Below are 144,179 nucleotides of genomic sequence, written 5' to 3' on the forward strand. Positions count from 1 at the left end.
TCTATCCGTTCAAAATTAAGAATAAATATATAGAGTAGCCATTGCGTAGTTTTGTCTGGTCCGTTTCATGTACAAGGTGTTTTATTGAATATTATTTTGTAAGTACATCAAATTAGTCTTAAAGGTTAGTTTTCAAATAGCTTAACTGATACAATTACACAATTTATAAATTTACACCGTAAAATTCAATAAGCCAATTTTTATTTATTTATTTATTTATTTTTTATAATTAGTGAAATATTTCTATATTAGTTTAGCATTGCAGCCCGATGTGGTTTGCTATAAGAAAACGCACATGCACGCGCGTGCGCTCTTCAGAATATGTGCCAGTCAAGGCAATATATATATATATATATACTCACAAAAAAAAATAAAAAAAAAAAAATACAGGCCTGGCATGGCCGAGCGCGTAAGGCGTGCGACTCGTAATCCGAGGGTCGCGGGTTCGCGCCCGCGTCGCGCTAAACATGCTCGCTCTCCCAGCCGTGGGGGTGTATAATGTGACGGTCAATCCCACTTTTCGTTGGTAAAAGAGTAGCCCAAGAGTTGGCGGTGGGTGGTGATGACTAGCTCCCTTTCCTCTAGTCTTACACTGCTTAATTAGGGACGGCTAGCACAGATAGCCCTCGAGTAGCTTTGTGCGAAATTCCAAAACAAACAAAGAAACACAAAAAATACAAATCACACGAATTGGATTTGTTAACCACTTACAAACTATTGTATAACACCTTATATTGGCACTACATACCGAAAGACAGATAATGTTTTTTACAAATATTCCTTTACTGTGCTACAAGTTCCCAGTTTTTAAAGGATGTTGAACGCATTGTTTAAAGCGTTATATACTCTTTTCTAATTTCTGGTTCTCGAATTCTAACAAATGCATTGGCCCAAAACACGTCATACGTATTAAATATTAAATAAATATAATCTTCGTTTTATTTATTAGAAAATATCACTGTAAATAGTCTTTTATCATTTCTTTGGTGACTTTCTGTAAAGATATCACTTGGCCAACCAATCAGAAGGGTTATAGTCTCAACTTCAATAGGGAAAAGTATGTCATACTTATGTGTAAAAGTTTTAACTACTGTTGTGAACACCGCTTATGTCTTCCTCGTAACGTTTTGTAATATAATACAGGTATATATAAACATAATATATTTAAAATTGATATAAGTATATATAAAAATAATATATTTAAAATTGATATAAGTATATATAAACATAGTATATTTAAAATTGATATAAGTATACATAAACATAATATATTTAAAATTGATATAAGTATATATAAACATGATATATTTAAAATTGATATAAGTATATATAAACATAGTATATTTAAAATTGATATAAGTATATATAAACATGATATATTTAAAATTGATATAAGTATATATAAACATGATATATTAAAAATTTATATAAGTATATATAAACATGATATATTAAAAATTGATATAAGTATATATAAACATGATATATTTAAAATTGATATAAGTATATATAAACATGATATATTTAAAATTGATATAAGTATATATAAACATAATATATTTAAAATTGATATAAGTATATATAAACATGATATATTTAAAATTGATATAAATATATATAAACAAGATATATTTAAAATTGATATAAGTATATATAAACATAATATATTTAAAATTGATATAAGTATATATAAACATAATATATTTAAAATTGATATAAGTATATATAAACATGATATATTTAAAATTGATATAAATATATATAAACATGATATATTTAAAATTGATATAAGTATATATAAACATGATATATTTAAAATTGATATAAATATATATAAACATGATATATTTAAAATTGATATAAGTATATATAAACATGATATATTTAAAATTGATATAAGTATATATAAACATGATATATTTAAAATTGATATAAGTATATATAAACATGATATATTTAAAATTGATATAAGTATATATAAACATGATATATTTAAAATTGATATAAGTATATATAAACATGATATATTTAAAATTGATATAAGTATATATAAACATGATATATTTAAAATTGATATAAGTATATATAAACATGATATATTTAAAATTGATATAAGTATATATGAACATGATATATTATATTATATTTTTTAAAATGAAACAAAAAGCCTGAAAGTTGAAGAACTGGTAAAAGTGACACAACAAATATCTTAAAAGGTTTTATCGTTATTCTGATTCATTGTAGCTAACTTAGAGTAGCTAACTTAAAACAACAAACAACTAAAACTATGAAACAAATCATTTTTGAAACCAAAGTACAATATCATGCAACAAAATGCATTTTTTGTATGTTTTTAAAATATTTTTTCGTAATTTCTGAAATGCTTACCTTTGCAAGTACTATTACTACGTCCTCAAATGGGTTGGGATTATTGGAGTACGGGTGGCTTATCGTAAAACTTTACGCTAAATAAATAAACAAATGAATCAAAGCTACTCGTACATTTTGGGATAAAGAACTTCCCGTGGGAAATAGTGATCAAACACCATTTATATATTTAGAAGGTACATTTTAAATAATGTAACTGTAATTAAAGGTGGTTGTAAATAGCTTTTATTAAGTAATATATTGGAATATCAATATAACTGTAAAAATGTTGATTTACAGTATTAATCTAAATACTCAGAAATTAATGGACATTTTGGTACCTGATTCTGCGCTAATCTAAAGACATGTACTTTGTTTCAAATGTTGTTGCTATCTAATATCGATCAGAAAAGAATCAGCCCCTTTTTGTGTGCTCCTAAAAACCAGCAAAGAACCTATCATATTCGTGGGGACTCACCGCTTACTATGACATGGTACCAAGTCATTCATGGACGCTTCTTTAAGTATTCAGTAGAATACCATTTACTGCAACTTTCAACGAGGAATTTAACCCTAAACAAGAGTATGATTTGTCCTGCTGCACAACAGTGCTTTATTCCAGTCTGTAAAATACGTGTTAATGAACCAACCAATTGATCAGGTAAAGCAAGAGATATTTCATTCACTTAAAGTTCAATACTGCAGACCATACTGAAGCAGTAAGTATTCAGGTCTGTGTAAGATCTGTTTTACAAACACAACATTTAACTTGGTGCTGTGTTATACTACCATAATTATAGTTTAAAGTGATGTTCGAACACAACAATAGTTGAGCCTGAAAACTGTACATTGAATTAAATATGTTCAAACATTATGGTTTATGTTATTGTAACAGCCTAAAAGATGCTTAATCCATTACTTTACTATTTACTGAAATGAAACATGGGAGGGTTCTGATACAAGCAGTCAGTGTTCCCCTCTGATGCTTCAACAATTGTAGAATATAACAAAGCCATGTTTGAGCCGAGTGATTACATATTGCTTGAAATGAACCGTCTCTACAATGGCGATGCAAAAGACACTCTTACTGCCAAGAACTTAAATTTCCCCAGCTGAACTGATAATTGTGAACGCATCAAGTCAAAGGCTCTTAGAAAAGTAGTTATTCTTTTAAATATATATTTAAAACAGTTATAACTGTGGGAGTAGTTTAGATATGGATAACGACTGTTAGAAAATCTTGGTAGTTATAAGGGTATAGTTTACTTTACCTTGGTAATGATTTCGGTTTAAATCATTGACTTCAAATTCAAGAAGAGTTCAGGGTCAAAAGACACAGGAGGTGTTCGAAATGGTATAAAAGTTGTTACACATAAGACACAGGAGGTGTTCGAAATGGTATAAAAGTTGTTACACATAAGACACAGGAGATGTTCAAAATGGTATAAAATATTATTGCACATAAGACACAGGAGGTGTTCAAAATGGTATAAAATTTTGTTACACATAAGGCACAGGAGGTGTTCAAAATGATATAAAATATTGTTACACATAAGTAAAACTTAATTTTTCTTATTGAAATTGGGACTATGACACTTCTGACTCTTTGCCTTAGTGATCTTCTTCTTCCAGAAAGCCACCAAACCAATGATAAAATACTATTTGAAAGATTCAACAATGGTATACTAATCTAGTATAATTATGACGAGTAAATCTGGAGAGACCCTCTTTAGAGACCCTCTTTAGAACTGAAGCTGGAGAGACCCTCTTTAGAACTGAAACTGGAAAGACCCTCTTTAGAACTGAAGAATGATTTATCAGCCAACTGAACAGCAACCAAAAAGGAAATGAAATACAACAGAGTAGGTAAAGTATAGTTTATCCTGCTGCTCTATCGTAGAGAGAGAGAGTCATTTAGAAACAAGTGTGATACCACTTAATATGAAAAAAAACCTATTAATACATGAAAAGGATCTATTCAAAACATATCTTCTAAAGTTTTGCGGAGCCGTATTAGAGAGTTATATCTGTATGTGTTTTCTCATAGCAAAGCCACATTGGGCTATCTGCTGAGTCCATCGAGGGAAGTCGAACAGCTGATTTTAGCGTTGTAACTCCGTAGACTTACCGTTGTACCAGCGGGGAACGAGGTATATGTTCTCATACTTTGTGAAACCATTTCCGCTACCATTAAGAATGAAGTGAAAGAAAATAAAACCAATAATTAGTCAAAACTATGTAACTGGTAAGACAACATCAAGATGTAAAAACCTTCAACAATCAGAAAAACCAAGAATCAAATACAATAGAACAATATCACAAGAGTCTTCAGTGGGTTCAATTAAAGGAAAAAAGTACGTCCTGCTTTTAAAAAATAACCCAGTTGTCCAAAGTCAGACTTATCCAATAGCCACGACTATCTAATAAAGAACAAGTTTTTCATGTTTTAAAAAAAGACTGGTTTAAAGAATATACACAAGGGCATCACAGAAAGTAATTTCCAGAAGTGTTAATTATAACCCAAACGACTAATAGAATTTGGTTTGGAGCAGTCCTCAACTCTTTGCCAAATATAAGAATAAGACATGATACAAAGTCCTCAAGTTCGAATTCGTATGCTGGTTTAACTGTGATCAGCATCAAAAACTTACATGACTTGAGCTTTGACGTCTTGATGAAGGATGAGTATCCCTGTCCAACGTATCATGTACTCCAGGGACAAACACGATGAAGTATCCTTGTCCAACGTATCATGTACTCCAGGGACTAACACGATGAAGTACCCCTGTCTAATATATCTTGTTCTCCAGGGACTAACACGATGAATAAGTGTTACCAAGTGGCACAGCGGTATTTCTGCGGAATTATAACGCCAGAAACCGGGTTTCAGTACCGTGGTGTAGCTTTGTGCTTAATTCCAAACAAACAAAGTTTAATAAAGTCAATAAAATTATCCAAGTAATAGTAACCTCTAATCATATTTTCCTTCTTAATGTGCATGGTGAGGAACCCAAACAACATGTGCATTTTACAGCTGCTTTTATCAGTTATAAGATAGTAGCAATACTCTTTATTGAAACATCACCTAAATGTATTGTGTTCTACCTCTGAAGCCGTATTATAATAGGAAAAAAGCTCAGTGTGGTACTAGTCATATCTTAGTCATGTTACTGGCACTTCCATAAAGGCACTAGTCATGTATAATAGAAGATACCACCATCTTCTTTTATAAGGCAGCTCCAAGACTGGTAACAGCGTGAGTTACATGTTCTATGTCTCTGTGGTTATGTGCTTTATATCTCTATAGTTATGTGTTCTATATCTCTGAAGACATGTTACAACAGTTACTAGAACAGTTTAATTGAATTCATGTTGTGACTTTAGTTTAAAAAGACACGCACCAATTATTGTTTGTCTTCTATAACTGCTGGATATAATGTGAGGCCCAATATGGTTCAGTATTATGCTGAAAGAGATGTTGCAAAAGTGTACATAATTTGCTCAAGATACATTGTGCAGCACTGCATAGAATATCACACTTTTGGCAAGGCATTCTTTGATGTTCTGGTAACGATATTCTATATTCTAATCATCCCTAACTCCTTAGAATAGTTTGTTTTTTGTTTGTGTTTGAATTTCGCACAAAGCTACTCGAGGGCTATCTGTGCTAGCCGTCCCTAATTTAGCAGTGTAAGACTGGAGGGAAGGCAGCTAGTCATCACCACCAACCGCCAACTTTTGAGCTGCTCTTTTACCAACGAATAGTGGGATTGACCGTCACATTATAACGCCCACACGGCTGAAAGGGCGATCATGTTTGGCGCGATGGGGATGCGAACCCGCGACCCTCAGATTGCGAGTCCCACGCCTTAACACGCTTGGCCATGCCGGGCCACTTAGAATAAACATTTTTATCTAAGATAATTTTGAAGTTGCTTTCAAATTCAGACTAGCCCATTTCATTTTGTATTGGTTTTGATTCAGAGCTATAATGAGTAGTATGTATTTGTTTATTAAGCACAAAAATACACAATAGGCTACACCTGTTCTGTGCCCATCACGATTATCGAACCCTGAGTTTTAGCGTTATAAATCAACAGTATTACCGCTGTTCCATTATGGAATAGGCGAAAGGCATATCTATTACATCTTGGTAATGAAATTCGAATGTATGGATCTTCCTATGTGTAAAATATATAATGATTTAATACCACACGTGCAGTTTTGTTACAAAGCACGTTCCAAACCTTATTTACATTGAAAAGTGAATTTCTTGGTCAAATGGCTAATAAAAAACTAAGTTAGAATTTAATTTTATGAGCATAATGATCGGTTTAAAAACGACGATTTTTTTTTCGAGACTGCTAGTCTTTTAATAGAAAAGTTTACTACGAGACCCACTAGAAGTTTATGAAACTTAAGGTCTGAGAGGCTTACCTGTAACATTACAAGATCTATGGGTTAACGAACTTACCTTTAATCAATCGATCATAAATACTGATGCCACTGAGTATGATAACTAATGTAGGTTAGATATTATGTACTATTTGTTAGCAACTAAATTTAAAACAATAATTGCTAATGAACATAAGAAAAAAGATTAAATTACAGTTCAATTTACTGGCAGAAGTCTACAACTAAATAAATTAGAATCTATAGTTAGATACACTTCTTTATAGCAATTACTACTTAACTGTTGCTAAATTAGGTGAATACATAATAATTACTGTTCCACAAAAGCTATCAGCAATAGAACCTTTAATTATAACAGTGTTAGATTACTACAATAATTAGGGAATATATCTTGTCTTCTCAAAGTGAATCTAATTCATCTCCTCTCGTTTAGGCTCACCATGGCCAGGTGGTTAAGGTACTCTACTCGTAATCTAAGGGTCGCGGGTTCGAATCCCCTTTGCACAAAACATCCTCGCCTTTTCAGCCGTGAGGACGTTGTACTATGACGGTCAATCCCATTATTCTTTTACCAACTCTAGTCTTATACTGCTAAATTAGGGACGGCTAGCGTAGATAGCCCTCGTGTGGCGTTGCGCGAAATTAAAAAACAAACCTAAACTTACGTTTATTCTCCCATCGAACACGTACTCACTGATAACCTTGACAATCACGATTAATGAAGATTCGAGATTAATAAACAAATGTTTTAACTTTTGGGCATGGTCTAAAATCAGTTGGAAACCCATTAAACAAGCAAGTAGTTATCACTGTGACGAATTTGCTGTTATGTATTTGTTTTATATCAATGTTTCTTTAAGTTAAATTCAGGCTTAGAGATGTACATAATTTGTACCATTAAATTACGAATTATTCACTTCCTACCAACAAGAAAAGTTTGGTGATATGTTTTGGAATGGCTGATTATCACAGTTTTGTAAACATTTTACTGACAAACCTACTGAAGAAAAATAAAAAGTTCAAGTGGTGTGAAATATCTCAGTCTGTTTCATGTGCACTTATCTTGTATTGATAGTACCTGACTATGATAAGCCTTTCGAATTAGTCGTTGATGCCAGCTTTTATAATGCTGGTGCCATTCTGTTACAATCAGATGACAGAGGGATTGAACACCCTGTCTGTTATTTTTCTAAAAAAAGTTTACTTGGTATCAAAATAACTATTCTTCTGTGGAAAAAGAAAGATTGAAATTAGTGTTAGTTTAGAACTTTATATGTATACATATCTGCATCCCAACAGCCTATTAACATTTACATTCATTATAAGTCTTTGAGGTTTTAACTAAATGAAAGGCAAGAGCAGACAGCTGTTAAACTGGAGTTTAACAGTTACAATAATATGATTTAAAGATAATTCATATCAAAAGGGTTGATAACGTGTGTGCTGATGCACTTTCACGTGAAATGTAATTTTATTATCGTAAGGTTATTTGTACTGGCTGTGTTGTGTGCTGTTATGGTTATTGAAGTTTTTACTTTTTGACAATGTATCATATTTAATGTATTCTTCGCAATGTGTATATATACAATAACCTTATTAAAAATTATCTAACGCTAGTTTTTAATTCTTTAAGAAGGAAAGTATGACTGATTTACATCGATGTTTGTTTAAGTTAAATTTATACTTAGAAATGTACATAACTTATACCGTTAAATATGTATTGCAAAAATTACGCTATTCAGTAAATTTATAGAAGAATTTCGAGTGCAAGAATCAACAGTATATGTGTGAACATAAACACTAGTGTGTTGTTAGTATTGTTGTGCAGGCTGAAATTTCTAGAAAATCTCCTCACGTCTATAAATGTAACCAACGTGACGCTCCAAGAGATAGTTTAATATTATTGGTTTACTGTTTTTGGTATAATGCAAACCTCGAAAGCTATAATTATGATTAACACTTATTAATCGGGAACTTCAGGTATTTGACCAGGAATGTTTATAGATTTCGAACATTACAAACCATTTAAGTTCAGCGGATTCACACAGGACATTAGTACTTTTAGGGAAACATTAGATAACTCTGAAATTCATTTCCACAATATACATGATATGTAAGATTACTTATTTCGTAGATACATCACCATTCCCGTCGATAAAGCAAGTAACAACTTTGTTTCCATTTATAAAAAATTAAATATATTATTAGTTTGTTTAAGCAACTACAATTTAGTTTTAAAACATTAAACCTTGGAGTAACTACGAGTACAAACTCGTTAACTCAATATCGCCAGGAATAAATTACAGTTTTAACATGTTATGATGTAAATTTTATTAAATCTTTTAACCAACTGAATTTGGTTGAATATGAGTAGAAACAAAGATAGAAATTTTCATTCTTATGTCCAGTAATTATTTCTTGAGACATTTTCATTCCAAATGACTGTGCGTGTGTATTTCCTGGTTTCCCACAGATTAGTAATTCTTTATTCAACAGATATTAAACCTAATTATCACTTTGCAGTATCTTAAGAAATGACAATGCACTAAAGTTATCATTAGTGTTATGAGTTACAAGAAAACTGTAGTGTAGATAACATACAACCCTTACACAACGTATCTTAAAAACCTTTCCCAAGTAATTATCATTCTCGTACACAGGTGCGTAACCGTTGATGTGACAGAAAAAGCTGGTTTTTATATAAGCGAACTGTTCCAATATTCTGTTTCTGTAAATTACGATGTAGCAGTACTTTTGTCCTAAGACGCTGTATTTGAGGGTTACAATGGTAAGATTTAAGTATAAATAAGAATGTTTAGAGGATATTCTACAAGTGACGCATTTTAAGATGTTATATAGCTCACTGATCCGCATTTTATGCCCAGCTTCTTTAAGGGTGTAAAGTGAATTGGATACATTCGTGTTTAATGTTGTCCTTCAGTTCAGTTAACGCTTAAAATTAACTTCTACCTCACATCTATATAAATAACAAGCTTGCGTTTGTCTCCCAGGAACTTTTCTTGCAAAGTTCTTGATTAAATGCTATAAATTTCATATTGTTAGAAGTGTCTTTGTCCGTAGAGTCTGAATTGCATATTGGCTTTTGCATTCTGGATCACCTTACCTGTTGTTTGCTCAGCTCAACATTTCAATCCAACGAGTGTATTACACGAGTTTGACACAATGTCGGTCTTTTATTTGCAAAGCATTCCACAACACCGAAATGAAACCACATGTAATTTTTTTTTTAAATAATATTACTATAAACACGTTTCTATGGGCTTTTTCAATAGATTTAAGTCTAACTTACGCATGTGCAGTTCGTTCAAAACCAAATGCTTATCACTCTGTGAAGACGCATTCATTAAAACATTACATTTACTTTAGTTTGTAATAATTTAGCTTGGGCTCATTAAATAGACTGCTATAAACACCTTTAAACTACTCTTTTCTTTACTTTTGTTTTGAATTTCGCGCATAGCTACTCGAGGGCTATCTGCGCTAGCCGTCCCTAATTTAACAGTGTTAGGCTAGAGGGAAATCAGCTAGTCATCACCACTCACCGCCAACTCTTGGGCCACTCTTTTACCAACGAATAGTGGGATTGACCGTAACATTGTAACTCCCCCACGTCTAAAAGAGCGATCATGGTTGGTGTCACGGGGATTCGAGCCCTCGACTCTCGGATTACTAGTCGAGTGCCTTAACCACCTGGCCATGCTGGGATTGGAGTGATGTACCTTGTCAGTAGCCATGAGTAAGAAACATATTTGCTGTTGTCGTATTTTAACATAATATACGAAGCTACATAATATACATAAATGTATGTTTGTGTGTTATAAGTGTAACATGATCCTCTATCATGCTTACATTAGTCCATTTCCATATCTTCGCTATATCCGTTCACTTACATAATATGATCAAATATCCCAACAACGTTAGTCAGCAGTGTATGTGTATTTGTCATTTTTTGCGCAGCTCTTGATATGTAAATGTCCCTGTTAGTGATACCATATTTACATATACACACACATAAACAAACAACCGCATAATCAACAGTCCTTTTCCAAGCCACTTCCTTATCTAACGCACTATCTCAGTTCTATACGTAGACGGAATAAATAGTTAAATTGTCGTTTTGTAAGCAAAATAATCACACTTTCTCTCGCTCCACTTCACTGCAATGTATGATAACTGAGTTCCCAACTTCCCACTTTCTCCACTCCTCTTTCGTCAGAGCAACAACTCTTTATAACGACAAGATTACGCCATACTTTCCAGAGCAGATCTACCATCTCAGTTGATGGCACCATTCATTGCGACATTTCATATTTATGGACACACTACCACATTATTTATCCCCATGATTTTCTAAAGAGTTGATGGATATTACTACGACTAGTGACTAATAGCTTAAACCTGATAGCGTTTGTGGAAGTTTTATGGAGTCTGCCCTTATCCTCATAACACTCTGCAACGTGGCCGATTCTTTTCACGATGTGACAAACCTCTTAACTCTTACCATGTTTTTAACGTTAATGCATCTACGTAAGTGTTATTCTTACATACGTCATATTACAGAATACATGGTAGCTGAGTTCTTAGACTTTATATCATATGTAGATAAATTCTATTCATATGAAAGGCAATTAGTTTTTTATAGAAAAAGTGAAGTTTAGCCAGATATATTGTTGGTTTTCCCGCAATGTTTCTACGGTTAGCAATAAATTAGGTGTATCGATAAATTTCATTGAAACAAAATATTCTTTGTTCTTTATACAAATGATATAGAAAATGATATCTGTTATCTTCTAGCAATGAAGATATAAGTATTGAATCTTAGTATATCGCAAACATATTCCTCTGTTTTGTGTGGTCTTTTAATGTCAAAAAAATGAACAGCTAAATCGTTAAAGTATGACTGAAATATTCCTTATTCATGTGGAAACCACTTCATACAGTACCATGCTCTTTATTAATATTATAAGCTTAATAAGTCATCCTGATTCTTACCTACTGATTAATGTATAATATAATAAAAAACTCTCTACACAAGTTCTCGTTTTGAAACTTAATACAATAATAAACACAATTAGCAACTTTGTTCTTTACTTAAAGCTTATGATTTTAACACTGTAACTTATATGAGGTGTTATCATAAGATCTCTTGTACAGTAAAAGTATTGTAATAAACCAAAGCTTTCTAACTCCGTACAAAATATACTGGAACGAGATTACGACCTATGTTTTACAAGTATCTAAAACTAACTGTGCTATGTCTAAAATTATCCAGTTTTAAAACCATGCCTTGTTTTTGTCGCACTATGTTTGTAAGAGCAGTGACGGTTAGTTGTTCATAACTTAAACGTTCCTTAGAATATACTGAGATAGATAGTACCAGTGGAAGAAACGCTCGTCTTAGCATGCATTCGTTTCAAGCAAGTTAGAAGTGAAGTTTTGAATATTGGTTTGTTGAAATGTTTAATCACAATTACTACTTGTGTTTCCTAACTTCAACCTTTTGTATAATTAGCTATGTATTTGTAATATATATATATATATGTGTGTGTGTGTGTATAAACAATTAATATATCGATTGTACATTATTTACAAACGTCCTGCCCCCTAGTGGCACAACGGTATATCTGCGGACTTACAACGCTAGAATTTGGGTTTCGATACCTGTGGTGGTTAGAGCACAGATAGCGCGTCATGTAGTGTTGTGCTTAATTTCAAAACAAACAAACAAAAACATACGAATGTCCTATTCGTCAAATTTCTAAGTATTTGTGAGAAACATACAGAAAAGCACGTGACAGATATCTGACTCAAATAATGTTTTAGGTGACCAACATACTTCCACACCAAATCCCTAAAAATATTTTAAAACAAATGTGTTTCAGAGAGACACGAGTTACCATTCACGTAACATCAGAATTCACTGATAAGTTGACCCTCAGTAGCAAGCACTAGATTTGACCTTACTGAAACGTTTAGATAAAAAACAATTCATTTTTCAAGTCTCACACATGTTCGATTTATATATTATGAACGCCTTTTCTGAGCTGAACGAAGCATGACTGTAACTTATCACGTTTGTTATAAGACATTAATATCAGGAGTATTATATTTTTTTAACAATGCATTCTTTATCTGGTCCCTCAAGGACTTTCAGGAATTACAAGAGTGCATAATGTTAGTTCTTTGTCACAAGACTGAGGAACGTTTTAAAACAGATTTCGATCTACCTGTTCTTCCCTCTTCTCCATACCGATAGCCCATGCACACTGAAGTGTAGTAAGTTTATTTTTAATGGGAGGGTTACGGTTTGAGCTTTTCGTGACAATATTAACGTCTGTAAAACCTCTCCGAGGGTATTTCGTAATAAAAAGCTACTATTCTAAATGAAGAGTAAAACAAGCTCCTACAGTGGGAATATAAAACATTCTGATTTTAGGGACGTATTCACTATTCAGAGGTATTTATAGAAATTACTGATAGAATAAAAAGAAACCATATTGTTTCAAACCTTAAAGCAGCATGTTTATTTGTTTGATGATTCATTTTTAAATACTTGACGATATTGTGATAGCTGTCATACAATAACAACTGTGAACAAGCCGACCGAACATGGTTTTCTTCCCTAAATGTTGTTTATAAACACTACAATAAACGTGACGAATCAACCAGATGAACTTTAGCTATATTTAATTTTCAATTGGTCACTAAATTTCTTCAACCCTAATCAAAAACTTGTTGGTAAGCGCAAAGCTACACATTGGGTTATCTTTACTGTGCCTACGACAGGTATCGAAACTCGATTTTTTGCATTATAAGCCTCGGGGAGAAAACAAGTAAAGTAAGATAATGTGGTTACGACCTTTTAGCTTTCACAGTTTGTTTTTTTTTTCCTCTTGTTCTTATGAAGTAGTTTCTCAGCTAATACCAAAGAATGACGTAAAATTATCAATGGGGTCTCACTGCTTACGAAACACGTTTCTCTAAACTAGTTATGCACCAGAATACTTGTTGCTTCATAATTATGTTGGATACCATATGAGTCGTTCAGCTAAAGTTGACAAAAAAATTTCATGTATCAATGAATCCCACTTTTCACTGTTGTGTTTTCCTGTACATTTTACAAAAATAATGAGCAATTTAATCCCGTTGTAAATTTCTTATTTATACTGGGCTGCTGTTATTAATAATAGGTATAAACGTAAGGCACTTCAGTATGATGCAACATGTGGACTCCTTCCTCGGTGAACGGTATCAAAACAGACAATGTTTGCTCATTACGTTTAGAATTTGTAAGCTACGCGAGACCTGAAAAGGCAGAACTAAGAAACTTCGGGATGACTCTTGTTCGCTGCTATTTTGTAAGCACGTGATAAGTGCTATTCAAGAAACGTGGTATCTGTTCTTGTTTGAGAGCTCAAACGATCGAATGTGACAGCATTAATAGTCTTCTATTATTTAGTCGTTTTCTTCAGAGTGAGTCGCAGCAAATTGAAGGACACATCTATCATAATTCAAGGTAAAGTCCGTGAAGGACTTTATGACCATGAAAACGTCAATGGTGAAGACAAAGCCGAGGTCAATAAATGTCGTGGACAAGGCTTTCCGCATCTTAACTTGAAAAATGGACCAAAACGTTTCTGTTGATTAACATTGACTGCCCATGAAAGAGAAATTACAGATTGAGTCGGCACAGTTAAGCAAGCTGATCATAGCGTAAGCTTTTGGAATCTCTTTTATGAGTAAAACTTATAATTTATTTTCTTATTTGGCAAGGCGATAATATTCGTTTGTTATTCATGTTAAAAGGTCAAGTGGAGAGACGCAGCAGAGAAGTTTTTTTATAGCCATTTGGATGTGATTAATCGTCATTGGTCAAACATGTCCATTAATTGCTGTTCGTGAATGATTATTTATCTTAATATACAGAAGACCTTAGGGAAGCAGTTTAAGAGATCTTCTAACATATATATCTACTAAACACTTTACTCTCTTAAACTTTTAATACATTCGTTTTACAAGTTTTATTTAGGTTAAGGTCACTTTACAAGGTCACTTAAGTTTTTTTATGTGGAAGAAAAAGAGCCACATACACAAATTCTCTCTCTGTAGTACTGGGTATGTTTCTGAGCATGATTTAAATTGAGTGTTATCAGTCAAAAATTATTTATATTTAAAAAAATGCTTACGTGTAATTTTCGGTTAAAATACATATGAATATGGCACATTAAACTTTTACTAAATATTACTATTATGCATTAAAATATATTCATCAATACAACATTCTGGAGCTTTCTTCTTTTCAGCCATTTTACCTTTGTGTGTGTGTTTTCTTATTGCAAAGCCACATCGAGTATTTGTTGAGCCCACCGAGGGGAATTGAACCCCTGATTTTAGCGTTGTAAATACGTATACTTACTGTACTATCTAGGGGCAACCTTTTGTGAGGAAACCTTAAACATGAACGTTTTGTTAAGGCTGTTGATAAACTAATTAACTGGTAGTATCGTTCTGGCTTGTCTAAAAATATTTGCATTGTATTTGAATATTAAACTGTAGTAAAAATATATAAAAACATCATTTATACGAATTGTACAGTATGAAAAACGTAGTACAACTAACGTTTTTGAATTTTGTGGATAACCAGTATGGTTAATGAACTAATGAAATAATCTTTTTAATGTATTACAAGCAACAGTACCTGTCCCAAGTGACAAGCAAAGTTTAAGTAACTAAGCTTCTGATACAGCCCATCTCTAAAAGTAATTGTTGAGAATATTAGTCATGCTAAGAGCCACTCAACAATAACATATTGTAAACTTACATTTCAATTATTCAAGTTGAATCATATTTGGATATGTGAACTATAGTATGATTAGTTACTAACAGTTTAATGTAGAATATCCTGTTTGTAAAACACAGTTTGGCATCAACAGTATTCAAATTTGTTCTAGCCCCATTTTAAAAGTGAATGTTGAGCTTTGTCTGCGTGCACAGCTTTTCAAACAAGAGACAGACGAACACGTAGACAGACACCAGGGTTCGCAAAGTTCAATATGTATTTCATCTTCCTTCTTCTCCATTCTTATTTTGTCTATCGTTAGATAATTTGCGGCTAAACAAATATCAACATTTTAACAACGCGTGATGAAACTGTTGACAGGAGAATTGTTAGTAAAAAACAAACGACAAATGTACACAATTTCAACCCTAAACTGTTTGATATCGTTAAAGCATTATTTAGTTGAAATTCTAAATCTAATTATCTAAAAAATATTTCTTATATCAATTAGTTTTCTTTTTGACGTCAGTAACATTTTTGCGTTTTCTTTACAACATAAATGTAATTGTAAATTCCATATTCAATACTCACGAAAAGTTCTAAATTTTTACTGACTTTTACTTTCACCAGGTGACACTGCAAATATACAACGTCACAATAAAGAAGGTCAGCAGAAAGAAACCTTTAGCTCGCTCTGGTAACCTTGTGTCTATTCAACTAAGACAGGGGTAACAAACTACGGCCTCGGGGTCATTTTGTCCGGTCCGCCAGCAGCTAGTCGCTTGGAAATAAAAAGTGACATTTCATCAAATGTCCGACTGTCATAACAAAATAAATCACACCGATGGTCGCTTTAAGCTGGCAAACACAAGACGTTATGATAAAAAGAAACAAGGCTGTCACGCGCTTTTTTATCCAATAGAAAAATTCTTCTTTCGTCCTTGCTGCCCGTTTATTCATATCGAGATACGTATCTATGAAAGCATTAGGATTTCGAAAACAAGTACAGACTTAACCCTCGTCCTATCGACTCCTCTTGTAAATTCAGCGACCTAGAGTTACCGCTTCAGCAAGATCATTCCTCTTAGTAGTCGGGTTATGAGCTTTTCGTAACTCGTTCTTAGGTAAGTGTCGTGACAAACGTATGTTTCAATATATTTTGTTTGTGCGTTCTTGGACCAGTACAATACTTTTCTCACAGCGTTCTGTGTTTTTCATTTTCAGATCCTGTTTTTTTCACCCATCGTTATGGGTGATTTTAAAAGAAGAAAAGTGGACTCTGAGTGTCGTGCTTTCAGTAAAGAATGGGGAGAAAAGTGCTTCTTTGTGAAAACAAAAAACCAGAAAGCTACTTGTGTGATATGAACCGAAAGTGTTGCCGTTTTGAAAGAGTACAATCTTCGGCGTCACTATGAAACAAAACATGTATCAACATATTTGAAATTTTCAGGAAAGTTCTGTTCTGAGAAATTTGAATCGATGAAACGTGTTTTTGAATCTCAAAAGAATCTCTTCACGAGAAAGTTTGCTGAAAATAAATCTGTCACTCAAACAAGTTACAAAATAGTGCATAGGATGGCAGAGCGAGGAAAACCTTTTACTGACGGCAACTTCATCAAAGAGTGTATGATGGAAGCAGCAAATGAGCTGTGTCCTGAAAAAGCCAATTTCTTTGAAAGTATCAACCTTTCAGCAACTTCAGTTGTACAGAGAGCAAAAGAACTTGTAGAGAACATCGCATTACAGATACGCCAAAAAGCTAGAAACTTCCTATGGTATTTTCTGGCACTGGATGAGTCTACTGATCTCTCGAGTACGTCACAACTTCTCGTGTTCATTCGTGGAGTTAATTTTGACAAGACTATAACCTTCAGTGGAATCAGCTTAGAAGTGTAACAGTTGATGGAGGAAAAAACATGGCTGGAGTAAAGAAGGGTCTGGTGGGGCTGATCAGGAAACAGTTGGAAGATCTTCAACTCCCAAGCGCTCTGTTCATACACTACATGATACATTAGCAAGCACTCTGTGGAAAAGACTTAGATATTTCTTGCGTAGTGAAACCAGTCACATCTGCAGTGAACTTCATTTGGGGTCATGCACTTAATCATCGCAAGTTCAAGGCGTTTCTTGAAGAAATTGATTGGGATTTCTGTGACTTGCCTTATCACACAGTGGTGAGGTGGCTCAGCTGCGGTAAAGTCTTGTCTTGTTTTTATAAGCTGAGAAGAAAAATAGATATATTTCTTATCTAGAAATATAGAGCCGATCCACTTCTGTCAGATCCAATCTGATTGTCAAAGTTGTCATTTTTGGTTGACATCACATCCCACATGAATGAATTGAACTTGAAACTTCAGGGGAAAAATAACCTTGTCTGTGATCTCTATAGAATCATTAAAGGATTTCGGAGAAAACTGTCATTGTTTGAAGCACATTTGGAAGGAGGAAACCTCTCTCATTTTCAATGTTTCAATGAGTTTCATGCTGGAATCACAGAAAATGTCAACCTGGAGTTTCAGTAAAAGATTATTGGTGATTTAAATAAGCATTTTTTAGAGAGATTTTCGGACCTCGACAGAATCGAAAGTGACATTCTCCTTTTTCAGAATCCTTTTGATTCTGTCATTGATGACGTGCCAGTGGAACTTTAGCTGGAGGTCATCGATTTACAAGGAAATGACTTGTTGAAAGCAAAACACAGATAGGGGCAACTTATTGAATTTTACAGCTGCATACCTGAAGATGATTTTCCAAAGCTGAAGCAGTTCGCATCTGGTGTGGCATCAGTGTTCGGAACAACTTATGTCTGTGAACAAGCATTTTCAAAAATGAAGTATGTGAAGTCGGTACATCGATCAAGGTTGACTGATGAACATTTGAAAGCAATTCTAATAATTGGATGCAGCAATTCAAAACCGAACATTGAAGATATTTTGAAAACCAAACACCAATTTTATTACTCTCTCACTAACTTTTTTGCTGCTTAGTGAAATTCAGATATGTACTCACTATGTGCGATGAGACAAATGTTTTTGCTAATGTCATCTTCTTTGATAACCTCTTGGTAAATAAAAATGTTGGTTGTATTTCTGTTTGTTTTTTATTATATGTGTGTATTGCATGCTACTCCCACGTGACTAATGTGGCATCATGAACTTAGTGTTAAGTCTTTTACAGAGAGCTTTCGTTCTAACTTATGAGTATTGAACATAATGATCATGTGGCCCGTGCTTCTCATTCCCCAAGTAATCTGGTCCCCTGTGAAAAAAGTTTGGTGCCCCCTGCACTAAGATATTAACTGTTTTCCCAACCACACTTACCGGCGTAGCAGCAAACCACGAATCACAGGCGACATGAGGCAAATTTATCTGTACCAAATACGCGGGTAGTTTCGCGTTATCCGTGCACACGAGCATATTAGGTTCAAATATTCCTTTTGTGTCATTTCCAGTCTTGTATTTAATGTCACCGAGTTTGTTTTATTCGAATTTCGCGCAAAGGTAACTGTCTCTAACTTAGCTGATAGGAAAGACAATTACTCATCACCAGCTCTTGGACTACTCTATTATTAAATGATAGTGGGATTTACTGCACATAATAAACACTTCTCCCCCGTGGCAAGGGTGAGCATATTCAAAACAATGAATCGAGCGCTCTAACAACCACGCCGTCACTTGGATAATTGTAGTATGAGATACCAAGTTTAAAAGTAGTTGTGACAGAAAGGAGATGTGATGTACCTAAAACGAAGTAATCCGACTCTACTAGCTATAATGAATTTAATTACTCAAAAAATAGAAATTAATCAAAATTTTAAACGTATGTTTTTAAATAGGAGTTTAAAATGATGCTTTATTTGACCAGAAATAAACATTCATTTATATTGAAGTAAACCGCTACAAAATATACAGAAAATCTCAGAAGTCTTAAACAGTACGTGCGATATCACTGTAGAGAGCAGTAATAAAACAGTACTTCGTATTTACACGTACATAAATCTCCAGACAGTCTCTGTTCGTTAAAACTGGTTTGCTCATGCAACAAGGCCATACAGCAGGACTTCAAAGCGCTTTTCTCATGAAATCAACAGTTTATTTGGTTTTTATCAGTGGTATTTCATAAGATCTATGTCTCTTTAACACGCAAACTACGGTTTAATAAATACACTGGTAGAAATGTACATTGAAACAACCAAATGGCAGGATTACATGCAAATGCTAATCTTAAATTAAATCAGATTATATGACAAAAAATATAAATTAAATATACATATTTTCTGTTAAATATGCAACCAACCACTCCTCTCAACTATACTGATAATTAATGGTTAAGAAGTCTCGTAAGCTAACATTGTAGTTTTTTTTTTTTAATTTCGCGCAAAGCTACACAAAAGCTATCTGCGCTAGCCGTCCCTAATTTAGCAGTGTAAGACTAGAGGGAAGGTCGTTTGGTGCGACGGGGATTCGAACTCGCGACCCTCAGATTACGAGTCGAACACCTTAACCAACCTGGCAAAGCCGCGCCTTAACACAGTGGTTCAATCACTATACTGAAATACTTTTTTTGATGATTAATAGTTACTTGTGTACAAACTGAACTAGGATATTTCTGCAATTTGATGACCAATGTCCGCTAGATAGCGTTATTCAAAATTGCTACCTGTAAGTTGACCCGTATTGTTAAAATAAGAACCGTAACATTTACAGAATTGACCTTTTCTCTTTATATGACTTTTTTGACAACACTGCGTAAAATTATGAAACCAGAAGCAGCTATAAACACCAGAAATACTAATGATCAAATAGATAAATTACCTAGGGCTAAGCAGCATCTTGCATTTCCCAATAAAACGATTTATTTTATTAACAGTACTTTAACTCACCTGAAAGTATCAGGAATATGATTTTTAAACCTCTATACCTCAATTTTTCAGAGACATTTATAGAACAATTCCAGCTCGTCGAAAAGAGACCATAATAAGCTCTATTACACGTTATTAAATACAGTGTCGAAACCAGTACTCAAAAAGTCTTCGCAAGGTGTACGAAAACAACAACAAATAAATGAAAACAATCCATTGGTATTTATGTAGTTACGAGGACGCCTATTAACCAAAAGGGGAAAGAAAAGGTTAAACTTTGTGACAAGGGCTAAAGTATTTGACAAAGAAACTGAAAGGACTAACCAAACATGAGGGTCTTTGATGACGTTTATTAGAATATTATGCCCAATAGGTTCTTTCATCTCAAAATAACACAAGGGCTGGGTCTCAAACGGTCCTTCCTTATACAAGGTGAAAAAATACGGAAATACATTTTTAATTTCACCAGAGAAGTTAAATACAATTAACTATATTGTAGTGGACATATAATCTTTTTTTTTAATAACTGGCTTCTTCAGGAAATTGGAGAATAGGGGGTTTCGTAGATGTTATTTAAGTATCGACAAGAGGATATACTTGACCAAGGACACCAACAAGATATTACAAAATTATAATCATCTTATTGCCAAATTTAACTTGTACAGTTGCGTATTTCATATTCGAGAAAGAAATTTCTGCTTGATAATTTTGGCAAGAGACTAGGTTTCGATACACGATATTATAACAATCAGCGAACTGTTGTATCTGAGAATACTTCATGTGGAGGACCACACGCAGAAGCATTATAATACTCCTTATCTACACAACTGATGTTGTATCTGAGAACACTTCATGTGGAGGACCACACGCAGAAGCATTATAATACTCCTTATCTACACAACTGATGTTGTATCTGAGAACACTTCATGTGGAGGACCACACGCAGAAGCATTATAATACTCCTTATCTACACAACTGATGTTGTATCTGAGAACACTTCATGTGGAGGACCACACGCAGAAGCATTATAATACTCCTTATCTACACAACTGATGTTGTATCTGAGAACACTTCATGTGGAGGACCACACGCAGAAGCATTATAATACTCCTTATCTACACAACTGATGTTGTATCTGAGAACACTTCATGTGGAGGACCACACGCAGAAGCATTATAATACTCCTTATCTACACAACTGATGTTGTATCTGAGAACACTTCATGTGGAGGACCACACGCAGAAGCATTATAATACTCCTTATCTACACAACTGATGTTGTATCTGAGAACACTTCATGTGGAGGACCACACGCAGAAGCATTATAATACTCCTTATCTACACAACTGATGTTGTATCTGAGAACACTTCATGTGGAGGACCACACGCAGAAGCATTATAATACTCCTTATCTACACAACTGATGTTGTATCTGAGAACACTTCATGTGGAGGACCACACAGAGAAGCATTATAATACTCCTTATCTACACAACTGATGTTGTATCTGAGAACACTTCATGTGGAGGACCACACGCAGAAGCATTATAATACTCCTTATCTACACAACTGATGTTGTATCTGAGAACACTTCATGTGGAGGACCACACACAGAAGCATTACAATACTTCTTATCTACACAACTGATGTTGTATCTGAGAACACTTCATGTGGAGGACCACACGCAGAAGCATTATAATACTCCTTATCTACACAACTGATGTTGTATCTGAGAACACTTCATGTGGAGGACCACACAGAGAAGCATTATAATACTCCTTATCTACACAACTGATGTCGACTGGTGTTTCTAAATGCGTTAAAACTACTTATAATAATCATAAGTCACATGATGCGAGGAAGTCAAGTCTGCAGGTATCATGACTTGTGAGTTTTAATGTGAATTTCGGCCCCTCAGCGGCCATTTTGAACAAAGTCATTAATCGGACTTTGGCTACCCGGAGAAACTTTAGTGTACACTGTACAGCATAATTATGTGCAATAGCATCCATCTTAAATTCAACTTTTGCAAAGAAAATAGAGAAGGATTCTATTATAGTGCTTTAACTATGTAGTGTATATTTTTTGTGAAATATGCAACCGGTTTTTCATCTTCGCTGCTTAAAGCTTAGGCTTGGCATGACCAGGTTGTTTGGGCACTCGACTCGTAATCTGGGGGTCGTGAGTTCGAATCCCCGTCACACCAAACATGCTCGCCCTTTGAGGCGAAGGGTCGTTATAAATTGACGGTCAATCCCGCAATTCGTTGGCAAAAGAGTTGGCGGAGGGTGGTGATGACTAACTGCCTTCCCTCTTACACTGCTAAGTTAGATACGGCTATCGCAGATAGCCCTCGAGTAGCTTTTAATTTAAATTTAACGATTAACTAAAATTCGAAAGGAATATTAAGGCCTACTTTATATAAGAATCTTTAAAAGAAATCATAGTCTGAAAAAGTGAAAACATATAAATGTTATATGTATATATAAAGAGGATGTTTTAAAGTATAATCGCAAAAAACCAACAACAACTAATATTCGAATAGGTTAGAAGCAAGTTGAGAAACTGACTTACTAATGATAAAATAACTGTTGCATATACATACATATTTATTGTCGAATTTAGTTGAACAGTCAATAAACATAAACTTTTCTTAATCTTTAAAACTCTCCTGTCTCACTATCGGTAATGTTTTGTTTCCATCAGAACCTTCTTCAAGGAAATACAACCAGATTAAGGAGTTACTAGAGATAGCTGAGCCAAATATGAAGTATTGAAGCAGGGACATATAATAGCTATCAATGAATAGATTTATATAATAGGCTACAGAGCTCTTTCTCTGTCACCACGGATTCAAACGGATGTATTTTGAAGAGCAAAGGTGGTAAAATATTAACTGTCGTCACATGTCTTGAACTTTTAATGGAAGTTTTCAATTGATTTTTTGTAAGCTACAATATCTTCAGTATTGTTTATCCGAGAAGCAGAGAGCTTAAAAAATTAAAGTTTCCCCCTTATAATCCTTCCTCCTTAAAACATACGTCACGATCACCTAAGTTGTGGATGAAATGCCTTCGTTCCCTCTCGTTCATGTTCTAAGTAAACATTGGGAAGGCTAGATAAGTGTTTAAAACGTGATAAGGAATGAAATACAGCTTTGATTGTAAGCTTCTACGCTGATGTTCGTGTCTTGTAGCTCGTTTGCTGAATATGTCACCGAATACATACAATGTAACAAGGTTTACTTAAAGACTTGTGGAAGAGACAGACATCATATTCTGAACGAAACGCTAACTAACACATATAAAAAGCTATTGGACCCCTGTGTTCTAGAGATAAAAGAAAAGTCACAATTTATATCCATTTTTATGTGTTTGTGTTGCTACACAAAGTTCGCTTATTCTTTTCTATAGCACACGAACAAATACAGACAAACTGACGATTTACTATCGTATGTGATGTCTGTTGATCTATCCAATACTCTGCAAATCCGAAACTAAACCAAACTTCTCGTTTCGATGTCTGATGTATGTCGTGTATTTATTGTTAGGTATGATCGAAGCACATGTTACCATAACGTTGGAACATTTTCAAACTAAGAATACTTAATAATGTCTTTTTGTGTGTAATATCTAAATATCATTATACGATTATTTCCTTTCGGCTTATTTCCAAGTTGTGACTCAACTTATAACATTAAAATTCGGGAATATTAAGGCCTACCTTATATACGACCCTTTAAAAGAAAGCAGTCTCAAAGAGTGAACACGTGTAAATGTTACGTGTGTAGCATGCCGTAACCTTGTATTCAGCAACACACAAATAAACAATCAAAACCTGTCATTTTAGACACAAACATTTCGATTCTGCTGTTTAAAAAACTGTATATGACCTTATTCCAACTATACGTTGCAAATAGCTCATGTTTGCAACGAAATTCAAATGTATCCATGAAGGTATTCTAGTTTTGACGCCATGTTAAAGCTGAGCTCCCCTATACATAATCCCTATTGTACTTAGAAACGTAAAGTTGGTTGCTTATCATTTCATTTTTAGAGCATGGTGCTGGTGTTCTATGTGAAATGTAATGCAATGAAATGAAATTGCCTGAGTGAATGTTTCGAGATTTAATAAAATTAACCCTAATGTTCGTATTTATTGACTGTTTTATATTTTAAATGATGTTTGAGGTGTATTTCGACTGCAAACAATTGTTATTACCACTGTAACAGGCATTCGTGATCGAATTAATCGATTTGTGATTTAATTTCTCTGAAAGAGACCAAATACCGCCTAATAAAATCACCTATTTTATCCACCCGCACCACTATACTGTAATGTGTTGTCTGTCAGTCAGTTAGTAGGTATTAAAATGATGTCTCATAAAACATGCTTAATGTTGCAATTTCTACAACCATAACATCAGTGAAACGTGAGCATGTCATGAATCACGAGAAGAATTATGCATTCAGTAAACTACGACACAGAATGACATATGAAATTCAAAAGCAGGAGATAAAATTATTTGTTACTCTTGATTTGGCTTTCACTTGCTCTGAAACAAAACAAGTTCGTGGACCCTAAGAAATCACATCTAGCATATATTAAATTAACATAAAACAACATTTATATCCATTAGAAAAACGTGTTTCAGAAAAACTTACTTTTTTTACAAAACAAATATTCGTTATTTAATAATTAGCACTTTAGTAAACTTTATGTTGCGTAATTTTTTGAATCAAATTTTCCGACCTTCGATTTATTTTATATTTTATTATTTCTTCATCAGTAGCTTATTGAGGTGTTTGACAGTTCAAAGTTCACTGATTGGAAATTTCAATAAGATTTCTTCTCCATACACATACATTTTTTTGAACAAATCATTTACTTGTATATGTCAAAGGTTATGTTATATGTCAGGTGATTTTTGAGTGATATAAATGTACGCAAGTAATGCCATTGTTTTAAAAAATAACAGAGAGCAAAGATCTCCTCGGCTTTGAAAGGGGCGTGGTAGTCAGTAACAGTAGAGAAGAAAAGGCACCATCAATAAATACAATGCCTGACCATTTGCTCAAGTAATCTGTCATCAGAGTCCGTCAACAGTGGTAATCAATCTACCATTAAGAAAAGCTATCTCTTTGAATAGTTAGTAACTTATGAAAGGACAAAGACGATCTACGTGCAATTTGTTGGAAGTGATGTAATGGTGTGGGGAAACGTTCTTTTTAGAAGTTATGAATTTTCAAATCTCACTTGCTGAGAAAAAAAAGGTGTGTAGCACAAATAAGGTCGAATAAACTTAGTTATCTTTATGTGTAGCAGTAAATATGTGTTATTCCATACTTGAAAATGTTATAATAATTCTCTGAAAAGGATATCTTCAAATTTTATATTAGTTAATATTATTCTGTTGTTTTTGAAACGACAATTGTGAATCACATTTGTAGTGTTAGGTTCCACGAGTAATTGACTGATTAAGTGAACCTCGAAAGCGTGACAGCCACGTGATATCCAAGACATTTTACTCTTTCCTGGGTCAGGCGTGGCCTAGTTCTTGGTATTCCAGGAAATCAGTAGCTCATGTCTCCTTTCCAGAAAATCTCTATCCGTACATGGTGATGTGGCTGCATTACAAATAAAATGGTCCTTACTTTTTTAATCTATTCAAACACAATTTCACATTCTTTAGCTGAAAACTTACATGGATGTCAATTAGACTGACAAATCCTCACATGTGTGAGGGGAAGAGAACGCTATTTATTATTAAACTAATGTATTTTAATGAACTTGTTGCCAATTCCTGCAAAGCCAATATTAAAAGTTTATTCAAAGCAAAACGAAGGAAGGAAAAGCGCGATTTTTATTTATTTTGTTATAAAGCTGAATAAGGTCGGATTCCATAAACAGCAGTTATTATGTATTATATTGTAATATCCTAATATATAAACACACATATGTATTTAACTGATAAAATACGTTTGATCTAGTATTTAGTATTTAGTTACGTGTCGAATACAAATATTGTATACAATCGAGTGTTGTAATGATTCAAAGATTAGTGTTTTCTAGGAATTATTATCGATTTTGATATAAACTGTTTTTATACGATTACCTGTTAGAAAACGACTCGATATGGAACAAGTGTGGCTTTTTCCGATGACACAGTTGATTAGAAAATATAGTGTCTACGCGACATATTTCATTACATGTGATGGATGACGCAATATTGCAAATAACCACCAAATCGATGCCTGCTATTCTCTTGGACCCCTCTAACGTCCAAGAATTAAAAGCACAGTAAAACGTCTGAAATGACCAATTGCTTTCTGCACCTATAATCGCGTGTACTTTTATTGCTGCAATGGTAAAGGTTTTAGAATAAGCCGTCTAATGCTGTCGCCTGTTGCCTTGTTCCCATCTGAAGCAGTAACGGTTGAGCAACTAACCTAAGACGCTGGTTTACATTGGAGTCATAAAACGAAAATGACCACAGATGATTAGTGTTATAGCTGTAGGTCAAATTGACCATTTCCGCACATCGTGTTGTGGGATTTGAGTGGTCTACAGAATTAAATTCTCCAAGGAAAGTGTTTCAATTTTCTTGATAGTAAAACTGCTGTGTGATAGAAAAGTTTCTTATACGTCGTTGGTGTTTATCAGGAAATTTTTTTTACTAAGAATGTTTTACAAATAGTTTTTGTTTTGAATTTCACGCCTAGCTACACAAGGGCTATCTGCGCTAGCCGTCCATAATTTAGCAGTGTAAGACTAGAGGGAAGGTAGCTAGTCATCAACACCCACCACCGACTCTTGGGCTACTCTTTTATTAACGAATGGTGGGATTGACCGTTACATTATAACGCCCCCACGGCTAAAAGGGCGAGCATGTTTGACGCGACGGGGAGGCGAACCCGCGACCCTCATATTACGAGTCGCACGTGTTAACCCACCTGGCCATGCCCGGGCCTTTTACAAATAAAAGAAGGAAAATGTGAACAAATGGACAGGTTGATTGGTATAAAAAACAAGAAACCAACAGTTTAATGAAATTAGCGTGCGAGCAAGCAGTTCGTAAAATAGATAGTCTTCGATATACAGGTCTACATGGGGGCAGTCGTATTAATGGTTAAGCAATTGCACTCTCAAAAAGACGAAAATATCGATTATTAAATGAATCGCCTAAAGGATAAAAATGCAAGGAAGTCAAAGACAAAAACTAAATAGTTTAGAAATTGAAAGGAGAGATCAATATTTTATTAAACTGACAAGCAAACTGACCGACAGATAACACACCAGAGGCACGAACAATCCTGCCATATGAAGATATATACATATATCAAGAGAGAGAGATGAACGAATGTTTACTTAACACACCTGCAGATATGTTTACATATTCCTGTATGACATGATATAACTCCTTCATACAACTTACTATTAGTAAACAAGAAAGAAAAATTTGGTTCATTACTTTTGTTTCAGCGTAACCCTGGAAGATAGATAACACAAGCCTGCAATGGTTTTATTTATTTAAATGTTTACATGTTTAACCACAGTCCTTGTACGATTAATTCAGAAATAACATTCATTTTTCTCCATCACGTAAAGATTTTGCACTAAACGTCATATGTACTTTTACATGAGTGAATCATCTTCACTAAAACCGAGTCACACTTTGTTATGCTTAAAATCTTCAAAACCATTGGCTATTTTTAAACCAATTGCGACGTCCTACAGCCCACAAAAAACACACCACTAGTACATAGACGGTTAACAGGTCACACGACGTGTCATGTCTAGATAGCTTTTGTTTGTGATTGCACTTTGACATTTTTTATTTATTTTAAAAAGTTTACTTATTTATCGCTATGGCAACAAGAGGTTGTGTAACTAACACAAACATGTGCTGTCATGTTTGCGGTAAGTTTGTTATAAATTTGATCTAAGTAAGTGAAAAAAATAAAAAAAAAACATTATGTGAGAAACAAAAATAATATTCAGTGATGCTTATATATGGCTTTGCATATATAAAAATAATATTATTTTAGAAATCTGCGTAACTGAGTTGTGGAAAACCCGTTATTAAAACCAAAACAAGTTTCACAAAGTTTAAATTCGCAGGCCTGTGTAATTGAAAGAATGAAGTTTTTTGATGGTTGATTGCACAAATGAATAATAGGCAATTGAAGATGTCAGGTGCCAAGAAATTTGACAACGAGATTAACCGTCGCTCTTAAGACAGAATGATTTATGATAACAGAAATACCTCAACTAGTGAATGTTACTTGGTACTAAGTTTATATCCAAAGACGGTTGGGGTTAGTTTTTCTTTGATGCAAAGCTGGTATTAATAACGTTTGAAGGAATGATCGTCTATGTTTGGTCCTAGTTCGAAGTGACTTGCCAGTTACTGTCAGAAATAAGCTATAGTTACAATAAACTTTGTATACTTGTAGTTAAGATTAACACTACAGAGAAAATAAATAATCTGAGAATCCATTGATGCTATCTTTTTTCAAAGTTTAAAAATACTACTTCAAGGGCTTTTTTTAAATAATATATTTATATTGTACACAACAATATATAGTAATTGAATTAAATTTGCTTAAAAAGTCAATCTCAGTAGAGTAAAGCATACCTAAGAGTCATTCTAGAATTCAAAACACGATACATACAATTGGCACGCCACAGATAGCCTATTATTGTTTTATAAAGAATAATAAGAAATAGAGACTGGTGTAATCCTCTCTTCCTTACTATAAGTTATAGATATTGAAACAGCTTCAGTACTGGTGTAATCCTCTCTTCCTTACCATAAGTTATAGATATTGAAACAGCTTCAGTACTGCTGTAATCCTTTCTTCCAAACCATAAGTTATAGATATTGAAACAGCTTCAGTACTGGTGTAATCCTTCCTCTCTTCCTTACTATAAGTTATAAATAATCCTTCAGTACTGGTCCTTTCTTCTTACTATAAGTTATAAATATTGAAACAGCTTCAGTACTGGTGTAATCCTTTCTTCCTTACCATAAGTTATAAATATTGAAACAGCTTCAGGACTGGTGTAATCCTTTCTTCCTTACCATAAGTTATAGATATTGAAACAGCTTCAGGACTGGTGTAATCCTTTCTTCCTTACCATAAGTTATAGATATTGAAACAGCTTCAATACTGGTGTAATCCTTTCTTCCTTACCATAAGTTATAGATATTGAAACAGCTTCAGTACTGGTATAATCCTTTCTTCCTTTCTATAAGTTATAGATATTGAAACAACTTCAGTACTGGTTTAATCCTTTCTTCCTTACTATAAGTTATAGATATTGAAACAGCTTCAGTACTGGTGCAATCCTTTCTTCCTTACTATAAGTTATGGATATTAAAACACCTAATAAACGAAACGTGAATATTATTATTTTATACTGACTATACAACTTTATTTCACTCATTTTGTTTTTTGAAAATTTCCTCCTATTGAATTTCTGATATGCAACATACTTAAGGAACAGTTCAATTTACATTTCGAATGGTAAAACTTTACCAGAAGAGGTGTATTTCATTGCACCAGGTGAACTAAATAACCACGGGTTTTACCAAGAGAACCAGCATACTGTGTAAGGCGTTAAACAACTAAGTTGTTTTTATCATATAAGCAGAAAATATGCTGATGAAATGAGCTTTTCAAATACTGGCAGATGGCCGATGGGTTCTTATCGCCATCTAGGTTCCATTAACAAGCTGCTCAGCATAAGAGCTGTGAATAGCTTATCAGAAACGAGCGTTTTAACAGCCTTAAAACACTGATACGTAGTTTTCAAGGAGTAGATATGTGTATATAGGTTTTAGCCCTTAATGAGAATTCTTGAGAACATTTTAAATCTGTCTAAAACACCTAATATGTATAATGTATGAACAATTTATATGCTTTTTAGTAAAAAATAAAAACAAGTAAAAAATACAACTAGTTTATTTCTCCCATGTGTAGTTAGAGCTAGTATAACACCTAATTAGAGGCGCGTGTTCTTGATGGTTTTCTAGCTTACTTTATCACATACACGATCCATTATAAGTGAACTAATTACAGCCAAACTGATAGCAGTAACAAAGACAGACTTCTCTCGTTTTACACATTTTACGTCATTCAATCGTAATTGGCAATTTTGTTTTCCTTTCTTAAATCCGGAAAACATTGTCATCATTCCTAAACCTCACCTGATTGGTCCATTAAATGTCATTCAATCCTAATTGATAAGTTTTCCATTTCTAAAACATGAAAGAAAAACAGTTGTTGTTTTTAAATCTCGCCTGAATAATCCGTCATTCAATTCTAACTCATAAGTTTTCCGTTTCTCAAATACGGGAAACAATGTCGTCTTTCCTAAACATTACCCGTGTAATAGTGATATATGTTTACACGCCCTCGTAGTAGATGTGTAGGGAAGTTGTTGGTTTCAGATTGGATCATTTCGGGAAATGTAATTTTTACCGATGAGGTTTTGAAGTTTTGTATGAATGCTATCTTCGATTTAATTTCTTAAAAACCTTGATCTGGAGAAATTTCATTTTTAAATTCAAAATTTATTTAATGTTTTTCAGCTCAATTACACCGAATTCACGGTTAGAATCCCGTAGACTACTTTAACTGTCGTTGTTGTTTCTCCTGTTAACTTTCTCTTTTAGTTCAATATCTGATGGGTTTCTCTTTATTCGTTGACACATACTGGCATTAATTAATTTTATAAATGATTACGAATTTAAATAACCAGTTACTAACTGGATCAGTATTTCCTTATCACCTTATATCTAGCGCACGCCTTTGGTAACTCTATATAAAACCTAGTAGTTTTATTAACCTCTTACGCTAATGAAACGATTACTATTTGTGCATCCTATTACCTTTACCGTCCTCTTAAGACTTAAGTGAATGACTTCTTTATTACACTTCTGTAAATCAGGCGTGTTTATTGACCTCAAGTACAGAAAATACCTTTAGTATTGTCTTAAGCAACAAATATTATGACTGTACATTAAGCCGTTTGGAAATGGCATTGGAGGTACAATCATGATTTTTACAGATTTCAGCAGGGCTTCGTGACAGTTGAATTGTAACTAAATGCGTAAAAAACTACGTTATTTCAAAGCATTTAACGGTCTATGAAATTATATATGATATATTACATATGGTATTTACTACCGTTCTCAAAAAAGCTTTAGAGTTGACTTTCATATGATGACACGGACTCGTAACTTAAATAACCTTTTTTGATACCATATATCTTTACTCATATCCTAGAGCTATATATCTTTACTGACTTCAGTCCTGCTAAATACCTGCACTAACATATATATATTAGGACTTTTTACCGACCTAACACTGATGAAAAGTGCAATGCTTCATGTGATAAAAAAAACCTTTAGTATCCCCTGTTTTACTATTTTAACCTACGTGTTTGGGCAAAGCTAGCCTAGACTGTAAGTCCGAGAGTTCGTAGCTCGTGTCCCTTTCTCTCAAAAACAAAAGTCACACAATACACTTGTATGTAAAAGATGTGCTACAAGACTGACGAACTGATATCATTATCAGATTAAAACGGAAAATTCCAAGAACTGACTCATTGCACTCTTAACTGGTTCCTTCTCTTTCGTTTGTTAATTTACAGCTGCACGGATACCGTTATATAGCTTTGGGTATAACGTTTACAACAAACATTTATGTTCAAAATAGCTTTATCGGCATTGTGTAAATTATGTCTTTAGTTATAAAAGTGTCCATCTTGTGAAACACGTCTTCAGTTAACTAATGTGTATCAGCCGTATGAATCATATTTTTAATAAACTAACGTGTATTAGTCATGCGAATCATATCTTTAATTAACTAACATGTATTAGTCATGCGAATCATATCTTTTATTACTAACGTGTATCAGCCGTATGAATCATACCTTTAATTAACTAACGTATATCAGCCGTATGAATCATATTTTAATTAACTAACATGTATAAGTCGTGCAAATCATATCTTTAATTATCTAACGTGTATCAGTCGTATGAACCATATCTTTAATTAACTAACGTGTATTAGTCATGCGAATTATATCTTTAATTAAATAGCGTGTATCAGCCGTACGAATCATATCTTTAATTAACTAACATGTATCAGCCATGTGAATCATATCTTTAATTAGCTAACGTGTATCAGCCATATAAATCATATCTTTAACTAACTAACGTGTATCAGTCGTGCAAACCATATCTTTAATTATCTAACGTGTATCAGTCGCATGAACCATATCTTTAATTAACTAACGTGTATCAGTCATGCGAATCATATTTTTAATTAACTAACGTGTATTAGTCATGCGAATCATATCTTTTATTACTAACGTGTATCAGCCGTATGAATCATATATTTAATTAACTAACGTGTATCAGCCATGCGAATTATATCTTTAGTTAACTAACGTGTATCAGTCATGCGAATTATATCTTTAGTTAACTAACGTGTATCAGTCATGCGAATCGAATCATATCTTTAATTAACTAACGTGTATCAGCCATGTGAATCAGATCTTTAATTAACAAACGTGTATTAGTCACGCGAATCATATCTTTAATTAACTAACGTGTATCAGCCATATGAATCATATCTTTAACTAACTAATGTGTGTCAGCCGTATGAATCATATATTTAACGAACATATTCAAACATCTAACACCGCCCTCTACATTCCGACACTCAGTTACACAACCCCTTTCAAACATGTGGTCAGCTTCCGGTCAGTTACCTCTTTCTTTCTTTGTGAACCTGACGATGACCGAAGAAGGTCGAAACGTTGTTCGCTCTTCTATGTAAAATATTTTCTCAACCCAAACGAGCCGTTTTTTGCATATAAATTTCTCAACAAGTGGGTTTCTCGACATCACTGATACATAAACTCATGAAAGACAACTGCATTTTACGTCGTAGCGCCATCTGTCGGCTACAATGAAATTCTTCTAAAACGCGAAAGCGTAAATCACACATAATTCGTAGAGCATACTAACGTTTAGTCTAAATTTGTAGAAAAAACATTTATTCAATTAAATTTTGATTAAATGAAACACTAAAGACAAAGTTACAGCCTTAAAACACAATCACAATATAATGTGAAAAAAATTATGGCAAGTGCAAAGAATTAATAGTAGCTATAATTTCAATCACGGAAATATTAATTTATATATATATATATATAAACATCTAAATTGCAAAAAATTTAAAAGGGAAGAAGTTTAAAATTCTTTAAAAATACAAAGTTAAAGTGAAAGCTATTAGCGGAATGAAATTAATAAAACTAAAAAAATATTACTTTCAATACAAAAAACGGTTACCACGACCACGACAATACAAAGTGTCAATAAATTGTTATAAATATGAAATATATAACACACATCTTTTTCGTATGTCTACAAAACTGATGGTGGATTTTCCAAGGAGATATATTGTGGAGGTTTATTCTTCGTGACGATAAAGTTATTCGTTTTCGTTGCGGAAAATGCCCACATTTTATTAGAGCATAATCATATGAGTCACAAAAGCATCATTAGTGTGTGAGCATAAAGGTTTTGGTTTATTTTGAATTTCGCACAAAGCTATACGAGGGCTATCTTCGCTAGTCGTCCCTAATTTAGTAGTGCAAAACTAGAAGGAAGGCAGTTAATCATCCTCACCTACCGCCAACTCTTGGGCTGCTCTTTTACTAACGAATAATGGGATTGAACGTCATGTTATTACGTCCTCACGACTAAAAGGACGAGCATGTTTGGTGTGACGGGGATTCAAACCTGCGACCCTTATATTATGAATCGACTTGCCTGGCTATGCCGGGCCGAACATGCTTACAGAAAAGTAAATCCTAAACCTTTTGATCGTGAAGCTGACCCATAATATTAGATTCAATGAAGGTCTTGACATTTTAAACTTCAGAAAACTAACAGTGATTTTTTTAGGGCCTGTTCTAAACTCTTCATCCCAAGATTTCCTTTTATCTTCGTCTCTTATGAATTATTTTGTCTTTTACATAAGGATTAGTTAATGACCAAAAACAGAAAAATAAAGATAAATTTCACCAAGTCATATTTGGTGCTGTTGATAAAAGTAAAAACTAGAAAAATCATGTTAACTTGAGAAACATAAAAACTCCAAGAAGTCTAGGCACGGCCAGGTAGTTAAGGCGCTAGACTCATAATCTGAAAGGTGGTGAGCTCGAATCCGTCTCATTTATGTACATATATATTTTTTTTGTTGTTGTACGAGACATACAGTACGCAGAATATAGGAAATGATTTTTTTCTTAAACTGCTTTATCACAAAGTTTTAGGCCCGGCATGGCCAGGTAGTTAAGGCACTCGACTCGTCATCCCAGGGTCGCGGGTTTGAATCTCCGTCACACCAAACATTCTCGCCCTTTCACCCGTGGGGGGCGTTATAATGTGATGGTCAATCCCACTATTCGTTGATGAAAGAGTAGATCAAGAGTTAGCAGTGGGTGGTGATGACTAGCTGCCTTCTCTCTAGTCTTCTTACACTGCTAAATTAGGGACGACTAGCGCAGATAGCCCTCGGGAAGCTTTGCGCGAAATCCAAGAAAACAAACAAACTAATTATTCAAGCCAATTTTGTTGTCCTTTGAATGTAGTTTTAAAATTTAATATTATGTGTAATGGTTGAAGGAATATGATAAAACAGTTTATTGTAAGTAACACTAAGAAGGTAAATTTATTTTTACGAACGTCAGACATTAAATCACAACCAGTGAACATACATGTATGGTGTTGAGGATATGAGAAATCAAATATTATTTCTCAACGTAGTCCCTCCAATCATGCGCGAAATTCAAAACAAACAAACAAAACAGTTTTTCTGACGTTGGATAAAGCTTTAAAATTACAATCGACTCACTGATAGATTTAAGAGTTAAAATAACAAAAAAACAGTAAATATTAATATAAAGTTCATATACAACCTGTACCCCTTCCCTTTCTCAAATATATATATATATATATGAATAATGATCAAGTCTATTTAGTTCATCCTTACAGAACAGAGCGTATGAAGACTATTCATGCTTAACACTTTGCTCATCTTGGGAAAGAAAAGAGAAATATAATCGTTCTTTCACCACAAGCTCTGGGTCGAAAGTGACAATATCGCTTATAATCGAAACGAGCCCCGCTAGGAGATCTACGAAATCCGTGGACTGTCATTCGCTGGTGAACTTCACGAGCTATGACGTTTCCTTGGTGCTTATTGCATGAATGGTAGGTAGTTTCAGCAAGTCACTTGAAGGCTACTGAAGCCTCGACTCGAGATAAGAGCAACAGAGGGCATACACCGCGTGCGCAAACAACAGCATTACGTTGTTGCCGAATTTTATTCGTCTTCAAAAAAAGCGTGTGAAATATATTTATTTCATATGGACAGAAGAAGGAGAACCATATGTTGACCACTAACTGTACTAACACAAAGAGTCCGCCTGAAGAACTCTTGGAAGCTATCGGCCGAACAAATGGACTCTTTGGACGTCCAGAAGGTGACGTGGATGGAACAGGGAATCGAACAAACTGTTTCAATTCAGGACAGGCGTCATGCTCTCCGCGACGTGAATCTCCTAATATGCGGTCTTTAGAGTCCTCTGCCGATATCCATCATGGACAATCAAGGTCAGTAACTCCGAGCGATACCCCCCTAAGCCTAATAACGTCCCCGACGACTGTTTCCCCAGCACTTCCCTATACCAGCTCATCAAGCCTGATTGACACAACTCCCATAATGTCCCTTCACAACAACAAATTAGGTTTGGAGACTTTCCACATCCCTTGTTCCACCCAGTTGCTCTCTCGCGGTGACACCGCGCCTGCCCTGTCAGCATACGGCGGTTGCCGGCTTGAGCGTTCGACACACACGGGTTCTCCGTCGGGTATTCCCGCAGACTCGGGCCACGAGTGTCGCCTGATCGATTATCGCGGAGCCAAAGTGGCCGCTTTTCGTGTGCAAAACGAATATTTTCTGTGTCTACCACAAGCCTTTGAACTGTTTCTGAAACACCTTGTCGGAGGGCTGCACACAATTTACACCAAACTGAAACGGATGAACATCACTCCAATTGTGTGTAACGTAGAACAGGTCAGAATCCTGCGAGGGCTGGGAGCAATCCAACCCGGCGTGAACCGTTGTAAGCTGTTGTCCTGCAAAGAGTTTGACATTCTCTACAAAGACTGCATTACTGCCAGGTACTTTCTGTTATTGACTTGTTCCTAAGTTGTTATTAAAATAATAAGAACTATAAATAAGTTAAGGTACATTAGGGTTTGGTTGTTGTTAAGCTAAAAGCTGTACAACAGGCTATCTGTGCCCACAGGTATCGAAACCCGAACTTGAGCGTCGTAAACTTGCAGACTTGCCGCCGAGCCACTTGGGAACGGTATAAAAAGCTAACCCATTTAATGAGTATAGGAACATTTTATAACGCCTGTTTTTTATGGAAAATCAAACATTTAATGAATAAAAAATAGTGTTTTAAAGAGTTGCACTTATATAAAACATAACTAATCAATTATTACAATTATTTGTTATTTAACACACGCTGCTGTTAAAAGTAAAATTTAATTCGCCCTGTAAATTAAAAAAAAAATATTTATAACATTTTATTTCTTTCATGTAAAATTAAACTAGTTAATTAAGAGAAAAAAATACGGGTATAACTTGCTGAGAGTGATAGAAGATGAAACTACTTAATAAATACAAAAGTACCGCAAGCGATGTGTTTCTGTTACACGAAAACACTATAATTATTATAACTTGATGCTGATATAGTCAAACCCAGGTTGTGAATACAAACTATATTTTTGTCTCTCATGACGCTTTAATCACTTTAGGTTTCCCATGTGCTTATACCTGTTACATTATTCATAACTGGTGAATATATCATTAGAAACTCTACGGTGTAAACAACTTGAGATACAACTATTCAGTTTCATAAGATGTGAATGTATGGTGTGGCTGAAGTGTTTAGAGCTGCCGACCGATAAACATAACAATATTTGTAAATATAATATAAACAGCTTTATTTTGCGTATTTCCCGTTTCTGCGAAAATGGTGAACAACGTTAAAAATATAAGAGTAATACATCATCTAGTGAGTTTTGTAATACGTGTTGTGTAGACGGCACGTGCTCTAAAATTATTATCGAAACGAAGAGTAAATTGAACATTTTTATGTGAAAGAGACATCTATGAGAATCACCCGAGACGAGAGTGTATATAAGATATTTTGATTAGAAAAATGTGTTATTTTATTATAGTGACACCCGTACAGACAATGTTATAAATTATGACGGTGATTTCGTGGAAAAGAGTCACAAATTAATCAATAACCGTATCTGTTGAGACTAAATTGTTAATTTGGTTTAAAAAACACAGCTTCGTAAAACAGTGTTACCTTTATCAGTCACACCAGCCAAGATGAAAGTGTGTATTCAACGTTTTCATTTGAAATGTGTTGTTGTGAAAGACTATTTTATTGTAACCACATCTGTCTGGGCATAAGGTGTTTTGAAAGACGTTATCACTACCATTGTAACTAGGTTTTAGCTTTGGTAAAAGGTTTGAAACTTATTAATATTTAACGACAGTAGATCGCAAAATGCTTATCCATGCTTTTCGAGAACTAAAGTAATCATTTTCAAATGAAAATTTATATAACGCATACGATCTCAGAAATCATCAACTCAACGCTTTGTTTTGTAATACACTCTTTGTCAAAAGTAGTAACACTGATAAAAATATCATTATATAATACACGAACTCGAGGAGTTTGGACTGGTATTCATTTACTATATATAATCAAAGTGTTTTTTTTTTATACTTTCAAATGATTCGTGGACATTCCTTCATTTCCCATCTATCAGAGAGAACAATAGCTCAAAGGTGCTACATAAGGTGATTAGACCACACCCCTTTTTCAACGTCTCCTTTGGTAGTATCGGATATCGTTAGATTAACCGCATCTGCAGTAACACTATAGGCAGAAGTTGGGTGGAGGGGTAGCTTTCAGGTAAATCTGTGAATCACCCTATTACTGAAAACAAAAGTGGTTTGAATACCGTAGTTTGTTGCTCTTCTATGGCTTTTAGGGATAGAATGATATTATAAAGCTATATAAAATTTTCCAGCACTGTAATGAAGTATTCAGGTTAGAAATTCGGCAAAAATGCGAGACTTCTACATCAAAACTGGATAAATGAGTTAATTTCAAACGTATATAACCACATGGGATTACACTTTTTATATATTTAACACTCGTACATATACAATGTTCCTTGCAATAACGTTTAGGCCTAACAAAATATGATGCTTGTAGTGGCTAATACCTAATTATAACGAAATGAGGTAAAAATAGTAAATGGGAATGCTAAGAGTCTAGCGCGTAAAATGTGCCATTAGCTTAGTATAGCATTTCATTATTTGCCATAATATTACATTGGAAACTTTGGCGTGTTATTTCTGGCTGTGATTATTGTAAAAATTTAGCTTATAAACTATACAAGTCAGAACTAAAATAATTATAAATACGTTATTGAAGACAATCTGGTATAACAACACACTAGTTAGAAATAATGAAAGTTGCAAATAAGAGAATTGAAATATAAAACGATTAAGGTGTAATGAATCATTATTTAGGTACCTTTGTAGTTAACATTCGTTTCAGTCTTCATCTGATCTGAATGGCCCGGCATGGCTAGGTACATAAGGCACTTGATTCGAAATCTGAGGTTCGCGGGTTCGTATCTCCATCACACTAAACATGCTCGCCCTTCCAGCCGTAGAGGTGTAATAAAGTCACGGTCAATCCCACTATTCGTTGGTAAAAGAGTAGCCCAAGAGTTGGCGGTAGGTGGTGATAACTAGCTGCCTTCCCTCTAGCATTACACTGTTAAATTAGAGACGGCTAGCATAGATAGTCCTCGTGTAGCTTTGCTTGAAATTCAAAACAAACCAAACCTGATCTGACTAGCTTGAAAATTAACGATGCTAATCATTTGGTCTTCAAAGAAAAATGAAATTTTTTATCCTCTTTAAATCTTATAAGGTCATATGTCTTAGCTTGCTAGTCATGAAGTAAAAGAAAACTTAAGGTTTTAACGTACATAACATTTCTGTTCTGGATTTCCATATTATTTAAAATCAAATTTCTCTTTTTCGAAATATTCGTGTTTAATTATTTAAATTAATATAAAGTTTAATGCCCGTGCTGCTAAACATTTTTTTTCAATGATAATGGATAATAGAATAAAGTATATAGTTATAAAATTATACAATGTAAATATGATAATTGCTGTTGGTTTTCTATGAATTTATTTCTTCAGTAATAAAGAATTTTGGTTCATAGAGCAAAATGCATAAACATAAAATTATAAGACGTAAACATGTTAAACTTGCTGTTGGTTTCCTATGAACTTATAACATTCACTCCCCGACAGTTATTACTCCATAGTTTATGTAATATTTAAAGTTGTTAGCTAAATTAACCAATATATAATTTTCACATAATTACTCCTCTGTTTAGTCACTTTGACATGTATCAATCTATAACTTCCCAGTGGCTCAGCTGCAAGTCTGAAAGTTTATAACGATAGAAACCTGGTTTTGATACCCATAGTAAGCACAGCACAAATAGCCCATTGTATAGATTTGTGCTTAACTACAGAAAAAAAAATCAATGTGTGTGTGTAACAGAGAGTGTGTAATCTTTTAATATTCTACAATGGTATAATTATATAACCGTTTTTACTTGGACTGTTATTTTTTGCTGTTTGTTAAAAATATTGAATAGTAGTTCACAGATATTAATAACCTGTTCAAAATAACAGTAACAGTTTATAATATGGTTGTTGTAGCAGTTCGCAGATACCAATAACCTGTTCACGATACCAGTAACAGTTTATTATATGGTCATTGTAGCAGTTTGCGGATATTAATAACCTGTTCTTGATCTAGTAACAGTTTTCATTGTGGTTATTGTAGTTGAATGTTTGTTGCTAAAGACTTACACAAACAAATAAAACAATAATACAGAAAAACACATAATTTTAACCATATATATGCGTTTATACGATATTCAAAGCTTAATCATTTATTTAGATTTTAACTTTTGTGAAATAGTAAGCATATAAAGTAGTAAAAACAGGAAACGTATTGTAACGAATATGCATTGCAGACCTCATAAATGGATATTTTCAGTTTATTTTAGAACCTTTATATTTCAAAATCGTCACGACAAGTAATAATACATAGTTCTATTTTAAAGTTTCTTTAGAATTTGTGGATTTTATTTCATGGAATCAATATTATATAAATATAGAAAATCTACATTACATTAAATTCTACGTGAGTAAAATAATTTGTTTATAAATTTAAAAAAAAACACATCTAGTTTCTAATATACTACAGAAATAAATAGAAACCAAAAACATCGTAGGTGTTCATAGCTGCCCCGTAATGTTGGCTCTCCATTCTTTCATCTCACTTCTGCGCTAGAAACACCTTGCTGTTCGGCATCAAGTTGTATGATATTCGCTCGTCTTACTTAGTTAGGTAATGTTTAGCGAATTTAAACTTACTAGTTTTTATAACGATAAAAAATATATTATTTTTACAATAGATTACAGAAAACGATTTTTATCAAGCCAGCTTCTAAGCCCTTAACGTGTTGTCGAATAAAAAACAGGACATATTCCGCGTAGAGATATAATCTCATAGGACTGTTAGAGGATAAATGCGTTGAAAAAACTCAGAGCCATTATATAAGCTGTTGTGCCGCAGCTAAAAACAAAAGCGAGTTTCTTGATAAAAAAAGCTTAAAAAACGAAAGCTAATCATTCCCCCGTAAAACGTAGGGAGAGAAATTAAGTTTGTTTGTTTTGGTTTTAAAGTTTAACATGAACTTTCCAGAGAAACTGAAATTTTATTTCTTATTTTCAAAACATTTGAACCACTGTTATGATGATAAGAACTTTTTTGATGTTTTGCTACACAAAAGAAATTGTTGGTTTTAGTTATCAGATCTGATGAAGAACAGTTGCGCGAAACGTTACTAAATAAAATAACAGTTTTTTTATTTCTTGGGTGTGTTTTAACATTTTCTTTGTGGAGTGATACAGGTTTAAACGTCCCGCGAACGTTTTTTTTTTTTTTTTGATGTTTGACGACTCCATATTTGTATTATATTTTACGTAACTGTGAAAAAATACAGAGATATAGACCAACAGTTAAGATAGGTGTACAAATGTAAGCTCGTCGTATGCATAACTAAAGCTTTGCAATGTTGTATATTTAATCAAAAGAGAGGTTGTACTGACTTCGCATTTCATTTATAGTGTACTCAATTAAATTGAGTATTTTCAGATTGAGAGCTCAGTCCAACCTCTCCTTCGATTAAATAAACATATTGAGTTAAAAAATCCACCTTCTCATTATTGATCCTAAACAAGAGTCAATCGAAAGGATAAGATTACGTTTCAGACAGTGATGAGTCAATCGAAAGGATAAGATTAGGTTTCAGACAGTGATGAGTCAATCGAAAGGATAAGATTAGTTTTCAGACAGTGATGAGTCAATCGAAAGGATAAGATTAGGTTTCAGACAGTGATGAGCCAATCGAAAGGATAAGATTAGGTTTCAGACAGTGATGAGCCAATCGAAAGGATAAGATTAGGTTTCAGACAGTGATGAGTCAATCGAAAGGATAAGATTAGGTTTCAGACAGTGATGAGCCAATCGAAAGGATAAGATAAGGTTTCAGACAGTGATGAGTCAATCGAAAGGATAAGATTAGGTTTCAGACAGTGATGAGTCAATCGAAAGGATAAGATTAGGTTTCAGACAGTGATGAGTCAATCGAAAGGATAAGATTAGGTTTCAGACAGTGATGAGTCAATCGAAAGGATAAGATTAGGTTTCAGACAGTGATGAGCCAATCGAAAGGATAAGATTAGGTTTCAGACAGTGATGAGTTTCAGACAGTGAAGTCAATCGAAAGATTAGGGTTTCAGACAGTGATGGTCAATCGAAAGATAAGATTAGGTTTCAGACAGTGATGAGCCAATCGAAAGGATAAGATTAGGTTTCAGACAGTGATGAGTCAATCGAAAGGATAAGGTAGGTTTCAGACAGTGATGAGCCAATCGAAAGGATAAGATTAGGTTTCAGACAGTGATGAGCCAATCGAAAGGATAAGATTAGGTTTCAGACAGTGATGAGCCAATCGAAAGGATAAGATTAGGATGTCAGACAGTGATGAGTCAATCGAAAGGATAAGATTGGGTTTCAGACAGTGATGAGCCAATCGAAAGGATAAGATTAGGTTTCAGACAGTGATGAGTCAATCGAAAGGATAAGATTAGGTTTCAGACTGTGATGAGCCAATCGAAAGGATAAGATTAGGTTTCAGACAGTGATGAGCCAATCGAAAGGATAAGATTAGGTTTCAGACAGTGATGAGTCAATCGAAAGGATAAGATTAGGTTTCAAACAGTGATGGAGTTTATTTGATGCCTCACAACATTATATGTATATCAGCGTAGTACAGTTTTACTTGCTGATAGAGACGTAAACAGAATGAATATATCTGGATATTGGAACTGCATAATTTGCAAAGAACGAGACAACAGAACAACACACTCATTTAGGAAAGTGAAGATGTAGTAACGAAAAAATAAAGAGTCATTCTGTTTAAAATACCATTGTAATGACTCTAATCATGTGTGTGTTCTGATATATTAATAAGATAGTAACAATGATTTGAAGTTGATGAAGATTCGTCAACCAAACTTTTGCAACCTTCTAACCACATCTCAAATTTGATATTTCTTCGTTTGCTGTAGATTACCCAAGAAACTGGAATCACAGAAATTCCGTTTTACTGCGTAGTTATGAAATTACTAGTCTTTTATGTTTTTGGTCATCTTAAATGTGATGTGCACTCATGCAGAGAATATGTGGAAGGCCTGCCAAGATATGTGGTCTGAGACTGACTTCGCTGTGTTTTTGGAGAGGCTTGTGTTACAACTGGAAATTCAATTTTAGGCAATAGTATTCATCACTGTGCCCTTAGTCTGAGTACGAACTACGATACAGGAAATAGTTCCAAGGGCAGCGCTGTTCCACAAGACTTATTTTACTAAAAGTACGATCAACACTTAGTAGGAGAAAAGTTAAGTAAGACGGTTCTTTTGGGTAAAATGGCCACCTCTGTATATCACTAGTTATAGTGTGCTGTCATATAGAGTAAATTATATGTAATTATTGTTCATGTCATTCCGCGAATAAACATACTGGTTTTGAACAGTTTTGATCTAAAGTAAACACTATGAATTTGTTTTAGTTGCAGAGTAGATATTTCAGGAAATTTTCTTTTGTTCATTTCAACCAATGGAGAAATTATGGACAGCCAAATAAACCGTAAAAGAAACGCAATTGGAGTCTTATGATATCTTGTAACAAAGGATTGCTTTAAGATGAATTGCTTGGGGCAAAGTGGCTCCCTCGTCGCAAGAAGCCACCTTTACCAACTATTTTGACTCCATCTTGAGGGTTAGTTTTATCCAACCTAATGGGTAAAACAGTCCCAAACCACAAGAAGTGTTTGTGTTTTGTTTATTTCTTCACAAAGCCTACAAAATAGGACTCAAATTAAGATGGCTGTCTTGTCCTACTTTTCCTTATATATGTATATATACATATAATCTCACCCTCTTAAAACATTTATTTTTTGTTTGTGTATTTTGACTAGACTCTTACCTTTATATTAACCATTCCCGTAATTATTCTTAGAGGGAATCCCTGTACGATACATGTTTGGTTAAAATCTCATCCTACTGATGTGTTTTTTTTCTTCTAAATTTGGTCCTGTTTATCTTTCTAGTATTTTTTTCTCTTGCGCCTGGTCTCTTCTTGCGTTTTTCGAGTGTTCTCCTTTTAAATCTTCTCCTGAAAATCTTTTCCATCTCAGTCATCTTTTAAAATTTTCACCAGATGGGCATTTATATGAAACTGAAATCCTCTACAATATTCACTAACTGGGTTATTCAGAAGTAGATATAATAAGACATCGTTTTGCTTTAAGTAGGTGCAAAGAATGACTATCAGTGTTTCATCTCAACAGAAGTAGATCACATAAAGTGAGTAACGTTGTCTCAGCACAACCATGTCATATATAATATTCAACAGTGCCTCACCTCAATATAAGTAGGCCACATAGAATCAGCAACAGAGTATCAGCTTTAGTATGTTATACATAAGCAGTAAGAAGGACTTATTTGAAATGAGCCGTGTATAATCGGCAAAAGTATTTGATGTTGTGTAGAGCAGGATGTATGCATGTTGAATATTATATATGACATGCTTGTGCTGAGACAACGTTACTCACTTTATGTGATCTACTTCTGTTGAGACAACGTTACTCACTTTATGTGATCTACTTCTGTTGAGACAACGTTACTCACTTTATGTGATCTACTTCTGTTGAGACAACGTTACTCACTTTATGTGATCTACTTCTGTTGAGACAACGTTACTCACTTTATGTGATCTACTTCTGCTGAGACAACGTTACTCACTTTATGTGATCTACTTCTGAGACAACGTTACTCACTTTATGTGATCTACTTCTGTTGAGACAACGTTACTCACTTTATGTGATCTACTTCTTCTGAGACAACGTTACTCACTTTATGTGATCTACTTCTTCTGAGACAACGTTACTCACTTTATGTGATCTACTTCTTCTGAGACAACGTTACTCACTTTATGTGATCTACTTCTGCTGAGACAACGTTACTCACTTTATGTGATCTACTTCTTCTGAGACAACGTTACTCACTTTATGTGATCTACTTCTGCTGAGACAACGTTACTCACTTTATGTGATCTACTTCTGTTGAGACAACGTTACTCACTTTATGTGATCTACTTCTGTTGAGACAACGTTACTCACTTTATGTGATCTACTTCTGCTGAGACAACGTTACTCACTTTATGTGATCTACTTTTTCTGAGACAACGTTACTCACTTTATGTGATCTACTTCTGCTGAGACAACGTTACTCACTTTATGTGATCTACTTCTGTTGAGACAACGTTACTCACTTTATGTGATCTACTTCTGTTGAGACAACGTTACTCACTTTATTTGATCTACTTCTGTTGAGACAACGTTACTCACTTTATGTGATCTACTTTTTCTGAGACAACGTTACTCACTTTATGTGATCTACTTCTTCTGAGACAACGTTACTCACTTTATGTGATCTACTTCTGCTGAGACAACGTTACTCACTTTATGTGATCTACTTCTGCTGAGACAACGTTACTCACTTTATGTGATCTACTTCTGCTGAGACAACGTTACTCACTTTATGTGATCTACTTCTTCTGAGACAACGTTACTCACTTTATGTGATCTACTTCTGCTGAGACAACGTTACTCACTTTATGTGATCTACTTCTGCTGAGACAACGTTACTCACTTTATGTGATCTACTTCTTCTGAGACAACGTTACTCACTTTATGTGATCTACTTCTGTTGAGATGAAACACTGATAGTCATTCTTTGCACCTACTTAAAGCAAAACGATGTCTTATTATATCTACTTCTGATAAGCTGAAATACTGTTTTCGTATGACCAACTTCAACTCACAATGAAATAATTGTTGATTATCTGTAATTGACTTCCTTTCAAATGGGGCACTGTTGTTGCTGGCATTTAACTTAATTACATTTATACAGTGCTGCTGATTATGTATGAATTAAACAAACTACGATAAAGTGCTATTGTTTATATACGAACTACTTAAGTTAAACATTGTTACAAATTAAAATATGAATATTTTATGCCATATCACATGTTTTGGATTACATATGAAATATATATAAACCAAGTTAAGACATTGTTTATTGGTTATATATGACAATTATAGACAAAGGTAAGACATCGTTTATTGGTTGTACGTGAAATATATGGATCAATATAAGACATCGTTTATTGGTTATATATAAATTAATTTAGACAAAATATTACTAGAATGAAACGAAACAAAAGTGAGATGGGTGGAACTTGCCTCATCTCGGTTGACATTTGCTGAGATGACATAGAAGTGCATAAAGAACTACAAAAGTAGCCCAAACAGTGGACGAATTTTTAACTCTATTTATGTTAACTCTGTAGATCAATTATTACTTTGATCCATCTAATTGTCACCCAGCTCACTTTTATTTCATTTCGTCTAGACTCTTTCTGTTGGAACCATCTAAAAATCCTCACGATTTCCTTGGGTATAGTAGGTATCATATTATCTGCTCAAATTAGTATGCAGGTCCTACAGGGCTTCTCTTAACCGATTGACTGTGATGGTTAGAATGTCACTGAAACTAAAAAATAAGGAACGTGTTCAGTGTTATATTACGATTCGAACTATGGATCTTTCGTTCTGTAGCTCAGCACGTTAACCTTTAGACCACGCATAGCCAAGGAAATGGTTAAGAGCTCGTCGTAAACTATATGCTTTACCTTTCATACAATTTTTTTTCCTAAAAGTCTAAACGTATAACAATTTTATTCGTTTTTGTAAATCTTGTATCCAGATATTTTAACGTGACCAAATCAGTTATTCAAATATATCAATGTCTTATAATGCAACGAGAGAATCAGTTTGTTTTAACACCAGGTTTGAGAGTCGAGGAGACATTTGTGGTTCGCTTACTCCTAGACAAAGCTTAGAGGTGAACTTTTTAATTAAGTTCTGAATAGAGGTTTGAGCTCCTCGCGATGTCACATATATCGTTTGTTCATCAGTGTGGCAGAAATTCGCACTAGTTTCCAAACTATGAAAGACTAAAGCCCATATATCCCTCCAGAATTTCACGCCAACACAGCAGTTGCCCCAATTGTTGCCCAAAACAAGAACTGGTTCCTTGGTTTTATAAAGCCTTTTTCTCTACGGTTCTGTCGATATAAATGATCAAAGAAAGCAAAAGAAGCTTTCTTGTCGCTGTAAGATGGTTATCTTCTTGAAAGTTCCAGCGTGGTCAAGGCACTCGACTCGTAATCTAAGGGTCGCGGGTTCGAATCTCCCGTCACACCAAACATGCTTACCCTTTCAGCCGTGGAGTCAATCCTACTATTCGTTGGTAAAAGAGTAGCCCAAGAGATGGCGGTGGGTGGTGATGACTAGCTGCCTTCTCTCTAGTCTTACACAGCTAAATTAGTGACTGCTAGCGCAGATAGCCCTCGTGTAGCTTTGCGCGAAATTCAAAACAAACTAAACAAAATTTTCCTGAACAAGAATGCTTCTACTATTTTATGTAAGAGAAACACAGAACGACTGACCCCCTCAGTTTCGCATTTTCATGGCCGAACTTAATAAAAGTGTGAGTTGTTTTTGTTTATGCAATAAAGTGTTGGATTTTGATGATAACAAATCGAACTCTTTGTCGAAATACATTTTTTTTCTTGTTCTGACTTGAATATGGGAAATGTTGACATCCTACTGTAGACAGCTCACCAGTGGCACAGCAGTATGTCTGCGGAATAACAACACTAAAATCCGGGTTTCGATATCCGTGGTGGACAGAGCATAGATAGCCCTTTGTGAAGCTTTGTGATTAGTTACAAACAAGCCTACTGTAGCCCACTTAATCTCCCTAATTTGGCGTCAATCGGACAGATTGGATGTTAAGAGCAAATTTATATACCCATCATAGTTATGTGTTCTAAACATCCAGACTTCTTTAACAGATTAATTTGAAACAATTATAGTAGCTATTACCCTTAATAGGTGTATGAATGTACAGATAGGTAGACAGTTTGTTTTGTTTGTGTGTTGCTGTTTTTTAATTTCGCACAAACCTACACGAGGACTATCTGCACTAGTCGTCCATAACTTAGATCAGAGAGGAGCTAACTAGTTATTACTACCCACCACCATCTCTTAGGCTACTCTTTTACCGATTAATAGTAGGATTGACCGTCACGTTATAACGCCTCCACGACTGAAAGGGTAAGCATGTTCGGTGTGACGGGAGATTCGAACCCGTGGCTCTCGGTTTACGAGTCGAGCGCCCTAACCACCTAGATATGCCTGGCCGAGATAGACAGATAAATAGAGAGTTATGAATCACAATAAATTATCTTTCTGAGTACAGCTGCTTCCACTCGTACGCCTGCGATTTAAAAAGTGAACAAATTATTGATAACAGATCGTAAATTAGTTTTCCAGGTGTTTAAGAGAATGCTTCTTGTGAAGTGAATTGACAAAGTCTGGTACTGTGCCCACTTCTATTTGGTTTTTTATCTTCATATCTTTGTATATGATCTCATGCACGAGCAGCTGGTTGTTTTGGTCAACTTCAACTGGGATATTACCCCCGATTGTTACGTCGTGACTACTATCCATCTGCTCCGACCTAAAGTCATGATTAGCCTTTACCGTGGGCGTGTACGAAGGAAACATTTTTTAATTGTGTTGGTTTTTTTAATATCCTAGAAAACAAAATCATATCAAATCCTGGCGTATGATAAAAAAAACTGTAATAAGAATTATCCAATCGTCGGTTTTCATACATATTGAAGTATTTGTTCTTTGGTGAAGCGTCAAAAAGGGGCGGGGGGTGAGAAAGGTTAAGCCAGTAAAAACGTGCTATACAGATGTATAGCAAATTAGATCGCAGGTTGCATCTTAGCACGTGAAATATTTAAGTGTGAAAAGCTAAGCAATTTAGTCCAATTAGCTCAGCTAGATTATTGCGTAAAACCCATATAAACGATGCTTGTTCTAAAGATGTACTATTTTATGATTAGTTGTGACAGAAGTACAAGGCCTCTATAAATGGTCCTCGGTAGTGTATAGTGGTGAGTATCCCCGCCTGTCACGCGGAAGACCGGGGTTCGATTCCTCGGCGTGGAAAATGTGTATTTTCTTGGCCCGGCATGGCCAAGTGTGTTAAGATATGCGATTCGTAATCTGAAGGTCGCGAGTTCGAATCCCGCTAGCACCAAACATGCTCGCCCTTTCAGCCGTGGGGGCGTTATAATGTGACAGTCAATCCTACTATTCGTTGGTAAAATAGTAGCCCAAGAGTTGGCGGTGGGTGGTGATGACTAGTTGCCTTCCCTCTAGTCTTACACTGCTAAATTAGGGACGGCTAACGCAGATAGCCCTCGAGTAGCTTTGTGCGACATTCAAAAACAAACAAACAAACAAGCCTTTGTAAAATAATTACATTATCACTTACATTACCTTGGCTAATATAAAGTAGGCTTAATGCTAGATAGTAGATAGGGACAGGGAATCTCGTTAATCCATTCATTAATGGATTTAAATGTTTCATTTAAATACAAAATTATTAGCCTAATATTAATAACCTTTCAAGTTGCTCTGGGGCCTATTAGGCCCCACTTTTCGTAGGAGTGTTAATACTAATATCCTTCATGTATGTTGTGTGTGTGTATACGTCGGTCACGAAGGGTTACGAAACGTAATGTCTTAGTATATTCTGGAGATCGGAATGGAAGCTCTAATAATTCAGATTTTTTTACGCTTTTATCAATCAGAACAAATTCAGATTAATATATTTGATTTTTTGCTTCTTATAAACAAGTTTTTCTTTTACTATTTTTTTACCACCCCAGGGTTCTCTTAATATAGCGGCCTCGCAACTGGTTATCAGGTATTGTATGACTGCATGTATAAGGATAAAGCACAAAAAGACACGTTGGGTGCGAAAATGATGCTTTCCAGAAGAAAATGTAGTGGGAAGAGGGAAGATGATTGAGAAATAAGATGTGAAAAAAAAACAAACGAAATAACACAAAACGTCTTTTGTGATGGGGATTCGAATCCGCGACCCTCACTTTTCGAGTCGAATGCCCTAACCACCTGATCATGCCGGCCCTCAACAATCGAAAAATATATTTTGTACTTGTTTTTATTGTTCAGTTTGTTTTAAATTTCGCGCAAAGCTACACGAGGGCTATCTGCGCTAGCCGTCCTAATTTAACACTGTAAGACTAGAGGGAAGGCAGCTAGTCATCATCACCCACCGCCAACTCTTGGGCTACTCTTTTACCAACGAATAATGGGATTGACCGTTACTTTATAACGCCTCCATGGCTGAAAGGGCGAGCATGTTTAGTGTAACGGAGATTCGAACCTGCGACCCTAAGATTGCGAGTCATGTGCCCTAACCACCTGATCATGCCGGCCCTCAAAAACTGGAAGAATATATTTTCCACCCGTTTTTATGTCTAGCGTAGTTTTTTGTGAACGCAGCAATGTATGTATTCGTATACAATATTTTACGTTTTATAGTGTTGAGAGGATATCTTATAATTGCGTTTGAAATGAGTTATAAACGTGTAGTACTGCCGCCTGCCTTATGCATAATAGACCTGGACAGTTTTCTTTCAAAACTTCGTCCATCTATTTTGCAAAAGCAGGCGGCAGTACTTCAGTAAAATGTAGTGGCGCAGCTGTAATTTGGTGCTGTTAGTCCAGAACCATATGGCTACACAAATGAAAATAAGTGCTTTAATTTCCATTTTTACACTATCTTAGTTTGAAAGTGCTCATAGATTTTTGGTTCTTGCCTCATAAGATATACGAAAGACCCGCGAATGTTTGCATAACTTTACAAACAAATTGTGCATATACATAAGGACACATGACGTCCTAATGTATGATGTCATACATGCGTACCTACACGTACGACGATCATCTTATTCTCTAATGGTTGAAGATATTTCACCGCCAACTTAACCAACGAATAGTGGGATTGTTCATAACACTTAGTAATTTTATATGATAGAAATGGTCTCTTATTCTCTAATGGTTGAAGATATTTCATTAATAGATGTTATAACACTTAGTAATTTTATATGACAGAAATGGTCTCCTAACTAGTAAATATGCTGTTTGTTTTTTTAAAATATTATTAAAACTCATGGCATCTGTAACTGTTGAATCTATAATGTGGATTTCATGTTAGGATAAATGGGATCTTGGTTTACTTATTAAAATTAATTTATATTTTATTATTACTTATTTAAATTAATTTATGTTAAATTGTGACCACTCCTCTATATTTGTTATGACGTACATCGCAGGTATATTACTAAATCCATAATCTGTAAGCTTGTTGAAGTTTTATTTCATCTTGACATGTGGATACATACGAAACAATATTATTTTTTTATTTTTATCATTCAAGCGGCTTTGGCACAGCTGTAAGCTGGGTGAATGAATTACCCGCATAATCCATACAAGAATGTCACAAATTAGATATTTTGTAGATTGCTTTGTCTCTCTATCTACATACGTCTGATTGTTTAAACCTGACATGTGAGTGCTCGTGTGGCGTTTGTACACAAAGAACGGACGCCCCCAACTCGTCTCCCCTAGGGTAGTTACTTCCGTATCTTGCTGTTCCCAGCACAAGTGAGGCTATGGCAAATGTTTCTTACTCATATAAGGCAGGTGTTTCGAGGCATAAACGTATACGATGTGTAGTACTTTGTCAACTGAACGTAGGAGTGTTATATAACCCAGTCTGTGTATCTTTGTGCAAGCTTGTATTTAGCTCGCTGTTTTATGACAGAGGGGGGGCTTATTATGTATCGCGAGAGGCGATTCCTAGTATTATTGAAAGCCCCCTGTTTCGTTGTGAATACAAATAATGTTATATTTTTACACTTAATGAAATGTCGTCTGCATATAATACATTCTAATAAGGGGTCTTATTTGTAATTGAATGGTGTACGGGGAATAACCTGCTGTTTCAATGTTTAGAAAATAAAAATGAAACTTTATAGATGTTGAAAATACGAAAAATGGCAAAATAGTAAAAAAAAACATTTAAAACTTGAAACCTGTTTACCCATCCAAACTACAGCTGACCAAAAACCCACTAGCCAGACGTTTAATTCTCAACTCTTTCATGCTCAACTGGGGGATCACTTTATAAGTTATAATGTTTAGAGTTAGTAAAGTCATCCTTAAGGAATCGTTAATAAACATTTACATCAAATTCAGTTGATCAGGAGAACATTGCTCTCTTAAAGAAAACTTTAAAACAAACCATTTTCATTAATTGTTTTGGTTTTTGAATTTCGCAAAAGCTACATGAAGGTTATCTGCGCTAGCCGTCCCTAATTTAGCAGTATAAGAATAGAAGAAAGGTAGTTAGTCATTAACACCCACCGCCAACTGTTGGACTACTTTTTTTACCAACGAATATTGAGTAGGATAGACTATGACATATAACGCCTCCATGGCTGGAAGGGCGAACATGTTTGATGTGACAGGAATTCGAAATCTCAACCCTCAGATTACGAGTCCAGCGCCCTAACCATCTGGCCATGCCACACCCATGTACTAGTATTTTCAATATTTTACCGGCCGGGCTAAGTTAATAGTGTGCCCAGGTGTTAACCTAAGGATTCATAGTTCGTGACCCATTTCTGCAACGCTTTTGCACTTTGGGGCCAGGGGCGCGCTATAAAAGTAACGATCAAATTCTGATATTCGATCAATAAAGAAGGAAGACAAAACTTGGCAGTAGGTGCTATTGATCAATAAAGAAGGAAGACAAAACTTGGCAGTAGGTGCTATTGATCAATAAAGAAGGAAGACAAAACTTGGCAGTAGGTGCTATTGGTTAACTTCCTTTCTTCTAGTCTATCAGCTCAAAATTAGCGACTTCTGGCGTGAATAACTCAAAGTCAGTTTTGCTTAAGCTTCTGGGGCAAAAACATTTCACTGATATTTTCTGCATTCTAATTGTAAGACAACTATACTACTTTTTGTGGTTTAAGGAAATGTCATTTAAATCGATTTTGTATATAAAATATTCAAGTTTTTATATAGTAAACTTTGAAATTAATGGTCATTCGGTTGTAAATGTTATCAAACACGATTATAAGTTATCTTATCCTTAAGACGTCCACAGAAATTACCGATAAAAGTAGAGCAGTTGGAATTATTAGCGTATACAGTATATTTAGAAAAGCTAGTTACTGTTATTCTTACAATGTGACTTTGGTTGGAAATCTAAAAAATTCTTTGAATAAAATATTATGACCCAACAAACAGAGTGTCTTTATATCTCAGCAGAAATCTCACAGAATTGTTTATTTGTTTGATATATTAAAGCATAAGGTTTGAAAGTTGTAGATTTAAAATATTGACCAGCTTACGAAAAAATGCACAAGAGAAGGCGGGGAAAGACCAAAACGGTGGTTGTTCTAACGAAAACGCTGCTGGGATTCCATTAGTAAGAAGCGAAGGAAATTTGTTTGTTTGTCAAGCTCATAACTACATAACAGGTTATCTCTGATGTGCACCACGAGTACTGAAGCCCGAATACTGAGATTATAGACTTACCACTGAGCCATTGGGATGTCATTTCCTCAGAACATTTGTTGTAATTCTTATAAATTCAAGCAACTCTTGAAAAAAATACTGATAAATAGTTCTACGTGGAAAGAAAAGAGTTAGCAAATGGGCGATAAACCATAAATCTCAATCAAATCAATCTTCCTATCTGTATGTTAGACATAAATAAAATAATATTTCATTTACAGTTTTCCAAAGAGAAATAACGGGTCCCGATCAGAACAAATGAACCTGGATCAATGGTAAAAATACTGAGATTTTGTAAACAACACTACACATAGTACAACTTTATATTATCCAGTCTTTTAGAAAGTTCTGTCTCTGTATATATATGTATAGATATCATGACCATAAATTTTTAAGCCATAAACAAAACACATTAAAATTAAACAAAACGTTGTAGTTGGTACCAGGTCTGAGATGGCCAGGTGAGTTAAGGCGTTCAAGTCGTAATAAGAAGGTCGCGGGTTCGAATTCCCGTCGCACGAAACATGCTCGCCATTTCAGCCGCGGGGCGTTATAATGTGACGGTCAATCCCACTATTCGTCGGTAAAAGAGTAGCCTAAGAGATGGCGGTAAGTGGTGATGACTAGCTGCCTTCCCTCTAGTCTTACAATGTTTAATTAATGACTGCTAGCGCAGATAGCCCTTGAGAAGCTTTGCGCGAAATTCAAAAACAAACAAAGAAGTTTGTACCTTAGGATTTTTTTAAAAAATATATGCAGCTTATTTTGTTTAATTTTAATGCATTTTGTTTGTGGCTTAAAAAAATATGTTTATAATTAATCAGAGGTTGGGATTTGCTGTTTTTAAGCAGTCCTTCCTCATGATTTTGTTTACTTATTTGGGATGCAATTATTTAATTTCACTAAAATATATGTATAGATATATATTCACGCTATCATATTGAGTTGTTAAAGTTCGCATATATCTTTTTTTTTAAATACATATGTATTTAGTAACATATACATATCTAAACGTTAGTTCAGTTCAGACAGTCTATTTCCGTTTCGGTCTCAAAATTGAAGCTTGGGGAGTTAAAAGAGAACAACAACAACACAACAAACATCTACTTAAAACTGATGCAACGCCACATAAAAAACCGGAAGTTAGCCTTCATGTGGCAGGATAGAGTTTCGAACTTTGATAGCTCTCCAATGCCGCAAGGTATGGAAATAGCAGATGGGAACTTAGTGTGTTATTTAATCACTCGAACGCCCGTCATTATCTTAATGACTTGAATTACCTTTCCTTGCTTCTAGGGAATGGAGAAGCGTGTGATTTGCCCACAAACCGACTGAAATAAAGTAAACAGTTTTGCATTTCCTGCTAAAGTAATGTTACCACACAACAGAATATTTTTTTTTTTCGTGGGGGGTATTAAAATATACGTACATTTGTATAATGTTGGAATTGCAGGGTTTCTTCTGATAATATACTGTATACCTAAATAAAAACTAACCGGAAAAGGAGTCATCCCTAAATCTCCTTGGAGAAACAAGTAGAAAAATGGAAACCAGATTCAAAGAACACAAAAAGTCACCTTCACACGTTTTCGAACATTGCAAGTCAAATAAACACAACATAACCATAGAAAACACCCAAAAACTAAATAATGAAACAAACATAAACAAACGCAAAATTAAAGAATCCTTACTTATACAACAATTCAAGCTCAAAATAAACCAATACAAAAGAACACCTTTACACCTATATTAGTAAATATATCCAACGCCCTCTACATTCCTACACTCAATTACACAACCGCCTTCAAATATGGTCAGCTACCGGTCAGTAACCCTTTCTTTCTTTGTGAACCTGACGATGACCGAAGAAGGTCGAAACGTTGTTCGCTCCTCTACATAGTGTTTTCTCTATCCATACCAGCTGTTTTTAAATATATAAATCTCCAGTGTTTTCTGTTTATATTGGTTTGTTTTTTTGTATAATTTAGGGCAAAGCTGTATAAAAGTATATTAGTTATCCCTAATTTTGAACCGACAGACTAAAACAAAGACAGTTTGTCAATAGCATCTACTACCAATTTTTGGGCATTCCTTGTCCGAACGAGTTACCCAAAAGGCAGGCTATTCGATCACGAACCATAAATCCTCTGATTTAAAGTTTGAGCACACAAATATTAGGCCATATCCAGCCCAAAACATTTTTAAATAACAAATGTGATAGAATATTCTGGTATTTATTCTACGTTTCCTTTAAAGATGACTTTAAAATACACGTATTTTGTGTTTTTCAGAGAAAGCATAATTTTCATTACCACTAATTTACGTTTATGATTTTCAATACTGAAATTTAACCTCACGATGAGTAACAACTCCGTCCGTATAAAGAAAGATCAAAAGAAAATAGTAGTTTAATTTTATGCCTATTTGTTGTTGTTGTTTATTTTAATAGTAGTTTAAACATAATTGTTTTGACACCCAGTTAAGCCCCCCGCTAGTACAGCAGAGAGCCCAATGTGGTTTTGCAATAAGAAAACACACACATCCAGTTAAAACGTCACCAGCACTGCAGAAAAAGACAAAGCATGACAACAGACGAGTGAGAGAAAATGGAAGGCTTTACAAATAAAGGGTTTATTATAAGAAAAACTTTTTTGTGAAAGTAAGGAAAAATTCAATAATATGTCCATCACACTATATCTTCTATATATAGTGCCGAGAAGGCCTTTCTCCCAGTATCAGGGCTTGCCACGCCTGCTGTGAGACAACAGATGCCCTAACGGTTGAGACTATTTTATACTAACAACTGTTTAGCGTTAAGTTGGTGAACTGTAATTTCTCTAAGTTTTATCCACACAAAAGAATAACGTTTTATGGTTATTGACATTAAAATATTTATTATTATTATTTATTTGTTCTACCTTAATTAATATTAAACGTCAATCAGAAGAAATGGCGAAACAGAAAACTAATCTTTCTTTTTATCCAAGCAAAGATCAAAGGACCACAACATCAAAGCCAGACGATCACCTTAGTAACTAAAAGAATGTAACAGCATGTTAACCACTTAATACAAATTAGATACTGTGCCGACTATTTCTTTTACCAAATACCAGGGCTCATCAAACCAGCTGGAATACGACAAACGTAAAAGTATATCGCAGAAAGGCTGGTCGAGACGCTGTTTATGTCATCAATATATTACACCATCACATTACTTGACGCTTTAACGAGCCAAATAAAAATAAGACATCCCGCTGATATTATTTGGGGTATAAGAAGTAGTCATGTTTCATACAAAATATCTTATACCGTACTTTTTAATTAAACATTGTGGTGAGACATTCATACCCATGTTATTTATCTTATACCGTACTTTTTAATTAAACATTGTGGTGAGACATTCATACCCATGTTATTTATCTTATACCGTACTTTTTAATTAAACATTGTGGTGAGACATTCATACCCATGTTATTTATCTTATACCGTACTTTTTAATTAAACATTGTGGTGAGACATTTGTACCCATGTTATTTATCTTATACCGTACTTTTTAATTAAAATTATGGTGAGACATTCATACCCATGTTATTTATCTTATACCGTACTTTTTAATTAAACATTGTGGTGAGACATTCGTACCCATGTTATTTATCTTATACCGTACTTTTTAATTAAACATTGTGGTGAGACATTCATACCCATGTTATTTATCTTATACCGTACTTTTTAATTAAACATTGTGGTGAGACATTCATACCCATGTTATTTATCTTATACCGTACTTTTTAATTAAACATTGTGGTGAGACATTTGTACCCATGTTATTTATCTTATACCGTACTTTTTAATTAAAATTATGGTGAGACATTCATACTCGTGTTATTTATCTTACACCGTACTTTCTAATCAAACATTGTTGTGAGACATTCGTACCCATGTTATTTATCTTATACCGTACTTTTTAATTAAACATTGTGGTGAGACATTCATACCCTTTTATGTTATTTATCTTATACCGTACTTTTAATTAAACATTGTGGTGAGACATTCATACCCATGTTATTTATCTTACACCGTACTTTCTAATCAAACATTGTTGTGAGACATTCGTACCCATGTTATTTATCTTATACCGACTTTTTAATTAAAATTGTGGTGAGACATTCATACTCGTGTTATTTATCTTACACCGTACTTTCTAATCAAACATTGTTGTGAGACATTCTTACCCATATTATTTCCGTTAAAGGCCAAATATTGATAATAGTGAGGTACACTTACCATAATCTGGGCTGCATAGTAAGAATAATGACGAACATAGCAATCAACTTATTTCATAGTACGTAAAACTTCTAAATTTTTATCAAGTATGTGAAGGATATATTTGTAAATACTGAACGACTAGCATGACGGGTTAGAGACTATTAGAAAACAACAACTACACAACGAAGACGAAAGTGTCTCATTGCTATTTGGCAGCCTAAATATAATTGTCACATATCGAGCCACAATACTTTATGGATTTTGTAATTTTTTCTGCTACTACTGCAGTCACTCGTGACATTAATGTTACGTTGTGTAATTGTGACATTAGACGTGTTAGTTAGCTTGCCCAAATTGTGAACACTGGGCTATATGGTTCGCGGCCTATTGTTTATTTAAGACAAAACGTGGTATTGACATTGTTGCCATGGATGCGGTAAAAGAGTAGAAGTCAAATCCATTATTTAATTATATAAGAGTAGTCCATAGAGTTGGCAAATGGTCCCTCTAGTCTATCTACCAGATCGAACTTAAGGAAAATATAGCCCTTATGTAGCTTTACTCAAAAGTGATAAAACAAACAAACAGTTTTTATTTAGCGACTGTAATATATTCTGATGGATTTCAAGCAATGAACAATATTGCTAAATTAAAAACGTTATTTGCGGATATGTCACCTACAAGGCTAATTTTGAACATTTTGAAGCTGAAATACTATGAAATTCAGTGCAACATCATAATAATGATAAATTGAACAAGATATTGTTATTCTAGACATTAAATGTGCACTTTCTGTAAGAGCTGTATATATGTAAAGATATAAAGACAACCGAAAGTTAATCATTTGAAGGTTTTCCGTAATTAATTATTTAACCCTATTCATATCTATCTGCGGGCCGAGCATGGACCAGTGGTAAGCGTGTCGAATTGGGGGCATCCGATGATCCGAGTTCGAAACGTGATACTGTAAGCTCGCTTCACACTTTTAACTGTGGATGCGTTATAAAAATGGCACTTAATCACTTTCTTCCATTAAGAGTCCCTGCTTCGTGCAGACCGTGCTTCTGACATGTTGCTTTCTCTCAGGTCCACAGTTCGTTATTATGTCTAGATCATAACGAGCTTCTCAACAGACTGATCAGCTTACTATGTGCATAAAGTGTCGTTTAAGTAAATAAACACATACGGCTATGTCTTCATCGGTACTTCTTTGCCCATCGTTTTAAATATATTCAACAGGTAACTATGATTTTAGAAGATAAATGGTTCTATTTACTGATTGTATATATATATATATATATATATATGTGAAGTGAGATAGGGTGATGGAGTGTCTACATAATGTTATGTAATATTAGAATCAGACATTTCTAGTTCAGAAATACACTGTTTGCTACTTTAAATCCATTAAAGTACATTATAGTAATAGAAAGTTCCTTACGTTTAGAAAACATTTTATTCCTCATAAATCCATTATCACAGTAACTTTGACGTGCTTTAAAAATTATAATTAAAATTATTTAGACGTAGAAGCATTACTTACGAATAAGTAGTTTTAATAGTGTGAAAATACACAAAAGTACAGCTGAACATAAAACTGAAAACTACGCTGTTAAGCCTCTACGTTGGTGTGATAGTTTTGACTGTATAACAATTTAGTTGATTTAATAGTTTCCTCGACAGTAAAAGTATAACCGCATACAGCCAGCTCTTGGGCTACTTTTTACAAACGAATAGGTGGATTGACCGTCACATTATATCGCTCCCATGACTAAAAAGGGGAGCGTGTTTAGTGTGATGGGGATTCGAACCAGTAACCCTCAGATTACGAGTCGAGCGCTCTAACCCCCTGGTCATGGCGTGCCATCCGCAGATTTACCGCTGTCTCAGCGGGTGACAATAATGTAGGGTTTTTATTCGCCATTTAAAGAGAGATGGTTTTGTCTGCTTTGTAGTCATTAGCCGATCAGTTAATATCTCCAGTTTCCACCCTATCTTGTGTGATTCCTTTTTCTCAAGTTCAGTAGCCACCCCTATATACATTTAACGATTTGTTTGTTTGTTTTTGGAATTTCGCACAAAGCTACTCGAGGGCTATCTGTGCTAGCCGTCCCTAATTTAGCAGTGTAAGACTAGAGGGAAGGCATCACCACCCACCGCCAACTCTTGGGCTACTCTTTTACCAACGAATAGTGGGATTGACCGTAACATTATACGCCCCCACGGCTGGGAGGGCGAGCATGTTTAGCGCGACGCAGGCGCGAACCCGCGGATTATGAGTCGCACGCCTTACGCGCTTGGCCATGCCAGGCCTCATATTTAACGATAAACAATTCCTTATATTTGTTTGTTTGCTTTTTTATAAGATTGCGAGGTAGGTTTCTAGGTTTCAGAGCTCATTCTGAAGCTTTATTAATTTTACATATAATAATAATAATAATAAATAGGTTGTCAAAGACCGTGGAGACTATTTTAATTTATCAAATAATAATACAATTATAGTCACTACGAGAACTAGCTAGGCACTAGGCCTGTTGAAGAAAGATGATGACGAACGAAAATAAGAAATCTCGAGTTTGGTTATTCGACGGTTTTCGACTTTGGGACGCTCTGAACAGCTGAAAAGCGTCATATATATCGGAAATAGAGTGACTATACCAGGTTGCTCTTCATATTTAGTTTCTGACAGCCTGTAGAAAAGAAAACCTAGATAATGTTTGTATAAAAAAGCCAAACCGTTATATTATTTTTCAAAAAAATTGCTGTTCAGGTTGCTGTGCTATTTTTATAACAAGAATATCTATGAGGCTAAATATATATATAAACATAAACATGTTTGATTTACAAATTATTAGTACATCTTTATTCAACTTATAAAGTTTTAAATATATATATATGTATGTAAATATTAAAAATCACTGTTTGTTTAATCTGTTTAGTTTAGAAAATAAATTGTTATAACTGTTGATTACACGTGTGTGTGTGTTTTTGTAAGAGTGTGGAGTGATGGTGAAGTACTCACTTAATGGCCCGGCATGGTGGCCAGGTGGGTTAAGGCGTTCGACTCATAATCTGAGGGTCGCGGGTTCGAATCTCCGTTACACCAAACACGTTAGCCCCTTCAGCCATGGAGACATTATAATGTGACGGTAAATTCCACTATTCTTTGGTAACAGAGTAGCTCAAGGGTTGGCGGTGGGTGGTGATGACTAGCTGCCTTCCCTCTAGTCTTACACTGCAAAATTAGGGACGGCTAGCGCAGATAGCCCTTGAGTAGCTTTGCGCGAAATTCCAAAACAAAACAAACATACAAAATCTAGTTAGAGAGAAAAAATAAAAATCGTGTGAATTACTAATGTGACACCAGTGAGAGATGAATAATTAATTATGAAACTATAATCAATATGAATGATAAGTGTGGCCATTGACTTATTGCCTAGAAAGAAAGATGAAATGTCTACACTTCCTGCTATCACCGAAACCTTTTATCCTTCGCATTCATAATCTATGTGAGCAAACCATCAGCTTTTTAGATTAATCTAACTTTTGTAAAACGGTTGTCTTTAATAAGCAAGCCTAGCCCCCGGTTTACCACGTGCTGGCTGGTTGCTTAGCAATGCTCATTAGGGTGAATATCGTTTATATGAAAAGAGAACGTGTATTAACATCGTTTATTACTGGATGAAATGAACATTCTTCTGGTGTATTCCTTTTTATTCTATTCGAATGAAGAATATTGTATATTAAATTCCTGTGATTGATGCATACAGAACCATTAAGACAAACCCAGCATGACGTACTGACTAGTCGATTGAAAAAACAAAAAAAAATCCTATGATGATTATTTTCCAGCGTATATTCCTCTCAGTACCTCTTTCTACCCCTCTTTATATAAGCTTGGTTCATATCTATAAAATATGAGCTAGGGATAAGTAGATCAATTACTATAGAATCACATTTCATATACTTTGTTTATAAATGAGTACAAAGCTATAGTCTATCTATGCTCTGATTTTTGCGACATCTGGGATTGCACAACAATACATTGTTTATAAAGGATCAAACTATAAAACAATATTCAAAACACAGTTCTGTTCAGATGTGTTCTTCATTAGTTCTTTGTTATAAAAGATAATTTTCTAGCTATACAAAAAAGCTGTCAGTAACTGTTATTTAAATGGTGCATATATTAGAAATACAGAAAGAAAAACAAGGCAGAAATAAATATAAATATCTCGCAATGAAAAACGCATAAAATTAAATTGCTAAACACAGAGACAGAGTATCTTTACATTAACACAATTCTGAAAATTCACTAAGTCGATATAATCCACGTTGCTATCTATGATCATGTTCTATTTAACAACCGTATGGCGTAGTTTCCATTACAAAAGGCTCAGTCGTAAGGTTGTTATGTTTAAAATACACAATTCTTTCTTGCTTTTCGTAATCCATCTAGTGTACAAAAACGACAGTTCCCAGAGCCCGGTTCAATAATCTGATTGCACAGAAATCAGAATTTAGACAGAGACTCTTCTTGATTGTGTTGCTCATTGCTGCCTGTGAAATGTGGACAATGTTCATCACTAACCTTTCTGTTCTTAAATCCTCACTCGTTAAAAACGCCGCACTTTGCTTACAAAACGTGGGCACGACTTTTTACAGGTGTTTTTTTAAATGGTCTTGATATCCCAAGTTAATCCATATTTTTTTGTTATCTGTTACCGTTAAATATAAGGCATAGCTCATTGTTAGGAATTCTAAATCCCTGTGAGCTAAACACATATTTACAATGTACATGTGGGAATATTTCGTCACAAACAATTGTTACATACCATTCTTAAAAGCGATTAATTTTCTGTGGGATCACACTATTATCTATGAAATGCTCAATAGTTTCAAAATAGAGTTCTTAAATATGCCATTCTACCTCAAATTTTATTTGTTATGGTTGTCACGAGACTTTCTGGTTGCATATTCAAAACTGTTTTATATAACTTACTCAATCCTATGTAGTGTGCTTCTTGCAACTTAAGGTTTACAAGAGGTCTGTTTAATGTTTCGATACCTGTAATACAATCATACAATCCTCTTCTTGTGGATGTTTACGCTCTGTAACTTTATTTAGTTTTTCTTGTTAATTTTATATGAAAAATATACGCTTTTGTTTAATAGCTAAGATTCTTTCACCTTTATGTACTTCAGTGTTGTGTCCTGTTGTTAGTTTTATGGTTATAAACAAAATGGCATAGGTAACATTAAATTAGATACATGGTAGAAGTTCCTGTTTGTTTTTATAAAGTATGTATTTTTCTTGACTAATTTGGGTACACATAGCCTGCTGGTTAGCATGCTGAGTTGTAAATCAAAAGATCCAAGATTTGAACAACGATTTCGAATATCATTCTCCGTATTTCAGCTGTAAGTGTGTTATAAAATCAACAGTCAGTCCTCTTATTTGGTTCAGAGAACCAGACAAAGTCCTTATGACAAAGAAGTCTCTGACCAGATTACATAATCCACATGTACATAAAGTGCTGTTCAAGTTATAAAGTTACAATCCTTTATTTGGTAAATACTCATAAATATTCTCAATAATGCAGTGCCCGTGGCAGGCACGTTTTTTTTTTTTTATAGTTTCAATACCTTATTGTTTCTTCTACCAAAGCTGTGTGAACTGTAAAAATGAGCTGGTAGGTATTTTAAATCTCTAGTTCATTGATAGTCAGACATTTCAAATACATCTTTTATGAAATTTCTTCTTCTCGAAATTCTAAAAGAAAGATACCCCCTACCAATTGTAACACGTAATAAATAAATAAGTTTTAAAAAATCTTTTCAATTTGTTCATTTGTGGAAAAATTCGTATGGACGACTTCGCACAAACAGCTAGCGGAAATATTCAATAAAGAACTCACTTTAATTTGCTGTTTTCTGTTTGGTTTGGTGAAAAATAAAGGTTCTGTAAAATAAATAATTTCTTCTAAAATCTGACACTTTTTGACTTATTACACCCTTAGAATTATAACGCAAATTACACTTTCTTTGACTAATTTTTTTTTAGTTGCAGACCTGGACGACCACCTAAGAGAGTTCCTATGACGGAACCTATGTCGTCATCAGCCAGTCTTCTGAAGAAAGGCCGTCTGGATGGTGAATACCATGGGTACAAGAACAGCCAGCGGAACGGTACGTTTAACTGGAACGAAAAACAACGAAGTATATGGAAATATAGACAGAGATCATTAGAAGTAGTAATATAAATATTGAATATGGCAGTGCAAAACTATGAGAGATAAGTAGGTGTTATAGTTAACTCGATATCCCAAATGAGAATACTGACTAACAATTTCAGGACATCAAAATAACAGAGAGGCAAATAGAACAATAATAAGGATATACCTAGGAAACAAACAAATTAATAGACAAACGCTAGGAACGTATCCGAATATACGAGACAAGCAGATCAAGAAACAGTATAAACATACTGATGAAACAGATGATATAAGTATATCCTTATATTTAACAAACATATCAAGAAACAATATGAACATATTGATGAAACAGATGATATAGATATATCCTTATATTTAATAAACAGATCAAGATAAGTAGCTGTTATTGACATACCAAGAAGATAAAACCAATTTCATAGACATCTCTACATTACAGACAGGGAGACAGATAGATCAATGACGTGGGTGTATCGACATAGCAGACAATATGTATAAACAAATGCAATTTTTTTATCGTTTTAAGTTACCTTAATGGAGCGCATGTATTGTGACACATAATTTTGCGATTTAAACATTCAACCTAAATATAACGTTTCTGTTAATTTTTGAAATCAAAGTACATATTTTTAGATAACAGAATAAACAATTAAAATTAGAGGAATAAAAATCGCACATCAGACTATAAACATCTGTTTATGTACAGTTAAAGAGATGTGTTTTATATTTTATGTCATAGGCGAGCACTCTAAGTGTTTAACACTGCCCCAGTAGTGTGATATAATTCATATGTATTTATATATGAATATATGATATATTTATATGGGATATATATTTATGAAACATCAATATTATTTCTAGAATTTTGTTATTTCTTTGTTGTTAAGTGCAATGTTACACAGTTGGCTATTTGTGTTATATCCGCCACAAATATCAAAACCATATTTTTAGCGGTATCAGCTTAGCTTTGGCAATAGAAGTCAAACCATAGTTTCTTACCTAAACGTATGACTGTTGTTGTTGCAAGAAGACAATACTGTTGCACTACTTACTGAATTAACCTTTTTAATTTAGGCTTAGTTTAACACTACACTAAAAACTATATTTTCATAACAACAGCTGTGTCACGAGATAGAAACTGGTTCATGCAATGCTTTTTTTGTTTGTTTGAAGTTAAGCACAAAGCTACACAGAGATAACTGTGCTCTGCCCACAAAGGCTATCGAAGCCCGGTTTCTAGAGTTGCAGGAACACAGACATGCTGCTATGCCACTACAACGCTAACGCATTGTATAAAGTTATTTTAATATGTTTTATTCAGTATGTACATCGATATTTGAATACTTTAGTTTTACATATATCAATTATGAGTTTTGTTGTTGTTAAGCGCAATGCTGCTCAATATGTTCTGTGACCACCGCAAGTATCGAAACCCGGTTTTTAGTGTTATAAGCTCTAGGAATTACTGCTTAATCATTAAGGCGCTGTATTATCACCAGTGTATTGTGTGTTTTCTTATAGCAAAGCCACATGGGGCTATCTGCTGAGCCCACCGAGGGGAATCGAACCCTGTTTTTGCGTTGTAAATCCGAAGACATACAGCTGTACTAGCGGGAGGTCACCAGTATATTACTTTGTAAGGAGGAAAATTTAACATTATTTCAGTACAAAAGGTGATATCTAGTGTAAAATGTTTTGTTTTTGTGTGAACAAGTTATAATAACAATTTATATACAGTGCCCCCTAGCTCAGCGGCAAGTCTGAAGGCTTATAACACTGAATATCTGGTTCTAATACCCGCGGTGGGCAGAACTAGGCCATAGAACAAAACCATATACCTCTTAGAACATTAATATATAACATGCTTGATTCAGATTTGAACCTGTTACAGTCCGCTTAGAGTGACTGTTTTCAATTGACTTTTTTAAAAACCTTCCATTGTCACCACCGAAGGGTTTTCTAAATTACTCACTTCATATGTCTTACATTTTTTTGGGTGTCATTAATGCCATCACACCTGTTGGTTAAAGATTAGCTAGTCCCTAAACATGTGGCCCCTTGCCGACAAAAGAAAAAAAAAACAACTCATAAAGCTGAAACTTCAAATCAGAACCTAGATTATACAATAGTTGGTAGTACAATATTAACTCATGTCAAGTAGCTATACCCGAGAAACTAGAGGAGCAGTCGTGTTTAACTACCTAAGTCTATAGAACGAATATTAGCACAGTTAGAGTTATGACACATGTATAGTTAGGGTTATGATACATATAGAGTTAAAGTTATGATACATGTGGAGTTAAAGTTATGATATATGTATAGTTAAAGCTATGATACGTGTATAGTTGGAGTTATGATACATGTATAGTTATAGTTATGGTAGATGTACTTTTGGATTTATGATACAGTTGAGTTTTATGATACGTGTACAGTTAAAGTTATGATACATGTGCTGTTGGACTTACGACACATATATAGTTAAAGTTATGATAAATGTACAGTTAGAATTATGACACTGCCACCACTAAAGTTATTACTTGTAATATAAAATATTTTTAGATAGTAACTTCCTATTACTAAAAACACCACCTAAACAAACAATGCATATTTCTTTTAATTGTTTATTATCACTAGAGAAATGCTCATTCGAATGTACAGTTTTCTGCTTCTTCTTACGTAATAGCGCGTGCAGTTTTTATGCATTGATGAAAGTGTTAATTCAAAGAAAACTGCTAAAACGTTCGTATGAAAAGATTGGTATAAATGAGAATAGACATAATGCAAATAGTGCTTATTTGATAACCGTTACTTATTGAAAAAATTGGAGACGTCGCGTTTGTGTTACTAGTTTAATTGTCACTGTGACCTTCTAAAAACATGCACATTACTAATAGCTGTTGGCTGACTTTGTAAGGACCTGTCAAATTTTCTCGACTCTAAAGTGAAGTTTAGAAGGAAACAGTGAACCGAAAGTGGCGAATAGATTTAACAGCTTTACAAAATATACCTTTTCGAAACACATTTATGTAAACAAATTTGATGGAAGTCTTTCATGACCAAACAACAAAACTAAAGTATCTCAAGTATCAACAGTTATGAAAATAGAAATATTAATCATTATTTATTAATAATATATTTTTTCTCGGTGAAATAATATAGAACCAATACATAATGAATCAACTTAGGTATCCACTCTATAAATATTAAATACTTTAGGCCAATCTAAAGCTAGAGACGTAATCGAAACAAGTGATAAGTGTCTAACAGCAACAGAATTTAAACAAGCTCCTTTAATCATTTATAATATATGAGTATTGTTCGAGTTTCAACATAACAATCTTGTACTTCACTTACGATTTCAATATAAAAAAAAGGAAAGAGACATCTCAGGTCACGTGACGTTGCTGTTTGCTAATCTATTTCAAGCCACGCGTGTAATACAACAGTGTTGAATGGTCTATATATTCAATATGCATATTTTATGCATTCGCTTGTCCTTTCAAATAAACTCATACCACATCAAGTCCCTCTGTTACTCACAACCCAATCAGTGTTGTCTAATTAAATTTCAACCTTGGTAATTGAGACCGTTGTTTTAAAGTCAGCCATATACTGAAACAGTGAGTGCACTACTTTATTTCCGCGCGGGCACAGAAAAGGGGACTGATGAGTCATCCTCACTGTATTCTGGTGGAAAGGTAATCGACTTTGTATTACGTAGCCTCTGGCCACAAGAGCAGAGCCGTCGGGGACTTTCGTTCGTTGTCTACCAGAACAATAGCCGATTTGTGATTTGTGCAGACAAAGGACAATTCAAATTCACTTGCTACCTAAGTGCAAAGCGGGTGAAAGATATTCACTTATTGTTTGTATATAACTGTCTTAATGTAAGAACGTAGCTATTATACGTGTATGTTGTTCTTCGTGCTACGTTTAAAAAGGTAAAACTATTGGTATATCGTATTGTATGAATTATGTTACACAGGATAGCCACAAATATAGGTATATCATTTTATTCCAAAACCGACGTAACTTACACCGTATTGTGTCAAAAAGTAACACCGCCGTAACTATTCGTATGACAAGTTGTTCCAACTTCGTCAAATACAAAGTTCTGGAACTATTGGTATATTGTGTGGTTTAAGTTATGCTAAATGATACCACTGTGACTATATTCTGCATTGTGTTGTTTAAGGTATGTTCAAATAATACCACTAAAACTTCTTATATATCACGTTCTTTAAGCTACATGAAAGATAGCTTTGACTTTATAAGTGTTATTTATGTTTTAAAAAACGCCAATATGTACATATAATGTATTTTCAATGCATCAATTTCAGATTTTAACCTTCTTGTTTTAGTATGTATTCACATGTACGAAGGATTAGTTAAAAGCGCTATGACGAAAAATAACTATAATTAACGTTTCGCCAAGGTCCTACATGTATATTTTGTTTCAGGACTACGTTTTAAAATAAAATACACTCAAGTACACATACATACCTTTGTATGATAGGGGTAAGTTTGATGTTTAATCTGCATGACCAAATATATACTTTTGTGTTTTCTACTGTGTTATTATATAATCGCCACAATCGAACATAACTTGTTGTCTGTACTATGTTGATATATAGCCGCCAGGATCACACATATATGCAAAAGGTTGAGTCCGTTACACTAAAACGATGTTGGAGTCTACCACGCCGTTACAGTGCATGTCGCCTCCTCTGGTCACGCTCTCCCTGATGACCGTGCATCTTGACAATAGTCATACAACATAGGGTCCACTGCAAAAAGTCTCCGTCGTAAGGCTGCTGTCAAGTCTGAAGCGCATAGATCCCACCTTTTTCTCTTTTGTTATAAGATGTCGCGTTTGCTAAACTGGTGTACGACTTGTCGCAGATATTGTTCTGAACGGTCATGCCTCTTCAGATTGATCCATTTTCCTTTGTTTTTCAATGGCATTAACTACAAGGGAAATCCACGTCTTGGAAATCTTAAATGCCTGAAGTGAACACATCTTTATGACTATAATATATGAATATTTAGCGTCAAAAGGGGCGCATAAAAATTATGTATTACGTTCCACTGTCGTGTTATAGTGGGTGTGTTTGTCACGTGACTTGCTGATTAGAAAATTCCAGATCGTTTTAACATTATGTACTCAACCTTAGATACTTGTCTAGGCCGTGTGAATGTACAACCGTAATCATCACACATATACACTTGTTATATCAATTATTTTGAGTAAGTAATTTTCTTTCTTATACTGTTCTTATTATTTATGTTATTTATATTTTATTCGATATGGTTAACTTATTCATTGTATTACCACTTTAATAACTGTGCTGAGAAACCGACAAATAAAAATGTACTAAATACCACAGTTTATAAATACTGACTACTACGCGTTAAACTGCTGTTTTCCAACTTTCCCTGCTTTCGAGCCACCTGAAATACGTGTCACTACGAGTTAAAACAGTGATTTTCAAATCTGTCGAACCACCTTTCATTTTTCTCTAATCTATGCTCAATTACAGAAGGCGGGAGGTTCCTGTTTTAATATGTGTTTAAGTAAAACTTAATAGTGTTCTTATTTTCTGTTTGTTCAAATACATTTTAGAATAAAAATTTTATTATTTTAAATTAAAAATATGTTTATTATTTTGTTTTATCTCAATTGTGCTGTGATCCATCCGATACCTCTGCGACGCATTGTTTAGGAACAGCTGTCGTCAATTTATAACCAAGGCCCACTTGTTACGTACGTACACCACGATACCCCTGCGACGCATTGTTTCGGAACGGCTGTCGTCAGTTTATAATCAAGGCTCACTTGTTAGTACGTACACCCCGATACCTCTGCAACGCATTGTTTAGGAACAGCTGTCATCAGTTTATAACCAAGGCCCACTTGATGCGAACGTACACCCTGATACCCTTGCGACTCATTGTTTAGGAACGGCTGTCATCAGTATATAACCAAGACCCATTTGTTACGAACGTACACCCCGATACCCTTGCGACTCATTGTTTAGGAACGGCTGTCATCAGTAAATAACCAAGACCCATTTGTTACGAACATACTTCCGTCTCTTGTTCTTGCTGAGTGGCCCACCACACAATTAATGGTGCCAAGAACTTTCATAGAATGTTTGTCTGTGTATTTATGGGTGTTAAGAAATATGTTAAAAAGAAACATTTCTATAATTTAACAACTAATTACGCATACACTAAGCACGAGTAATTATATTAGTAATATATGTGAACGATCAGTTTAAAGAGTTTTATTAATGAAAAATTCTCACGAGGCTACGAGTTGCAACAAATAACATTAGTTGCTGTTTTTATTTCTATAACTCAGGAATCTGGTATTCTAAAGAATATCCCAAAATAATATGACGGATTTCTTGTCATTAAATAACCAGTTTCCTGAGATAAAGGTTCCAGGATGTTTTATCCCCATGATTATTGACTCTCGCGTGAAAACAAATTAACTTTTGATGTTGTATTCCTATGCATAAGATGCATACTTTGTGAACAATTATTGCTATGGGACTTGATTGTGGTAATTAAATGAAATCACCACCAAAATTTCTCTAATTTTTATAAATGTTCCAGAATTGTTTTTGAACGATGTTTCAGTTCTAAGTTTTCCTTGCATTAATTGAATCGTCATATTTTTTGTTTTGTGTTCAGACAAATTTGCATATTTTTTTGCATAAATAGTTTTTTGGTATTTTCTAATCATTTTTTGAAAATTTTAGTCTCTTCTATTTGACTGAAAAATGTGTTTGATAATTGTTTTATTGAAATAGAACCATTTCTTTCTAATGAGGTTTGGTATGTTTTGAATTTCGCACAAATCTACTCGAAGGCTATCTGCGCTAGCCGTCTTTAATTTAGCAGTGTAAGACTAGAGGGAAGGCACCTAGCCACCACCACCCACCGCCAATTTTGGGCTACTCTTTTACCAACGAATAGTGAGATTGACCACCACATAACAACGCCCCCACGGAGGAGAGGGCGAGCATATTTGGTGTAACGGGGATTCGAACCCGCGACCTTAAGATTACGAGTCAAGTGCCTTAACCACCTGGCCGTGCCAGGCCCCTTCTAATGAGACACCAATTTTATGCAACAAAATGCTGAATATTTTGCATCAAAGTGTAATTTCTCATATTGAAAATACAAACTATAATTACCAAATTACATACCTAATTATATTCTCACTTGGAAACAAACTTACAAGATGTCTTCAAAAAGTAATAAAAAGTAGATAAAAAGATAGACTGAATAAACAAATGTTTGGTGAGACATTGTCCGGTGAGTTATATATCCTGAACTTCCAAATCGCTTTTTTCAAAGTACAGAACTCGGTTTCCTATCACTTTATAACACGCCATTCTTCAAACTACGTAACTTTGTATCCCGAGGTCTTTTATCGCTTTTTTAAATCTATGTAGCTTGTCATCCTGCCATCACAAATCACGATTTCGAAAACTACGGCGTATTTTAGTATCTTGAGATATCTTATAATTTTCTTAATATCATGGAATTTCGTATTGCCATCACAAATATGTCGTTTTTAACTGTTTTTATCAAAACTGTAGAACTTGGTTTCCTCCCGCTGCACATCACGTCTTTCTTAAAGCTGCATATCCTTATATCCTGATATTTCTTATCGCTTTCTTCCAACTAAATAACGTTATATACCGACATCTATCGTTGTCATAGAACTATGAAACTTGATATCGTACCATCAAGGATCATGAGTTTCCTAAAACTAAGCAACCATGTATCCTGATGTCAATATCTGCTTTCCTAAAACTAAGTAACCATGTATCCTGACATCAATAATTGCTTTCTTAAAACAACGAAACTTGGTATCTTACCATCACAAATCACGATTTTCTAAAATTACAACACTTGGTTCTCTGACATATCTTTTTTTAAAAAAAACAACTACCTAACCTGTATCCTGGTACCACTTATCGTTTTCTTAACATTATATAATTTGGTATCGTACCGTTACAATTCAAATTGCTACCTTCGTCCTCTGAAGAGATCAAAAGAATGTTCTTGTAAGAGCAACATTTCTTTTTATGTTTATGAGATGTTATGTCTATTCAAGCACATTGATATATTTTTCTCTAATAATTTTGAAATAATAAAAATATTCTGGATAAAACCTTATTAAACTCTCTACGAGAATTATTTAGTGCAAGATAAGCACTAAACAGTGGAAGGTGATTATTAGCTTTGTATTATTATTATTATTAATCAATAATCAATATTTAACTCCATATCCTCTTGAGAATTAAAAAATTATGATATAAATAACCAAACTTATATATGTTGTATTAACTTTAATATACTAGTTCAGTGAAATGTTCTCTGTCTGGAAGAGTATTTTCAACGAACTAATTTTATAAGTCAAGTTATTGGTAATCATTTTTCACTTTTGTCGAACAAGTTACCGTTTTTCTGTTTTTATATCGTTTTCTTACTTTGATGTCCATATGCTGTATTGTTTACGTCACTGAGTGTTTCTGTTTATTACAACACTAACCTTATAGAACTAGTCAATAAAACTGAGTGAAATCATCCAATTTCTTGTAAGATACATAGAGGCGACCCCAAGACCATTTAATACAATAATTGGAATATAGATGATATTTTCTTTGTCTGATTTGTAGATTACTGAGGACTTGGTTTATGTATTTGTTTGTTTTAATTTCGCGCAAAGCTACACGAGGATTATCTGCGCTAGCCGTCCCTAATTTAGCAATGTAATACTAGATGGAAGGCAGCTAGTCTTCACCACCCACCGCCAACTCTTGGGATAATCTTTTAACAACGAATAGTGAGATTGGCCGTCACATTATAACGCTATCACTGCTGAAATAGTGAGCATGTTTGGTGTGACGGGAATTCGAACCTGTGATCCTCGGATTGCGATAAAAGCGCCCTAACCACTTGGCCATGCCGGACCTATAACGCTTGGATCTTCAAGCAACTTGCTGAATAAATAGCTAAGTAAAATGCGTTTTGAAGAACAATGGACTCCATCAGTAATTTCAGAGTTCAAGAAGACATTTTGATGGTTAAGTCTTGCATTAATATCTGCCTCTATAAGCTTTCGTAACTTTTTCGAACATAAAATTCAAGTAACTAAACTTATTGAAAGCGTGTGGCCCAGTGGGTTAGCGGTAAACTTACAATGCTAAAAGTTGAGGTTCAATTCTTTACTGTGGGCAGAGCACAGATAGCCCATTGTTCAGCTTTGCGCTAAAGCAACAACGACTGAAGAAGGAATAAAGTCTGTGCATATATAACACCGTTAACAAAATCATTCATATTGTGCTTAGTTTTCTTAACGATTTACAAAATGTTTTCTTTTGTGTAATAAAACCCAACAATGAAAAGATTTAAAGCCAGTTTAGTACAATGTTTTGAAATATATATGAAACCTTCACTAAGAAGAAGTTATTATATATTTCTGACCACACCCACTTGTCCATCTAATGAGCCTGATTGACTGTAATGAATACCTAACCAACAGCAATAACACCGCATGTTGTTATTTTTTGGCCTGATCTCTCTGTGCACAGAAATTCTAAATTTAACCATAGTATTTTGTACAGGATGGTTATAATAAAAAAATCTACCTTCTTGTTTAATGGAAATGTGAATACCCATCGCTATTGTTGGTTTTATATATGTAAATTATATCAATCTCGCTTAATGAATTTCCGTTGCAAAAGGTTTTTTACCTCAGGAGTAATAATGGATCGTATCACTCGTCACGAATGTTAGTAAAAAAAAACATTAAGGTGATGTCTTGAAAAACGTGTTAACCTCCTGAAACGTAAAAATACATTAAACGTAAAATTTTAATATAACATAATTCGGAATGATATACGATTTTTGACAGAAATGTATATCAACGCTTGTACCAAGGTATAAGCTTAACGATAAATAGGCCTATTTGTGAATACCATCACTGTTTGGATAACACTAATAACGGATATACAGTTCCAAGTATCCATGAATGATATAAAATAATTAGTGCTCATTTTCATAGTTTCTCAAACTGAGTAACAAAGTTCTAGATACTTAGCTTTCTTCTCTCTCTCTCTCTTTCTTTAGCCCCATAAAAAGGGGTTCTGGCCTCCTGGACCCTCCCCTATATCTGACCTTGAAGTATGATAAAAGCTAACTTTTTGTAGAATATTTTCTATTCATTTACACAGCCCTTAATACAGAAAACGTTCATTCGTTGAGTGACGTTCTGAAAAGAGAAAGCCGTAACCACGCCTACTTCATTTGTGTGTGTGTGTGTGTGTATTTTATAAATCGAAAATTTTCTTTTTACGTTTTACTCTTCCGTCTTTGTATTTTAACCGTATGTTCTAGGAACATATTCAAGAGATGTTAACGTAAATGTAACCACTGCAACGATCTTTAATATTTTACTGACTCCTTTTTTTTTAACACTTCACAGGGGACCCTTTAGACAAAGTTTCATTTTTACAAAACGGTTATAACCAGATGATGGCACAAGCGGCGGCGGCGGCGGCAGCAGCGGCAGCGGCTACTGGAGCGCCATCTCACATTAACCCTCTTCCGTTTATGGCATTAAACCACCAGGTGTCCCACCACAGTATGATTCCAGCCAGTGGTTCCTTAGGTTTGACTAGTCACGCCTCAACTGATCGAAGTGATGGCGCTGGCATCGGAGAAAGATCCGGACAAGTATCTGACAGTTGTGTCACAAACAGGTTTGTGTTACTTGTTTGCTTTTGTTTCTTATTATTATCAACAAACAAACACTACAGTAAGAAAGGTGCGTATAGAATAGAGTTTATGGATATTAACACATGACAGGCAAAGTAGCAGCTTGTAAAATGGGTTTCCCTACTTAACAGTAATGTAAAGAAATCACCTACGTAAGGTCTGGTTTATACACACTACTGGCCAAAATCTTAAAGCCAATGAACATAAAGAAAAAATATGCATTTTGTGTTGTTAGACTCAACCACTTGTTTGAGTAGAGCTTCGAAAGATGAAAATAAGAAAAGGGAAAATAAAAATAAAAAACTTATTTTGCATTTAATAGGAAAAATGTAAACACTATGAAATTAGCCTAAATATTAGCTGGTCAAAATACTAAAATGAAGCGTTAATCGGTAAACACGTAATGAAATTTAGTCATTTGTGTTCAAGCATTAGCCTTGTCAACATCTCCAACTGACATCTCCTGTGTTACATTGGGTAAAAACATGGTAAAGGCTAAAAAGTTTACAGAATTTGAACGTGGCAGAACTGTCGAGCTGCAAAAGCAGCCATTGCTGGTGAGATTGGGCGAAATAAAACTGCTGTTGCAAATTTCTTAAAAGATCTTAAGGGATATGGAACGAGAATTTCAAGTGTTCGACCCAGGAAAATTTCGCCGGTGTTGAGCAGGAGGATTCAACAGGTTGTCCGGCAAGACACCGGCCTATCGTCGAACCAGATTAAGGCCCTTACGGACGAAGAATGCAGCTCAACAACAATAAGACGGCATCTACGAGGGAAAGGCTTTAAAAACCGTAAACGTCTTCAAAGGTCACGCCTCCTTCCACACCACAAAACAGCTCGGTTAAACTTTGCTGAGAAGCACCAAACATAGGACGAAGAAAAGTGGAAAAAGGTTTTGTTCTCCGATGAGATCCAGGACCAGATGGTTTCCAACGTTACTGGTACGATAAGGATATCTCACCGGAGACATTTTCGACACGACACAGTGGAGGAGGTTCCATCATGATCTGGGGTACTTTCTCCTTCCATGGAACAATGGAGCTTCAGGTTATACAGGGGCGTCAGACAGCAGCTGGTTACATTGGCATGTTGGAGGGAGCATTTTTATTGACTAAAGGCCCTCGCTTGTGTGGAAATGACTGGATCTTTCAGCAGGACAACGCTGCAATCCACAATGCCCGCAGGACAAAATACTTTTTCATGGCGAATAACGTGATTCTTTTGGATCATCCAGCGTGTTTTCCCGAACTAAACCCCATTGAAAATTTTTGGGGGTGGATATAGAAATGTATGTCAATTCCAAACAGTGCATGATCTTCATGAAGCCATTTTCACAACTTGGAATAACATTTCAGCCAGCTTTCTGCAAACGCTTATATCGACCATGCCAAAGCGAATGTTTGAAGTTATTCGCAATGATAGCCTGCAACTCACTACTGAGACTTCTTGTTGGGCATTTCATACCCTGTTTAGGACTTCTTTTTGGTATGGTCTTAAACTTTTGACCAGCTAGTATTTAGGCTAATTTTATAGTGCTCACATTTTCTCTATTAAATGCTAATTTTTTTTTAATTTTTCCTTTTCTTATTTTCATCTTTCGAAGCTCTACTCAAATAAGTGGTTGAGTCTAACAACGTAAAATGCGTATTTTTTCTTTATGTATGTTGGCCTTCAGATTTTGGCCAGCAGTGTATGTAAAAACGTGTAAGACTAGAGTGAAGGCAGCTAGTTATCACCACCACCGCGAACTCTTGGGCTACTCTTTTACCAACGAATACTAGGATTGACCGTCACATTATAACAACCCCACGTCTGAAATAGTGAGCATGCTTGGTGTGATGGGGATTCGAACCTGCAACCCTCAAATTACGAGTCAAGTACCTTAATCACCTGACATGCCGGGCCACCTGCGTGGGGATACTAAATTAAGATTTGAACGAAATGCGCTGTGACAACGTTTAAGTCTGCGTTATTTAATACAATAAGAAGATAGCAATATTGTTTTCGAACGTCAATCTAACAAAAATGATGAAAAAACAGATGAAAATGATTCAACATTGCTGTCTGTCCATTCATAAGCGGCCATTGATGCAAATACATTTTGTATTAAACACAATTAATGAGATAGACTAGACATCGCAAAAAGGTGTGTGTGTGTGGATGAATTTTATTTTTAACATTAGTTTGGACATCAAAAGCTGTGAGACTGTTGAAGAACAGACTTTTATATATTGTAACTTATCGCAGGAATGAACCTGAATGACCTATAAGTCAACATCGGAGAAGTTAAAGCTTGCAAATTATTCTTAAGTTAATTATAAAATATTCTCTTAATTACGAGAAATAATTTGAAGATGTGGATTGCGCATGTCGTGTTAATTCATTTGAAATCAAGAAAACAAATATTCTATCTAATCTTCTGCCCAGTAGCTCGAAAAAAAATTAATTATGAAACCATTTTGTTGTTAACTTTAACTTTTGAGCGAAAATCTCTTTCGCTGTTTAAATCTATACTGAATGTGACTGAAGCAATTTTTTATACGGTAAAAATACATTTGCCGTAAAAGTTAATTTTAAGGTACTCGCCCTAATAGAGTCGGCAATTTTCAAGATGCTATCCATGAAAGATTCAGTTATTTGAAGGTACTTGTCGTAAAAAGTGTTAGTTAGTTTTAACGTACTCTCCGTAAAAGAGTCAAATACTTTAAAGACACTCGACGTAAAATGAGTTTAAGGTACCTGCCGTATAAACTATAAATCTCGTAACATTCGATAAAACAGTTGTCTCGCAGTTTCATAGCACTCATTGCAAAGTCAGTTTATTTCAAGGAATTCGTCATAAAAGAGTCAATTAGTTTCAAGATATTTGTCGTAAAAGAGATAAGTGGTTTCAATATACTTGGAATAGAAAACAGTAATTTTCATTCACCATAAAGGAACTTGACAGAACCAGCAGGCCTGGCATGGCCAAGCGTGTAAGGCGTGCGACTCGTAATCCGAGGGTCGCGGGTTCACGCCCGCGTCGCGCTAAACATGCTCGCCCTCCCAGCCGTGGGGGCGTATAATGTGACGGTCAATCCCACTATTCGTTGGTAAAAGAGTAGCCCAAGAGTTGGCGGTGGGTGGTGATGACTAGCTGCCTTCCCTCTAGTCTTACACTGCAAAATTAGCGACGGCTATCACAGATAACCCTCGAGTAGCTTTGTGCGAAATTCCAAAACAAACAAACAAACAGAACCAGCAGTAAGTTGTATTTAACCACTCAACTATCTAACTGTTTTCACCGCTGTATGCATCCTACACAGTCCTTTTCCCAATCATTTCCTTTCATGTAACATCTTAAGTGCTTGTTAGGTAGATTTTTGGGCACCCAATCTGTTAAAGAAGGTTTGTATAAGGATAACTGCGCCCGACACCCTCCATACATACGTATGTTGTTAGGCTTTTTGTGTCCTCCATTATTTGTTTTGTTAAATGCTGTCCATCTCGTCTCATTTGCCTCCTGTACTTCTGTCAGAAGTACTTATCTCTTCAGTCTTAATCGTCCTAAATATGATAAGGGTTTTATTTTTGTTCATTTATAACTATTATTATTTTGTTGATATTTGTCTCATTTATTTATTTATATTTAATGCATGTTTGTATTTTTATTTGCTTGTTTATTTATTTATATTTCTATATATAATTAAACCACTGAAAGTCAGAAGCCTTATAACATTAAAAATCATGTTTCAATACCCAGAACTGCACAGCTTATTGTGCACATTGTGTAGCTTTATGCTTAACAACAGGCGTTTTATTTACCTATTCATTTATTTAAAACTATATCAGTTTAGCGCATTTATATATTTTTCGCCACTATGTACACCCAGTAACACGAGCAAGGGGGGATCATAATTCTAAGCACCTAAGATTTTTCAAACCCAAGCTCCTTCCAGTTTTTATGTTTTGAGCTCAGCTGCCAAGGCACTAAAATTTTGCGCGAATAATACGAAAATGGGTGCATTTAAAGATACAAAACTCACTAAAATCTCTTCACTCTCTTAATCGTTGCATCAAGCTGAGATATTATAGATAATAACTCTACTATTTTATCTCGTCCAAGAAGCAAGCTAAGAAACTAAAAAAAAGTATTTAATATAACCGCCCCGTATTCTGAATAAATGAAAGATTTTTGCAACCTCAAACTTTAAGAAAAGTTTCCGATCGTTTTTGATTTAAATGTGTCTTTAAAGCAACCTTTAACCACAAGTGCAATACATTAGCGTTGGCCCAGCATGGCCAGGTGGGCTAAGGCGTTCGACTCGTAATCTGAGGGTCGTGGGTTCGAATCGCAGTCGCACCAAACATACTCGCCCTTTCAGCCGTGTGGGCGTTATAATGTGACGGTTAATCTCACTATTCGTTGGTAAAAGAGTAGCCCAAGAATTGGCAGTAGGTGGTGATGACTAGCTGCCTTCCCTCTAGTCTTACACTGCTAAATTAGGGACGGCTAGCGCAGATAGCCCTCGAGTAGCTTTGCGCGAAATTAAAAACAAACAAACATTAGCGTTATAATTTAGAAACTTTGTCACATTCTGTTATTTCAATAACCACTAATTAATTAATTAATTTTAACTTCAACTCCCTTCAATCCCCATCAACTTCAAGATACAGCGGGTTTCAGAAGAGAATGATATTCAAGGCAGGTGATGGGGTATAAGCTTCAGAGGGCCAGTTACTTAGTACCTCACTAACCCGAGACTTCTTTGTGAGAAAGATGAATTATAGCATATTAAATTATGAATTAATATGCATTGTTCATTTTACACACCTTTCGAGGCAATGCACTCGGCTCGCAATATGCTGACCATGGGTTCGAATTCCTTTCAGCCGTGAAACGTTATAAGGTGAAGGTCATTCCCACTATACGATTAGAACAACCCATATATCGGCAATAGATAACGCTCAGTGGCTGTCTTCCCTCTAAATTAGGGACAACTAGCGTAGATAACCCTTGATGAGTTTCCGTGAAATTAAACAAAAGAAGGTAATAAATACACACATTGAGAATTTGATTAAACAAAAGAAGGTAATAAATACATAAATTGAGAATTTAATTAAACAAAAAAGGTTATAAATACATACATTGAGAATTTAATTAAACAAAAGAAGGTAATAAATACATACATTGAGAATTTGATTTTTCTTTCATATTTGTTCCCCACAAAATCAAAAGAATGGCGCAAAATCCTAACTTTGCAAAATATTTTTAACTCAACCTCTGTAAAACCACAAGAAAGACAAATATTCATGTCTGCTTCAATCTGTGAAGGAGTTATCGCAACGTATCTTTACGCAAAGTCTATTTAAAACAAAACGCTATAATCCGAGCATTTCGAAAAGTGGACTTTTTTTTTTTCAATCAGGGACAAATCGACGAATAAGAAACTAACAGATCCGAAAAACTTAATGTTGCGTGTTTTTTTCCTTCAATCTTCGACCCCTCTAAAACAGAAGAGTAATGTATCAGAAGCCTATCAACTTCAGTCTGTGGGTTGACAAGAAGGTGTCTTTATGATAAATCTCATTCGATTTGACAGAAATATGAAGGAACTCCAGGCCAACAAGTGTTTTGCAATATTTGACTTTTGAGTCCTAAAATTATTACAGGGAGCTTGAGGTAATAAATGAATACATGCCTGTGTGATTTAAACTCAACTATATTATCTTTAAGTTTCGAGACGGTAAACGGCGAAGTGATGCATAATTATAATTATTCAAAAGCATTATTTGTTGTTTTTTAATTTCGCGCAAAACTACACGAAGACTATCTAGGCTAGGTATCTCTAATTTTGCAGTTTGTTTGTTTTGAATTTCCCGCAAAGCTACCCAGGGCTATCTGTGCTAGCCGTCCCTAATTTAGCAGTATAAGACTAGAGGGAAGGCAGCTAGTGATCACCACCCACCCACCAACTCTTGGGCTACTCTTTTACCAACGAATAGTGGGATTGACTGTAATTTATAACGCCCCCACAGCTGAAAAGGGCAAGCATATTTGGTGCGACGGGGATTCTAACCAGCGACCCTCAGATTACGAGCCGAACGCCTTATCCCACCTAGCCAATTTTGCAGTCTAATACTAGAGAGAACGCAGCTAGTCATCACCACCCACCGCCAACTCTTGAGGTACTCTTTTACCAACGAATAGTAGGATTGACCGTCACATTATAACGCCCTCATGGATGATAGGGCTGGCATGTTTGGTGTGACGAGGATTCGAACCTGCGACCTTCACATTACGAGTCGAGTGCCTTAACCAACTGGTCTTGCCGGACCGGAACCAATTATATCGAATTAAATATCCATTTTTATATGGAGGAGATATAAAAGGGAAATAACTTTTAACTGGGTACAAAACACAAAAGATAAGTGACTCTTATATTGGGTTTATTCTTAAACGTCTGGAAATAGTACCGAAATCTGCTAGTAAAACCAGGTTTCATCACTGTTACCAAGAGTTCTAGAATAGACAAGCTGGAGAAAACTCAAGAGAAAAAAAAATTTTGGAAATAAATAATAATAAAGGACAAAGCTTTTGAATTCTAATGATAATACATCATAAGAACTGCTTTTAAGGTAAATTCTTAGCATAGTTTTAATCCGATAATCAAGTAACTGGACTTTTTATAGTTCAGGATTGAACTTTTGAGACAAAACTGTAATGGAGATTTGGGTTATTTTAATTTTCTTTCTCAACGATGCAATATACCACCATTCCATTACAACGCTTACAGAACGTAATGTGGAGAGAAAAAAAAAACCCGTCTGAAAATGTTCTTCTAATACTTGGCTTTGTTAGTGCGAAGAAATAACCTGCAGGTTTGCAAAAGTGATTGCATTGTTGGTTTGCGAGAAAGACGTTGTTTAGGGCTATCTTGGCACATTTTTCTTAGTGCTCAAGTTAATTTAAACTGACAGAATGATGAATTACAGCCAGAACACGGCTAAAAAATATTCATCGAACACATTAATCATTTTACTGACACCAAAAGTGATCGCAGCGCCACTTTTCATGATTTAAACTTTTAGTGAAGGTTTGGTACTCGCAGACTACTCGACAGGTCACGTGGCTTAGTCAGCGATACGTAATGAAAGTGAAGCCAGGAATTCATTAAGCGTTAGACGAATGTTCCATATTGGGAAGCTGCGTCCAATTTTATTGTCAGCACCATTTAAACATTTTAGCTCATCTCTGCATCCTTGGTAAACTTTGAATTTAATTTTGTGTGAAACACACTGTTGCAGAGTATATTAAGTTAATATCAACATGCGAAATTAATCAACATTTGTGCAATGTTGGGATTCAGTGATGATATCCAGCAGATGGGTGTAAATTAGTTGTAAGATGCAGATTCTGGAAATGTTATACATGTAGAGAATAAGTCGAACATGAACAACTTATTTACATCACGCATAATCGTGAATTTACCAAATGTGCTGGCTTCTGGCTCGCAGGATAACTACACTTTGTGCTATGGTGGAAAGAGGCTGTCCAAATACGTCCTCTTAGGTCAAGAACAGCAAGAAATACGACATATTGCACTTTCAATTTATACATCGGGCCCATGGAGTTTCCCATAACCCAGAGCTACGTATGTCACCGAACATTTACACTTAATAAGATGTGTGTGAAGAAAACTAATGTGCACAGTTATATGTGACTCTCCCTACCCTTCGCCCCAACGGAATGGACACAGGACAAAATTGACTGTTTCTAGCAATATTTACCCATGTGAAGAGATTAGCACATGTGAACGACGTTTGAACATCTGATTAACTATGGTATCATAACTAAATGCAGAACTACCAGAACATACTTGACTACATATATGTTTTATACCAGTTATGCATGGTTAAAATTACCAGTTATTTCATTTACGACAGTTAGAGTCATTATATATTTTTATTTATCAATACTCATTCTAAAAAAATCATTATTTTCTGTGTTAATTCAACTTATTTCTAAACAAGTTAAATTATTTTTGTCTCTTAAAAATGTTATGGCTTGCTTATCTAGTGATACCGACGACAATGTATGCTCTATTTCGTATGCTTAGTGACACTTTTCTCTTACAGTGAAACTCCACTTTCCTTTTGTTTATTAATGTAACGCCATGTTTTCTAGGTTTAATTAAACCAATCTCTTTAAAGTGTCACAATGTATATATTCAATGATCCTCATGTCTTGAGAAACAAGTCATATGTTCAAGTTTTGTAATTTAAAATGTACACTCACATTAGGTTTCATACTAAAACTAAGTAACTGAATCGTAATGTATACATAGTTTGAACTCTTTAATTAAAAAAAATGATTTAACAAGTTGAAAATATTTTTTTTCTAAACTTTATCTGTCATCAGATGATTTGTAAAAACATTCTTGTCATATATAGCTTTTCTTTAATAGAAAATGAACGTTTTCGTCAATTAATTTGGCTTATAAAAACATATGTCCACACAAATTATCAAGATATTATTTTTAAAATGTTGAGAAAGTATTTACAAAGAATATACAGATATGTTATGTTACTATGGTAACTAGGAACCGAGAAGATCCACCAATGAACAGTGACCTTCGTGAAAGACTATATGGGTCAGAAACTTATAAACAGACGAATACTATCAAGCGCAATGGTAAGTAAACTTTAATGTCAAACTGCGAGTGTTCTCATCACTCTAAAACAACTGTTAGCTATTTATGTCCGTGTAGTGGCCCAGTTGTTAGCGTGAGGGCGGAGTGTTAAATGTTCCAAGACTCAAGTTGCCATGCGACACTGATAATGTTCTGCATTTTCGGTTGTGGGAGAGTTATAACTGTGGCTGTCAGTTCTACTTCTTTCTTTAAATATCGTGTAGATAACTAGTGTCTCTTACTAGTTGCTTTTCACTTGGACAGCAGTTTTCAATTAGCGATAATTATGCTTCAACACTGAAGAGTCCCTAACCATACCGTTTAGTCCACGTGTCACATAAGATATATTATCAAATTATTATTGCAAACTTTTTCGAACATTGTATCTTGATTGTATTACTATTTGCTGAACAGTCCCATTATACACTTATTATTTGTATATAGTTGTCCGTGGTATATATATAAAGAAAAAGGTCTTGGTAACTTCAGTTATCAATAAATTACTCCACAATTTGAATCTTAAATAGTAATTTCTACCCGTTATTTTCTAGTGTTAAGGTTTTCCTTGATCTTGGTTTTCTTTATCCACGAGTTATGATGCATATATTTCTCTTAACCTTTTTCAGCACAACAATTTTCTGATGGAAAAATATCAGAAAGTAAATTCAACAGACCGATAATAAGACAAACAGATTAATGTTCATTCTGCTAATGTTTCTTATCACGAACATTTTGTTGAAACTATTTTAATAAATAGATATTATTTACTGAATAAAAAAGAACTATTTACATACACACTTAGTCCCTCACTGGTGTAGCGGTAAGTCTAAGGATTTACAACGCTAAAATTAGGGGCTCGATTCTCCTCGGTGGACTTAGCAGATATCCTGACGTGGCTTTGCTATCAGAAAACACACATATTTAATCCCATATCCACTTACTTTAGTAAGAGTAGGATTTTTAATTTGGACGAAATACAACTAATGGGAAAAAAAAAAAAAGGTTAAAGATTCCCATGGCTCAGGTTCCCCGCTAGGACAGCGGTAAATCTTCGGATTTACAACGCTAAAATTAGGGGGTCGATTCCCATCGGTGAACACAGCAGATATTCCAATGTGGCTTTCGTATAATAAAAACACACCTATGGGTCACTTTTAACTGCCTTTAATTTTCAACTGCTGGCCCAAGGAAAGGCAGCCATTTAGCAACGCATGCCGCCATAAGGGTTTGAGTATTACTTTTTATAACGCACACATGGCTGTAATTACGGAATATGTTCAGCGTCATCGCTATTAAGATTTTAACCTTACAATAAACTGCGTAGTAAACTGTTTTGTGTTTACTACTAATGAATATTATAGCATTGCTTTTGTTTTATCTAAGAGAACTGTTCATAATAATCCCATTTATGTTTTGCATTATATTATATTAATGTCTAGTATTGTAACTAACTAAGCGGTCTTCTATCGATCTATTAGTTTCATCGAAAACTTACAAGCAATTCTATGGTAAACATATATTAAATTTACTTTTTATATAGAGAAGACAGTAAATGGACACGTGCCTGCGTTAAACCTCTCACAACACAGCAGTCGTATGGTTGGTCACAACGGCACCAGTAGTAGCGGATGTGAGGATAACAGCGGAAGTGACGGAGTGTATAATTACCACATGGACGAAGGTGACAGCGAGGACGACGTTGACGAAAATGATCACGGTAAAATGTTCTTACTTTAGTATGTTAGAGACAATTATATCCTGAATTTCGTTATATTATATTCGTTAGAAGACGAAAACAACACAGTTTCCAACGTAGATGTTCTGATATCGAATCCAAACATGGCCTATATTCACGTTTTGCTAAATGATTTAAAATTAAGTCATTTACCTATTATGATTAAGCGTAGAGAAATTTGATCTGTGCATATTACACTTGGTAACTGTCATTTAACTGGATAATGTATTTCTCAGATTTCAGTGATGCCCCTGATGTTAGCAGCACTGCCAACACTGACCACCTTTCTACTCAGAATCTGGTCTTCTTTCCTGGAGTGTCTAGCGGCAACGGCGCCATCGTAGGTCACACTGTTTCATCAATTGAGACTCTGCTTCGGAACATTCAGGGATTGTTAAAGGTGGCTGCAGACAACGCTAGACAGCAAGAAAGACAAATAAATACAGAAAAAGGTATTCTACATTTGTTCTAGTTTTCTAATCCAGTTGCATTATAATTACATATTTATGTTTCATAAATTGCTGGTCTGGCATGGTCTGATGGTTATGATACTCCACTCACAATCTGAGGATCACGAGTTCGAACGTCCTCGCCCTTTCAGCTGGTAAAACAGTAGCCCACTAGTTGGTAGAGAGTGGTACTGACTAACTACTTTGACTCTAGTAGATCATTGATAAATTAGGGACAACTAGAGCAGATAACCCTCGAGTATCTTTGCTCGACATTTTAAACAAACCGTAAGATACTACTATTCCAAGCTCGGCTGGGCCAGGTGGGTTAAGGCGTTCGACTCGTGATCTGATGGTCGCGAGTTCGAGTCCCCGTCGCACCAAACATGCTCGCCCTTTCAGCTGTCTGAGCGTTATAATGTGACGTTAGTAAAAGAGTAGCCCAACAGTTGGCGATGGGTGGTGATGACTAGCTGCCTTCCCTCTAGTCTTACACTTCAAAATTAGGGACGGCTAGCGCAGATAGCACTCGTATGGCTTTGCGTGAAATTCGAAAAAATCAAAATACTAATACTTTGCAAAGAATAATGTTTATACACTACTTCTATGTCTTTAGTATTCTAGCCAACCTGGAAAGTTCTGGCATTTCATTTATCAAGTATAATGTGTTTGGCATATTGTTATAAATTCTTCTCTGTGTTCACTAACTATATACTTATAGTTAACCGTATTGTAGATTGTGTTTCCATTATCGATGCAAATTTCATTTCACTATGCTTTATTTTGCTTTATGTATATTGAATGTATCGAATTTTTACGTATCTTTAAAGTGCTAATACTCGTAACAGATAGAACCCGAAATTCGTTGGTAAAGTGTTTTGTTTTTTTTAGTTTAACTTTATTAACTATCGCTTTTCATTAAGTTTCTTGGCGAAAGTTCCTTATATTTCTTGACACAGTTGTATGTCTATGGACTTGTACTGCTGGAAACTGCTGAAACCCGTGGTAGGCAGAACAAAGATAGCTCATTTTTTGTATCTTCATAACAAACAGCAACTTTATATTTTACAGCGGAGCTCAAGATGGAAGTAATGCGGGAAAGAGAACTTAGGGAGAACTTGGAGAAACAAATCCTAGAAGAACAGAAAACGAAAGGTAGATATTAAAACGCCTATAACAGAAAACAATCGACTTAATTGTTTAATGTAACGTACTAATACCATTTGTATCATTCGTTCCAAAACTACACACAGGAGGAGATAATTTTGTAACTGGTGAAAGTTATCTTATCATTTTTTTAAAATTGTGGTTTATCATGATATATAAATTCTTTGTGCATTTATTTAAAATGTTTCAGCTATTGCATTCATAGTCACGCTAACGATTCCAACCCCAACCCCCAGCACATTTTTTACAATATTACGTAACACTACTAGACTTTTTACAATATTACGTAACACTACTAGATGTTTACAATATTACGTAACACTACTATACTTTTTACAATATTACGTAACACTACCATACTTTTTACAATATTACGTTACACTACTATACTTTTTACAATATTACGTTACACTACCATACTTTTTACAATATTACGTTACACTACCATACTTTTTACAATATTACATAACACTACTATACTTTTTACAATATACGTTACACTACCATACTTTTTACAATATTACGTTACCCTACCATACTTTTTACAATATTACGTTACCCTACCATACTTTTTACAATATTACGTTACACTACTATACTTTTTACAATATTACGTAACACTACTATACTTTTTACAATATTACATAACACTACTATACTTTTTACAATATTACGTTACACTACCATACTTTTTACAATATTACGTTACACTACCATACTTTTTACAATATTACGTTACACTACTATACTTTTTACAATATTACATAACACTACTATACTTTTTACAATATACGTTACACTACCATACTTTTTACAATATTACGTTACACTACCATACTTTTTACAATATTACGTTACACTACTATACTTTTTACAATATTACGTAACACTACTATACTTTTTACAATATTACATAACACTACTATACTTTTTACAATATTACGTTACATTACCATACTTTTTACAATATTACGTTACACTACCATACTTTTTACAATATTACGTTACACTACTATACTTTTTACAATATTACGTAACACTACTATACTTTTTACAATATTACATAACACTACCATACTTTTTACAATATTACGTTACACTACCATACTTTTTACAATATTACGTAACACTACCATACTTTTTACAATGTTACGTTACACTACCATACTTTTTACAATATTACGTTACACTACCATACTTTTTACAATATTACGTAACACTACCATACTTTTACAATATTACGTAACACTACCATACTTTTTACAATATTACGTAACACTACTAGACTTTTTCTTCTCTCGACCGCAACTTTCAAACTTTCTTGTTTAACATCAAGACTGGTTTATTGTAAATGGCTTTGTTAACAGGTAAATAAAGATCATTGTAGTTATTTTATGTGAACCAAGTTTACACAGCGATCAGCCAAAGTAAAACTTAATAATTGATAGAGAGCATTCTGTCTTCATAGAATAACAACTTGCACTATTCTGTGTATTCTTCAAGATTGCGAATACTACCGGATCCTCTGACGAATAACGAGTTGTGTTTATTAAACTTTATAGATTCATGAATATATTTTTTTTCTTTTGACTTTGCTCCTATCATCTACTTCACACCTGGAAAACACGTGTTTATTTTAACCACTTTTACACGACTGTATGGGCCCGGCATGGCCAAGCGCGTAAGGCGTGCGACTCGTAATCCGAGGGTCGCGCGAAACATGCTCGCCCTCCCAGCCGTGGGGGCGTATAATGTTACGGTCAATCCCACTATTCGTTGGTAAAAGAGTAGCCCAAGAGTTGGCGGTGGGTGGTGATGACTAGCTGCCTTCCCTCTAGTCTTACACTGCTACATTAGGGACGGCTAGCACAGATAGCCCTCGAGTAGCTTTGTGCGAAATTCCAGAACAAACAAACAAACACGACTGTAGAAAATAGACAACTGGTAGTAACTTGCTGAATTTAATAAATATATACAGTAATATAGGAATAGACGTAAAAATGTTACAATCTATGGAAAGTCTGACGCCTCTAAGACATAGAAATGTTACAATCTAGGGGAGGTCTGACGCCTCCAATATATCGCTCGTGCGTTTTTTATCCTTTTTCGCCTGTTCATCAGGGTCACAGCTATGTTGTCATTTGATCTCAACATTCATTCTGTACTCCAGTTCTCTACCAGAAAAGATTAAGAAGAGAAAGACGATCTCGTAGGAGAGTCCAGGAGCAACTGGAAGCAGAAGTTAAGAGACGCTCCAACTATGAAGGAAACTTTAATACTAGCTCTAAAGAAGCTTTGAAGCTTTTAAACGGTAAGTTCGTGCTGTTTAGAGAAGACCTGTTCTAAATATAAACAAAAAATGTCCATTGAACGTTAATAGTTCTGTTAGCAAAGCTTGGAAACCTTATTAGCAAATTCGAACAATAAAGTAATTTTTTTTTACTGCTGTAACGTTTTATCTTGTTTGGCGAGTTTATAGGATTATTCTGAAAAATTGTGAAGTCTATTTCTTTTATTTCTTGAACTTCAAATTCTACCTGTTGTTCTAAATGTTAACTACGCTAATGTCCACTGAAAGATCTCAGTTGGCAGTAAACGCTAACACAACAATTTTATTAACTTGCTAATTTTTTTCGTTAATTTTAATATCTCAATGTAAACCAAACTTGTTATCAACAAAATTAAACTAGTTAACTGGTTAGCAATAAACCAACGTTAATCCAATAAAAAGTCATCCTTTCGAACAGATCCAAAAATCAGTAATGCTTAGCCTCGCTTACCTTTATAAAACTAAAATCGTTTTCTAAACTTTCATAGTGGTTTTAGTCGTTAAGCCAAATAAAACCTGTAACGCTAAACCTCCGTGTTGAAGCAGTAATACAAACGTTTAACTTGTAAAAAAAGTCTACAAATATAACCTATAAAAAAACATAGCCTACCAAAATGCAAATATACACATCATAACGCTCTTTCATAGATAAATAAATTTGAGATTTTTTAGTTTTGTTGTCAGATGTAACGTTTGAGTTTGTTTAGTCTGTTTTAGAATCAAATACCTACGAATATTACGAAAATCCTTGCTCTGAGTAGCTGTATCTTGTAGTTTCAAGCTAAAAACATTCAGTTTTCATCAGGTTAGCTTTATCATTCAAATGGATATTATACAAATGAATTTGATGAGTGTCTTTAGGTGACGAATTTGATGGATTTTTTTTTATTTCTCGCCTTTGTACTCTTTTACTGTTATCGAAACTTAGTATGTGTTACGTGTTTCAGGTCTGCACCACCTCAACCAGAAAACAATCAAAAACTAAATTGTCCCTGGAAAGATAGATAATCTCAAAGTCTCTTTACATATTAAAGAACAAAGGTGTACGTTTAAAAATATATATACCAACTTACCCTTACTATACACTAGGATACTGGCTTTAAAAGTCCTTTCATTTGAGTTGAGCTTAGACATAAATTATTAACGATTAACTACTTTTCAATTGAAATCTAATTCATGAAATCTGAGACATGTTTCGTTCGAGCATGCCCCCCAGTGGCACAGCAGAAAGTCTGTGGATTTATAACGCTAAAAACAGGGTTTCGATATCTGCGATGGGTACAGTACAAATAGCCCATCGTATAGTTTTGTGCTTAAATGCAGACAAATCATTCAGTTATACTTTACGAAACTGACAGGCATCTCGTAAAACTAAACATAAATGTCGAGTGCAAACAAAATGAGTCATAATTTTAAATTAAAAGGTTGAAAAACACTGTTACTGAAATGAATAAATTACTTTGTATCTATATTACGGTTATTTCTTAAATAACACAGACTTACATTTGCTTTGTTTACGTTCTGATACACATAAGAAATTCTGTTATAACATTAACTAAGTTCGAAACGTATTCAATAATTGAAATAAATTTTAGTAACTTCAAATTACAAAAGGCGAGAAGTGGAAGTACTTTTACTTTTTCACTGTGAATAGTGTTTTACTGTTTGCACTCGACTTAATCTTGAATGTAAATTTTTCACCACCAGGGTCGCTGTTATCATACATGGCGTACTATGACGTTGCATGTCTCAGATTTCTGGATATGATTCGTAAGTTGATATCACAGATTTTTATTATAATTAGTGATGATTAAAACTACCGAAAGTTTTTTCTTAATGTAATAATAATAAATGTTTTAGTTGGTAAAAATAAAGAGACGGAATTCACCATTTCTAACCTAGCACAAGCTCGAATTTAACACATTTTTTAAACCTAAATAATCAAAATTAAATGAAACGAGAAGATAATACACCTCAAATTAATTTTGTAAACCCAGCACGGTCAGTTAGAAAACCACAATTCGTTGTATAAGAAACCACGTACGTGTATGTTTTTTGTTTAGTTTTTTTTATGATGAAGATGGTTACATTTGTGTGTAGTCTGCTTCAAACCTTTGAATGTTTAAAATTTACTTATGGCAATTTTGACATTTGTTTCTACAGATTCTTTACCACAAGATCTGGAAAGGGATCAGCTTGGAAGACTAGAGGAAGACTCCAAATGTCAAGGTAAGTGAGTAACATTTCTGATTACATTTAACCGGTGAAACTTTATTAGCTAAAAGTACACGAAGCAAAACTACTTAATTGCAATGTAAGTGTTACGAAGTCATAGACGAGTTACGATGAATATTCGTTTAGTTTTATTTTGTTGTTTTAGGTGTTTCAAATGCGTTTATAAACACAAGATATATTTTTTATTAGCATAAGTATTATACTGAATTTTGATACTTCTTTAAAAAAGGATGATGAAAAAATCAATCATCCAACATGTAAAGAAATTTTGGGGCCGAGCTAAGCAACTTTTCAGTTTATATTTTTACTACCTTATGAAAGAAACACTGATGATTTAAACAATAGCAACTTTTTACTTTAATTTATTACTACCTTACGAGGAAACACTGATGATTTCAATGATAAACCTTTTAGGTTATTTTTACTACCTTATGGAGGAAACACTGATGAGATAAATAATAGCAACTTTTTGTTTATTTTTTACTACCTTATGGAGGAAACACTGATGATTTAAATAATAGCAACTTTTTAGTTTATTTTTTACTACCTTATGAAGGAAACACTGATGATTTAAATGATAGCAACTTTTTAGTTTATTTTTTACTACCTTACGAGGAAACATTGATGATGTAAATGATAGCACGTGCAGGTTCTCCTTAATTGTAGATTGGATCCGTCATTTTTTCATTATTGTAAAATGAGGGAAGATAAAAGATAAAAAAAATATGTTGTAATACTTTTGTTGTGCAAATTTACGTATTAGGAACATAATTTATTCAGAAATCTTCGTGTTAGCTTTAAATTTCTACAAAATGTATAATAAAAATTTCTCCCATCTTGCATTTCTTTTGTTCATACATATATAAGCCCCCTAGTGGCACAGCTGTATGTCTGCAGACTCACACCGCTAAAAACCGGGTTTTGAGACCCATGGTGGGCAAAGCACATATAGTCCATTATCTAGCTTTGTGCTTAATTCAAAACAAAATAGATATATATACTATTTAGCTTGCACAAATAAAGTTTATTAGAAACCACGTTTTAAATATCAAGCTACAATAAAGAGTGATCTTCATACTAATTAATAATAATTCTGAAAATTTCTAATTTGGAACCTTAATGTAAGACATACTCAGTTCTAATTATGGTTGTTTTGTTATAATATGTGTATATACACACTTCATATTTCTGTCTTACATAGATCTCCCCCTTTCTCTGGTTGCCTCCACGACTACTCCAGACTCTATCCCTACTATCAGGTAACCATAGCAACTGTTATTACTGAGATGATTTAACCTCAGAAGAAGTTAACCGTGTTGAATTAATCGGTTTAGTGTCAAGAAAGAGTTCCTACTGGGCTTTACGTGACTTATCTTAAATCACATTTGTTGCTAAACAGTGTTGAATTTTGTGCCATTTTTAGATAATATTGGTGTTCTTATTCTCACTGGGACTTAAGTGACCTTCGTAATGCATAAGTTAGAAACACACTTTTAAGATTTAACTTCCATCTTTACTCTTTGACACTTATAATCTTACAACTTTTAACGCAGTGAGTGAGTTTTTAGGGAGTTCTAAGCTTCTGGGTCGGTTCGTCGTTATATTCGAAACTACTTTTTAATTTGTTGTAAATGACAAAGTAATACTTTCTTGATAAATACACAATACATAAAAATTATCAGACTTCAATAGTTATTTTTGTTATGACCAGAGGTCAGGTCAGAGTACAGTCATCTCCGATTCATGTCTATCAACCAGAAACAGAAAAACAAAACATGGTGGTTAACAAAACGGTCACTCTTAACCAAGTCGTGGTATCGAACACCGCCACTATAACATCCCCACATCAAAATGAGATAAAATGCGGAGCGTGTTTTCCAGTTGGAACCTTCGGATATGAGAACTTTAAACGTTAGACTGTTAATACAGGAAAAAGGGTCAATAATAGGTACAGTTTCCTTGATTAGAAGATTGCTATTATTTATAGTTTTTATCGTAAGTTTCTTATAAAATACAGTTAAACCCAGCAGATATAAAACTGACGCTTCTTTAAAAAAATTCCGATAATTTGGGTGTGACCAAGTAACTAACGGGTCAGAGTGTGAATTCAGGGGTCCACGGTTTTGGTTCTTTTACTACAAAATTATTTTTGAGAATAGAGCATCTTTGTCTACGTGTTAATGATGTGCCAAAGTGTTTAACCAAAGAGATGTCGTTCTGTTGACTTGTTTAATCTGCATACACGACCAAAGTTTACTGTTCTATTAACAAAAGGGTAAATGAGGCTTTTCGAACACGGAACCCTCAACACAAAGTGTTTAAAAATGGTGTGCTTGTAATTCATTCTATCTTCAAGTTACAGTTTACCAGTGAATGGGTAAAATAAAAAAAAATTCATTTATTAACATTATCGGTTATACTAGTTTATTTATCAAGTTATTTTCTGTATTCTCAAGACGGCTGGTACGGGTATTAAAACTTTAATTAAAATAAAGTACAGAACAACGTGTCGACCTTCTTATGTCATCTTCAGGTTAACAAAAAAATCCTGTTAATCTGAAGATGGCTTAAGAAGGTCGAAACGTTGTTCTACACATTATTTTAATTAAAGTTTTAATACCCATACCAGCCGTCTTGAGATACATTTTTACTTCAGGTGGGTTTCTCGTCATCAGATATTATTTCCTTTTATTTTATTCTTTGCTATCATATTTTATTGTATAAAACAGGTTTTCACTGTTAGCTTAAAATAGGTTTCGAGGACTAGCCTGAATACCTAAATCTCCTAAGCTGGCTGAACTTCGCGAGATATTACTGGGATTATGGCCAAAAATATTATTAACAACTAAGATACGAAACTGATGAAAGAGTGTATTCTAATCTATATAATTAGATATATGAGAAGTGTATATTTAATTAACTATACTGATAGGTTGATTTTGAGTATCACTATAAACAAATGGCTTATCATATCGAAACGTATTATTATTACTTATTAGGATTCTCTGCTCTGAATTTTATTATAAATATTGTATTTCAGAGTAGAGAAGCTAAATTAGGGACGGTTAGCAGTGTAATACTAGAGGGAAGGCAGCTAGTCATCACCACCCACCGCCAACTCTTGGGCTACTCTTTTACCAACAAATAGTGGGATTGATCATCACATTATCACGCCCCCACGGCTGGGAGGGCGAGCATGTTTGATGCCACCGGGATTACGAGTCGAACGCCTTAACACGCTTGGCCATGCTGGGCCCCAATATTTATTGCATCCTTAAATTGAAGTAATGTATCTACTTCTCATCATCCGGGGATCACTGTAGGAAACCTGGTATTAAAAGAACCTTAAATTCAGTATTTACTCACTCAACCACTCTCTAGTGGTTCAACGTAAACACTCTTATAATTAGAGGTTCGTTTCTTGCAGTGGAAACAGCAAAGTAAACGCACAAATGTAGAAGCATGCCCATTTCTGTGTTGACGCTGTGGCAGAAGTTTTTTTGTAGTCGTTATAGAGATAAATTAATTTAGTTTCAAAAATAGTAAACGATTAAAAATGTTTAATTAAATTAGATTCTGACACTGAATTTAATATATAAAATTATTAGAAGGATAATACCAAGCTTTGCTGTGCCTTTACTAACGCAGTAACTGTAACTTTTGTTCTGTTTTCTATAGAATTTTCTGCAATTAGAGGTTAAATTAAATTTTTGTATATAAAAATTTGTTGACGGTATTGCTACTTTAATACTGAACATTTCTGTTAATGTCGTTTATTGGATGAGTTGTAAAAAATACCATTCTTAACGTGTATAATAAAACATTGCTGTACGGTAAAAAAATGTATTAGTTATTAGTTGTCTCATGAAGAATAAAACCAAAATAGATAACTCTCGTGAGCAGTATAGCTCTTATTTCATTGGTCACACCGACTAATATCTATATGTTATTAGACAAAAGAAGACAGCACTAGTAACAGCTACTCTTGGTTTCAATAGCTAACAATTCCCTGTTGTTTGAATAACGTAAATAACTAATAATAAGTGTTGTATTTATTTATTTGGTCTAAAGAAATAGGCGGTATTATTTCACCAGTACAGATAAACTAGAAACAGATGTGCTTACTTCAGTTATCTCAACGACTTATCATTACATGTTACTAGCATTTAACAATTTTATATTGTACTACCCGTATTACTTCCTACATTTGCTGTTGTTCAGTAGATCTATAGAACAAGCCTCGTGCTGTTCGTATTATTTCATTGATTAAAAGTCTACGACAATGTTGTTGTTTGTTTTTTAATTCAGCCTACATTTTGTAAATATTTCGACAGTTGACGCCATTTGGAAGAATGGGACCAGATATTGACACTACTACATTCGTCTGGTCAGACAGTTCCGACGTAACCAGCGTGTGACGTCAGGCCACTTAAAAGTTGTTTATTCTACTACCTTTTGAAAGAAGAGTGACTTGTCTAGTCCTAGCGACGATCATCAGTAATGCAGATAGAATTTTTTTGTTGTTGTTAAAAAAGAAAGAATTCTGTTTCAGCAGTGGCTTTGACATAATAGACATTTATGAAGTGTTTCTACGAATAAGACTAATTGTGGTTCTAAGCCTAACCAAATAATATTTACCAATTACGCTTATTATCTCTTCAAAAGAAATTTAGTGCCATGATAAAAAGATAGCGCCATCTATTCTGTTGTAATACCATTCAATGATTTTTAACATTATTTAATAATTTTTGTTGCGTTTATTTATCATAGATAGATCATAGTTTAAAATCATAGAAACAGTTTTTGAGTAGGAAAAAATAGCATAATGTACACACATTAAAAAGTTATAGGAATAAGTTCAATAATTATAATGTTTACGTATTTGAAATACGTAGGTTAAACTAGTTAGTTAAGATACAGTTTTCTTCTGATGACTTGCAGTAGTGAAACACAAGGTATTTATGATTATGAAGTCTTGTTGGAATTATCATGGCTAACTGATAGTGTTAAATTTCAAATTGCTAAATATATATATATATATATACACACACGTTATTGACAAACATCTTTGCCTCCCAACCACCTGAAACTAAAAAGTTTTAGGCTAATGATAAAATAACTAGTGTGACGCAAAATTCTTTGAAGATACTAATACCAGAAAGTGGTTTCTATTTAAAACGTTTGTGTTCACAAAAATGTCGAAGCAAATGACACCAGTGTGACTAGATAAATACATCACTAAAGGCATCTCTCGTGTGACCTTGCTTTACAAGTCGAAAATTCTAATTAAAACTTCTTATTGCAAAAAAGAATTAATTCAGAACAAATCTGTATATACTTTTTAACACTATCTATCACCGTAGCAATACTACAATGTCGATAAACTACGTAACAAAAACAAACGAAACCAAAACAAGCCTTATGTTATTAAACATTAACACCAAAAGAACGGTATTGCGTTATGGACAAGTTTTGTTGTTTTGTAACAAAAACAAAACTATACATAACTAAACATTATTTACCACTGTTATAATATTCCACTGTCGGTAAACTTCTTGTAACTTATATGCACGTAACCATGTATGTAGGTATGCCTATTTTTTAAAGAAATATTACATAAAGCCGGTGTTTGGTAATTTTATTTTATGCATCGGCTAAACGGCCGAGTTAGTGATCTCAAGGTTTAGACATAGCTGTCCCTAATTTTGAGCTGTCGACCAGAGGGGAAGACAACCAGTGAATAACGCTCATCGCTTACACGGTTATTGTTTGCGGAATAGAAACATTGGCAGACATTTTATAACTGAACCACTGCTGAAAGTTTTAGAGTGTTCAACGGATTTGAACTTTAGACATTCATCTTCGTAGTTTTTTGTTTGTTTTTTTAATTTTGCGCAAAGCTACACGAGGGCTATCTGCGCTCAACTTCGTAGTACGGCCACGGTTGACAAAGGACTGAAAGTCTGTTGAGAAAAGTTTGAAGCAGGATAAAAGATGTCATGGGATCAAACTGCAATAAAAGAGCGAGTTTGCAGTCGTTTCTGTAGTTTTAACGCAAAGCTACACAATGGGCTGTCTGCGCTCTGCCCACCACAATGATTCGAAGCCCTCATGTTAGCGTTACAAGTTCGCAAACTTACTATTGATCCCTTGGGGGTACATTTACATTCAGAAAGTTTGTTTATTCTATAAAAGACCACCACATTTGACTTTCCGCTGTGTACATCACGGGAAATCGAACTTCGAATTTTAGCGTTGTAAATCCCTAAATTTTCCGCTATCCCACAAGTAAACCGAAAATACATGTATATTTTTTCCTTATTTGTTTGTTTTGTATGCTGTTCAAGAAAGGTATTTTCCATAGATTAAAAAGTAATGGATAACAGGTTTTATATTCACACACGCGAGAATAAATTCACGTAAAGCAACAGCTATGCAAACAAATACATACCTTATTTTAAACGACATCCTATATTTTTTTAAATCATCAAGTAATCCTGTCCACCTAATCCTGAAAACACTTTCCGCAAACTTACGATTCTTGAGATAAAAATTTCTTCTTTTATATGAGAAACCGGTAAGTTTACAGATTTACACAGCTAAAATCTGAGTTAGATTCCCCATGGAGACATAAGATAACTCAATGTGGCTTTGCTCGAAAACAAATTCAATATATGTTATGTAGTGTCAAAAGCCAGCATGTTAAGTTTCAAGTTGTTTTGTTAAAACTTTGGAAGGTACATCAAACAATTACTATAAAGACAATTAGTATATTAGCAGCTAATGATGATGACGTAAACAAATAGTAATATTAGTAAAACCAAAGAAATAATTCAAATAAAGCTGTTATTCAATCATGGCGTCACTGTTTATTTAGACTAGAAATAAACGACCTCATAACACCAAAACATCCTTTTTATTTAATTAAACACTAGCCCCCCGTTAGTACAGCTGTAAGTCTACGGGTTTACAACACTAAAATTAGGTGTTGGACCCCTCAGTGGGCTCAGCAGATAGCCCAATGTGGCTTTGCTATAAGAAAACACACATACGTTAAACACTCAACGTTTCGCTTTACAAGTGTTTTAGTGAACGCTCTTGAAGAAGCTGTAAGGCGAAACTGAGGGTGTTTAATCAAATAAAAAAAACATTTTGGTGTTATAAGGTTCTTTATTTCTAATATTAATATGTCTTCTATACACCAATATGCACTACAAAAATTAAATAATAAAGTGTCATTATTTACAGCTTTTAATATTTGATTCATAAAAGTGTATAAAACACATTTACTGTTATTTTTTAAAAAAATAACCTCGTACTCGAATATGGATGTGCAAAGTTTAGTGAAGGTGATGTGAATTCTGTTCACCAGGGTTTAAAAATAAACACTTGCACTTTTTTCATAGAAGATAATCTGTAAATAATAAATCAATTCGCTTCCTAGTAGGGCAGCTGTATGTCTGTAGACTTACAACGCTAGAAATCAGATTTCTATACCTGTTGTGGATAGAGCACAGATAGCTCATATGTGCAACTTTGTGCTTAACTTGAAACAAACAGATCAATTAAAATTACACAGTACTGCTTTGTTTTACTCTCACTTTTACAACCCATCACCCCTTTCACGATATTATTAAGCTTCTTGATTCATTCCCAGGTTAAGCGAACCCCTTCCACAGGCACAGTGGTACGTTTGCGGACTTACAGAGCCATACACCGGGTTTCGATACCCCCTATGGCCAAGCACATGTAACCCATTTTATAGCTTTGTGCTTAACTACAAAAACAAATAATTTAGACACTTCTTTCAAATGGGCTCGGCGTGGCCACGTGGTTAAGGCGTTCGACTCGTAATCCGACGGTCTCGGGTTCGAATCCTCGTCACAACAAACGTGCTCGCCATTTCAGCCGTGGGGGCGTTATAATATGATGGTCAATCCCACTATTTGTTGGCAAAAGAGTAACCAAAGAGCTGGCTGTGGGTGATGATGACTTGCTGCCTTCCCTCTAGTCTTACATTGCTGAATTAGGGACGACTAGCGTTCAATCATACTATTCGTTGGTAAAAGAGTAGCCCTTTCGTCATACACGACTAAATTAGGGACGGCTAGAGCAGATAGCCCTCGCGTAGCTTTGCGCAAAATTCGAAACAAAATCCTTTAAAATGATGATTTATATAATGGATAGGACCTCGATTTATAAATTTCTGTTTTATTATTCAAAACACAAATATACATATACGTATGGAATTAGATTTGAAAGCATTAAATTAATAGCTTTGTTTTGTTTTTGTTAATACGTGGTGCATCTGTTGTAATTAAAATATTAGTCAGTGATGTAATTTGATTAATTCACAACTATGACGTTAGAGTGCGTGCGTATAGGTGTTTCACGAGTATACATTTTTTGTACTTACGTAGGTTAAAAAAGCTGTGTAAATAAAAACGTGAATAAATAGTAAACATAGATTCAAATAATTGTTTCTTCAAAAAATAATGTACGAAAAAGTCTTCATCTCTTTAAATTTTAAGCAAATGACGAGAAAAAAAAATGAGCCTCTCTTTCCTTTCTTTGTATTGTGTTCTTATATATGGCCACCTCTGAATAGTGAAATAAAACAGTTCTACATTCTAATATCAAATTTAAAACTATCGTGTGTGTTCTTTCAGTTAACAGCCACGTTAAATATATTTTACACACATCTATTGTTTGTAATACGAAAGGAAATGGTCCGGCGTGGCCAGGTGGGTAAGACTCGTAATCCGAGGGTTGCGGGTTCGAATCTCTGTCGCACCAAACATGCTCGCCCTTTCAACCGTAGGTGCATTATAATGTGACGGTGAATCCCACTATTTGTTGGTAAAAGAGTCGCCCAAAGCTGCCGGTGGTTGATGATGACTAGCTGCCTTCCCTCTAGTTTTACACTGCTACATCAGGGATGGTTAGCTCAGAGAGCCGTCGAGTAGCTTTGCGCGAAATTCAAAACAAACAAACGAAAGGAAACCAGGCTTAAGTTGAGTAAAAGTTTGTTTTTTTTTATCTTTAATACAAGCCAGTTTTGTACCATATTATTTCTTATGGCCCAGTGAGAAGTGCATTTATTACTCATTAACATTTCAAATAGCCTGAAACTGAACTAAGTTGTAATTTGAATTTAAAAGTTAATTAAATTTACATATGTATTAAATTTACGATGTTTTCCAACAAGACTGATATACACAGTTTTCTTTCTTAACAGAAATATATTTTAATACACAAACAATAATACAATTTATAATAACGGTTATCTTAAATAGTTATTAAAAAGTAACGATTTATATACAAACATTTTACAAACTTACAAGAAATATTAATCACCTATCCGATTTCACATGTTCTTGATATCTTATCGATGGTTCACAACGGGCGAATTAATTCTGAATTAATATATGTATGTTTCACTTAACGAAGATCCGGCTAGCTCTGAACTATTGTTTGTTGATCACATGTGTTTTTTGCGGGTTGTTGTTTTTTTTTCCACCACTGAAATCATATGATGTCTTAGTTGAAATGCTAATGTATAAAGTCAATCTGCTGAAGATAAAAGGTTAGTAATGTTCGAAATCTATAATTTTTCCTGGTCAATATATCAATATATTGTGACCTGGCGCGTCGGTTTATAAACTTTAGGCGATGTTCTCGAAATTTAAGTTAGCAACAATGCGTTAGAACTTTCGTAAAACATATATTGTTGATTCTTACACTCGAGAATATTCTACAAATTTAGGGAATAGGCGGGAATTTTGCAAAATACATTTAACAGTGCGGGTTATATGCATTTCTAAACACATACTTAACTAAAATGAACATCGATATTGAAAAAAAACGTACAATAGTAAATCCGTTACACATTATAATGACTTAAGGCTAGTCATGTGTTATATCACATACACAAAAACAAATTCCCTAACGTAAACACGGCTCGTTTGGGTTGAGAAAATTTTATACGTAGAGGAGTGAACAACGTTTCGACCTTCTTCGGTCATCGTCAGGTTCACAAAGAAAGAGAGAGGTAACTGACCGGAAGCTGATTATATGTTTGGAAGTGGTTGTGTAATGAGTGTGGGAAAGTAGAGGGCGGTGTTAGATGTTGAATATAAATTTTATATTGTATGTTTATTTTTTTTATTTTATTTTTCTTCTTCTTATTATTTATTATATTATATTTTAATATAGGTATAAAGGTGTTCCTTTGCATTGGTTTGTTTTGGGCTCAAGTTGTATAAGTAAGGCTTCTTTAATTTTGCGTTTGTTTATGTTTGGTTCTTTATTTAATATTTGAGTGTTTTCTATGGTTATGTTGTGTTTATTTGACTTACAGTGTTCGAAAATGTGTGAAAGTGACTTTTTTTTTTTAACTCTGGTTTCCATTTTTATACCTGTTTCTCCAATATAGAAGTCGTGGCAGTTATCACATTGTATTTTATAAATAATGTTGATGTGGTGTTTGTCAGTGTAGTTTTTACATAGTATAGACCTTAGTTTTGTGCCTGGTTTTTGAATAAATTTGGTATTAACTGGAATGTCATATTTTGTTACTAGTTTTTGCCAAATGTTGATTATTTTTCTGCTGATGTCGGGAATATATGGTGTGCAACAATTTAGTCTTTTTTTTTTATCTTTCCATTTATACCTAAATGTTCATAGATTTTAGTGAAAGAGAAAATCGAAAGTCATACTTGTCATTTTCTTTTTGTCTTATTTAAAAAATTGTATTCGCATTACCTTCCAATGTCAGCTGTTTCTAGTTGTTTAAGAGTAATAAACAATTGCACTTTTGATTGTATCTGTGTGTAAATTCGAAGCTTGTAACCACTTCATTACAGGTAGGTATGCCATAAAGTTCGATTCGTGAGAACTCGCCAGATGTTAGTCTGACTTCAAGCAAACTTAGCTAGCTCTCTTACCTCGGAAATTTCTGTTGTGGACTAAAGAATTGAATCATCACTTTTGTTTCATCACTTTTAATTTATTTGATATATAACCATTAGTATGTGTGTGTGTGTGTTTTCTGATAGTATAGCCACATAGGGCTATCTGCTGAGCCCATCGAGGGGAATCGAACCCCTGATTTTAGCGTTGTAAATCCGTAGACATACCGTAGTAGTAGCAGGGGGGCGACCATTAGTAAATTCTATCATTTTTACAAAAAATATGTTACTGTACTGAATTTTGCGTGTCTTGTGTTCCCTCGCTGTAGTTCTGTATGTTGACTCTGAATTGAGTCATTTCACAATAGTTCTATTGTTTGGTTGAAGTTACTGCATGATGCATTTAGAAAAATATTTTGGCAACAACAGAATAAAATAAACTTAAGTATAACTTACCATAAATCCATAAACAATTACAATAAATAAAGGCATTCAAAATTATTTTACTTTATATTAAACTTTGCTTTAACTATGTGCAAGTTAATATAAAAAAATATTTGTTGGACGTTAGGTTTAAAAAATCTTTTAAACCTTAAAGAAAATACTTGGGGTCATGAAAGACAACCCAAAGCATTCAGAAACTTTCATTTATCTTTATCTTTTCATAGGCCCGGCACGGCCAAGCGTGTTAAGGCGTGCGACTCTTAATCTGAGGGTCGCGGGTTCACGCCCGAGTCGCGCCAAACATGTTCGCCCTGCCAGCCGTGGGGGCGTTATAATGTGAGGTCAATCCCACTATTCGTTCGTAAAAGAGTAGCCCAAGAGTTGGCGGTGGGTGGTGATGACTTCCCTCTAGTCTTACACTGCTAAATTAGGGACGGCTAGCACAGATAACCCTCGAGTAGCTTTGTGCGAAATTCAAAAACAAACAATTATTTTTTCATAAAGTTGTACGCTGAGAGTACAATTATTTAAAGACAACCGCTGTTGTAGCACCATCTAGTGTGTTAATTTATCATCAGTATATTTTATTAATTTATAAAAAACTAAAACACTCAGCAACTAATTAATAAATGTCATATTTATTTTCACTATATAATTTTCACTTGTTTCGTCTATTTTCTTTTATGACTGAATAAATTTAGTCATAAAAAAAGTTTAGCGTAAGTCACATTAGAGCTAATTGGGTTTCCATCAGATAACCATTGTAATCAGACACTATAACACTGTATTTTTATGCTGATAAATCAACTTCAAAAGCTAGTTTGTTTGTTTTGAATTTAGCGCAAAGCTATTCGAGGGCTATCTGCCATCGGCAGCTCTTGGGTTACTCTTTTACCAACAAACAGTGGGATTCACCGAAACATTATAACGCACCTATGTTTGCATGTTTGGTGCGACAGAGATTCGAACCCACGACCCTTGGATTATGAGTCGAACGCCTTAACCCACCTGGCCATACCGGGCCCAACTTCAAAAGTATTTCAACCATTTAACAAAGTCTTTGTTTGCCCTGTAATGACTTAAAATTATTTATGATGTTATATCGCTCAACATTGAAAATAAGTTAGCAAGTGGGTGATCGTGACATTTCCACAGAATTAATGATTCAGAGATCCATTTTTTCACTTATTTCTTATTGATGTAATTTGTTTGTTTCTTTTAAAGCAAAACCACATTGTGTTATCCACTGTGTTCAATGCAAAGAATCAAGCCCTGGGTATTAACGCCGTACGAAGACACTATTATTAGAAACTGTTTGTTTATTTGTTATCTGCGCATGGTCATCCCTAATTTTGAAGAGTGTTACGTATTACAATTTAAAATAGCCTCTATCAAATTTATGATATTTACTAACAACATTTATACACAGTTTTCGTTTTTAATACCAAGATGTTTTAACATACAAATGCCCCCAGCTAGTACAGCGGTAAGTCTACGGATTTACCACGCTAAAATCAGGGGTTTGATTCCCCTCGGTGGGCTCAGCAGATAGCCCGATGTGGCTTTGATATAAAAAAACATAAACACAAACTTTAATATACAAACAATAATACAATTTATAATAACGGTTATTACATGTAGTTATTACAAATAATGATTTATATACAAAAATTTTACAAACTTACAAATAATAATGAATCTTCAATCTGGTTTGCAACCGGATATCTTATCAAGAATTCACGATGACCGAACTAATTTTGAGTTGATATAGGTGCAATTCACTTAAACGGGAGCTAACTAGCTCTGCGTCGAGTTTTCCATCGGCAAAGTTATATATTTTCGTAAAAATACTAATGTCCAATACGAATCAATCACTAGAATCTGGTTTCTAGTGTTCAAAATTCATAAATGTTCCTGACCAATATATCTGAAGTTCCCGATTAATAAGCGTTAATCGCAGTTATAGCTTCCGAGGTTTGTATTATACCAACTGTAACACACCAATAATATATACTGTCTCTTGGCGTGTAGCGTTGTTTACACTTATCGACCTGAAGAGAGTTTCTAGAAAGTTCAGCCTGCACAACAATACTGACGATACTTCAGTGGTTACGTACACGCACCTGTTGCTGATTCTTATACTCGAGAATCTGCTACAGCTTCAGTGAAAAGGTGGGAATTTTGCAATACAGATTTAACAGTATAAGTTATGTATATTTCAAAATTAAATTTAACTTAATCAAATATCGATACTAAAATAGATACATATAATGGTAAATATAGACGATAGATTAAATAAAAACAAACAGAAGTTATCGTCAACTCTTAGGTTATTCTTTTCAGACGGAATTGAATTTTTTTTTAATTTCGCGCAAAGCTACACGAGGGCTATCTGGCGTTGTAAGTCCGTAGACACCTTGTTGTGCCACTAGGGGGTTGTAAATTACGTTACCGAGATGAATAACTGAAAGAAGTTGTGAACACGTTCTGTCCCGCTATTAAACATTTATTGATGGTAAAACTTAAATACCAAAAACTCATTCGCAAGAAGAGACATACATCGTATTGTAGCCTATAAACTCGCAAGACCACAAATGAAATCGGATCTAAATATAGAAATGGAATAGAACGTCGCAGTTGGGTGGAAATGACACCACCTTTTGTACTTTGTTCAGCAGCCATGTTATGGCCTCAAGCTTAAAGCATGAATGCAACGAAAACTAACAATACAGACCACCTGTCACGTATCATTCTAACAGTCATATTTTACAAAACTAATTAGAACCAATACATATATTAACATATCCAGCGTATTGCTGAGAACCAACGATATTTTTATTTTGTTTTAATACATAATTACATTTTTGATTTTATTGCTAATACGTAATTTAGTTGTTTTTTATTTAATATAAGTTTTAGTCATTCTGGTGTGCTTGTCCCCCTACCTCTCTCTCTCTTGTTTCTTTAGAAAATGTTTCGCAATCAATTAACTTTTAGGTTTTTGTTTTGTTTGTTTGTTTTTCTAATTTGGCGCAAAGCTACACGAAGGCTATCTGCGCTAGCCATCTCTAATTTTACAGTGTAAGACTAGAGGGAAGGCAGCTACTCATCACCACCTACCGCCAACTCTTGGGCTACTCTTTTCCCAACGAATAGTGGAATTGATCGTCACATTATAACGCTCCCATGACTGAGATAGCAAACATATTTAGTGTGACGGGGATTCGAACCCGCGACCCTCAGATTACGAGTTGAGTGTGCCTTAACCACCTGGCCATGCCGGGCCTTTTCGTTTTGGAATTTGAATTTCTGTGCGTTATAAATGGTTATTTTGTTTTTACATTTGATATTTACCACATCTTGAACTTTCTGCATGAAAATAACAGACAGGTTATCATGCAATTTGTTGAAACCAGTTCAAAGAGGCACACGTGCCACTTACCACCAGTTTATTTCAATCGACTTAAATGTGTAAAAGCGAGAAATCGGACTGTGTTGTTGTAGAACGTTGAATTACTTAAGTAATTACGTGGATCAGCACCTTCCAATGTACAACTGTGACGAAAACGAAAATAATTTTACAATGTTTTATTAGATTTTGTTTTATTTGTCTTATAATCACAGGCTCGTGTGATACTTTAAAGCGTTCAGAAAAAAAAATACTCTTTTTCAGTTTTCATGAATAGGGTTTAAACTACTGCTGACAATTTCTGGGTGCGTGTATGTTTTGAATCTGTTTTGTATGATTCAAAAAGACCATTTGGTAAAATTTAAATAGTCCAGAGTTAAATTCTAAGACTAGAGAGAGGAGAAAAGAGCCCGTATTGACGGTCACACAAATGAAATCTTTCCCTCTTCGTTGTATGGTTTATGGTCGTATTCTGAGCTTTACGGAGTTCAAAACGAGACAAAAACACAGCATGTAATTTATTACAACTTCCAAATGTTTAACAGCCTTTCTGATCTTTGTATGCAAAGGATTTTATTTCCCTTTGTGATTTTATACAACACCCGGAAAAGTAAATTGTGAGGTTTGTGGTACTTTTGCACTTGTAACGACTTCTTAATATCTCTGTCTTTTAGTTATACAAATAATATAGTGGCCTGTCAAGACGAATAGCTTGAGCGGAGTGACGAACAAAAAACAGGAAACGCATGGTTTAGCAGTAACACCCCCCGTTCGCCTTGGCGTGCTGATTATAATTCGTCACAATTGTTGTCTTAAATTGCAGATGAAACTGACACCGGTAGTTTCATTTTTGAATGGATAGGGAAGTGAAGGAGAAGTAAAACTAATAAAAATGATTTAGGATCTATTTTTATTATATCCTGATGAAATATGTGCAACTAGCTACGCCAGTTTCAGCATGGTCTATAAAACTACAATATAAAGACAAGTTTCGGATGGGGAAGGGGAGAGAAATAAGATATAAAATAGAAAGAATTGTTTTTATAAGAAAACCAATTCGTTTGTTTGTGATGGTCTTCCATATTTTAATGATTTACCTGTTCCACGAGAGTTTCATAATCTTGCTTTGACCAACTTGGGTGAAAGTGTTAAACATCAGTGAGTGATAAAAGTTTGTTTTGCTTTTTAAGAAGGGAAAACTGAAATGCAATTTGAACTAATGTCTTTGAAATTCATATATTATATAATAACCAACCTAGACAAAAATCTCGACAACTTTTTTATGAGATTAATACATGTGTAAGTGTAATCCAGATTGTAAACAACAACTCTTTGACAGTTAACACATCAACTTATTGAATCACAACTAAAGTGACCCGGCATGGCCAGGAGGTTATGGCACTCGATTCGTAATACAAGGGTCGGGGTTCGGATCCCCGTCACACCAAACATGCACTCCCTTTCAGTCGTTGGGACGTTATAATGTAACCGTCAATCCCACTATTCGTTGGTAAAAGAAGAATCCAAGAGTTGGTGGTAGGTGGTGATGACTAGCTGCCTTCCCTATTGTCTTACACTGCTAAACTACAGAGGGCTAGCGCAAATAGTCCTTGTGTAGCTTTGCGCGAAATTCAAAACAAAGCAAATACAACTGAAGTAGTGCTCCTTTTGAACTTTTATGTGCAAACAAATCTACGTTGTGATTTTCTTTAAAAAACTCTTAGATTCGTACAAATTTCCCATTTAACCTAAATTTTTTAGCATTTGTAGGTGTAGTCCATTTTCTCAATTTTTAATCACTTAAAAATACTTTATATTTCAGGGGGTACTCTAATGATTAATATAATATTTTTAACGAAGAAAGAAACAACTGCTTCGAAACAGATTTTATTAGAAACATGTTTTCATTTTACTATAAAAATACTATGATGGAAATTACTTGCTCTTTGAAAAACATAAACGAATGAATTTGGGAAGTTTAGTGCAACAACTCTGACAGCGAAAGTGAAATAAAATTTGCTTGGAACCGGATGTGAATCTTTGTCACAACAAAACACCGTGTTTTTAAATAACAGTTTTATCATTCCATTTTTGTATCGATTCAAAACAATCTGTGATAGTACTCTAAAGTAAAGCAGATCATTAAAGGTGAATGCATACTACTAAAATTAAGTTCCTATAAAAAGTCTGATAAAGCCAAGTCAGAGTTCACAGTCAATAGCTATAACATGAATAATTTATCAGATAGAGCACTGCAGTTTCCGAATTTAAAAAAAAATCAGAGGTTCTTATGCATTTATGCTATTACTTTAGTTGATTCCAGTTTAATAAAAGGCACAGAAAATGTGTTCACTGTAATGACAGACACTTTTTTTTTCGTACAAAATGGTATCCAGTACGTCTTTATTACACGCCCATCTGGTGAAGTGAAATACTAATCCAATCTGGCAAACCTTTTATTATGTTAAATCATTTGTATATTTACACTAAAACGGTTCATTACTTGAATTGTGTATCTTCCTAGAACCAACGCAAGAAACATCTTTGAACTGATGAAATTAGAAGTACTGATAAGTTGTCAAACAACAACTTGTAAGCACAATGAAGTTATTTATTTTATGGAGAACACATTGCATCTTTTGCTAGCTTATATTAGTATAATGTGTTTTCATTTATTTCATAAATCATAGTTTGATAACTTGGTAGTAGCTTTAAATTAGTATTGGTTTTATTTGTGTAACAGCAACAGTTGAAGCTTTAGGACAGAATGTTCGTATGTCTGTGTTTTCTTATAGCAGTGCCACATGGGCTATTTCCAGAGTCCACCGAGGGGGCTTCAAGACAGAACTCCCAAAAATATTTGTAAAAAGTTTAAACTTTTGATGAATGTTTATCTCACGTTTATTCAGCTGCTGCTCACAGTCAGGAACAAGCTTCATGTTGATTATAAATAAAATAAAAAACCCAGAGCATTTCAGCTTGAGTGTTTTGTTTGAATTGGATTCAATTATTGCTTTATGTTTACTGGTTTTGTATAGTGTACTGAACACGTGTCAAGTTTTAGCTTCTTATATAAAATGAGATACATTTTAACTGTGTGAACAATTTTCCATGTGTTAATTCAATAAACTTATAATTTGAGCTATCGCGATATATGTTCGTGTATATGATTTTCATATATCAGGTCATCCCATAAGTAATGTCTGAAAATTTAATACAGAAAGTGCATCGCCATTTATGTCTTTGTAGAAAGCTTTAATGACTAAAATATGTAGTAAGATGTGTATATAAATGTTCAGACAAATAAAAGAAACTAACTGAACTCCACTTTTTTAGATTGTTAATCCCTTATGAAGATGGATGTGTCTGAGGAACACATTAGACATATAATGCTTTATGAATTTAAAAAATGCAACAGTGCAGCAGAAACTACACGAAACATTCAAGGTGTTTATGGTGCAGTGTTTATCAATGAAAGAAAATGTCAAAGGTGGTTTCAGAAGCTCAGGTCAGGTGACTAGAACTTAAGTAATGCACCACGTTCAGGTCGTCCTGTTGAGTTTAATGATGACTCACTGCTGGCGGCACTTGATCAAGATTGTGCTATAACAGTTAAAGAACTAACACAGAAGCTTAATTCAAACCATTCAACAGTTCACCGTCATTTGCAACAGCTTGGAAAGGTGTCAAAACTTGGAAAATGGATCCCCCATGATTAGACACAAACCAACCTTAGAGCAAGAGTGGACATTTGCAGTTCACTGCACTCTCGTGAATGTAACTCACCTTTTTTGGACAGGTTAATGATTGGAGATGAAAAATATATATTTTATAAAAATGTTAAACGCTGCAGACAATGGCGCAGTACAGGTAAACTGACTAAAACACAGCCCAAAATGGACCTTCATCCTAGGAAAGTCTTGTTAAGCGTTTAGTGGGATACTGTTGATGTGATCCACTTTGAGTTGCTGCCACTCAATGTAACGATTACATCAGACTTCTATTGCCAACAGTTAGAGTGCTTGAATGTTGCATTGAAAAAAAAGAGACCTGATTTGATCAGTCGTGAAGGTGTTGTGTTACACCAGGATAATGCACGGCCCCATACAACAAGATCACATCTGAAAAGATTGTAGAGTTAGACTGGGAAAAACTTCCTCATCCTCCTTATTCTCCAGACCTTGCCCCATCTGATTATCATCTATTCTGAAGTTTGCAGAACTGTCTTGATGGAAAAGAGCTTAGAACACATGAAGATGTCAAAACTTCTCTCTCTACATTCTTTTCCTCCAAACCCCAAGACTATTATAGAAGTGGCATTCAGAAGCTTGTAAATCGTTATCAGGAAGTAATTAATAATAATAGAACACACATTATTTATTAAATAACATTATAAACGTTTGGAATCCTTTCTCTTTTTCTGAAACTAAAATCGGACATTACTTAAAGGATGACCTGATAGAAGATTTTATGTATTTATGAACAATTTGAGTAGATGCAAGGACTAGAAGACACGAATTATTTTACGTATAGGTGTAATTATAATACTTAGTTCATTAAAAACGGGCATTAAAGAAATCATAACACATAATAATTTAATGTCGAAAAATGCCACAGTTACAGCTTCTATTACATATTAAACATTTTCTACTGTTCTTTTATTCCTTTTTCAGTACATCAGGTTGTCCAATAGCCAAAAAAATTCGTGCAAAAGCCCTATTTTTCCATCTCACTGCAAATTTATAATAAAATTTTAAAATAATGTTTTTTGTTGTTATTTTGAAAAACCTTTATCCATATATATCATATTTTGGAAGTAGAAGTCCCTAGGCAACCCAGTTTAAAGAAATTTGGTTCAGTGGCGGAAAACATGAACAAATTTCTATTTCTTTCCTTCTCAATTATTTTTCATCAGGAATCTTGAACAAAGTAAAATGACTAATGAAATACCAACAAGACACCATGACTACGAGTACACTTCTGAGAACATCCATATAAAACAGAAATGTCCGTCTGTCTGGACTCACGAGTTGACGTGATGAGATGAGTAAACCAGTTTTTAACGAATTCTGATGGAAGAGCTGTGATGAATCTCCTGGAGATCGAAGTTAAAAAAAATAAACAATTTAACGACAGGTTCAGATTTCACAGCTATTTTAATTTTACCTCCTAAATGCCTCGAAAGAGGGCTCAAACGAGGGAAAGGTTTGTTGGTAGAATAAGCTGAGTTGACGTCAAAGGAAGGTAATATTCAATGTCGTGCGTAGCAAGGGTAATTTTGAATCGTGCGAACAAACTGTGCACTCCAACTATATTATTGTATAAAAATATCGTTTTGTTTATAGGCCCAGTTTGCTCGTCATAATCATAAATAACGTTAAAGTTAAGTATGAAGACACGAGTGCAAGAATTTAGTTAAATTATTATCATGTTTTAATCTTTGGCAATTGTAACCTCAACATCACTTTATACTGTCAGCTTCTGGTATTCAACGTCCATTTTTAGAGATAATGACTGGATGTGTTATAACCACTCACCAGCACTTACAAGTGTATCTTATCTAATTAGCGGGAGTGATTGTCACGATTAGAGGGTCCCATACCTGAAAGCGTGGCTCAAGCCTCGGACCTTCCAATACAGAAACCTGTACAATAACCACTAGGTCAAAAAACCGGCCCATTTTAATGAGAGATACCACAAATAATTTTATCAATGTAAAAGTGATTTTTGTTATTTTGGAAATGTTAATCTCTTTTGTTATGGAACATTTTTCTAAAGTTTGTTCAGTAAAAACTTGGACTATAAAACATTATAGTTACGTTTTTTTTGTTTGAATGGCTATAACACAAGCAATAAAGTTTAAACAATACAATTATCATAAGATAACAAAACACAAATATTTTGGTCAATGCACTCTCTTTTAAACTGTCCACATACATACAGTGAAAGTGTGACTTCACAAGCCAACAACGTATTTAGATTGACTGATTTGACTTTGAATTTCGCGCAAAGCTACACGAGGGCTATCTGTGCCATCTGTACCTAATTTAGCAGTGTAAGACTAGAGGGAAAGCAGCTGAAAGGGGCGAGCATGTTTAGTGTGACGGGGGATTAGAACCCGCAACCCTCGGATAAGGAGTCGAGTGCCTTAACCACCTGGCCGTGTCGGGCCACGTATAAACATACATTTGAATTTCAAACTGCATGTCATTTTCTCTTGTTTGGAAATACGCTTTACTTGTGTTTTAATGTCATTACAACAGTTATGTTCAGTTGGAGAAAATAATTTGTTTTGTTATGAAATACTACACTGTATGTCTTAACTTACAATATAAAATGTTTTATACTGATTGTTAATTGTTCATAACGCAACTATTCTCAGGTCATTGACGTTTAGAAATGGAAGTATTTATATTTCATATGAAAGTTACACAAATAGTCTCCCTACACGTGACAGCGTACGATATTTCAAATTAGAATCCTAACTGATTGAACCGTAAGGTATAATAAATTTGTAAGGTCACAAATACACACAAAAAAATGTTTGAACTTCTTGTGCTAGAAGCCGACATACTACTTTAGAATAGTCTTAAATAATAGACTGGAACGCTAGGTGATAAAACACGAGTCAGAGAAAAAAAATAATACAATGATTTAAACAAGAAATACGTTGTTTGGGACCAAATATACTTTCTACAGGATTTATCTTAATCTTTTTTACCCCAATAAGTATAAATTAGTCACGAGAACAGATCTGAAAAAATCGACACACAGTTTATTGTATTTAAATCTATGTAATACTGAAATAAAAAACAACAAACTGTTTTATATTTCTAAATATAAAAACAAAAACTTTGTGAACATTACTAGATTTTTATTTTGGAAACAAACTGCGGAAAACCTTTTATATCAACATATTATAAATCTAAGTTATATATTGGATAAGAAATAATTCATCAAAATAAAAATAAATTAATTCAGCTAGTCGTTTATTTAAGTATCTAAAACTTAGTATCTTTGGTTTCGTTTGTTTTGAATTTCGCGCAAAGCTACACGAGGGCTATCTGCGCTAGCCGTCCCTAACTTAACAGTGTAAGACAAGAGTGAAGGCAGCTAGTCATTACCGCCCACCGCCAACTCTTGGGCTATTCTTTTACCAATGAATAGTGTGATTATCTGTCACATTATAACGCCCCAACGGCTGAAAGGGCGAGCATGTTCGATGTGACGGGGATTCGATGTTCAGTAAAATAATTCAGACTTAGTATTAACAAAGTATTTAGTAGTTCGACACACATCTGGAAATCGACAGTATAACTCAGTATGATTCTGTTAAAGTCAAACCAATACACTAGGTAATGAATTAAAACATTGGAAACTTAAAATCTTGGCTTCATGAGTTTCGTGAGACTTGTTAATTAATTAATAGTTGAATCAAATATATTACTTAAAGTTTGATACTAATCTAACAAATAATAGTTCGGTAAAACATCAGTAACTCTGTAGTTTAACTCACTTCGTTTCTTGACTTTTCACTAAATCACTAGATAATAGTTGAATAAAACATCTGAAACTGTGCATTTTAATAGAATTCCTTGATTTGAAGTAAACCCTAATCCACTGTATGATAGTGATATAAGTAAATTATACTGCAACTTTGTAGCTTAACTCACTTAATCTGTTGGAAGTTAACACTAATCACTATATCATAGTTCCATAAAAAATTAACCAAACATTGTTGCTTCCTCTTACCTTCTAGAAGTTTCATGAATTTCCAGCTGAAATTAAACGGGGTTCAAGTCACATTGCTCTCATAGTAAATTAAATATTTTCAAACATCCTTAGCCAGATGTGTTAAGGCTTTTGACTGGTAATCTGAGGGTCGTAGGTTCGAATACCCGTCGAATCAAACATGCTTGCCCTTTCAGCCGTGGGGGCGTTATAATGTGAAAGTCAATCCCACTATTCGTTGGTAAAAGAGTAGCTCAAAAGTTGGCGGTGAATGGTGACGACTATCTGCCTTCTCTCTAGTTTTACACTGTTAAATTAGGGACGGCTAGCACAGATAGCCCTCGTGTAGCTTTGCGTGAAATCAAAACCAAAAACAAACAAACATCCTTGTATAAAATTCTGGAACTGCCACTAGGTTACGAGGAACTAACTGAATAGTTTATTCAGTTTAAGCTCAAAAATGTATCCTATCAAGCTGCTTGAAACTTGGCTTTAACTCACTAAATATTATTTTGACTAAAACATTTCAAATTTAGTTCGCAAAACCACCTGAAGCATTTACAAGAGAAAATGTTGTTTTTTGTTGTTTATTTTAGAAATGTCACAAAAGCTACGTAAGGATTATCTACATAAAGGCGTAGCTAATTCAGAACTGATAAACAAGAGAGAAAGTAGTTAATAAGCAGCACTCGCCGCCAACGTCTTATCTTCTCTCGCTCGAATAAATATTTAAATTTGACAATCGCTCTTATAGCGCACAAATTGAAGAGTATAGATAGGCCACCTGTATTTTATGAGTAACTTCTCGTTAAAACGCCTTAAAATTTACACAAACTTACCGAAACGCCACAAATTTGATATTAGATTAACACGAGGAAGTCCCATGGTACAAACTTACAACGTTAAAATACGGAATTTGATTCCCCGCGATGGAAAAAGCGCAGATAACCCATTATGTAGCTTTGAGTGAAAATAAACAAATGTATAAAAAAGTCATTTCTTTTATACACACCTTCTTTATAACTTTAGAATTTAATGTCTAACGAATAATTAAAAATATTCTAACCACCAAAATTAATAAAATTTAATTCTTAGTGAGTATGAGGTTTGTTTTTAACAGTGTGTGGTTTTCTAAAGGTGAAGCCACATATGGCTATCTGCTGTGTCTACAAAGAGGAAACAAACCATTAATTTGAGCTTTTTAAATCTGTAGTCTGACTTATCGCTGCCCCATCTGGGAACTGTACTCAGTAGATAATATGAGCTTAAACTAAGCTTTAATCATGAACACGTATGATACTTCGAAATGTTTAAAACATCTCTTGTATAGTGGAGCTTCACCATATTACTAAAAATCTACGTCTTTAAAAGTCAGTATGTTAGTGGAATTTAAACGTGTTAATTAAGAACTGTGTGTTTAAAATTAAACATACTAAACATACAAAGTCAGTATCTTAGTGGAGTTCGAACATGTTAATTCAAAACTATGTGTTTAAACATACTAAGTCAGTATGTTAGTAGAGTTCCAACATGTTAATTCAGAACTATGTGTTTAAATTAAACATACTAAGTCAGTATGTTAGTAGAGTTCCAACATGTTAATTCAGAACTATGTGTTTAAACATACTAAGTCAGTATGTTAGTAGAGTTCCAACATGTTAATTCAGAACTATGTGTTTAAACATACTATGTCAGTATGTTAGTAGAGTTCCAACATGTTAATTCAGAATTATGTGTTTAAATTAAACATACTATGTCAGTATGGTAGTAGAGTTCCAACATGTTAATTCAAAACTATGTGTTTAAACATACTAAGTCAGTATGTTAGTAGAGTTCCAACATGTTAATTCAGAACTATGTGTTTAAACATACTAAGTCAGTATGTTAGTAGAGTTCCAACATGTTAATTCAGAACTATGTGTTTAAACATACTAAGTCAGTATGTTAGTAGAGTTCCAACATGTTAATTCAGAACTATGTGATTCAATTAAACATACTAAGTCAGTATGTTAGTAGAGTTCCAACATGTTAATTCAGAACTATGTGTTTAAACATACTAAGTCAGTATGTTAGTAGAGTTCCAACATGTTAATTCAGAACTATGTGTTTAAATTAAACATACTAAGTCAGTATGTTAGTAGAGTTCCAACATGTTAATTCAGATCTATGTGTTTAAACATACTAAGTCAGTATGTTAGTAGAGTTCCAACATGTTAATTCAGAACTATGTGTTTAAAATTAAACACATAGTTAGTGACGATATGTTAGTGACGTTCCAGGATATTAATCAAGAACTACGTTTTTAAAATTAAACATACTAAGTCAGTGGATAACTTGAATTCAATCTACAAAATGTATTATAACGTGTTTCTAAATCATCAGTTTGAAAAAGTAAAAATTCTGTCTGCTATTTTTTTGCATAAAACAACATGTAATAACAATTTTATTGTTGTTGTTTTTCACAAAATGGATGGTGATTAGGGCACCCGACTCATTATCTGAGGATCGCGGGTTCGAATTTCCATCACACCAAATATATTCGCCATTTCAGCTGTGGGGGGTGTTATAATTTTACGGTTAATTCTACTATTCGTTAGCAAAAGAGCATCTTAAGAGTTTGCGGTGGGCGGTGATGAGTAGCTGCCTTCCCTGTAGCCTTACACTGTTAAATTAGGGACGACTAGCGCAGATAGCCCTAGTGTAACTTTGCGCGGAATTCAAACATAAACAAGTAAAATTTATCCTGCAAAATAAATCAACTCATAAATAGACGTGATTATATCAGAAAACAACGTTGACATTGTTGTTGGGTTTTGAAACATTAAGTCCGAAATATTGTTACTTAATCATCTTGGGCATATTTTTAAAATGGAATTTGAATGTGAGATTACATAACGACCATTTGATATTTGTAAATATTTTATACATTTTCTGTTTGTTTATTTTTCGATTATTTTCTGGTAAAGGGTATACGATATTAAGAGCAAACATTTTGAATAAATAAATGCACATTACATTTAATCATCATTATTTATAAAATAGTTTGTCATCAGTGTTTTCATTGAACGATATTAGATGAACTTTCTTTTTTTTACAAAAATGTATGTTTGTTTGTTTCTGAATTTCGTTCAAAGCTACACGAGGGCTATCTGCGCTAGCCGTCTCTAATTTAGCAATGTAAGACTAGAGGGAAGGCAGTTAGTTATCACCACCCACCGCCAACTCTTGGGATACTCTTTTACTAAGGAATAGTGGGATTAACAGTCACATTATAACGCCCCCACGGCTGAATAGGCGAGCATGTTTGGTTCGACAGGGATTCGAACCCGCGACTCTAACATTACCAATCGAGCGCCTTATCCCACCTGGCCCTACTGGGCCAAAATGTATTTGTTTGTTTGAAGTTAATCACAAAGCTACACAATGAGCTGTCGGTGCTCTGCCTACCACGGGTATCAAAACCGATCTCTAGCTTTGTAAGTCCGCAAACATACTGCTGTGTCTCTGGGGAAATGCCCATCTGATGGCACAGCGTTATGTCTGTGAACTTACAAAGCTAGAAACCGGTTTTGATACTCGTGGTGGGCAGAGCACAGACAGCCCATTGTGTATCTTTGTGATTAACTACGAACAACCTTTCGTATGGTTCTTTATTATTTGTATTTCTTTTTTTTTCTTACTCTTTGCTGTCAAAATTAAATGCACATCGCGGTGCATCTAGTTGTGAAAAGCTTTAAGATTGATCTTTGTAAAATAGAAAGTGCCTTTTCCTTATCATTTTGCTGGACAATACCTACGAAACAATAGGTTGCGAGTTTCTCTACGTCATTATAACGAGTAGATTGAAAGCTTTGTCTCGGAAGAAGTATTATAAATATGGAAAGTATTTTGAAAACGATAAGAATTCAAGCGTGATTTTGGAAAGACACAGGTTATCTAACTTACTGCACATACCGTTTTGATCTCAGGATGTTTTGTTAGTACGAGCTCGAAAAAGATATCATCTCTTCCAAACTCCTGAAATGACTTGGACTACCAATCATTTGAGGTTAATAGTATGCTATCCAATCAAGGTTTTTCTATCGTTTCTTTCTAAATATCTTAATACCGTGTAATTGTATTAGCTTCCATGAATCGCATACATAATAAATGGTAAGGTATCTGTTTCACATTCTTCAGATAACGGCCGTTGTTGTTTCTATTGCCTTGACGAGTAAAGGTTTTGTCTCAAGGTATTCCACTTCGTTTGACACATTAATTATGTAAATACATATTATTTTTTTTTACATTTTAATTTTCTATACGTATTAGAATCTGCACACCAACTCTTGGATACTAGCAAACGTAAGTGAGAGGATACACTAATAAGGCACAGTTATAAACTACGAAAATACCTCAAAATCACAGAAAATTTTCTCCGCGTGCACGAGGTACTACTTTTAGTCGGTTCTATCTGGTCTAATTTAATTTAAGCTCAGGAATGATGAATTACTAGTAGTTTTTCTTCCCAGTTGACCTCATTAATCATGTGATTAACCGAAGTCTCCTGACGGTATTTGCATTTCTGTAAGCTCCATTTCACGATAGTGTAGCAATTTTAATTACGGCTGGAAATATTATCGCTCCGGGTTGGAAAAGAACACAGACAACTAGCACTTGGAAGATACAAAGAGCTGACGAAAACAAAAAATAGAGTTCAGATAGGGGCTGAAAAGCTATTGGTGCTTGCTTTCTATTTTCCCTGGCGTGTGTGTTGTAAATTGTAGCCAAACGAGGAGTGAAATGAGAGGAACATTAAATAAACGATCAATGTTAACACACTAAACACTTGTATACGGGAATTTATAGAAATACGCTTAAGAAGTGATACAGTTTGAACATGCATGAATGCCCAAGGATTTCACATTGCTTCATATTACCATGAATTACATTTCGTGACCAGAAGCGATCACCGAGCATGAAAAAAAAAAAAAAATGAACGCATGTTCAAAGTTAAGTAATCACATTTTCTGAGAACAGAACACAAGCATAATAATTGTCTCGTGTTACGTGATGTACTAAGTCCAAGGTGACAAAAGGTAAGATTTCAATGGAGATATCGTGTTACGTGATGAACCAGATCAATGCATTTTTATAACAACGCAAATTATTTTAGGATAATATAACAAACGGTTGTTTCTAAATTTAGTAGTACATATATAGATGTTTTCGAATCAAAACAACTTGGCATGTGGAACTAATGCTGGTTGTTACAAAGAATGACATGACTTGCTCGCTAAAGTACCCCCCTCCTATCAGTAATAATGTAAACATTAAATATATTATATAGTCCAAAAGTGTATTTATTTGATATTGCCGTATATATATCCACCATTCATCTCTGATGAAAAAAAAAAATCGAATTTGTTGCCCATAAGTTCTGTGAAAGCTCCAAAATTAAGTTGTCCTAACTTGTATTTCCCCATTTCTTCAAATTTGTGTATTATTGTTATAACCCATCTTCTTCACTTATTCTAAAACTTGTATTTAAGCGTTTGCTCTATTGTTGCTTAGCGTGGAATGGAATCGAAGTTTTACGTCATTTTCTCTTTGTTGCAACATTTGCATCCGAAGAAAGTCGTTTCGTCCAGAACTTCGTACTAAGAAAAGCATGGTTTTAGGGTTGTAAGTATTCCATGTGTTATTGAAATGAAATGTTTATGTTTGCCATCCACTATATAAGTTAATAACACTCCTGTACTAAATTACACTTTTTGTAAACTTATTAAAGGAATAATCTTACATATTTGATGATATTCTATACTAAATTATTTTTTATGGGAGTTTTGTATGAGTTTTATGATAATTATAACATACGTAACCTTGAAATATAAGACTTTAAGCCGTCGTATTGTACACGTTGGTGAAAGTTTTGGCCCAGGTAATTGTGTTGTATACGTTAGATGACAGTTTTATCTTAGGTAATATTTTTATAAAATGTATCACGAAAGATTTTTCCCAAGTAATATTATTTATTATTATATAAGTATAATGTAAGTTTTTCCCAAGTAATTGTTTGTTTTGAATTTCGCACAAAGCTCTCGAGGGCTATCTGCCCTAGCCGTCCCTAATTTAGCAATGAGGGAAGGCAGCTAGTCATCACTACCCACCGCCAACTCTTGGGCTACTCTTTTATCAACAAATAGTGGGATTGACCATCACATTATATCTCCCCCACGGTTGAAAGGGCGAGCATGTTTGGTGCGACCGGGATTCGAATTCGCGACCCTCGGGTTACTAGTATAACGCCTTTACACGATTGGCCATGCCGGGTCGTCCGAAGTAATATTATTTATTATTATATAAGTAAAATGTAAGTTTTTTCCAAGCAATATTATTTATTATTGTATAAGTAAAATGTAAGTTTTTTCCAAGTAATATTATTCATTATTGTATAAGTAAAATGTAAGTTTTTTCCAAGTAATATTATTTATTATTGTATAAGTAAAATGTAAGTTTTTTCCAAGTAATATTATTTATTATTATATAAGTATAATGTAAGTTTTTTCCAAGTAATATTGTTTATTATTGTATAAGTAAAATGTAAGTTTTTTCCAAGTAATATTATTTATTATTATATAAGTATAATGTAAGTTTTGGTCTTTAATAACATTGGTATATAATCCTGACGGAATTTTTTCCTTAGTAATTCTTATATGAGCTTCTTGTAAGTTTTCTTGCAAGTAACATTCTTGTATAAGTAATTTTGTATATAAGTTTAGTGGAAGTTTCTTGTTTTTTTCGAGGTGACCTTGTTTTATAAGGTTGACAGAATTGTTGTCCTAAATGGCCTATTTTTTAATGAGCTTGATGAAGTTACTGGGCTGAGTGACTTTGTTACACAAACATGGTAGAGTTTTGGTGCTAGGAGGCTTTGCTATACAAAAATGATGACTTCTTATACAAGCTTGATGGATGATTTGGGCTAAGTGATTTTTGTACAATATTGGTAGAGTTATTGGGCTAAATAAGTTTGTTATACAAACTTGATCCGTATGTTGTAGTGGTTTTGTTATACAAACTTGATGGATGTATTGGGCTAAGTGACTTTATTATACGGACATAACGGAATTATTGGGCTAAATGATTTTGTTATACAAATGTGATGGATATCTTGAGCTAAGTGACCTTGTCATACAGATTCGATGGATATCTTGGTATAAATAACCTTGTTATACAAGTGTGATGGATGTCTTGAGCTGAGTGACCTTGTTATACAAGTGTGATGGATATCTTGAGCTGAGTAACCTTGTTATACAGACTTGGCTGAGTTATCACTAACATAACCACTGCGTAAAGGTAATGGGAAGATTGTTTTGTTTCTTCAAACATAACCCCCCAGTGACACAGCGATATGTCTACTAACCTACAACACTAGGAACTGGGCTTCGATACCCGTGGTGGGTAGAGCACAGATAACCAGTTATGTAGCTCTGTGCTTGGTCACAAAGAAAGACTTTAGACGTTGTTGAGATTTATACAGAAAATGAATATTAGTAGATGGAGTCACATAATAAATTATCTCTTATAATAATACGAGTACTCAGTTGTCTGTCCTGAAATTGTGCGCCCACCTTACTGTCTAAATACGTAAGCACGCCACTTTATTGTTTGTTTGTTGTTGTTGTTTTTAATTTCGCGCAAAGCTATTCAAGGGCTATCTGCGCTAACCGCTCATAATTTAGCAGTGCAAGACTAAAGGGATGGCAGTTAGTCAACACCACCCACCACCAACTCTTGAGATACTCTTTCTTCAATGAATAGTTGAACTGACAGTCATATTATAACGTCCTTACGGCTGAAAATGCTAGCATGTTCGACGAGAATTCGAACTCGCGACCCTCAGATTGCGAGTCGAGTGCCTCAACTATCATTTCAACACTTTAAGACCTTTATCTCTATAATTTACGTAGTTGAATTAAAATATTTTGTGAAGTGTTACTAGTGTTTAGTAACGATTAAATGTTAGTAAAATGAAACTGTGCCTATCTTCTAATTAGTTAAATAACAGTGTTCAAGGATAAACAATATTATGAATAATTATTGGACTGAGTGTATAAGAAAATTTTAATAGAACCTTTATCTCAAAATTTACAAGGAACAGGTTATTTGAAATGAACTATGACCTTCTCGTGATTTATAACTGTTGAAGATGTGTTCTGGTATCTACAAAAGGATTCACCAACCCGCGATAAGCTGCTCATGACGTAACATGTTTCGAGATTTTATGAAAGATTTTATCAAGAAGGGTAGAGCCAGTTAGGAGCTCTGTGCGTGTGTTCAGAAGATTGAAATTAATTTAGTTACGTATAGATAATCGAACGATGCGTGTTACTCCCGGGTTAATGGATAAATCACTGCAATTTACCAACTGACTTTTTACCATCATTTTCTATAATTACGTAGAAATGGTCATCATTACCGTAAGTTCAAAGTGCGATGTATAAAAGTCCGGTAATTGTCTTTTGTTTTTTGTGTTTTTTTATATTTACCGAAGTTTATGTTAGCATTTGATTTGTTTTAATGTTTTATTTTGTAAGTTGAAAGTGTCAGAATGGGTATACAGTTCACACTATAAATTTTTAATGTCATTGGCCATCTATCTGCTACAGTTCTCTGTTCAGGAGATACGATTCAGCTAAAGACTTTTTTCATAAACTTAGTTGGGCGATTTAACGAGGTATAAGTGGTTGTACGTTGTTTCTTAATAAAGCAAGTTTCGAACAAATATTTAACTAAATAAGTACTGGGAAACATTAAAAAATGGCCATATATAAGATGTTAGTACGTGTAACATCTGAAAGTATTTGTAGAATATTGAGGCTTCGCTCCAAATTATCAGTGAACTAATCTTGCGATACACCAATAAGCGAGCGAGATCTACTAGGCTACATCAAAGATGAGAACTCAAAAAAATCAGAAGAAAAACTTTAGTTTTCTATTATTTCGTGTTAGTCGCTGCTTTGTGCAGAAAGTTTACATACAGTTATTTAATAAGCGGAATCTAATTGATAGTTAGAGATATGACAGGTTTGGAACGGAGTTTCAGTAGTTACCTTTCTTCAGTTACCATGGGAAAACACGTGTGTGGGTACAGTGTTAGTTTCTCTTGTTTTGATAGAATTCGTAGGATTTATTTACATATTAATGACATGGTAATTATGACGGTTGGATTATCGTAACTTATTAATGAAGATCTTGCGTATATTATTCACAACTGCTTTGTATCGATGTTGTTGTTTTTTTCTCGTCATTTTCGAAAATGTTGAAACAAATATTTGCATATGTTGTTCTTACCAAGAATAATTATACGAAGGAACTGGTAATGGTTTACTTTTTCTGCCGTTATTCCTTGTTTCGAAATTTCGTAAATGATGGATTTGTTTTGTTTTTGTTTTTACTTGAAAAGGTAAATTTGACACGCGAGGGAAAGTATTATAATTCTGAAATAAATAGAAACTCACAATAAATGTGTGTACTACAAAACAGCGTGACATTTAGCTATTTCAATCTATTTTCCACAGTTAACTCGTCTTTATGGCCTTAAATCCTTGCAATTATGTTTTCTGTTAACAGCGTCTACGACAACCTAATGACAAGCCCACTGGTACCAAAAGAGTAAATAAGTAAATGTACTAACTATACACTTACCAAACAATAAAAATGTACTAACTATACACTTACCAAACAATAAAAATGTACTAACTGTACACTTACCAAACAATAAAAATGTACTAACTGTACACTTACCAAACAATAAAAATGTACTAACTGTACACTTACCAAACAATAAAAATGTACTAACTGTACACTTACCAAACAATTAAAATGTACTAACTATACACTTACCAAACAATAAAAATGTACTAACTGTACACTTACCAAACAATTAAAATGTACTAACTGTACACTTACCAAACAATAAAAATGTACTAACTGTACACTTACCAAACAATAAAAATGTACTAACTGTACACTTACCAAACAATAAAAATGTACTAACTGTACACTTACCAAACAATAAAAATGTACTAACTGTACACTTACCAAACAATAAAAATGTACTAACTGTACACTTACCAAACAATAAAATGTACTAACTATACATTTACCAAACAATAAAAATGTACTAACTATACACTTACCAAACAATAAAAATGTACTAACTATACACTTACCAAACAATAAAATGTAATTAACTATACACTTACCAAACAATAAAATGTACTTACTATACACTTACCAAACAATAAAAATGTACTAACTATACACTTACCAAACAATAAAATGTACTAACTGTACACTTACCAAACAATAAAATGTACTAACTTAACTGTACACTTACCAAACAATAAAAATGTACTTAACTGTACACCTTACCAAACAATAAAAATGTACTAACTGTACACTTACCAAACAATTAAAATGTACTAACTGTACACTTACCAAACAATAAAAATGTACTAACTATACACTTACCAAACAATAAAAATGTACTAACTGTACACTTACCAAACAATAAAAATGTACTAACTATACACTTACCAAACAATTAAAATGTAAAATTAACTATACACTTACCAAACAATAAAAATGTAAATTAACTGTACACTTACCAAACAATAAAAATGTAATTAACTGTACACTTACCAAACAATAAAAAAATGTACTAACTATACACCCTTACCAAGCAATAAAATGTACTAACTGTACACTTACCAAACAATTAAAATGTACTAACTGTACACTTTACCAAACAATAAAAAATGTACTAACTATACACTTACCAAACAATAAAATGTACCTAACTGTACACTTTACCAAACAATAAAAATGTACTAACTATACATTTACCAAACAATAAAAATGTACTAACTATACACTTACCAAACAATTAAAATGTACTAACTGTACACTTACCAAACAATTAAAATGTACTAACTGTACACTTACCAAACAATTAAAATGTACTAACTATACACTTACCAAACAATAAAAATGTACTAACTGTACACTTACCAAACAATAAAATGTACTAACTGTACACTTACCAAGCAATAAAAATGTACCATTGACTCTACACTTACCAAACAATAAAAATGTACTAACTATACACTTACCAAACAATAAAAATGTACTAACTGTACACTTACCAAACAATAAAAATGTAATAACTGTACACTTTACCAAACAATAAAATGTACTAACTGTACACTTACCAAACAATAAAAATGTACTTAACTGTACACTTACCAAACAATAAAATGTACTAACTGTACACTTACCAAACAATAAAAATGTAAAATTAACTATACACTTACCAAACAATAAAAATGTAATTAACTGTACATTTACCAAACAATAAAATGTAAATTAACTGTACACTTACCAAACAATAAAAATGTACCGTTAACTGTACACTTACCAAACAATAAAAATGTACTAACTGTACACTTACCAAACAATAAAAAATGTACTAACTGTACACTTACCAAACAATAAAAAATGTACTAACTGTACACTTACCAAACAATAAAAAATGTACTAACTATACATTTACCAAACAATAAAAATGTACTTAACTATACACTTACCAAACAATAAAAATGTACTAACTGTACACTTTACCAAACAATAAAATGTACTAACTGTACACTTTACCAAACAATAAAATGTACTTAACTATACACTTACCCAAACAATAAAATGTACTAACTGTACACTTACCAAACAATAAAAATGTACTAACTATACACTTACCAAACAATAAAAAATGTACTTAACTATACATTTACCAAACAATAAAATGTAAATTAACTATACATTTACCAAACAATAAAAATGTAATTAACTATACACTTACCAAACAATAAAATGTACTAACTGTACACTTACTCAAACAATAAAAATGTACTTAACTGTACATTTACCAAACAATAAAAATGTACTAACTATACATTTACCAAGCAATAAAATGTACTAACTGTACACTTACCAAACAATAAAATGTACTAACTATACACTTACCAAACAATAAAATGTACTAACTGTACACCTTACCAAACAATAAAATGTACTAAACTATACACTTACCAAAACAATAAAATGTACCAACTATACACTTACCAAACAATAAAAATGTACTAACTATACACTTACCAAACAATAAAAATGTACTAACTATACATTTACCAAGCAATAAAAATGTACTAACTATACACTTACCAAACAATAAAATGTACCATTGACTCTACATTTACCAAACAATAAAAATGTACTAACTATACATTTACCAAACAATAAAAAAATGTACTAACTGTACATTTACCAAGCAATAAAAATGTACCATTGACTCTACACTTACCAAACAATAAAAATGTACTAACTATACATTTACCAAGCAATAAAAATGTACTAACTATACACTTACCAAACAATAAAATGTACCATTGACTCTACATTTACCAAACAATAAAAATGTACTAACTATACACTTACCAAACAATAAAAATGTACTAACTGTACACTTACCAAACAATAAAAATGTACTAACTGTACACTTACCAAACAATAAAAAAAACTACTATACATTTACCAAGCAATAAAATGTACTAACTGTACACTTACCAAACAATAAAAAATGTAAAATTAACTGTACACTTACCAAACAATAAAATGTACTTAACTGTACATTTACCAAGCAATAAAATGTACTTAACTGTACACTTACCAAACAATAAAATGTACTAACTATACATTTACCAAACAATAAAAATGTACTAACTATACACTTACCAAACAATAAAATGTAAAATTAACTATACATTTACCAAACAATAAAATGTACTAACTATACACTTACCAAACAATAAAATGTACTAACTATACACTTACCAAACAATAAAAAATGTACTTGACTGTACACTTACCAAACAATAAAAAATGTAATTGACTCTACACTTACCAAACAATAAAAATGTACTAACTATACATTTACCAAGCAATAAAAATGTACTAACTGTACACTTACCAAACAATAAAAATGTACTAACTATACACTTACCAAACAATAAAAATGTACCATTAACTGTACATTTACCAAACAATAAAAATGTACTAACTGTACACTTACCAAACAATAAAAATGTACTAACTATACACTTACCAAACAATAAAAATGTACTAACTATACATTTACCAAACAATAAAAATGTACTAACTATACATTTACCAAGCAATAAAAATGTACTAACTATACACTTACCAAACAATAAAATGTACCATTGACTCTACATTTACCAAACAATAAAAATGTACTAACTATACACTTACCAAACAATAAAAATGTACTAACTGTACACTTACCAAGCAATAAAAATGTACCATTGACTCTACACTTACCAAACAATAAAAATGTACTAACTATACATTTACCAAGCAATAAAAATGTACTAACTATACACTTACCAAACAATAAAATGTACCATTGACTCTACATTTACCAAACAATAAAAATGTACCAACTATACACTTACCAAAACAATAAAAATGTAATTAACTGTACATTTACCAAGCAATAAAATGTACTTAACTGTACATTTACCAAACAATAAAATGTACCATTGACTCTACATTTACCAAACAATAAAAAATGTACTAACTATACACTTACCAAACAATAAAATGTACTTAACTATACATTTACCAAGCAATAAAATGTACTAACTATACACTTACCAAACAATAAAATGTACCATTGACTCTACATTTACCAAACAATAAAAATGTACTAACTATACACTTACCAAACAATAAAAATGTACTAACTGTACACTTACCAAGCAATAAAAATGTACCATTGACTCTACACTTACCAAACAATAAAATGTAATTAACTATACATTTACCAAGCAATAAAAATGTACCTTAACTATACACTTACCAAACAATAAAATGTACTAAACTATACACTTACCAAACAATAAAAAAATGTACTTAACTATACATTTACCAAGCAATAAAATGTAATTAACTATACACTTACCAAACAATAAAATGTACCATTGACTCTACATTTACCAAACAATAAAATGTACTAACTATACACTTACCAAACAATAAAATGTACTTAACTGTACACTTTACCAAGCAATAAAAATGTACCATTGACTCTACACTTACCAAACAATAAAAATGTACTAACTATACATTTACCAAGCAATAAAAATGTACTAACTATACACTTACCAAACAATAAAATGTACCATTGACTCTACATTTACCAAACAATAAAAAAAATGTATTAACTATACACTTACCAAACAATAAAAAAATGTACCATTAACTGTACATTTACTAGGCAATAAAATGTACTAACTGTACATTTACCAAGCAATAAAATGTACCATTGACTCTACACTTACCAAACAATAAAATGTACTAACTATACACTTACCAAACAATAAAATGTACCACTAACTATACATTTACCAAGCAATAAAAAATGTACTAACTATACATTTACCAAACAATAAAATGTACTTGACTGTACATTTACCAAGCAATAAAATGTACCATTGACTCTACATTTACCAAACAATAAAAATGTAATTAACTATACATTTACCAAGCAATAAATAAAATGTACTAACTATACACTTACCAAACAATAAAATGTACCATTGACTCTACATTTACCAAACAATAAAAATGTACCATTAACTATACACTTACCAAACAATAAAATGTACCATTGACTGTACACTTTACCAAGCAATAAAATGTACTAACTGTACATTTACCAAACAATAAAATGTACCATTGACTCTACATTTACCAAACAATAAAATGTACTAACTATACATTTACCAAGCAATAAAATGTACTAACTATACACTTACCAAACAATAAAATGTACCATTGACTCTACATTTACCAAACAATAAAATGTACCAAACTATACACTTACCAAACAATAAAAATGTACTAACTGTACACTTACCAAGCAATAAAAATGTACTAACTGTACATTTACCAAGCAATAAAAATGTACCATTGACTCTACACTTACCAAACAATAAAAATGTACTAACTATACATTTACCAAGCAATAAAAATGTACTAACTATACACTTACCAAACAATAAAATGTACCATTGACTCTACATTTACCAAACAATAAAAATGTACTAACTATACATTTACCAAACAATAAAATGTAAATTAACTGTACACTTTACCAAGCAATAAAATGTACTAACTGTACACTTACCAAACAATAAAATGTACCATTGACTCTACATTTACCAAACAATAAAATGTACTAACTATACATTTACCAAGCAATAAAAAATGTACTAACTATACATTTACCAAACAATAAAATGTACCATTGACTCTACATTTACCAAACAATAAAAATGTACTAACTATACACTTACCAAACAATAAAATGTACTTACCTTAAAAATAAAAAATGTACTTAACTGTACATTTACCAAACAATAAAATGTACCATTGACTCTACATTTACCAAACAATAAAATGTACTTAACTATACATTTACCAAACAATAAAATGTACCATTGACTATACATTTACCAAACAATAAAATGTACCATTGACTCTACATTTACCAAACAATAAAATGTACCATTGACTATACATTTACCAAACAATAAAATGTACCATTGACTCTACATTTACCAAACAATAAAATGTACTTAACTATACATTTACCAAACAATAAAAATGTACCATTGACTATACAAACAATAAAAATGTACCTAAACAATAAAAAAATGTACCATTGACTCTACATTTACCAAACAATAAAATGTACTAACTATACATTTACCAAACAATAAAAAATGTACTATTGACTATACACTTACCAAACAATAAAAAATAACTACCATTGACTCTACATTTACCAAACAATAAAATGTACCATTGACTATACATTTACCAAACAATAAAATGTACTAACTATACATTTACTAAAACAATTAAAACAATAAAATTACCATTGACTCTACATTTACCAAACAATAAAATGTACTAACTGTACATTTACCAAACAATAAAATGTACTAACTGTACATTTACCAAACAATAAAATGTACCATTGACTCTACATTTACCAAACAATAAAATGTACTAACTGTACATTTACCAAACAATAAAAAAAAAACCATACTAACTATACATTTACCAAACAATAAAATGTACCATTGACTCTACATTTACCAAACAATAAAATGTACTAACTATACATTTACCAAACAATAAAATGTACCATTGACTCTACATTTACCAAAACAATAAAATGTACTAACTGTACATTTACCAAACAATAAAATGTACCATTGACTCTACATTTACCAAACAATAAAATGTACCATTGACTCTACATTTACCAAACAATAAAATGTAAAATTAACTGTACATTTACCAAACAATAAAATGTAAATTGACTAACATTTACCAAAACAATAAAATGTACCATTGACTCTACATTTACCAAACAATAAAATGTACTTAACTATACATTTACCAAACAATAAAATGTACCATTGACTCTACATTTACTAAACAATAAAATGTACATTAACTATACATTTACCAAACAATAAAATGTACCATTGACTCTACATTTACCAAACAATAAAATGTACTAACTATACATTTACCAAACAATAAAATGTACCATTGACTCTACACTTACCAAACAATAAAAATGTACTAACTATACATTTACCAAACAATAAAAATGTACCATTGACTCTACATTTACCAAACAATAAAAATGTACTAACTATACATTTACCAAACAATAAAAATGTACCATTGACTCTACATTTACCAAACAATAAAAATGTACTAACTATACATTTACCAAACAATAAAAATGTACCATTGACTCTACATTTACCAAACAATTAAAATGTACCATTGACTCTACATTTAACAAGCAATAAAAATGTACTAACTGTACATTTACCAAACAATAAAAATGTACCATTGACTCTACATTTACCAAGCAATAAAAATGTACTAACTGTACATTTACCAAACAATAAAAATGTACCATTGACTCTACATTTACCAAGCAATAAAATGTACTAACTATACATTTACCAAACAATTAAAATGTACCATTGACTCTACATTTACCAAACAATAAAATGTACCATTGACTGTACATTTACCAAACAATAAAATGTACCATTGACTCTACATTTACCAAGCAATAAAATGTACTAACTATACATTTACCAAACAATAAAATGTACCATTGACTCTACATTTACCAAACAATAAAATGTACCATTGACTCTACATTTACCAAACAATAAAAATGTATTAACTGTACATTTACCAAACAATAAAATGTACCATTGACTCTACATTTACCAAGCAATAAAATGTACTTAAAACTTTACATTTACCAAACAATAAAATGTACCATTGACTCTACATTTACCAAGCAATAAAATGTACTAACTATACATTTACCAAACAATTAAAATGTAACCATTGACTCTACATTTACTAAGCAATAAAATGTACTAACTGTACATTTACCAAACAATAAAAATGTACCATTGACTCTACATTTACCAAGCAATAAAAATGTACTAACTATACATTTACCAAACAATAAAAATGTACCATTGACTCTACATTTACCAAGCAATAAAAATGTACTAACTATACATTTACCAAACAATAAAAATGTACCATTGACTCTACATTTACCAAACAATAAAAATGTACTAACTATACATTTACCAAACAATAAAAATGTACTACCAACTCTACATTTACAATAAAATGTCTACTGATCCTACATTTACCAAGCAATAAAAATTTATTGCTGATTCTATATTTACCAAACAATAAAAACGTACTACTGACTCTACATTTACCAAACAATAAAACTGTACTACTGACTCAACGTTTACCAAACAATAAAAATATACTACTGACTCTACATTTGCAAAACAATAAAAAGGTACTGCTGATTACATTTACTAAACAATAAAAATATACAATTGACTAAAATTAGGTATATACAATCAACTAATATATTCAATCAAATACTGTTAGTATAAGGAAAATCCAAGGTAGAGGGAATAAAATAAGTTGTACAGTGGAGAGCATTCAAAGACACATTACATGTACAGTGGAGAGCATTCAAAGACACATTACATGTACAGTGGAGAGCATTCAAAGACACGTTACATGTACAGTGGAGAGCATTCAAAGACACACGTTACATGTACAGTGGAGAGTATTCAAAGACACATTACATGTACAGTGGAGAGCATCAAAGACACGTTACATGTACAGTGGAGAGCATTCAAAGACACGTTACATGTACAGTGGAGAGCATTCAAAGACACGTTACATGTACAGTGGAGAGCATTCAAAGACACATTACATGTACAGTGGAGAGCATTCAAAGACACGTTACATGTACAGTGGAGAGCATTCAAAGACACGTTACATGTACAGTGGAGAGCATTCAAAGACACGTTACATGTACAGTGGATAGCATTCAAAGACACGTTACATGTACAGTGGAGAGCATTCAAAGACACGTTACATGTACAGTGGAGAGCATTCAAAGACACGTTACATGTACAGTGGAGAGCATTCAAAGACACGTTACATGTACAGTGGAGAGCATTCAAAGACACGTTACATGTACAGTGGAGAGCACAAAGACACGTTACATGTACAGTGGAGCATTCAAAGACACATTACATGTACAGTGGAGAGCATTCAAAGACACATTACATGTACAGTGGAGAGCATTCAAAGACACGTTACATGTACAGTGGAGAGCATTCAAAGACACATTACATGTACAGTGGAGAGCATTCAAAGACACGTTACATGGGTATTTATTGGGCGAACTTCTCTGTCAAGTAGTTCAAAAATACCTCTTATAGAAGAAATATACGGATACATTTCTTTATCGCGTAAAGCAGAACACTCCTTATAAGAAAAGAAATTCAATTTATAAATATATATTTGGTACACTTGTCTGTCACGTAGTGCAAAAAATTCTATTGTAATTATAGAATTTGAATTTATCAGAAAAGTACTGAATACGACAGCTCGTGTGGTGAAGAAAACACCTCTTATAATAGTTTGTTTAGAATTACGCACAAAGCTACACAATGCTACCACGGGTATAGAAACCTGGTTTTTAATTTTACATTATAGGAAGTGTATGTAATACATTGTGTCTTGTAGTGCAGAAAAAATTTATAAAAAAGAAATGTATCAAAAACATATAGAACAAACTTACGAGCTAAGAAAATCTTTAACGGCAGAAAGTCACCGGCAAAATGTAAGATGTCCATGTAAGACATATACTATATAAATTATAGACATATGTTAACAAGTACAGAATTTCAAAACTATGTAGAAGGTATACATGTTAATCTTACACTGTACGTACGTCCGTTCTACAATACAGGTAAGTGGAGGGGTCAGTCATATATTGATGAATGATCAATTACATACTTATACAATTTAAATATGAGAAACAGAAACAAAATTCGTGACGAAAATTTAGGTTTGAAAAATCATTCGAGTCTCAAAAAAATTTTATGACTTTAAGAACAACCTAACTTTTATTTCTCTTCGTCCTATTTTAACTATGAGGTTCGCATGTAATTGATGTTATGCAGATCCATTCGGTGCCGGTCACATAGTCAAGTGGTTAGGACGCTCGATTCGTAGTTTGAGGGCCACGGGTTTGAATCCCATTCGCACCAAACACGCTCGCTCTTTCAGCCGTAATGGCGTTATAATGTGACGGTCAATTCCACTATTCGTTGATAAAAGAGTAGCCCAAGTGTTGGCGGTGGGTGGTGATGACTAGCTGCCTTTCCTCTAGTCTTACATTGCTAAATTCGGGACGACTAGCGCAGATAGCCCTCGTGTAGCTTTGCGTGAAATTCAGAAACAAACAAACAAACTCTTCATTGCCTCAATACTTAAGTATGAAGGCTAATAATGCCCAGAACCATGTTTCTTTTCGGCACAATACACATAGTCTATTGCATAAGTTTGTACCTTGCAGCCCATCAAACAAGCTGTTACACACAGTCATCAGAAAAATAAACACATGTTTGTAAAGAAGCTTCTCTAGGTGGTATTCTGAAGTGCAGTAACGTATGAACACATACGTAATATATACTCAACAGAAACACTTATTATAGAGCATGCATTTATGGAATAAATGCAGTGTTTACTTTTACATGGATTGTAGCAACGCCTCTTTTATAAATCGACTTTCGAGCAACTATATACGTATAATGACAAAACATCTATTATATACTCTTCAAAACAAGAAACGCAAAAGGAATATTTTTGTTATTTTAAAGAGAAATATATCTAATAACGTTACAAGCTCAGAGTATGTGATGTTACACGTGTTAAGGCACTGATTGTCAGACCAAAATGACAATAAAAGTTGTGCACTTTGAAAACGGAGGAAAACATCGGATTTTTCGCCAAAACGCATGCGTGTCCAATAAATTTGTTTGAGAGATCTGCATGTTTTGCAAGTGCAACATGTGCAAAATCCCTATAAAAGTGACGGGTTCTCGGTTTCCATAGCTCAGTGTTAAGCCACCGACACGCAATACAGTTACGCCAAGACTGACTGAAGCACAACGCAACAACGCCATTGGTCGCTTGAAGCAGGCGAATCTCGATCAAATGTTGCCAGAGCTGTGAATGACCACCCAAGCCCCATTACAAGGCTATGGAATCGTCACCAACAACATGGAGCAACTCGTGACCATCCACGATCTGGCAGACCTCGTGTGACCACGCCCGCACAAGATCGCAACATCCGATTATGTCACCTTCGGGATAGGACCACCACTGCAACGTCTACTGCCTCAACCATACCAGGGCTGCGTAGGATTTCCGATCAAACCGTACGCAACCGTCTACGAGATGCAGGAATCCGACCTCTACATCCAGTCAGAGGCGTCATCCTCACCCAGCAACATCGTCAAGCACGGCTGCAGTGGACTCGGGCACACGGGTATGACCTCATCGACGATGGAAGCATGTTTGGTTCAGCGATGAATCACGTTTTATGCTTCGTAGGCAGGATGGAAGGACCCGTGTTTACCGTCGCCGAGGTGAACGTTTTGCAGCAAAACAGTGCAGGATGTTGACAGATTTGGTGGTGGCAGCGTCATGATGTGAGCTGCCATCGCCTACAATGCCAGAACAGACCTTTTGCACATTCGAGGGAATCTTACGGCTCAACGATACCTTCGACGAGATTCTTAGGCCCCATGTTCAACCCATCATGGTGAACGTCAACGACGTTTTTCAACATGACAACGCCCGTCTTCCCACAGCCCGACTCACCACTGTCTTTTTGAGACACCACAACATCAACGTTCTTCCCTGGCCCTCCAGATCACCAGATTTAAACCCCATCGAACATCTTTGGGACGGGTTGGACCGACGGCGACAACCTCAACCGCAGACTCCACTTCAGCTTGTAGCAGCTTTGCAGGCTGAGTGGACAGCCATTCCACAGGATGTGATTCGTCATCTCATCGCTTCCATGGGCAGGAGATGCCAAACAGTTATTGATGCTCACGGGGGGCATACTCGTTATTGACGTTGAGTGACGTTAAACTTCACCTAGTGAGAGTGGACTTCGCCTTTGCAGACTTTGGATGTTCAGCAGTGAATGTGCAAAGTTTCACACATGTCATACAGAACTACCCGGAATAAACTTGTTAACAATTTGTCTCATATTTTGCTTTTTGCGTTTCTTTTTTGAAGAATATATTACATAAATACGCAAAATAAGGTATTTTTTTCGCTAAGTGGCTGATACATTTAACTTGAATCAGATTTTGTGAAACTAATATAAGGATGTGTGCGAATGAAAAACATAGATGGGTGTGAAAGAAATGGATTTATTTGAGACATTCTCATATCGTGAGGAAAAAGTTTAAATTTGGAAGACAGTTATAAAACAGTTACCTATCACCCTCATCGTACAGGTATAATTTATAGTTCATCACTTTGTTCATGGTATTTTCGTATAACAATTCAGTTTTTCTTGTGGTTTTAAACGATCTCTTAGCACACTTCTATGCATCATAATGATAAAGGAATGTTGATATATCTACTGCTACTTCTGTACATCATAATGATAAAGGAATGTTGATAGACCAACTGCTACTTCTGTACATCATAATGATAAGGAATTGTTGATAGACCTACTGCTACTTCTGTACATCATAATGATAAAGGAATGTTGATAGACCAACTGCTACTTCTGTACATCATAATGATAAGGAATTGTTGATAGACCTACTGCTACTTCTGTACATCATAATGATAAAGGAATGTTGATAGACCAACTGCTACTTCTGTACATCATAATGATAAGGAATTGTTGATAGACCTACTGCTACTTCTGTACATCATAATGATAAGGAATTGTTGATAGACCTACTGCTACTTCTGTACATCATAATGATAAGGAATTGTTGATAGACCTACTGCTACTTCTGTACATCATAATGATAAAGGAATGTTGATAGACCAACTGCTACTTCTGTACATCATAATGATAAGGAATTGTTGATAGACCTACTGCTACTTCTGTACATCATAATGATAAAGGAATGTTGATAGACCAACTGCTACTTCTGTACATCATAATGATAAAGGAATGTTGATAGACCTACTTCTACTTCTGTACATCATAATGATAAAGGAATGTTGATAGACCTACTTCTACTTCTGTACATCATAATGATAAAGGAATGTTGATAGACCTACTTCTACTTCTGTACATCATAATGATAAAGGAATGTTGATAAACCTACTTTTACTTCTGTACATCATAATGATAAAGGAATGTTGATAGACCAACTTCTACTTCTGTACATTATAATGATAAAGGAATGTTGATAAACCTACTTCTACTTCTGTACATCATAATGATAAAGGAATGTTGATAGACCTACTTCTACTTCTGTACATTAATGATAAAGGAATGTTGATAGACCTACTACTTCTGTACATCATAATGATAAAGGAATGTTGATAGACCTACTGCTACTTCTGTACATCATAATGATAAAGGAATGTTGATAGACCTACTTCTACTTCTGTACATCATAATGATAAAGGAATGTTGATAGACCTACTTCTACTTCTGTACATCATAATGATAAAGGAATGTTGATAGACCTACTTCTACTTCTGTACATCATAATGATAAAGGAATGTTGATAAACCTACTTCTACTTCTGTACATCATAATGATAAAGGAATGTTGATAGACCTACTTCTACTTCTGTACATCATAATGATAAAGGAATGTTGATAAACCTACTTCTACTTCTGTACATCATAATGATAAAGGAATGTTGATAGACCTACTTCTACTTCTGTACATCATAATGATAAAGGAATGTTGATAGACCTACTTCTACTTCTGTACATCATAATGATAAAGGAATGTTGATAAACCTACTTCTACTTCTGTACATCATAATGATAAAGGAATGTTGATAAACCTACTTCTACTTCTGTACATCATAATGATAAAGGAATGTTGATAGAACCTACTTCTACTCATAAGGATAAGGAAATGTTGATAGACCTACTTCTACTTCTGTACATCATAATGATAAAGGAATGTTGATAGACCTACTTCTACTTCTGTACATCATAAGGATAAGGAAATGTTGATAGACCTACTTCTACTTCTGTACATCATAAGGATAAGGAAATGTTGATAAACCTACTTCTACTTCTGTACATCATAACGATTAGTTTATGTTGATATACGAGTAGGAAATTAATAAATGAACTTAGTATTTTGAAAGTTGTTTAATCTTGATGTCTAAGTTTAAGGGTTATCCAGTTCAGTCTAACCTTTGATCAGCACGCGTTATTGGGTAATACACGTGGATAGTTGTTCTCAACAGTGTCTCTGAACACAAGTTGATCAAAGAGAGATAAGCTGGGCTAATGTCATAGTGAAAAGTATCAGACGAGTAGAGAATACTGAAGTAATTTAGACTTCAGTTCTACTAACTGTACAACAAAACTCTTAGGGGGTGTAAAAATACCTTGTGCTTCATTTCCACTTCTACACAGCACAACAATTAGGAGGTTCTGAAATGCCTCAGACTTCAATAATTGTCAACTGCGTTTCAAAATTAAACGATTTACCTCCAGAAAAATAGATTTTACAATAAACATTGATTAGGTAAAGAAATAGCACCATGCAAATTTTAGTGTTACTGAAGCCCATACAGTTTGTAATCATAATTTATACAAAAGCATATTTTGCTTCCTGTCTTCATCTAAAGTGCCAATACATTTGCTACCAAGACCGTATGACCGCTTTATATTTCTAAACATGGTATTTTGTAAGGAATCAGTATATCTGTTTCTATAACAATGGCATTGGGAGATCAATACTGCAGGTGATATATCCACTTTATGCAGTGACCTCCAGGAGTATGATTTCTTGAATTGGCTGAAATCCATAGGTTGATCATAACAGCCACGAATCCAACGCGTTGGACCTCATGGTATACTGGATTTCGAAAGAAAAACAATAGAGAACTATCATGCGGAGTGGTGAACCCCGCCATTCATTCATTGCTTTGAATGGACAGTCGGAGTCGGACAGAAATACGAAGAATATTTTGAATATAAATGCCTTGCTCCGACTATGAAGAGTGGTGGAGAAGTATCCTGATGTAAGACTGCTTAGCTGGTTGGGGTTAATTAACTAGTATTAACTGAGGTAAAAAGAGTGTCTTTTGGTATTGCAAATTTCTGGACATTGTTCAAAGTTCAGTTGAGGTAAAAGAGTGTCTTTGGTATTGCAAATTTCTGGGCATTGTTCAAAGTTCAGTTGGTTAAACGTAATTTCTTCAGTTTCATATGAGTCATTTTCAAATCAGAATTAGAGTGATGATTAATAAAACAATATAATTTATTGATGTCAACATTAATATTTCCTTTTACATAAAAAGACACCACCCAAGTGGCTTTAGGGTAAGCCTGAAAGCTTATAGCACTAAAACCTAATTTTAATGCCATAGATAGATAACACATCACATGTAGCTTACTGGGTAGCTTTGTTCTTAACAACAAACAACGAAAATATAGAGACAAGTCGTTTACGCCTGATGCAATACTTATTATTTCTGTGTGATCGTATTCTTCAAACTGGAGTTGCAAACCATTAGCTGAATACACTGTATAGGTAATAGTGAGCAAGAACAAAGTACTCATGTTCTTTTGACATGAAAGCCTTACAAAGAAGCCATTTACAGAGTAAAATACGCTACAGGACTATTGTCAACATGCACTACCATCAGGTAGCGTAGGTGTGGCTATATTGATTACAACGACTTTGAGTGATTTCTGAATTTTCTTTTAATATAAGGTACTCAGTCTCTGTATAACTGTAACTTTACACATCAATTTTACTTAGACAATCTCTGTATTTGGTGTAGTGTCATGCCTGGTCATAAGTTATAGGGCATTAAACTGTTCGATTGTCCATAAATGGTATGAATCAAACAGACATTGCTAGAACAGTAGGATATCCAAAGTGTACAGTATCTGCAATCCTGAAAAGTCATTAGACTACAGAGAATGCTGTTCCATGAAAGTTACTGAAAGACGCATATGAAATGCTGCCCAAGATATCCGTGTTTTGGTCAGATTAATAAGTCAAGGTCAAAAGAAGTCTTGCAATACTTTATGACAGAAATGTCAAGAACACATTCATACCAGGGTATACAGAAGAACAGTGAATAGGAGAATGACCAAACAAGGTTATTTTAAAGAAGGGCTATCTGAACACATTATCTAGAATTCACTGCTGTCACCATGTTACAGCATCTCATCTTACAGGTAAGACACTGAAGACATTTTATATTTTCAGATAAGTCAAGTTTCCAGCTTGTTAAGCATGATAGTTGGATTCGTGTTTGTCGTTTGTCTGCATAGCATATAAGGGAAGGCTGTCTTTCTAACAGAAAATACACGGGAATGGTGGTGCAGTACATGTTTGAGCATCTGTTCATCACGTCGAATAACCTGCTCTTCATATCCGCCAGAAAATCGTCAGTGGTGCCTCCTATACGTATCACATGACGATATTTCTGCCAAACGCTAGGGCAAGTTTTGGCAATAACGTTGTGTTCCAGGATGTTAATGCCACTACCCATAGTGCAAATGTTGTACAGGATTATCTCAACCTGGAAGACATTACAAGACTGCCAGTAAAGTCTTCAGATTGTGACCCCATTGAGAGCTGTTGGCAGAACTAAGACAGATAATTGCTTACTCCGACCGTAAACTAACAACTGTAGCTGAGTTGTAGAGCCTTGTATGAGAAACTGGGATGAAATTAGGGTGGATTACATATATAACCATATCGATAGCTTGTCACATCGCCTTAAGGGGGTTATCAGAGTACAAGGAGGACAAACCATTTAATGAATGTTATAAGGTTATAGACGCTATTTATAATAATTTAATGTTATATTTTGTTATTTTATATGTTTTTGTAAGGTTTAGTTGTGATAGGCGAAATGTTGACTTACACGTATTTCTACAAATGACTGATAAAATTATTTGCTGTTCTAGTAAATCGTTCTTGTGTCCATAGAACCTGTCTTATTATACAAATAATATATGTAGAGGTTTAATATAACCTGCATTTCTCAGTTTGACAGCACTAAGTAAAGTTATATTTTATCTTAATAACAATGATCTTGTTTGTTAAAAAATTTGCAAGAAATGTTTCAAGTGTTTGTTTTTTTAATTTCGGGCAAAGCTACACGAGGGCTATCTGCGCTAACTGTCCCTATCTTTGCAGTAAAGGACTATAGGTAAGGCAGCTAGTCATAACCACCCACCGCCAACTCCTCGGTTACTCTTTTACCAACGAATAGTGGGATTGACCGTCACTTTATAACGCCCCCACACCTGAAAAGGTGAGCATGTTTGGTGTGGCAGTGATTCGAACCCGTAACCCTCAGATTACGAGTCCAACGCCGTAACCCACCTGGCCACACCGGGCCTTTTTCAAGTTAATCCGGGATATTAACAATGCACTTTATATTTTGGGAAACAAATTTAATCTCTGAAAGCCTTTGGAATGATTGGAACTGTAAATATTCTGAGACTTTCCAATTAAAAAAGGTATTCATTTCTTCTTGATAAAAAGGAAAGTAAAAGGTATCCTCGATTCCAAAATGACATCCGTTTCTATCCTGTTGATAAGTTGTTTCATCGAAACTTAAGAAAAATAAAGTTTTTCTTGACATAAAAACTAAAAAAAATATTTTGTTGCTCAAATAATAATTCTAATTAATGTTTATAAAGTAAAATCAGCCTTAGGGATTATAGCAAGGAATATGCAATGTTCTTTGTTGTTTATCTAAAGGTTATATTTTGGGAGTTGTGAAGATCTTAAATAGTTTTTATAGATTAACAGAGATAATTATATCTATATGCGAACATGTTTGGATTACCTCTATGACAAGGCAAATCTCTTTTTGTAAGTTTATAGGATAATGATAAACCCTAGGGAGAATGTAAGAACTGTGTGTTCCTGATGTGAAGGCGAGAATAAAAAGATTCTTAAAATTAGTGACTTTAGCGCCATCTGTGGATCTCTTCTATAAGAACAAATATTTGAGAACCTTCATAAGAATAATAATTCAGTTTATCTGTCGTAGAATGATTGTCAGAACAACACATTTTTTAAGAGGTTGAATGTTTTAGTTCTTTATGTAAATAATTTAATGTCCTTGAAGAAGTTTAACCAGAGTACAAACATTATCCATAATTTACAGAAAAAAACTAAAACCGTGCTAACCTCGAAATATAAAGAACTAAATGGCCTGCAGAAACAAAAAATGAATATAGACTATCAGCTGGCTTGCTGCATTCAACCAGACATTATGGATTCATACAACGCAACATCAATAAATAGTAAGAATGACAAGGAAAAGAAGGTCCACCACAACAAGAAACTAGATAAACTAAGGTGTCAACAACAAAAGACGCCAAGACGTCGAACCACCAACAGACCCTCGTAATTAACAGATCCAATCGAAAATTAAGCAATGAAAAATACATCTACTCAACAAGGAACTCAACTTCGCAGTAACACCTAAAATATTCCATCCATCGAAATGAAAGTCTGCCTGGAAGACCTAGCTAGAGATTGGTTATCCACTCTAGTCAAACTGAAAACATTAACAAAACAACGGAAAACAACCACCAGAAAAAAGGCAACTTCGACAACAATTCCACCAACAACCAACAACCTATCTTTCCAGATAGAACTGAAAACATCTATTTCCCCAAAGCACCTCAAAATAGTATATTAAACAATTTTTTCAAAGAATTTTCACACAAAGCTAGCAACATAATTTCAAAGCGAAAAACACTAAAAAACAACCTCACATAAAAATATATTAATTCTATAAACAACTTAAAACAAAACAACATCAAAATTCTAAAAGCAGATAAAGGCAATGCTATAGTTATAATGAACACAAATGAATACATTCAAAAAATGAACAACATCTTGTTAGGTACAAACAAATTTAAACTACTAAACACAAATCCAACGAAAACATATGAAAACCAATTAAACAAAATACTATTACAAATGAAAAACCCAACACAATCTCAGAAAACATTTATTCTTACCTACGAAAGACCGACTCACGCACACCACAACTATATGGCACCTCCAAACCTCACAAACACGATTGTCCACTACGACCCATAATGTCGACCTACGAATCATTTAACTACAACCCCGGTAAATATATAGTGTGGGCATTTTCTAATATGCGACATCAGTCGGCTACTTGTTTAAAGACTCTTTTAGCTTTAAATATATTCTTAATCAACCAAACCATAAACCATTAATGGTCAGTTTTGATGTAATCTCCCTTTTCACAGAGGTCCCAACAACTGAAACCTGCAAGATAGCTTTAGAACTTTATATTCAAGACCCCAACCCATTGGTACACACCTTCAGTAACCAATTAGCAACCGTTACAGAATTCACTACTAATTTTATGTACAATAACAAAACTACCTACAAATAAATGGCCTAAGTATGGGGAATCCCGCGCCACCAGTTCCAGCCAGCAATTTTTATGACACAGGTTGAATCTAAGGTGATCAATTCAACCTTACACCCACCACTATCCTGGTACAGACATATTGATGATACAATTGTTGGATTCACATCTACAGAATACACACTTAGTTTTTTCAACCACGTTAACTCGATACACCCCAACATTAAGTTCACCTGTGAACAGGAAAAACTAACCAAATAGCATTTCTTAACCTCAAAATCACTAAAACCGATACACAATTCAAAACAGAAATCCACAGAAAAATCACCATACTGGACTATACATTCCCTGGGACTCAGCATATGAAACAAAACAAAAACTCAACAAATTAAGAAACCAAATAAACATAGCCATAAAACTATGTTCACCCGATAAAATTAATAATGAAATTAACAAAATAAAACAACACTTCATCAACATCAACAAATTTCCTCAAAAACCGTGGAAAAATTATACGCACACACTGGACCAACAACAAACAAATAACAATAAATCTCAACATACAAACAACTACAGAACCTCATACTGCTACATACCATATGTTCCTGACATCAGTAAAAAATAACCAACATTTAGAAAAACTTTTATAAAACACAACATTCCAGTAAACACCAAATTTATTTAAAATCCAGGTACAAAACTAAAGTAA

The 144,179-nt window shown here is 34.0% G+C and overlaps 1 protein-coding gene across 3 annotated transcripts; it reads left to right on the forward strand.

The window, feature by feature from the left end:
• The first annotated feature begins 35,507 nt into the window (after positions 1-35,507).
• On the forward strand, positions 35,508-97,257 carry LOC143252210 (dachshund homolog 1-like). 3 transcript variants are annotated; one of them, XM_076503985.1, is made up of 12 exons: positions 35,508-36,709; positions 64,229-64,347; positions 74,899-75,175; positions 83,777-83,868; positions 85,407-85,583; positions 85,838-86,053; positions 87,122-87,205; positions 89,388-89,528; positions 91,254-91,316; positions 91,710-91,775; positions 92,983-93,040; positions 96,116-97,257. In XM_076503985.1, the coding sequence occupies exons 1-12, from the start codon at positions 35,916-35,918 to the stop codon at positions 96,117-96,119; spliced, it is 2,091 nt and encodes a 696-aa protein (XP_076360100.1). In that variant the 5' UTR covers positions 35,508-35,915; the 3' UTR covers positions 96,120-97,257. The 3 variants fall into 3 exon arrangements, with proteins under 3 accessions (XP_076360100.1, XP_076360099.1, XP_076360101.1); XM_076503984.1 differs by having other exon boundaries at positions 35,510-36,709; positions 64,223-64,347; XM_076503986.1 differs by lacking the exon at positions 91,254-91,316 and having other exon boundaries at positions 35,511-36,709; positions 64,223-64,347.
• Positions 97,258-144,179: the final 46,922 nt, after the last annotated feature.

Source organism: Tachypleus tridentatus, chromosome 6, assembly GCF_004210375.1.
Source record: "Tachypleus tridentatus isolate NWPU-2018 chromosome 6, ASM421037v1, whole genome shotgun sequence".
Taxonomy (NCBI): domain Eukaryota; kingdom Metazoa; phylum Arthropoda; class Merostomata; order Xiphosura; family Limulidae; genus Tachypleus; species Tachypleus tridentatus.

Coding starts and splice junctions, on each gene's coding strand:
- LOC143252210 (XM_076503984.1), top strand. CDS start 35,916: ATGTTGACCACTAACTGTACTAACACAAAGAGTCCGCCTGAAGAACTC. Junction 85,584..85,837: donor CGTTGACGAAAATGATCACG/GTAAAATGTTCT, acceptor TGTATTTCTCAG/ATTTCAGTGATGCCCCTGAT. Junction 91,776..92,982: donor GGAAGACTCCAAATGTCAAG/GTAAGTGAGTAA, acceptor TGTCTTACATAG/ATCTCCCCCTTTCTCTGGTT.